The sequence below is a fragment of the Antechinus flavipes genome, chromosome 2, assembly GCF_016432865.1.
Source record: "Antechinus flavipes isolate AdamAnt ecotype Samford, QLD, Australia chromosome 2, AdamAnt_v2, whole genome shotgun sequence".
In the NCBI taxonomy this organism is placed as follows: domain Eukaryota; kingdom Metazoa; phylum Chordata; class Mammalia; order Dasyuromorphia; family Dasyuridae; genus Antechinus; species Antechinus flavipes.
The window spans coordinates 235,197,110-235,313,799 of NC_067399.1; the positions used below are offsets into that span (position 1 = coordinate 235,197,110).

Genomic DNA, 116,690 nt, shown 5'->3' on the forward strand with positions numbered 1-116,690 from the left:
GAGTGGGGGTTACCTGTACAAAGACAGAGGCAGGAGATAAAATGTCCAAACAAGAACCATCAAGCATGCCAGAGTAGCTGAAAAGTAAAGTATTGTCAGTCAATAAACATTTATTAAACATCTACTGTGTATTAAATTCTGGGCTATGCCGAGAGCTTACAATTTAAGTGGGGGAAAATACACAAAAAGAAGCTAAAAAGTGGTAGGAATCAGGGTGGGAGAAGGTTCGCAGCTCCAGGGCATAATGGAAAAGACCAGAAAAATCCAAAAAAGTGAGCTGCTGGTAGAAAATAAGGGTATTTTTGGCTCTTACAGCTCCATCTTCTACTCATAGGGTCTAATCAGATGGGCAGAGGGGAATAATGAAATGTGAATACTAAGGCTAATTTGACTTCGGAGGATGATGAGATTTCCCGATTATATATGAGGTTCCTGGCGTATTATGACATGATAAGAGAAGCCTGGATAAATCTAAAAGTAGTAGCTGGTGAAAAATGAGGAGGAGGGGAAAGCAATAGGGATGTCTAGAAAGGATGAAACCAGATTGAGAAGGGTTTTAAATGACAAATAGAAGAATTTGCATTTTATTCCAGAGGCATTAGAGAACCCATGAAACTTCTTGAGCAAGAAAATGACCTAGTCAGGCTTGTGCTTTGGGAATATTATTTTGGCAACTACAAGGAAGAGACATTAGAAAGAGACTAGGTTAGAGGCAGAGAGAACAATTAGAAGCAGAGAGATAATTAGTGCTGAAAACTAGATTGATGGAGATGTGAGTGGAGAAAATATGATTTATTGTGGAGAAAGAATTGACAAGACACAGTAATTTGACTGCCTATTAGGGTGAGTGAATTGAGGATAACTCAGAAGGTATGAATCAGGGTGACTTGAAGATGGTGCCTTCATCTGAAAAAGGGAACATAAGAAAAGGGTTTTGGAGAGAGACATTAAGTTCTGTTTTAGGCATGTAAATTTTGAAATCTCAGACAATCAAATTAGAAATCATCTGCAGAAATGATCATTGAACCCAGGGGGGTTGATTAGATCACCCACGGGGAGAAAGAATAAAGAATCTAGGACAAAGGCCTGGAGTATACTAACAGAAAGGCAGGACATGGATGATCATCTAACAAAGGAACCTGGATAATCAGAGAGGTAAGAGAAATAAAACATTCTATTTAAATGTTTTTGTTTGGATTTAATTAAATCAACAATTTTTTTAAAAGGTGATTACCTTTAAAGATATTTAAAAGAATGTAGAACTTGAAGGAAAGTCCCAAAGATGAATTCTAAAAGTTTTTGTATAATGACAAAATTATTGAAATAAAAGTGCTTATAAACTGAGAAAACATTTTTACAGTTAAATGTTCTGATAAAGGCCTCATTTCCAAAATATATAGAAAATTGACTCTTATTTATAAGAAATCAAGCCATTCTCCAGTTGATAAATGGTCAAATGATATGAACAGACAATTTTCAGATGATGAAATTGAAACTATTTCTAAAGATCATCATATACTTCAACAACAATATTATATGATGATCAATTCTGATGGACGTGGCCCTCTTCAACAATGAGATGAACCAAAACAGTTCCAATAGAGCAGTAATGAACTGAACCAGCTACATCCAGGGAAAGAACTCTGAGAGGTGACTATGAACCACTATATAGAATTCCCAATCCCTCTATTTTTGTCTGCCTGCATTTTTGATTTCCTTCACAGGCTAATTGTACACTATTTCAAAGTTTGACTCTTTTTATACAGCAAAATAACTGTTTGGAGATGTATACATATATTGTATTTAACTTATACTTCAACAAATTTAATATGTATTGGTCAACCTGCCATCTGGGAGAAGGTGTGGTGGGAAGAAGGGAAAAAGTTGGAACAAAAGGATTTGCAACTGTCAATGCTGAAAAATTACCTATGCATATATCTTGTAAATAAAAAACTATAATAAAAAAAAAGAAACTATTTCCATTCATATGAAAGGGTGTTCCAAATCACTATTAATCAGAGTAATTGATCTGAGATACCACTACACACCTGTCAAACTTGGCTAAGATGACAGGAAAAGATAACGAATGTTGGAGGGGATACTGGAAAACTGGGACACTGATGCATTGTTGGTGGAGTTGTAAATGGATCCAACCTTTCTGGAGAGCAATTTGGAGTTATGCTCAAAAAGTTATCAAACTGCATACCCTTTGACCCAGCAGTGTTACTACTGGGCTTATATCCAAAGAGATCTTGAAGAAGAGAAAAGGACCTGTATGTGCCAAAATGTTTGTGGCAGCCCTGTTTGTAGTGGCCAGAAACTGGAAATTGAATGGATGCCCATCAACTGGAGAATGGTTGAGTAAATTGTGGTATATGAATGTTATGGAATATTATTGTTCTGTAAGAAATGACCAGCAGGATGAATACAGAGAAGCTTGGAGAGAGAGAGATTTACATAAATTGAGCAGAACCAGGAGATTATTGTACATTTCAACAATACTGTATGAGGATGTATTCTGATGGAAGTAGATATCTTCAACAAAGAGAAGATCCAATTCAGTTCCAATTGATCAGTGATAGACAGAATCAGCTACACCCAGAGAAGGAACACTAGGAAATGAATGTGGACTACTTGCATTTTTGTTTTTCTTCCCAGGTTATTTTTACCTTCAGAATCCAATTTTTCTTGAGCAACAAGAGAACTATACAAATCCGCACGCATATATTGTATTTAAGATATGCTTTAACATGTTTAACATGTATGAGACTACCTGCCATCTAGGGGAGGGGGTGAAGGAAGGGAAGGGAAAAGTTAGAACAGAAGCGAGTGCAAGGGACAATGTTGTAAAAATTACTCACGCATATGTTCTATCAATAAAAAGCTATAATTTTTTTAAAATAATAAAGTTAGCATTCAATTTCCAGTTTCTAGCCACTACAAAGAGGGCTGCCACAAACATTTTGGCATTTGGTTAAAAATAATAAAGTTAGCAAAGAAAAGAAAAAAAAAGAAATAAAAGTACTTATTCTCAAGGTGATTACTCAATAGAACAATATATTCAATTCCAGGTAAAATTTTTAATATAATTAAAAATAAATCTATCTTATAGTCACATGTCACATATATCTATATCATTATTCTCTAAATTATTAAAACAAAATTTTATTCAAATTCATTAGAATTAATTTTTTCAGTTTTTAACAAAACACATTTTAATACAGTTTAAATTTGAAAAAACTTACCTATAAATATATCGTCTGAATTTCATAATACTAAAAAATCCAGTTTTATATGAGATTATATGTATTAAATGCCCCATAAACTCTTGAGATATCCTTTTCTATGTTGTAGTTTGCTACTCATTAATCCAGAAACTTATTTTGCCATTATCTGAATTTACTTCCAAAACATTATTAATGTGTTTCAGGAAAATTTCATATTCACAAAAAGATAGTGATGAGTAGTTAACACATTAAACTTTTTAAAAAAATAATAGCTTTTTATTTTCAAAATACATCCAAAGATAGTTTTCAATATAAACTCTTGCAAAACTTTGTGTTCCAAATTTTTCTTCCTCCTTTCTCCTGCCCTTAAAAAGTAAGTAATCCATTATGTTAAACATGTACAATTCTTCTACACATATTTACATATTTATCATGCTGCACAAGAAAAATCTGATCAAAAAAGAAAAAAATGAGAAAAAAAAGCAAGCAAACAAGCACAAAAAGGTGAAAAAACTAACACATTTAATTTTAAACAATTGACATCAAACTCAAGTAGAAATATTTCTTCACAGAAAGGATATTGACTTAGAAAAGTACAAATTAATATTTTTCATAGTTTTTTTATTTTCTTAAACATTTCCAATTACATTTTAATGTGATGTGGGATTTTTGCAAGGATCTTGTGGCATGTAGGCTATGGAGTTTGATGCAGTACAATCATGTTAGTCAATTGTATGATATAAATGTATAGATTATTATAAGAAAATTTGAGAAAAGCCCTACTTTATTTTGTAAGGTTATATAATTATTTTTGTTCCCATTGATATTATGATGGTTGCATGATGTCCTGGAACATTATAGTGCTTTCTCAATTACATCATAGTGTAATTGAAATTTTAAATTGTAGGTACCTTAGAAATTAGCCAGTCAAACCCTCTCATTTTATAGATTAAGAAACTAAAACCTACAGATTACTTGCCCAAGGTCACAAAGATGATAAATAGCATGAAAAGCATTGGAACAAAGGTACTTTGTCCACAATCACTCAGAATTAATCACTTTGCAATCCAGAAAATATTACATAAATGTAAGTTATTATTATTATTTAAAAATTTTTCAAAATCTTAATATTTAAATTGTAGGCCTCAAAAAATTGAGGCAGTTATTATAGTGTTTACTCCAACTTAATGGGGGAATTAGATTTAAAAAATTAAAAGGTAAAAATAAAATATTTAAGAAAAATCTATTAATGATAGTGTTTTGAATTGAATACTATAATCAGTAAACATTTTTGTAGCTTAACATAATTACATATTTCAGATAAATTTAATAATAATTTATATTTAATAGTGCTTTGAGGTTAACTAAGTGTATTCATGACAAGAATCCTGGGTGTTTTGGGATACTATCATCCCTTTTGAAGTTAAAGAATTTACTATCCATTCAGTAGGCAACTTTGATTCCATGTATGGCAACATGGCTAAAAGCATCATGCTAAAAAACATGGGAGCAAGCACACAACTTCGTTTCACTCTACTGGTGACCAGGAAAGCTTGAGAGCATTGTCCATTGTCCAGAACCCAGGCAAGAATGCCACTATTAAATTGACGTACAATACAGATGAACTTCTTTGGGCAACCAAAATTTGATATAATTTTCCTTAAATCCTCATGACTGACAGTATAAAGGCCTTGGTCAGATTTATAAATGTATACAGACCTCTGTTTTGCTCCTGGCATTTCTCCTGGAGTTGTTGGGCAATAAACACCATATTGACTTTTCCTTGGTTCCTTCTGAAGCCACACTGACTCTCAGAGAGCTGATTTTTATCTAGGTGGAGGAACAGCCTTTTAAGGAGGATGCTGGTAAGCATCTAAGACTAAGAGGAGACCTGCTTGTGATTGACACAACCCAATCTATTCCTTTTACCTTTATAAAGTTGGACAATAGAGGTAACTGTAAACTTGAACTTGACATTCTCAAAATCTCTCAAAAATTTTAGAATTGATTGTGTGACAGGGGAGAAACTGGCACAGGATCGCCCAGCATAGCGTGCCCTTGTCAAAGAAGGGGCTGTGTTCTATGACCAAAGCAGAACTGAATTAGCCCAAAAGAAATGTGAAATCACAGAGAGTGTACCCCAAATGTTTACAGGGACTATTTGTGTCTGACCCATGGCAGAGCATCCTGAGCTTGTATTGGTCTGATCAGTCACAGTCAGATACACTGCAACTTGACTCTAACAAAGTGATGTCTGCAAGAACAAATGGCAATAACCATTACCCCTACATTATAGATGGGAAAACTGAGGGTCAAAGCAGCTACATGACTAGTTCTTGCTCAGGTAGCTATTACATATTGGAACCAGAATTTGAATCTAGGTCTCCTGACACTGTGTTAAAATGCCCTCAAGGAGCTCACAATCTAATAGGAGGGACAGTATGTAAACAAATATATATAAACAAGCTATAGACAGGATAAGTAAGAAAGCTCTATAATTAAGATATTTGGGGAAAGCTTCCTTTAGAAGAGGGGGTGGCAGTCACAGGAAAGCCCAGAGAAGAAGCCAGGACGGCAGGAGAGTATGCCAGACACAATAATGTATATTTTTAAAGCTGTCATGTGGAGGAGAGATTGGATGTGTTCTTGGCCCAAATGGGGAACACTTAAAAGGTAATTAGTGGAAGTTGTTGAAAAGAGGAACATTTTGACTTAGAACAAGGAGAACCATCCTAGCAACAAGAATGATCCCAAAAAGCAATGGGACACTCAGGAAGTAGGGGGTTCTCTTTCACTTGAAGTATGACAGGAAAGATTAGATGATCATGCTTTGGATATATGGTAAGAAAAGATTCTTGTTTAGGTATAGATTATAGAGGTTATATATTATAGAGATTAGATCAATTATATAAATATAGAGATTATTTTAGGTATAGAGAAAGTACTCTGAGGTATTTTGTAACTATGAAATTTGATTCTTTCTTATTTTTTTAAAATTTTTATTTAATAATTACTTTATATTGATAGAATCCATGCCAGGGTAATTTTTTTTTTTTTTACAACATTATCCTTTGCACTCGTTTCTGTTCCAATTTTTTTCCCCTCCCTCCCTCCACCCCCTCCCCTAGATGGCAAGCAGTCCTTTACATGTTGGATATGTTGCAGTATATCCTAGATACAATATATGTTTGCAGAACCGAACAGTTCTCTTGTTGCATAGGGAGAATTGGATTCAGAAGGTATAAATAACCCGGGAAGAAAAACAAAAATGCAGATAGTTCACATTCGTTTCCCAGTGTTCTTTCTTTGGGTGTAGCTGCTTTTGTCAGTCATTTATCAATTGAAACTCAGTTAGGTCTCTTTGTCAAAGAAATCCACTTCCATCAAAATATGTCCTCATACAATATCGTTGTCGAAGTGTATAATGATCTCCTGGTTCTGCTCATTTCACTTAGCATCAGTTCATGTAAGTCTCGCCAGTCCTCTCTGTAGTCATCCTGCTGGTCATTTCTTACAGAACAATAATATTCCATAACATTCATATACCACAATTTACCCAGCCATTCTCCAATTGATGGGCATCCATTCATTTTCCAGTTTCTAGCCACTACAAATAGGGCTGCTACAAACATTTTGGCACATACAGATCCCTTTCCCTTCTTTAGTATTTCTTTGGGATATAAGCCCAATAGAAACACTGCTGGATCAAAGGGTATGCACAATTTGATAATTTTTTGGGCATAATTCCAGATTGCTCTCCAGAATGGTTGGATTCGTTCACAACTCCACCAACAATGCATTAGTGTCCCAGTTTTCCCGCATCCCCTCCAACATTCATCATTATTTTTTCCTGTCATCTTAGCCAATCTGACAGGTGTGTAGTGGTATCTCAGAGTTGTCTTAATTTGCATTTCTCTGATCAATAATGATTTGGAACACTCTTTCATATGAGTGGTAATAGTTTCAATTTCATCCTCTGAAAATTGTCTGTTCATATCCTTTGACCATTTATCAATTGGAGAATGGCTTGATTTCTTATAAATTTGAGTCAGTTCTCTATATTTTGGAAATGAGGCCTTTATCAGAACCTTTAACTGTGAAGATGTTTTCCCAGTTTGTTGCTTCCCTTCTAATCTTGTTTGCATTAGTTTTGTTTGTACAAAGGCTTTTTAATTTGATGTAATCAAAATTTTCTATTTTGTGATCAGTAATGGTCTCTAGTTCATCTTTGGTCACAAATTTCTTTCTCCTCCACAAGTCTGAGAGATAAACTATTCTATGTTCCTCTAATTTATTTATAATCTCGTTCTTTATGCCTAGGTCATGGACCCATTTTGATCTTATCTTGGTATATGGTGTTAAGTGTGGGTCCATGCCTAATTTCTGCCATACTAATTTCCAATTATCCCAGCAGTTTTTATCAAATAATGAATTCTTTTCCCAGAAGTTAGGGGCTTTGGGTTTGTCAAACACTAGATTGCTATAGTTGACTATTCTGTCTTGTGAACCTAACCTTTTCCACTGATCCACTAATCTATTTCTTAGCCAATACCAAATGGTTTTGGTGACTGCTGCTTTATAATATAATTTTAGATCAGGTACAGCTAGGCCACCTTCATTTGATTTTTTTTTTCATTAATTCCCTTGAGATTCTCGACTTTTTATTGTTCCATATGAATTTTGTTGTTATTTTTTCTAGATCATTAAAATATTTTCTTGGAAGTCTGATTGTTATAGCACTAAATAAATAGATTAGTTTAGGGAGTATTGTTATCTTTATTATGTTCGCTCGGACGATCCAAGAGCACTTAATATTTTTCCAATTATTTAAGTCTGATTTTATTTGTGTGGAGACTTTTTTATAATTTTGCTCATATAATTGCTGACTTTCCTTTGGTAGATAGATTCCCAAATATTTTATGGTATCAACAGTTATTCTGAATGGAATTTCTCTTTGTATCTCTTGCTGTTGGGTTTTGTTGGTGATGTATAAAAATGCTGAGGATTTATGGGGATTTATTTTGTAGCCAGCTACTTTGCTAAAATTATGAATTATTTCTAATAGCTTTTTAGTAGAATCTCTGGGATTCTCTAGGTATACCATCATATCATCTGCAAAGAGTGATAGTTTGGTTTCCTCATTGCCTACTCTAATTCCTTTAATATCTTTCTCAATTCTTATTGCCGAGGCTAGTGTTTCTAATACGATATTAAATAATAATGGTGATAGTGAGCAACCTTGCTTCACTCCAGATCTTACTGGGAAAGGTTCCAGTTTTTCCCCATTGCATATGATGCTTACTGATGGTTTTAAATATATGCTCCTGACTATTTTAAGGAAAAGTCCATTTATTCCTATGCTCTCAAGTGTTTTTATTAGGAATGGATGTTGGATTTTATCAAATGCTTTTTCTGCATCTATTGAGATGATCATATGGTTTTTGTTTGTTTGGTTATTGATATGGTCAATTATGCTAATAGTTTTCCTAATATTGAACCAGCCCTGCATTCCTGGTATAAATCCTACTTGGTCATAGTGTATTATCCTGGTGACGATTTTCTGTAATCTTTTTGCTAATATTTTATTTAAGATTTTAGCATCAATATTCATTAAGGAGATTGGTCTATAATTTTCTTTCTCTGTTTTCAGCCTACCTGGTTTAGGTATCAGTACCATGTCTGTGTCATAAAAGGAGTTTGGTAGGACTCCTTCAATCCCTATTTTTTCAAATAGTTTATTTAGCATTGGAGTTAATTGTTCTTTAAATGTTTGGTAGAATTCACATGTAAATCCATCTGGTCCTGGGGATTTTTTCTTAGGGAGTTGACTGATAGTTTGTTCTATTTCTTTTTCTGAGATGGGACTGTTTAGGATATTTACTTCTTCCTCTGTTAGTTTGGGCAAGCTATATTTTTGGAGGTATTTTTCTATTTCATTTAAGTTGTCGAATTTATTGGCATAAAGTTGGGCAAAGTAACTCCTAATTATTGCTCTAATTTCCTCTTTGTTAGTGGCGAGTTCTCCCTTTTCATTTTTAAGACTAACAATTTGATTTTCCTCTTTCCTTTTTTTAATCAGATTTACTAAGGGTTTGTCTATTTTGTTGTTTTTTTCATAGAACCAACTCTTAGTTTTATTAATTAATTCAATAGTTTTTTTACTTTCAATTTTATTGATCTCTCCTTTTATTTTTAGAATTTCAAGTTTAGTGCTTGACTGGGGGTTTTTAATTTGTTCCTTTTCTAGCATTTTTAGTTGCAAACCCAATTCATTGACCTTCTCTTTCTCTATTTTATACAAATAGGCTTCTAGAGATATGAAATTTCCCCTTATTACCGCTTTGGCTGCATCCCATACATTTTGGTATGATGTCTCATTATTATCGTTTTCTTGGGTGAAGTTATTAATTACGTCTATGATTTGCTGTTTCACCCAATCATTCTTTAGTATGAGATTATTTAGTTTCCAATTATTTTTTGGTCTACTTCCCCCTGGTTTTTTGTTGAATGTAATTTTCATTGCATCGTGGTCTGAAAAGGATGCATTTACTATTTCTGCCTTACTGCATTTGAGTTTGAGGTTTTTACGTCCTAATATATGACTATATAATATATAATTAATAACCCTAATATATGGTCAATTTTTGTATAAGTTCCATGAACTGCTGAAAAGAAAGTGTATTCCTTTCTGTCTCCATTACATTTTCTCCAGAGATCTATCATATATGAAATTTGATTCTGAGAAATACTTTTTAAAAATAATTAATCAAGTGACAAAATAGAATTAACAAATAAGGAATCAGGGTGGGGCGGGTTTTGTATTATTTCATTAAGATTTTCATTAGATTTCAGTTAGAAATTGTATCATACAAGAATTGGTCTGTGGTAAGATGCCTTATTAGGAGATAACACTAAGCAACAGGATAGATATTACATTATGCAAAAGGGTTAAATAGCAATTGCAGTGGTCAAACATTAAGATCAAAGATAGCAAATGGTGGTATTTAGATTATTCTCCATTCTTAAAATAAATAGTACAACTAGACACAGTGTGCAAGTTAAGAAAATATTTTTGGAGGAAGTGAACCTGCATATATAAAGATAGAGTCCTCCACTAATGCATTTTTGGTAGAGTTGTGAAATGATCCAACATTCTGGAAAGCAATTTGGGACTATGCCCAAAGGGCTATATAACTGTGCATACCCTTTGACCCAGCAGTGCCATCCCAAGGAAATCATCAAGGAGGGAAAAGGACCCACATGTGCAAAAATGTTTATAGCAGCTCTTTTTATAGTGGCAAGGAATTGGAAAATGAGTAGATGCCATCAGTTGGGGAATGGCTGAACAAGTTGTGATACATGAAGATAATGGAATATTATTGTTCTACAAAAAATGATGAACAAATTGACTATGGAAAAGCCTGGAAAGATTTACATGAACTGCTGCTGAGCAAAACAAGCAAAACCAGGAATACATTGTACCGAATAACAGCAAGAATGTGCGATGATCAACTATGAAAGGATTAGTTGTTCTCAGTAGTTCAGGGATCCAAAGGAATCCCAATAGACTTTGGACAGAAAATGCCATCTGCAACCAGAGAAAGAAGTAAGGAGACCAAATGTAAATCAACACATGCTATGTTAACTTCTTTTTTCTGGTTTGTTTGTTTTTTTTAATCTCTCCCATGGTTTTTCCTATTTGCTCTGATTTTTCTCTCCCTACATAATTCATAAAACAATGTATATTAAAAATAAACTAAACTAAATAAATAAATGAAGAAAAAAGATAAGAGTCCTCATAAGTACTCTGCCTGCTTGACAGATTTCTGTTCATAAGCAGTTTGAACATTTAGGCACAAAATTATTACCAGCATCAAAACAGACAATATTATTTACTTATTGTTTTTTTTTCCAATCTTTACTTAGGAGAGAAGGATGGAGTATAACTCATTTTAGGTTAGATGTAAGTATACTAACAGATATAGTAAAGACTATTAGACACTTGGACAAACTATTGAAAATATGTAAATTTTTTCCCATTGGAAACTTTTTACAATGTCACTTCAAGGATCATTTAGTTGTTACTATACTAGAAATGTGAACATGAGATAAAATGCATAATTTGCTACATTTTTAGTGCAAGTTTTTTGTTTGTTTGTTTCTTTTAATTGACCTGTGTTTCCATGACATAGGGAGTCACAGCTAAGGAAATTTTTTCTATCAATGCATATGGGAAATTTTTCTACAAATTATAATCTGGGGATGGGTGGGATGGAGTATTGCCTAGGCACTGAGAGATTAAATGTTTTGTCCAGGATCATTATATACTTCAACAACAATACTATATGATGATTAATTCTGATGGATGTGGCTCTCTTCAACAATGAGATGAACCAAATCAGCTTCATTTGTTCAATAATGAATAGAACCAATTACATCCTGTTATGGGCCAGAACTTGAAACAAGGTGCTACATTACTGGAAATGATAGAGACAATGCTTATGCACGTAGTTCACACCTTTAGAGTTCACACCTTTAAGAGAATTCACACATTAGAGTTCACACCTTAAGAGAGTATATATATATATATAAAGAGGAGCCCAATAAAGGACAAGCCCACTAGAGACTTCGGGAGATTCACAAGTCAGAACCCACAATCCTACTCTCAGAGGAGGAGCCAGATTCATTCCATTTTCCACCTTTGTGCTGACTGGAGGCTTTGGATTTGGAGGGAGTTAGAGGCTGAAGCTGGAAGAGACAAAGAACTAGCAGCAAGAGCTCTCAGAACCAAGAAGAGAGATAGGCCTCTAAGAAAGCTGAGTGGGCTATTTTGGAAGAGACAATAAAGTACTGGACTTTAACAGCTGGCTGCATTTGAGGTGATTATTACTCTTAACTGAAACTAAGGCTGCTCCCAGAAGCCCCTCAAGAAACTTGCTCCCAGAGAACGATTATATTTTAGAGAAGAGAACATTACAACATCTAGTGAAAGAACTCTGGGAAATGAGTGTGAACCACTACATTTAACATATACTTTAACGTATTTAATATGTATTGGTCTACCTGCCATCTCGGGGAGGGAGTGGGGGAAAGAAGGGGAAAAGTTGGAACAAAAGGTTTTGCAATTGTCAATGCTGAAAAATTACCCATGCATATATCATGTAAATAAAATGCTATAATAAAAAAAATAAATGTTTTGACCAGTCATGCAGCTAGAATTGTTAAAAGTTGGACTTGTATCCAAAGTTGGCCTTCTAATCATTATAACAGATTGCCTATTTTCCTATTAACAGATTTATTTGTGTAGCAGATGATCAGGGGAACTGATTAATGCACTGCAATACTTTTCAGGAACTGGATATTCATTTAGTCTCTTGTTTAGGGACACATACATTGACTTCTTACTGGAGGGATACACAGATCTCTTCCCCTCAGTCTCAACCATTCTCCCCACTCCTCTCCCAAGTGAGAAGAAATAGCTTTCTGAGACATTTTTTCCCGCTTTCCCTGTCTCCTCCATTTTAATTTCTAAGTGAGGAAAGCAATAAACATGTACATACCATCTTCTTTTACACTGGAGTATGAAGTGAATGGTTTCTCTCACCCTTCCCTAGCCACTGCATCTTCTAACAAAAACAAATAAATACCAGGGAGAGACATTTTCTTAAGTAAGTTAGAGACTGCAGTTTCTTAAAGCTCCAATTTCTGATTGGTGTCTTCTACTATTTCTTTCTCTGAATTTAGATCAATGATTAGTAATTCTGAAAAAGGGACTTTAGAATTTCCAACCTTGGTAGTTACTACTTATGCAGTCTTGAGTTTCTAATTCTGGTATCAGTGATACAGGTCATGCAAAGAAGGAAGATGCATTTAATAGCTCACTTTTCAGAGTATATCAACAGAATAATCCTGCAGCAGGAAGACTAAACCATGTGAAGAAGGTCTGGATCTTGTCAATGCTCCATCATAATTGCAGTAGCTGCTTGGACAATGCAAGTCTGAGATAATTGTAAAATATCTGTTTAGTCCTATAAAAAAAGAGTTCTTGTGTTCTGAAGAGAATAAAGTGAGTATAATAGGTTATTTGTGTATTTTGTGACATCTGTATTTGTCCATGTGTATCTTAAGCCCTTTGTAATTAACAAAAAAATTTTTATATATATCTTGCTGTTAACATCTCCAAATTTTTCTATTATCTTTCTCCTTCCCAGAGAGCTATCTCATATAAAAATTAAAAAAAAAAAGTTAGAGACAAAAAATAGGTAAAATCAATACATTGAGAAATTGTAAAAATATGTACAACGTATCATACCTCTGAAAACTCCTATCTTTGCAAAGGCTCATCAATATTGTCTATGTTTCTTTTAAGTGATTCTGCAACATTCACTTTTGATTATTTTGTGTTTCTTTCAATTAACATTATTATAATCATTGTGATTATTTTCTTTTCTCTGCTTATTTCACGTTGCATCAGTAAATCTTTTCCATACTCTTCTCTATTCATCATATTTATTATTTTTTACAGCACAGTAATATTCCATTATATCCATCTATCTTATGCATTTTCTGTTGTGGAAGAAATAAATAATTGTACCACAGGGCTACTACACATATGTGTTATATACCTTTGTGGGAGGGAACCCTGTTACCACATTTATGGAAACAACATTTGTTTTAGAGACTTCTTGGTTCTTCCCCACAAATGACCTACTTATTAATCCTATAATAATCTTGTTGTGAGTAAGGGTTGTTTCAGTCTAGTATTTGTATCCTTTTGGGGCCATCACCAGTCATCTTGACTTCTGTTTTTCCAATGGACCTTGATGACTCCACAGGAGAGTGAGGTTAATGACTTTGCTCAGCTCTGCCTAAGTTAAATACAGTTCACTCTGCATTGTCTAAGCAACTACAGCAATTATGATGGAGCATTGACGACTCAAAACTTAAGGGGAAAAAACCATGAATGTTAAAAATTACTTCAAAAATGTAATTGGGAAAAATATTTTTGAAAAAAAGATGATATACTTCAAATTCTCATTTTACAGATCGAGAAAAGGAGGCCCAAAGAGGTTAAGCAATTTATCTATGACAAAGTATTCTGAGGACTTAAAATAACTTAAAAAATTATGATACTTTATGTGTTGAAATTAAATTAAAACAGTTACCAAGCAAGGTTGTTGGTCAAGTTAAGTTTTGAATTTTAAAAAGGAAGATCTAATATATTGGGTGTTCAGATGTTCATGGAGCTTCCAAAAGAAAAAAAAAATTAGTAGTCTCTATTATCTAAACATGGAATAATGGGTATTTTTGAGATTTCTTGGGAATAGATAGGCTGTAATTAAGCATTGTTGAACTAAAAGAAAGCCAGCATTTCTAAAGCACTACTTTCTCACCCTACTCATTAACACCTTGGAAAGGGAAAACAAGAGGTGGTGATTTGCAAAAAATCTTTCATCAGTGTAGATCTTTCCTCTACTGAATCAGATGGGGATGTCTCTTTGCCTTTATTAAATGGTTTTATGAGTTACTATGGTAAAAAATATCATTACTGACCTGCATTATGAAAATAACCTCTTTTCACTTTTTGCTAGCACAATCCCCAGATTAAACAAGAAGTACCACCTTTGTGGCAGCTAGATGGGTGAAGTGGATAGCGCACCAGGCATGAGTTAGGAAGAACGACCTGAGTTCAAATCCAGCCTTAAACATGTCCTAGATGTGTTACCCTGGGTAAGTCATCTAATTTAGTTTGCCTCAATTTCTTCATCTGTAAAATGAGTGGGAAAGTAAAATAGGAAACTCTTCCATTATCTTTGCTAAGAAAACTCCAAATAGGGTCATGAAGAGTTGGATACAGCTGAAATGACTGAACAGTAGCTAATTTGATAAAGATTCCAAAGTTGTGCTATACTGCTATATTCTCTTTAAAACATATGTTCACACAATATTATAGGTAATATAGTGGAGCAGGGCATAGGTGAAGGATTCTTTCCTTAAACAGGAAGTTACTAACTCACTATCTCTAGGGAAAGATCATTGAGCTGTTTTTCTGAGACATTATCATGTGCCTACAATGTGCAATTGTGCAAAGCACTGAGCATGAAAAAGAAAAAAAAAAAAGAAACAATCCCTGCTCTCTAAGAGCTTATATTCTCTAGGGAGAGGCAATATACATATAGAAATATGTCTGAAATAAAGACAAGGTAATTGTAGGAGAGCAGTAGTTGGGGGTACGGGTAGGATGGGAGGGAGTGGAATCAGGGAAAGCCTAATGTAATTGGTGGTACTTGACCTGCGTTTTGAAGGAAGCTAAGATTCTCAGAAGTGAAGATAAGTATTGATTACATTTTAAGAATGAAGCTAAGACAGTCTTCATAAAACTAAACAGATTGGAGATTGAATGTTGTGTATGGGAAACAGCAAGAAAGTTAATTTGGTTAGGTTGAAGAATAAAGGAGGGGAACAATGTATAGCCCTGGAAAGATGCCTTTGAGTCAGAGAGCTCATTAGGCTTTAAATAACAAAGAGGAATTTATACTTTATTATAGAGTTAAGGAAGCTTCTGAAGTTAATTAAGCAGGAGAGCTGTATGATTAGACTTGAACTTTAAAACTTTAGCTATCACTTTGATAACTGAATGGATAGATTATAGAAGGGAGAGACTTGAAGCAAGAAGACCAATCGGAAGTTAGTGAAATATTACATCAAAAAATGATGAAAGGCTGAACCAGAGTTCATATAAATAAACTGAAGGAGAAAACAAGAAAGTATTGATATAAATTTGACAAGATTTGGTGACTGGATATTGGAGGTGTGGGATGGGGTTGAAAATAATAAAGAGTTGAAGGTGCTTCTGAGGTTGTCAACCAGAGTGACTGGGAAAATGGTGATACCCTTCACAGAAAGCCATAGATTTGGGGGGAAAGCTAATGAGTTCTGTTTTGGGCAAATGTCAAGCTTGAGATGTCTGGATATCTACTTTGAATTGTCCACAAAGTTAATGAACAGGTCCAGTTCATGCATTTAGGGGAGATGCTGTCACTTAGAGAAATCATAGAACAGGAAAGAAGATTGGGAATATTCTATCTACATTTATTCAATTAGTTTCTATTGCGTAAGATTCACTTTTTAGGTAGTTTGAGCTTTTCGTGCAGATTGTCAGCAAAGAACAACTCAGAGTTGATTAATTCACTTACAAACGAAAATGACCTCTGTAGTGTGGTATTCTGAAATCTACATTTGCAATAGCTATATTGTACTACAGAAATGAAAATAGCATTACTATATTAACTATTGTCTTGCATAAAATTTAACATCTCACAATAAAAGTAATCCTGAAATGAATTGTTTTAAGTGCTGATACAGCTTTAATGAGCAGTCTGTAATGAAAATTAGCACCTTTCATTGGCTATTAATAACCTGACATGAAAGGCAATTCAATTCATCAAATATTTATTAAGCTATATATGTGTGAAACATTCAGGGGGAGGGGTACATTATGCATAAAAGGAAATATAAAAGTCTATGCCAGGAGAAAAGGAATACATTCATAAAACCCAGGGGAGGAGAAAATATTTAGAAAGTGGGGGTATTCAGTAATGTTAAAAATTTGAAAAGTAGAATGAAGGCTAAAAAAAGGGCCATTAGATTTAGGATTTAAGAGCATATATATCTTGTTCCCCCTTGCTCCTAAGAATAAGGGAAAATAGATTGTGTAGAAAAATAAGTCTAAATTGTGGCACTCAGACATTTCTTTGAAGCTCAAGAATTCAAGATTCTCAATCCCCTTTTGTAGTCTATGAAGTCCAAAAGTAATGTAAGTCCTATAAAATAAAAATAATTTTAGAAATTTGTCATTAAGAAAATGATTTGACTAAAGAAGGGAAAGGGACCTGTATGTGCCAAAATGTTTGTGGCAGCCCTTTTTGTAGTGGCTAGAAGCTGGAAAATGAATGGATGCCCATCAATTGGAGAATGGTTGAGTAAATTGTGGTATATGAACATTATGGAATATTATTGTTCTGTAAGAAATGACCAGCAGGATGAATACAGAGAGGACTGGCGAGACTTACATGAACTGATGCTAAGTGAAATGAGCAGAACCAGGAGATCATTATATACTTCAACAACAATACTGTTTGAGGATGTATTCTGATGGAAGTGGATCTCTTCGATAAAGAGAGCTTTAATTGATCAAAGATGGACAGAAGCAGCTACACCCAAAGAAAGAACACTGGGAAATGAATATAAACTGCTTGCATTTCTGTTTTTCTTTCCGGGTTATTTATACCCTCTGAATCCAATTCTCCCTGTGCAACAAGAGAACTGTTCGGTTCTGCACACATATATTGTATCTAGGCTATACTGTAACCTATTTAACATATAAAGGATTGCTTGCCATCTGGGGGAGGAGGTAGAGGGAGGGAGGGGAAAAATCGGAACAGAAGTGAATGCAAGGGATAATGCTGTAAAAAGTCACCCTGCTGTTCGGTTCTGCAAACATATATTGTATCTAGGATATACTGCAACATATCCAACATATAAAGGACTGCTTGCCATCTAGGGGAGGGGGTGGAGGGAGGGAGGGGAAAAAAAAATCGGAACAGAAATGAGTGTCAATATAATATAATTATTAAATAAAAAATTAAAAAAAAAAAAAAGAAGCAGAGTCATGTACAATGCAAAAAAAAAAAAAAAAAAAAAGTCACCCTGGCATGGGTTCTGTCAATAAAAAGTTTAAAAAAAAAATAAAAAGAAAATGATTTGGAGAGAACCAAGTTCTTCCCTTTTTCTAAAGTCCTGATTTTAAAAGTACCGTCTCTTGAAGCTTATTTCTGTTAATGAGATTAGACTAATTTTCATTGTGTAATTAGGTTTGGATGGAGATAATTTTTTTGGATTTTTTTTGGTAATTTAAGAAGCAAAGTATATAATCAAAGGTCAGGTCCAGCCCCTTATTGTCAACCAATCAGTTGATTGCCACCTTTGGAAACACCCCTCTTCCAAAGAGCATATAAACCATGAGCCTACCTTCTTGATTGCCTTTGGACTAAGTGAGAGACATCAAATGACATCCTTTTATTAATAAACATGTTGGAAGTATTAATAAAATGATTAAATTACCCAGAAATTATGTCTCTTGAAATCTTTTTAAACATTACATTATGTAGGTATAAAACAGAGGACTAGGATTAAGTAACCTTGGATTAAATTTCTTTGATTTATGTTGATAACAGTTACTTATCATTTTTGAGAATACACTAGGTTTCTTTGGTTTTTGCTTTACTTTGATAGTTTAATGCCCATATGGTATCCACAGATCCTAGATTTTCTAAAATACTCCAATTTCAAGAAAGGAATATGTATATTTCTATTTTTGTTAGAAATATCTTGTCACACCATGTACTCTGATTTTGGTTTTGGAAAATATAGCTGCCCTTCCTTCTCCCTATTACACATTATAAAAATAAAATATAAAAATAATCTCACACAAACAACTCCGTGATGTTTCATTTTCAGTTTTATAGGTTAGCAGACTTCAAGGGTAAATCATAGTCTAGGACAGATGCTAAAAGACCAAGACTTGTAGTTATACACCATAAATTTACAGCTAAAATTGGAAATTGGCAATGTGGCATCTGGCACAGGGAAGAGGAAGTAGCCTTGCATCATGAAAAAAAACAAAACAAAACACTAGTTTAGGAGTCTAAAGACCTGGTCAGTTATTAATTTGCTCTGTAACTTCTGAGACTGTAGCTTCTTTCTGGAACTCAGTTTTCTACTCTGTAAAATTAGGAGATAAGACCAAACGAAAGCATTTTCAGCCTGGCCATTGCATGAATCTGCTGCTTCTTTGCCTTCTCTTACACCTTCTGTGTTTCAGTTGGAACCATCAGAAATTCTGCTCCTCACCAAAGCAGAGAAATCATCCACTTTTATGGGTTGTTTTTCCCGTTGGAACATAAGCTCCTTGAGGGCAGGGACTGCCTTTTATGTTCGCTCAGAGCTCTGCACTTGATTTCGGCTTCCTATTCTTTCTAAGCCTCACTGCCGCTTGGAGGTGACCTGTTTCTCACAGACCAAGACAAGTTCTGTTTCTGGTCTGGATAAAGGACTGTGCCTAAGGGTGCAGGGCCCAGTCTCGGCTAGGTTCTCGGTTATCAATTTTCTCTTCTGGAAAGGGGAAAGACTTGAAGCTGGGAAAAGATGTAATATTACAACAGTAACTGATGAGAGCCTGAACTAGGACGGGGGCCTTGTGAGTAGGCTGAAAGGGCAAATAGAAGAGATTTTTCATCAATACGTTGAGACTCCGCTTCGACCACTTTCCTCCTTTCTCCCTCCCCTTCATTTCCCTCATCATTTCGTTTCTTCTCCAAGAGGATTTTTGAGACCTTAATTTCTTGCACTCTGTTCTATTTGGCCGGCGCTTAACACAGTGCCTGGCATCTCGGAAGGTCTGAATAAATGCTTAAAAGTCTGCCTGGGATCTCACGAACTACCATTCACTTTCCATCTCTTCCTCCACGTCCTCCTTTCAGCTAGTCCTCTTTCCTCGTCTGTTAGAATGAGGACATTGGACTCCGCAACCTCTAAGGTCCCTCCGGGCTATGACAGTTCACAAATTTATAAGAATCCACAAACCCTCGCCCTCTCCGGAGACCGCATCGGCCCATTTAACAAGACTTATTTCCAGACAGCTCTACCCCCTCCCCCAACTTTCCCTAGCCGAATCCGGCACAGAAACGTGTGCAGCCGTAGCGCCTGCGCGGAGTTGGAAGAGTTGGACGCCGCTGTGGCGCCTGCGCAGCATTGGAAGCCTGGAAGTACTTTTATTACCTCCGCCCCCACCTTTACTCTCCGCGCAGGCAGCGGGGCAGGCCCCACTTCCGCGTATGCGTAAGTTGATGGTGGCCGAAGGGAGGAAATAAGTGGTGACTCAAACGGAAGTGCTGCAGGATCTGCGCGCACGCTACGGAAGGTGTTTGTGGAAGCACCATGCTTCAGGATTTAGACTTGATTGGAACTATTGGGGAAGACGATGAAGGACCCCTGGAACCAGAGTCGGACAGCGGAGATGAGGAGGAAGAGGTACGTGGGAGTTGTCGGTTGCCTCTCTGGGGTGCAACGTAGTTAAGTGGGAAAAAAAAGTGTTTGGAGTTGAGCAAGAGTGGGTTTTAGGGACTGTTTCCTTTTTCTCTATTTTCAGTGCCGACTCGGACTCTGGCATTTAGTTGGTTCTCGATAAATGCTTGTTAATTGTTTGGAACAAACATTTATCTTAAACGTCAATATACAGGGCCCAGTTTATCTTCGGTGGGAGTGGTCCTAGTTGGAAAGAGGATATTTGATGAGGCGGTCACTTAATATATACTCATTCCATCAGTGTGTATAAGATTTGTAATTATAACTGTTACAAAGTTGGTAAATAGAGTGAGTGCCTAATAAAGGTACATATTATTTTGGAGGTTCAGAGGAAGAAGAGAGCATTTTCATTAAGAGTAATCCGTCTTAGAGGAGATAGTTTATTAACTGAGTCGAGAAAGCTGAGTAGAATTTCAGATGGCCCCCGGATATAGCGCACTGGACCTGAAGTTCAAATTCATCCTCAGGCGCTTCTTCGCTGTGTGACCCTGGGCAAGTTAATTAAGCCTATCTGCCTCAGTTTCCTCATCTGTAAAATGAGCTGGAGAAGGAAATGGCAAATCACTCCAGTATCTTTGCCAAAAAAAACTCTGAAGAGGTCAGGATCTTTCACTATTGAAAGAACTAAATCACAAAAGAATTTCAGCAGATGAAGTTACTATTCGTAGGAAGGTATTCTAGACTTGGGAAATTGTGAGCCAAGACATAGAAATAGTGAAGTTTGAGGAATGGTGAGGCAGAAATGTTGAAGCAAGTCTTGAAAGACAGTTTTAACTTAATTACAGAGGGCTTATTTCAGATTTTACTGAGTAAAGATGTACTTCATAGGATTTCTTCTCAATTCTCAAAAAAGTCATAAATTTTGTTTAAGAAAAAAAGTAAAAGTTTCAAATAAGAATGAGATTGTTTCCGCCCTCCAGCCTTCCTATATGTGAACTCTATTGGGCACCAACTCTGGCTCCACTTTAACCTGTTGTTCTCTTCAGGAGCCCATTTTGCTGGGCAGAAAAAAGCAGGCATTGCGGAAGAATCGGAGTGTTGATTTCAATCCAGACTTTGTTTTTACTGAAAAAGAGGGAGCATATGATGGAAGCTGGGCCATGGCTGATGTTATGAGTCAACTCAAAAAGAAGGTGAGTTTTGTAGTAATAAAGAAATTTAAGATAGGGTCCTGATTGATTTGGAGTCAAGAAAATGGGTTCCAAGACCAAAATATTAGTTACTTAACTTGACATTTGTTTTTCATGTCGACTCATAAGCTCCACTTGGAATTATGCTATGAATTTTTTAAAAAAAATTTTACTGATAGCTTTTGTTCTACCTCACCTATATTAATAAGTCTTTCTCACTTATTCTCCTCTCCCTTCTTTAGGGAACAATCCTCTCTAATAACAAAGGAAAAATAAGAAGAAAAAATTCAGGGAAATTAGCCAGTATATCAAAAAAATCTGTTACTATTTTGTAGACTCAAAGTTCCCTACTTCTGCAAAGAAAGCATGGGGAAAAGCTTGAGACCAAGCTTGAGTATTATAATTTTGCTGTATTCTTTTTTTAATGTTTTTAAAAACTATTGTTCTTTCCATTTACATTGCTGTAGACATTGTGTATATTCCTGTTACTGCTTAACATCACTTTTTTATCAGTTCATGTAAGCCTTTTCATGCTTCTCTTCCATACTCCATTGCCTTTTTACATTTCTTATATTTTGGATTTTTGATGTTTCTTGGTTAAGTCATGAAACTATCTTTTGCTTATTATAATAAACAATATTTAAGAAAAATTTTATTTTGTTAAAATTACATTCATTTTTGAATATATCCTCCTATCTTATTGACAGAGCTATACCTTTCATTTATTTATTTATTTTTAACATTCCCCCCCTTTCTCCCCCCTGGGTTATTGGGGTTAAGTGAGTTGCCCAGGGTCACACAGCACATATTAAGTGTCTGAGATCAGATTTGAACTGAGGTCCTGCTGACCTCAGGCTGATGTGTTATCCACTGTACCACCTAGCTGTCCCTTAACATTCTTTTTTTTTTTTGACTTCCTAATTGTCTCCTTCCTTACAGCTAGCTACTCCTGCACTCAGTGAGAAGGCAAGGAATATGAAACCTATTGGACATGTGAAGTCTTGCAAAACATATTTCCATTTTAACCTTATAGTTCCCTCCACTCCACAAAAAAAGCAAGATTAAAAAAGTGAAACATAATATGCTTCAATATATTTTCACAGATTTATCAATTTTCTCTTTGATGGTTAAATAGCATTTTTCATCATGAGCACTTTGGAATTCTTGTGCATCATTGTTTAAATCAGATCAGAGTAGTCAAATCTTTCAATTGATTATCATTACAATATTGCTATTACTGTGTATGATGTTTTTCTGGTTCTGCTCACTTTCCTTTTTAACAGTTCATATAAATAGTCTTTTTAGATTTTTTGGAAACCATTCCCTCATCATTTCTTAGAGCATAATAGTATTGTATCAAAGCTACAAGTTGTTCAGCCATTCCCCATTTGATGGACATTTCCTCAGTTTCTAATTTTTTGTCAACAGAAAGAGTTGCTATAATTTCTCTGATCATTAGTAACGTAGAACATTTTTTCACATGACCTTTGATTTCATTTGAAAACCTTTTTCATATCCTTTGACAATTTCAATTAGGGAATGGCCTTTTTTTTTTTTTTTTTTTTTTTTTTTTATAAATTTGGCTTGGTCCTTTATATATTTAAGAATTGAAGATTTTATTAGAGAAATAGTTTCTTGCTTTCCTTCTAATTTTGACTGCCTTGGTTTTGTTTGTGTAGAAACTTTTGAAATTTCATTTGATCAAACATCTGTTTTACCTCCTGTGATTCTCTTTCTCTTGTTTGGTTCTAAACTTTTCCCTTTATTCCTAGATCTGATGGATAAATTTTTCTATCCTCTTCCAATTTGTTTATGATATTCTTCTTTTTTTTTAAATTTGAAGCTTTTTATTTTCAAAATATACACAAGGATAATTTTTCACCATTGACCCTTGCAAAAGCTTGTGTTCCAATTTCCCTTCCTCCCCCTCAGTCCCTCTTCTAGATGGCAAGTAATCCAATATATGTTAAACATGGTAAAAACATATGTAAATTCAATATAGGCATACATATTTATACAATTATCTTGCAGCACAAGAAGAATCAGATCAAAAAGGAAAAAAAATGAGAAAGAAAATAAAATTCAAGCAAACAACAAAAAGAGTGAAAGTGCTATGTTGTGAACATAGAACAGTTCCTATAGTCCTCTCTTTGGGTGTAGATGACTTTCTTCACCACATCCAGTGGAACTGATCTGAATCCCCTAATGTTGAAAAGAACCACATCCATTACAGTTGATCATCACATAATTTTGTTTTTTGTATGTACAGTGTTCTTTTGTTCTACTCACTTCACTTAGCATCAGTTCATTTAAATCTCTCCAGGCCTCTCTGAAGTCATCCTGCAGCAGGATGAATACAGAGAGACCTGGAGAGACTTACATGAACTGATGCTAAATGAAATGAGCAGAACCAGGAGATCATTATATACTTCAACAACGACACTGTATGAGGATGTATTCTGATGGAAGTGGATTTCTTCGACAAAGGGAAGATCTAATTCAGTTCCGATTGATCAATGATGGACAGAAGCAGCTACACCCAAAGAAAGAACACTGAGAAATGAGTGTAAACTGTTTGCATTTTTGTTTTTCTTCCCAGGTTATTTTTACCTTCTGAATCCAGTTCTCCCTGTGCAACAAGAGAACTGTTCAGTTCTGCACACATATATTGTATCTAGGATATACTATAATATATTTAACATGTATAAGATTGCTTGCCATCTAGGGGAGAGGGGTGGAGGGAGGGAAGGAAAAAGTCAGAACAGAAGTGAGTACAAGGGATAATGATGTAAAAAATTACCCAGTCATATGTTCTTTTAATAAAAAAAAAAAAAAAAAAAAGGAATCATCCTGCTGGTCGTTTCTTATAGAACAATAATATTCCATCTCATTCATATACTATAACTTATTTAGCCATTCTCCAACTGATGGGCACCTACTCAGTTTTCAGTTTCTAGCCACTACAAAGAAGGCTGCCACAAACATTTTTGCCCATGTGGGTCCCTTTCCCTCTTTTAATATCTCTTTGGGATATAAGCCCAGTAGGAACACTGCTGGATCAAAGATTTACACACAGCTTGATAACTTTTTGAGCATAGTTTCAAACTGGTCTCCAGAATGGTTGGATCTGTTCACAGTTCCACCAACAATGTATTAGTGACCCAGTTTTCCCACATCCCCTCCAACAATGTCATTACCTTTTCCTATCATCTTAGCCAATATGCTATCATTTTTTATGACTAATTATGTATGTATTTTGATCACATGTTGATAATATAGTGGGAGATGTTGGTTTAGGCCTGAATTCTGCCATCTTGCTTTGCAGTTTTCCCAGAGATCTAACATCTAACTTTTCTAAATTTTTTTTCTCTTCTATAACTTTTTTATGGTTAGATTTATTTAGTTATGAGAGAGGTAAATTGAGGTCCCTCACTAGTATAGTTTTATTGTCTATTTCCTTCTGTAGCTCATTTAACTTTCCCTTTCACACTTTGGAAAGAGGGGCAGAGCCATAATGGTAGAGACAAAGCAGGGACTTGCCTGAGCTCTCTCCAGTTCCCTTCCAAACAATGTGAAATGAAGTCTCAAAACAAATTTTGGAATGGCAGATTCCATCAAGCACAGAATGAGATGATTTTCTAACCTAAGACAGACAGCTTCTTAGAAATTCAACTAGAAAGGTCTATTTTGGGTGAAAGTAGAATGCAGCTGAGTAAAGGTTGTGCCACAGCCAAACAGCAGCAGGCCTTGGGGCTGATTGAATCATCATTAGCAGCCCTGGTGGCTTCTGGCACTATTAGCCACAGATCATAAAGGGGAAAGTGTTCTGCACTGGTTTAGAAGGAGATGACAGGATCCCTTTGCTGGCTCTGGGTACAAGATTTGCATTGCCCAGATTGGATTCGCATCACAGACCTGGTTTAAAGGGCTAGGGTGAGGAAGAACACTAATACACAGAACTTGTGACCTTGGGAAATGGGGCCCTTGGTCCCAGTTCCCTGTGTACTCCCAACACAGAACACAGAAGAGTAGTGCATATGCCTGTCTTTAGACCACACCACTTTGGAAGAACTCTCCCTTCTTTCCCTGAACTAGTTCTGTAAACAGAAGGATGAGAAACCTGAAGCTTTGGGACAGTGTCACCCTCCTTTACTCCCCTCCTCCCCCAAGAGTATATTCAAAATTGATGTCAGGTAAAAAGTTAAGAAGTAGGCTAGAAAAATCAGCAAATGGCAACAACAAAATCCTGCCCATAGAAAGTTGATCTGGCAGTAGGGAACATCAAAACTGCTACATCCAAAGCTTCAAAGAAAAATGTGAATTTGTGTCAGATCCCTCAAAAAATTCCTGGAAAAGCTCAAAAAGGATTTAAAAAATCATAAGACAGGTAGAGGAAAAACTGGGAAAAGAAATGACAGTGATGCATTAAAAACAAAAAGTCTGTGGTTTGGTAAAGGAGGCATAAAAAATTCTGAAGAAAATAATAGTTTAAAAATAGGCCAAAGGCCCAAATGGTAAAAGAGACATAAAAATTCACTGAAAAGAATACCTTAAAAAAAGAATTGGACAAGCAGAAAAAGATACTCAAAAATTCGCTGGAGAAGAATGCATTAAAAAGTTGAATTTGAACATTAATGCATTGTTGATGGAGTTGTGAAATGATCAACCATTTAATTTGAATTATGTCCAAAGAGCTATTAAACTGTATGTATATCTTTTGACCCAGCAGTGCCTCTACTGGGGTCTGTACTCCTAGGAAATCGTAAAGGAGGGAAAAGGAACCAAATGTGCAAAAACATTTGTGGCAGCTCTTTTTGTGGTAATTTAAGAAGTGGAAAATGAGTAGATGCTCATCAGTTGGGAAGTGGCTGGATAAATTGTGGTATATGAAGGTAATGGAATATTCTATAAAAAATGATGAGCAAGCTGATTTTAGAAAAGCCTGAAAAGATTTACATGAATTGATGCTGAGCAAAACAAACCGAACCAGCAGTACATTGTACACAGTAATAGCAAGATTGTGCGATGGTCAGCTATGAAAGATTGATTCTTCTCAGTGGTTTAGTGATTTAAGGCAATCCCAATAAATTTTGAATAGAAAATGCCATCTGTATTCAGAAAGAGAATTGGAGATTGAATGTATATTAGCACATACTATGTTTACATCTTGTTAAGGACGATGCCTAGGTGAAGGGGCAGGTCAGTTCTCTGAAAGTCTCCACAACTGTGAATCATAACATCTGAAGGAGTTGCAAAGCAGCCTTTACTTATGTAGATGTTCCTTGTGGACTGAATGAAGTAAATTGGAAGTAAGAAGGAAGAGAATAGAGATCAGAGAATGTAACTGCCTTTCAGTCTCCTTGTATTATCCTCTCACATGAGGAGATCCATTCTGCAGGTCTGGGTTGGATCTCTAGTAGCCACTGGCACATGGCTCTTGTATCACAACTTCTTTTTTCTTTTCTTTCCAGAGGTACTTTTCCCTTTGTTCTGATTTTTCTCTCTCAATATGACTTATAAATAAATGTGTATTTTAAAAGTTAATATACATATAAAAAAGAAGTAAATTAAAAAAAAGTAGAATTGGAGAAATGGAGAAGAAAATACAAAAGCTCAATGAAGAAAATTCTTAAAAATTAGAATTTGGCAAGTGGAAGTTCATGGTAACATGTGACATCAAAGAGCAATAAAATACAATATCAAAAGAAGGGAAGAAAATCAGAACAAAATGTGAAATCTCATTTAAAAAACAACTGACCTGGAAAATAGGTTCAGCAGAGATAATTTAAGAATTATTGTACTACTTGAAAGCCATGCTCAAAAAGGAATGTAGATAATCATATTTCAAGAAATTATCAAGGAAAACTACTCTGATATTCTCAAATTAGATGGTCAAATACTTCACCAAATTTTAATTTTAAGGAATTACTTTTTTTTCTCTTCAGTCAGTCTTTGTGCTTCCTTTTCCAAGATACTGACTTTTTTTTTCTCCTGCATAGCTCTTGTTTTCCCAATTTTTCTTCTAAATCTCTTCATTGATTTTTAAAACTCTTTCTGAGCTCTTCCAGGAAAACTTTTTGACCTTGAAACCAATTCATATTCCCCTTTGAAGCTTCATATGCAGACATGTTGTTCTCGTCTGAGTTTGTGTTCTGATCTTCCCTGTTGTCATAGTAGCTTTCTATGATCAGTACTCTTTTTTTTTTGTTTTTTTTGGATGTTTGCTAATTTTTTAAAGCTGAGCTATGCTCCTAGGGCACAAGGGAGACTCTTCCAAGCTTTATTTTTTTTTGCAGGAGGATAAAGGCCTTGTCATTGGCTTTCTGCAGTGGGGCTGGTGTTGCTGGTGACTTTCCCATTGCACTGATCTAGGCAGACCTGTTGTGCTGGGTTTCAGGGGCTTGCAGTTTACCTTCTGTGCCCAGACTGATCTCACAGCTGGTCTGCTGAACACTGGCACATGGAGGTAAGCCTGAGATGCATCCACTGATCTGTGTTGTGACTCAGAGCCTCCAACTGGATTTCCTGTAGCACAGCTGCACTGGGCAGTGCTTCCCTTTTACCCAAGTGAGACAGCCCTTTCCTGAAGTCCTAAGTTATCTTAACCTGAAAAATTGTTTTATTCCGTCTTTTGTGGGTTTTGTCACTGCAGAGTTTAGAGTCTCGATTTAGCTTTTTTTCCAAGGGAAGCTGGGGGAAGCTTTCTGCCATTTCTCCACCCTCTTGGCTCTGCTCCAGAGGGTAAACTAGAAATTTAAAGAATTTACCACTTAGCTCCTAAAAGCAATCCCCAAACAAAAACTCCAAGAAACATTATAGACAAATTTTAGAGTTCCCACGTCAAGGAGAAAATATTGCAAGCAGCCAGAAAGAAATAGTTCAAGTATTGTGGAGCCAAAATCAAGAACGTAAAACATTTATCAGGGTCCATGTTAAAAAATCAGAGGGCTAGGAATATGATTCTGGAAGGAGTGTAGGATTTCAAGCAAGAATTATCTACCCTGCAAAACTGAGTATAATCCTTCAAGGGCAAACAGATAAAGACTTTCAGATATTCCTGTTTAAAAAAAAAAAATCAAATAAAAAATTTGACTTACATACAAGACTCAAGGGCAGCTAGGTGGTACAATGGATAGAGCACCAGCCCTGAAGTCAGGAGGACCTGAGTTCAAATTGATGTCAGAAACATAACACTTCCTGGTTGTGTGACTCTGGGCAAATCACTTAACCCAATTGCCGCAGGAAAAAAAAGACTCAAAAGAAGCATTACAAAGGTAAAGAGGAGAGAATTCATAAGGGATTCAATAAAGTTAAACTGTTATCATTGCTGCAAGGGAAGATGATACTTATAACTCCTAAGAAGTTTTAATTATTAGGGTTATTAGAAAGAGTAAATATAGAGAGCTTGTGTGTGAGTTGAATATGGTAGGATAATTATCTAAAAAATAAAATTAAGGTATGAAAAAATGTATTGGGAGAAGGGGAAAGGGAGAAATAGAATGGGGTAAGTTATATGACATAAAAGGTATAAAAGAACTTTTACAGAGGAGGGGAAGATGGGAGAAGTGGGGGACAGAGTGCATAAACTTTACAGATGAGAATTCTCTCAAAGAGGAAGTAACATACACATTTAGTAAGAAATAGAAGTTTATCTTACTCTACACCAGGAAAAGGGGATAAAGGAAGAGATGAAGTGGTGCAGAGAGAAGGGAGGGTAGATTGGGGGAAGTGGTATCAAAGGTAACATACTTGAGGATGAAAAGGATGAAAGAGAGAGTAGGATAAATAGAAAAACTATTGAGGAAATACAATTAGGAATTAGGAATTTGGAAAAGTTGTTAACTGTCATACTGATAGCCTCTGGAATACTTCCAGGACTTCTGTTTATTGTCCTTAAGGGCCAAAAATATTAATTTGGTATTTGCCTCTCCTTTTGAATTTGAGGGAAATTATATCTTTTCCAGAAAAATACAGGTCTTGTAGTTTTGAGCTCTAAGTAAAGATTACAAGATGCAGATGGGTCCCATAAGTCAATTAGCATTACTTGATAGAGAAAATGTGATTAGCTTCATTGAAATTTTAGTATAGCCAGTCATGATACTGACCCTGTTGTGTGTATGTAAAGAAAGTACACTCCTAACTGGAGTCAACTGGCTTTACTGAGGTGGACAGTCTGAACTGTTTTGTTAAATTATATGAGTCAATTAATAAACTGATTTTGCTCCAAATATGTATCTCAGTCTACCTTCATTAACTGTATTCAAGATATCTGTTCAGATAAGAGTGTTTCATTTTCTCCACTATAATTTTCCTTTTATGTAAGGTAATTTTCCCCATTCTTCTCCCTTCCTCTGCTTCTAGTGTATCTCTCTTGCCTCTTAATTTTTTTTTTTTTTAGATTATCCCAACATAATCAAGTCACAAGTTCCCATTTATGTAGACTCCTACCTATCTACCCTAATGATAACATTTTTAAGGAGTTATGTATTTTCTCCCCATGTAGGAATGAAACAGTTCACTTTTTTTTTTTAAGGTTTCTCTTGTCTTGTCTTTGAATGTCATTTTTTCTGTTTAGCTCAGGCATTTTTATCAGCAATACTTGTAAATTTGCCATTACATTAAATATTCATGGAGGTTTTTTTTTTTTTTGAAGAATTATGCTCATTTTTGCTGGATATTTTATTTTTGGCTGTAACCTTCATTCCTTTGCCTCCCGAAATATCATATATATTAAGCTCTCTGCTTATTTATTATGGTAGTTGTTCAATCTGGCATGATTATGACTGTGGTTCTGTGATAATTGTTTCATGCAAAGTTAAATGAGCAGAACCAGGAGAACATTGTACACATTAACAACAATAGTATTTATTAATCAATTGAATAACTTAACTCAGCAATACAATAAGACAAGAAAATTTTGAAGGATTTATGATGAAAAATGCTGTCCATTTTGAGAGAAAGAACTGATAGAGTTCAAATATAGATTGAAACATACTTTTTTTATCCTTTTTTTCTTTTGACCTCTGTTTTTCTTTTTTCTTTTTCCCCCTGAGGCAATTGGGGTTAAATGACTTGCCCAGGATCACACAGCTAGGAAGTATTAAGTGTCTGAGACCAAATTTGAATTCTGGTTCTCCTGACTTTAGGGCTGGTGCTCTATCCACTGCGCCCCCTAGCTGCTCCTTGGCTTGTTTTCTTTTGCCATATGACTAACATGGAAAAATGTTTTGTATAACTGCACGTGTATAACCTTTTTCTTTTCTTTTCTTTTCTTTTCTTTTCTTTTCTTTTCTTTTCTTTTCTTTTCTTTTCTTTTCTTTTCTTTTCTTTTCTTTTCTTTTCTTTTCTTTTCTTTTCTTTTCTTTTCTTTTCTTTTCTTTTCTTTTGTTAAAATAACTTTTTATTGACAGAACCCATGCCAAGGTAGTTTTTAACAACATTATCCCTTGCACTCACTTCTTTTCCGAATTTTCCTCTCCCTCCCTCCACCCCCTCCCCCAGATGGCAAGCAGTCCTATACATTTTAAATATGTCACAATATATTTTAGATACAAAAGGGAGAAATAACCCGGGAAGAAAAACCAAAATGCAAACAGTTAACATTCATTTCCCAGTGTTCTTTCTTTGAGTGTAACTGCTTCTGTCCATCATTGATCAATTGAAACTGAGTTAGATCTTCTCTTTGTCAAAGTAATCCACTTCCATCAGAATATATCCTCATATAGTATCGTTGTTGAGGTATATAATGATCTCCTGGTTCTGCTCATTTCACTTACCATCAGTTCATGTAAGTCTCTCCAGGCCTCTCTGTGTTCATCCTGCTGGTCATTTCTTACAGAACAATAATATTCCATAACATTCATATACCACAATTTACCCAACCATTTTCCAATTGATGGGCATCCATTCATTTTCCAGTTTCTAGCCACTACAAACAGGGCTGCCACAAACATTTTGGCACATACAGGTCCCTTTCCCTTCTTTAGTGTCTCTTTGGGGTAAAGCCCAGTAGAAACATTGCTGGATCAAAGGATATGCACAGTTTGATAACTTTTTGGGCATAGTTCCAGATTGCTCTTCAGAATGGTTGGATTCGATATATAACCTATTTCAATTTGCTTGCCTTTTCAATGTGGGGGAATGAGAAGTCAGTGAATTCTTTAAATTTCAGCTAGAAGGTGCTGTGAGCAACAAAAAGACACAGAGAATGATAAAACCAACTCTGGAGTCAGGAAGACATGAGTTCAAATTTGACCATAGACATTTAACATTTATTAGCTGTGTGACCCTGAGCAAGTCTTTTAATCCCAATTGCCACCCCTCCACCCACAAAAAAAAAAAAAAAAAAAAAAAGGAATTTCAGTTTTTCCCTCTGGTTCTATACCTCTGGATAGTTTTCCTTTACACTTTCTTGAAATAAAGTATGCTCAAGTAGCAGGATACAAAATAAATCCCCATAAATCCTCAGCATTCTTATACACCACCAACAAAATCCAAGAGCAAGAGATACAAAGAGAAATTCCATTCAAAATAACTGTTGATAGCATAAAATATTTGGGAATCTACCTACCAAAGGAAAGTCAGGAATTATTTGAGCAAAATTACAAAAAAGTTTTCACACAAATAAAGTCAGACTTAAATAATTGGAAAAATATTAAGTGCTCTTGGATAGGCCGAGCGAATATAATAAAGATGACAATACTCCCTAAACTAATCTATTTATTAATGCTATACCAATCAGACTTCCAAGAAAATATTTTAATGATTTAGAAAAAAATAACAACAAAATTCATATGGAACAATAAAAAGTCGAGAATCTCAAGGGAATTGATGAAAAAAAAATCAAATCTAGGTGGCCTAGCTGTATCTGATCTAAAATTATATTATAAAGCAGCAGTCACCAAAACCATTTGGTATTGGCTAAGAAATAGATTAGTGGATCAGTGGAAAGGTTAGGTTCACAAGACAGAATAGTCAACTATAGCAATCTAGTGTTTGACAAACCCAAAGCCCCTAACTTCTGGGAAAAGAATTCATTATTTGATAAAAACTGCTGGGATAACTGGAAATTAGTATGGCAGAAATTAGGCAAGGACCCACACTTAACACCATATACCAAGATAAGATCAAAATGGGTCCATGACCTAGGCATAAAGAACGAGATTATAAATAAATTAGAGGAACATAGGATAGTTTATCTCTCAGACTTGTGGAGGAGAAAGAAATTTGTGACCAAAGATGAACTAGAGACCATTACCGATCACAAAATAGAAAATTTTGATTATATCAAATTAAAAAGCCTTTGTACAAACAGAACGAATGCAAACAAGATTAGTAGGGAAGCAACAAACTGGGAAAACATCTTTACAATTAAAGGTTCCGATAAAGGCCTCATTTCCAAAATATATAGAGAACTGACTCAAATTTATAAAAAATCAAGCCATTCTCCAATTGATAAATGGTCAAAGGATATGAACAGACAATTTTCAGATGAAGAAATTGAAACTATTACCACTCACATGAAAGAGTGTTCCAAATCACTATTGATCAGAGAAATGCAAATTAAGACAACTCTGAGATATCACTACACACCTGTCAGATTGGCTAAGATGACAGGAAAAAATAATGAATGTTGGAGGGGATGCGGGAAAACGGGGCCACTGATGCATTGTTGGTGGAGTTGTGAATGAATCCAGCCATTCTGGAGAGCAATCTGGAATTATGCCCAAAAAGTTATCAAACTGTGCATACCCTTTGATCCAGCAGTGTTTCTATTGGGCTTATACCCCAAAGAGATACTAAAAAAGGGAAAGGGACCTGTATGTGCCAAAATGTTTGTAGCAGCCCTATTTGTAGTGGCTAGAAACTGGAAAATGAATGGATGCCCATCAATTGGAGAATGGCTGGGTAAATTGTGGTATATGAATGTTATGGAATATTATTGCTCTGTAAGGAATGACCAGCAGGATGAATACAGAGAGGCTTGGAGAGACCTACATGGGCTGATGCTAAGTGAGATGAGCAGAACCAGGAGATCATTATACACTTCAACAACGATATTGTATGAGGATGTATTCTGATGGAAGTGGATTTCTATGACAAAGAGACTTAACTGAGTTTCAATGGATAAATGATGGACAGAAACAGCTACACCCAAAGAAGGAACACTGGGAAATGAATGTGAACTATTTGCATTTTTGATTTTCTTCCCGAGTTATTTTTACCTTCTGAATCCAATTCTCCCTGTGCAGCGGGAGAACTGTTCGGTTCTGCAAATATGTATTGTATCTAGGATATACTGCAACATATTTAACATATATAGGACTGCTTGCCATCTTGGGGGGGGGGTGTGGAAGGAGGGAGGGGAAAAAACGAAACATAAGCTAGTGCAAGGGATAATGTTGTAAAAAAATTATCCTGGCATGGATTCTGTCAATACAAAGTTATTATTAAATAAAATAAAATTTAAATTAAAAAAAAAAAAAGAAATAAAGTATGCTCTTTTTAAGGTCGTGAGTTTCAAGTAATCCAATAATTCTTAAATTACCTCTCCTTGATCTTTAGGTCAGTTTTTTTTTCCCCAATGAGATTTAATATTCAAAAAAAAACAACAAATTTTTATTTAAAGTTTTGTGTTTCAAGTTCTATCCCATACCCTCTTCCATACACAATTATGTAAAACACTTCTGTACTAGTCATTTTGTACAAGAAGACTTGAATAAAAGAAAAAGAATGAAAGTGAAAAAGTGAAAATACTCAGCATCAATTCATGTAAATCTTTGCAAGTTTTTCTGAAATCTCCCTGTTCAAAATTTCTTATAGACAATAATATTCCATTACATTCATATACCACAGCTTGTTCAGCATTGCCCAACTGACGGATAGCCACTTAATTTCCAATTCTTTGCCACCATAAAGAGACTTGCTATAAACATTTTGTACATGTGGGTTCTTTTCCATTTTTTATGATCTCTTTGTGATATAGAACTAATAGAGATATTGCTGCATCAAAGTGCACAAAATGACTAATAAAGAAATCTTTTACATGGTTGTATATGTATAACCTATAACTCCTTTTATCTCAGGAGGGGTGATAGAATTTGGAACTCAAAACTTTAAATAAAAAAAATTTTTTTAAGTGAAATACCTCATTGAGGGAAAAAAACTGGCCCGAAGGAGATCAAGAAATGATAATTTAAGAATTAATGGATTACTTGAAACCCATGATCTTAAAAAGAACATAAACATTATATTATAAGAAATTATAGTGGAAAAGTACCCAGTTTTGTGCAGTTTTATAGTCCTATGGCATAGTTCCAAATTGCTTTTCAGAATGATTGGATCAGTTTACAACTAAACTAACAATAATTAGTGTTCCAGTTTTCCTGTATCCTCTCCAATATTTGTCATTTTCCTTTTCTTTTATATTAGCCAATTTGAGAGGTGTAATTGGTACCTTAGATTTGTTTTAATTTGCATTCCTCAAATCAATAGTGATTTAGAGAATTTTTTCATGATTATAAATGGTTTTACTTTTTTTCATCTGAAAGTTGCCTGTTCATATTCTTGACCATTTGTCATTAGGGAAATGACTTATTCTTATAATTGACTTAATTCTCTATATATTTTAGATATGAGGGCTTTATCAGAAAACACTGGAAAAATTGTTTCTCAGCTTTCTATTTACTTCTAATCTTGGTTGCATTGACTTTATGTAAAAACTTTCTAATTTAATGTAATCAAAGTTATTTCACATTTCATGATGTTCTCTATCTCCTGTTTGGTCATAGATTCTTCATTTCTCCATAGATCTGACAGGTGAATTATCCTCATTCTTCTAGTTTGCTTATGGTATTACCCTTTATGTCTAAATTGTATATCCATTTTGACCTTATCTTGGTATAGAATATGAGATATTGGTCAATGCCTAGTTTTTGCTATACTTTTTTCAGTTTTCTCAGCAGTTTTTGCCAAATAGTGAATTTTTATTTGAGAAGCTATAGTTTATGGATTTATCAAACAGTAAATTACTATCATCATTGACTGCTGTGTCTTGTGTACTTATCTATTCTACTGATCTGTTTCTTTTTTTTTCTTTTCTTTTTTTTTTTTTTGTGGAGGGAAGGGGAGGGGAGAAAAAGGGGAGGAGCAAGACAGCTGGGATTAAGTGCCTTGCCCAAGGTCACACAGCTAGTAAGTGTTAAGAGTCTGAAGCTGGATTTGAACTCAGGTCTTTTTCACTTCCAGGGATGGTGTTCCATGCACTGCACCATCTAGCTGCCCCTCAGATGAATTTTATTATTTTTTCTAGCTCTGTAAAATAATTTTTAGCAGTTTGATTGGCATGTTACTGAATAAGTAAATTTAAGTTACGTAGAATTGTCATTTTTTCTAATTATTTAGAGAGGACTTTATTTGTGTGAAAAGTGTTTTGTAATTGTGTTCATATAGTTCCTGGATTTTGTTTGGCAGATGACTCAAATATTTTTAAATTGTCTACATTTTTTTATTTTTTAAAAATTACAGTAGTATTCTATTTTCAAATACACGTAAAAATAGTTTTCAACGTTCATTTTTGTAAAGACTTTGTGTTCCAGATTTTTTCCCTATCTCTCTTATCTCCCCTTTCTGTTATAAGTTAATATGTTTACATACGAACTTTTACTGCTGTTTCTTTAACACCCACAGATTGTGTTGCTGCCATGTCATGGTGTGTTCCTAGCCAATTCCTCACCCCAGTGTCATAAATGACTTCTTCTGAACTAAGTTGTCTTGGTTAGCGAAATGTCTCACCCTGGCCTATTGTTATCTATAAAGCTCCTGAATTCAGTTTTTCATAATTTCAGTTATTTCTCATTTCCTTTGAAATTCTAGACTTTTATTTCTTCAAATAACTTTTATTATTTTTCCTAGCTATATAAAATGCTTCCTTGATAGTTTGATTGACATTTCATCTATAATTCTTATCATATTACAATATGTATATAAATCTTGTTTTAATAAATGCTATGTCATCCTTTTTTTTTTTTTTAATACTTAGGCTGCCCAACAATGAGCATTAAGTATTCTTTAAAATATCTTTCATTATTTTTCTCAAATGTTTTATAATTGTATTTCTGTAAATCACAATTCTATATCACGCTGTTTTACTTCACTTTTCTTTTTTTGGTAGAGAGCAGCCACAACACTAGATGACAAGATTGAGAAAGTTCGAAAAAAACGGAAGAATGAGGTGAGAAAAAGGGCACTGATTTTTTTCACAATTAAACCCTCAACTTTGTTTTCTATCTAGAATCCCACAATTTTCCTTTAATGATTTAGTATGGGTTTTTTTTTGTGTTAAGTTGGGGCAAAGAGTGTTTCTAATATGTACTATTAATTATTTGGAACCCATATATAACTAATAATACAGTTGACCTAGATATCTATTTTCATCCAACTCTAGATTTTCTTGTGAATATAAAGTTTTGATTTCCTTAGGAAAAAGAAGCCAAATCTGGGAAAACAGACGATGAGAAGGAAGGAAATGCGGGTTCTGAGAAGGAAAACCAAGATGAGTCCGAAGAACATGAGGAAGAGACAAAAGATGAAGAATCAGAATCAGAATATTCATCAGCTGATGAACAAATTCTCACCAAAGCAGGTAAATGTTATGTTGTGCAGTCTTGTAAAATAAATAGAAAAGAGAAAGCCTATTTCATATGGACTTTCTCTCTTATATGCTTCTTGTTGTATTAAGCTGTTTTCTTTTGGATTCTGCTTTTTGCTCTGCATCCAATGGTTTTCTGGGGGCTATCTTCCTTCTCCTATTATTAAATCTTTTCCAGCTGATTTATGCATTTATTTATAAGATACTTTCTTTGTGTGAAAACACAAACTGAGACTCAGTTTGGGTAAAAAGTCCTTGAATTCTATTCCAGGTCTTAGTATGCAGGGAATAACAGTAAATAGGAGATATGCCACATAATCATTACTGTGCTCCTTCTATAGATACACTGAAAGTGAAGAAAACGAAGAAACAGAAGAAAGGAGAGAAGGTGATTATGGCTTTGGGAAATCCTGATGCTCTGTCCAAGTCCTAGGAGACTTTTTGATCATGAAGGGGTTATCTGGCTTATATATTGTCACTCTTATGAAAATTACTGATTACTGATTTCTGGCTTCTGTTTTTTCTCTGTAGGAAACAGGTTTTTTTGAAGATGCTTCTCAGTATGACGAAAACCTCACATTCCAGGACATGAATCTATCTCGACCTCTCTTGAAGGTATAAGGCTGTTTTGAGTGCTATAAGCATAACTAAAAAAGGTTGGCTTTGGGTAGGGTATAAGTATTTGTTTTTTGTAGTTTATAGGAATATTCATTTTCCTGTCTAACTTAGTTGTATCTCCTCAGGCTATCACAGCTATGGGTTTCAAGCAACCTACCCCTATCCAGAAGGCCTGCATTCCTGTGGGTCTATTAGGGAAGGACATCTGTGCTTGTGCAGCCACTGGGACAGGTAAGAGATTGAGAAAAATGTAGATTGAGTGATGTCTTAGTAAGAAAATTAGAAGTCTCATTTGATTGATGCATGTCATTTGGTAGCTATAATTAGCTGTTTTAGTGTTACTATCAGTATTGATTTTAAGTATAAAACTTACATAGAGAGAAAATATTCATCTGAATGTGAGCCACATCTCTAGTTACAACTCTTTGAAAGGACTACCCCCCAAAAAATTTTTATAAAAAATTAAAAACATTTACTTTTGTTCAAATATAGCTGTTTTATTTTAAATATAACTGCCTCTAAATGTCCTTATTTTAAAAATGGGGATAGTAATAGTATATTTTCAATAGGATTGTTGTGAAGATTAGTTGAAATAATGTAGGTAAATTGACAAACTATAAAGTACTATGTAAATGTCAGTCTATTTTAATTATTATTACTGTTATAACAATATTATGTTATATTCAGATTTTCATACAAATCAAGTTTTCGAGTCAAGGGCTAGCTTTATTTGAATCTATATAGTTTTATATGCTGTAGTTCTTGATTAGTAGTACTTCATTCATTATCCTCTTTAATCTTTCCCTTAATTGCAACCAGCCAGTTGGTTAATAGCACTAAACTGGGAAGGCCATTGAATCCATAATATAAGGGGTATATATCAGAAAGAAAGTAGGTTTTTAACTGCATTTGGGGATCAAGTATTAATTTTCTTAGGTTATTTTGTATTATCTAGATCTTTGCTTTTCTTATTATTGTGAAATGTCAAGACTTGATACGCTTTGCCCTTATCAAGAAACATTCCTATTATCAGATGCAGACCAACATACACTCTAAGTAAGTTTATACCACTCTTCAACCTTCTATTTACTTTCCATCATCATCATCTTTCTTTTCAGGTAAAACAGCTGCTTTTGCCCTTCCTGTCTTGGAGCGTCTTATCTATAAACCTCGACAAGCTCCCATAACTCGTGTACTTGTGCTAGTTCCCACTCGAGAATTAGGCATTCAAGTACACTCTGTCACCAAGCAGTTGGCCCAGTTCAGTACTGTTACCACTTGCCTTGCAGTGGGTAAGTTGCCTGTTAAAATCTAAAAACATATTAAAATGACATTCTAGATTATTTCTAGAATTTGTTAATGAAAGATCCACCGCTATGTGGTCCAGTGTTTAATATAAGTCCAAAAAAAAAAAGTCATTCTTTCTCTTCCAAAGAGCTTCTTTTTCCTCTTATTCTTATTCTTTTGCTACTACCATTAAGGAAAGAATGCTTTTGGCATCATTTTCCAAGGTTTGGACTTCTTAAACTTCCAGAACCCAAATCCTATCAAGGTTGCCAACTTTATTAATTATTCTAGATGGTGTTACTTTAGTTGTTTATACAACTATATATTATAGTTATATTTACATATAACTATATATACAACTATATAAGTTGTTTGTATCAATTATATTGTAGTTGATAACTGGGATGGATGAAGGATGAGAGAGCAAGTCTTCTGACATTGATTAATCTAGCATCTCATTTAATGTCTTAGCTGCTTTGCTTTTAAAATATTGTTTATTCTAAAGAGTCATGACTTCATTGGGCTCTTCTTCCTTAGGTGGCTTGGATGTGAAATCTCAGGAGGCAGCTCTTCGGGCTGGACCAGATATCCTCATTGCCACACCAGGCAGACTCATTGACCATCTCCACAACTGTCCTTCCTTCCATTTGAGTAGTATTGAAGTACTCATCTTGGATGAAGCTGACAGGTAAGTAGAAAGTATGGGGTTCTGGTGACTGGGATCCAAGAACCTCCATCAACAACCATAGCTCATATTATCCCTATTTTCCAGGATATGGTGCCCACTTTTAATAAAATATTGTAACATTTTCATTTCCGTTAACTAGCATAGATATTTTTAAAAATGAACTAGGGTTTTTTAAAAAAAGAAAAATATACAAACTTGAAACCCAATAAAAATAAGAGGGTATAATGATTGTAGATGTGTCTGAACCTTGAATTATCAACAGCAGGAGATAGATATATTATTATTATTATTTTATTATTATAGCTTTTTATTGACAAAACATATGCATGGTAGTTTTTCACCACTGACTCTTGCAAAACCTTCTGTTCCAACTTTTCCCTTCTTTCCCCCCACCCCCTCCCCTAGCTTGCAGGTAGTCCAATACAGATACATATATTATTAATGTAATAGTACCTGTGTATATATTTGTGTCAAAATTTCTTTTTTGTTTGACTTCCTGTGCATATTAGACTGACTTTTTGCTGTTAGTACCTTTATGAGGTACCAGCAATTCCTTATATCAGTGAAGTCTCAGGTCTGACGAAAAAAACCCCTCCCCAGACCAACAGACTTGTTGCTTCTGGCTCTGCTTTTCTCTTTCCCGCTTTGTGCCACTTTGTGTAAGTCTTCTTATATTCTGTTGAATTTTTGTAATATAATGTAATATTCCATTATGTTAATATGCCATAGTTTGGCTTTTTTTTACAATGCCTAGAAACTGATATTGTTTCCAGTCTCTTGCTATTAAAAATAGCAGAGCAAGGATTATTTTTATACAGAAAAGATTGCTTTTTTATAATTATTATCATCCTTCTTTGTATTATTCTTTTGTATTATCCAATTGTGGGCATTGATTGTGTATGCTTTTGCAACTTTACTTCCAGATTGCCTTCCAGATAACTTTTTAAAAAATTTTTGCGGAGGCAGTTGGGGTTAAGTAACTTGCCCAAGGGTCACATGGCTAGGAAGTGTTAAGTGGCTGCGATCAGATTTGCACTCAGGTCCTCCTGACTTCAGGGCTGGTATTCTATCCATTGTACCACCTAGCTGTCCCCAAATCATATATATATATATATATATATTTTAATAACTTTTTATTGATAGAACGCATGCCAGGGTAATTTTTTACAGCATTATCCCTTGCATTATTCTGTTCCAATTTTTCCCCTCCCTCCCTCCACCCCTTCCCCCAGATGGCAAGCAGTCCTTTACATATTGAATGGGTTACAGTATATCCTAGATACAATATATGTGTGCAGAACCAAACAGTTTTCTTGTTGCACAGGGAGAATTGAATTCAGAAGGTATAAATAACCCGGGAAGAAAAACAAAAATGCAAGAAGTTTATCTTCATTTCCCAGTGTTCTTTCTCTGAGTGTAGCTGTTTCTGTCCATCTTTGATCAATTAAGGCTCTCTTTATCGAAGAGATCCACTTCCATCAGAATACATCCTCAAACAATATTGTTGTTGAAGTATATAATGATCTCCTGGTTCTGCTCATTTCACTCAGTATCAGTTCATGTAAGTCTCGCCAGTCCTCTCTGTATTCATCCTGCTGGTCATTCCTTACAGAACAATAATATTCCATAACGTTCATATACCACAATTTACTCAACCATTCTCCAATTGACGGACATCCTTTCATTTTCCAGCTTCTAGTCACTACAAACAAGGCTGCCACAAACATTTTGGCACATACAGGTCCCTTTCCTTTCTTTAGTATCTCTTTGGGGTATAAGCCCAGTAGAAACACTGCTGGATCAAAGGGTATGCACAGTTTGATAACTTTTTGAGCATAGTTCCAAATTGCTCTCCAGAATGGCTGGATGTGTTCACAATTCCACCAACAATGTATCAGTGTCCCTGTTTTCCCACATCCCCTCCAACATTCCCCATTATCTTTCCCTGTCATTCTAGCCAATCTGACAGGTGTGTAGTGGTATCTCAGAGTTGTCTTAATTTGCATTTCTCTGATTAATAATGATTTGGAGCATATTTTCAATTTCTTCGTCTGAGAGTTGTCTGTTCATATTCTTTGACCATTTATCAATTGGAGAATGGTTTGATTTCTTATAGATTAGAGTCAATTCTCTATATATTTTGGAAATGAGGCCTTTATCAGAACCTTTGATTGTAAAAATGTTTTCCCAGTTTATTGTTTCCCTTCTAATCTTGTTTGCATTTGTTTTGTTTGTACAAAAACTTTTCAATTTGATATAATCAAAATTTTCTATGTTGTGGTCAATAGTGATCTCTGGTTCTTCTTTGGTCATAAAGTCCTCCCTCTTCCGCAGGTCTGCGAGGTAAACTATCCTATGCTCTTCCAATTTATTTATAATTTCATTCTTTATGCCTAGGTCATGAACCCATTTTGACCTTATCTTGGTGTACAGTGTTAAGTGTGGGTCAATGCCTAGTTTCTGCCATACTGATTTCCAATTTTCCCAGCAATTTTTGTCAAATAGTGCATTCTTATCCCAGAAACTGGTGTCTTTGGGTTTGTCAAACACTATATTATTAAAGTTATTGGCTGTTTTGTCCTTTGAACCTAACAAATCATATTTCTTAAATGATATCCTTTGTCTTGTCCTCTGTACTTGCTACTGTTTTTTTTACCACCCTAGCCAAATACTGGTAAAGGAAACTAAAGAAAGCCACTATGTCAGGATACCCTGTCATAACCCTCTTGTTAGAAAGCAGTCAGTTATCGTGTGGTTGCTATTTGTATCTTGTCTGAATGTTAATATTCGCATTTGAGATCTTGTATTTGGGTCTTCCTCTGCCCCAGCTTTCCTCTGATGTCTTGGGCCTCTTGCTCTTTGTTTGAAGGAGAGTGTCTCATGCTGGTCTTCTTTTCCCAGGATGCTTGATGAATATTTTGAGGAACAGATGAAGGAAATCATCCAGCTGTGCTCGCACCACCGCCAGACCATGCTCTTCTCGGCCACTATGACCGATGAGGTGAGCCTCTCCCTTTCATCTAACGTTTGTAAATGCAGCTTGGCATGCTGAACGGTTGTCTTGAGGGGATCCTGCTTTGTTTTGTAAATGAGCTAGAGTTGTTTTCATGTCTGGCAGGTGAAAGATCTGGCCTCAGTCTCACTAAAGAATCCTGTCCGGATCTTTGTGAATAGCAACACAGATGTAGCTCCATTCCTTAGGCAGGAATTCATTCGAATCCGACCTAATCGAGAAGGAGACCGGGAAGCCATTGTGTCAGGTGAGACTTGAGGAACCAAAGTGAAAGATGTGGAGGAGGTTTTCCTCCTGCTTTTTTGGGTTTGGGCAGGTGGATGATAGTGATGACCGTCTTCTGCTCATGACTTTTCTCTTCCCTTCAGCTCTTTTGACACGAACTTTTACAGACCATGTGATGCTCTTCACCCAGACCAAGAAACAGGCTCATCGTATGCACATTCTTCTAGGGCTTATGGGGCTGCAGGTGGGAGAGTTGCATGGGAATCTCTCTCAGACACAGCGTCTGGAAGCTCTAAGGTAAAGATATGGAGTGTCTTGGAAATGAACCCAGGAACTTCACAAAATTCATTTAAGCCTCCCTAAGTCATATGGGGAAATGCAGACTTTCTCATTAAGATGTAAAGTCTTAGTATCAGAAGTAGAAACAAAAATTAAGATGTTCTAACTGTGCTCTCCACTAGTCAGTGCTCCCTGTTTCAACATTTGTTGGGCCACTTTGATCCTTTCTGTTCTTCATTTCAAGGCGCTTCAAGGATGAACAGATTGACATCTTGGTGGCCACAGATGTGGCAGCCCGAGGACTAGACATCGAAGGTGTCAAAACAGTAAGACAACTAATCTTTTCCCCACATTCCTGAATGAACGTTTGTGCCTAGTTTGGGAAATGTTTTTTTTTCTTGTTTCTCAGTCCCCCTTAGACTGATTTTGCCTCTATTATACTAAATTTCTTCCTTCCAGGTCATCAACTTTACAATGCCTAACACCATCAAGCATTATGTGCACCGTGTAGGCCGAACAGCACGTGCTGGCAGGGCTGGACGCTCTGTGTCCCTGGTGGGAGAGGAGGAGCGTAAAATGTTAAAAGAGATAGTGAAATCAGCTAAAGCGCCTGTGAAGGCCAGGATCCTTCCTCAAGGTAAGTGCCCTGGAAATCTTTTCATCAGGAGTTCTTCCTCTCTCCTAGCTGAGAAATTTGACTGTAGGTGCAAAAAAAGTGTTTGGATTTTTCTTAAATCCTTTTTAGTCTTTTCTTCTTCATTTAAGTTTATCTGTATGGATCTGTGAGTTTATTATTATGTATAATGCTTCACTGACATAGATCATAGACTATCTATGCCTTCTCATCCTGTACAAATCTTTGTCTTCCATAAGAGGTTCTTTTGGTTTTTTTAGAATGTTATAAATACCTGCTTATCCATCTGTCCCTTACTCTTACTATATGAATGACCTAGCTCTTTTTTTTTTTTCTAGTTATATCCTTAATGATTTCTTTTATGCCATTTCTGAGCATCATGATTGGTCACCTCTAGCCTCTTCATCTCTTGATTTGTTTGTTGCTTTTACAACTATACACACACACATACACACACACACACACACACACACATACATACATACACACACATAAAACATATGACTGTGTGCAATTTTAGTTTTTCTTACTCTCCTTAGATGTAATCCTAAAATTCCGAGACAAGATTGAGAAAATGGAAAAAGATGTATATGCAGTCCTTAGACTGGAGGCTGAGGAGAAGGAAATGCAGCACTCAGAAGCTCAGGTAAACAGCAGTAGGAAATGGCTCTTTTATTTTGCTAGGGAACCTAATTTTTTGGTTCAATTTTCGTCTTCTGTAGGAATTTTGATATCTGAATGGGATCAGAAACCATCTTAGGTTTCAGACTCTCTTCATTGATGGTATTTTGTAGAATAATGCATGCGCTAAAACAGATTTCCTTATCTGTGACCAGTTCACCAATCTTGAAAGACACGCTTGACTTTCTCACAGATAAATACAGCAAAACGACTCCTAGAAAAAGGGAATGAAGAACCAGAACGGACCTGGTTTCAGAACAAAGAGGAGAGGAAGAAGGAAAAAAGTGAGTCATGTCAGGCTCTCCTGATATATTTTAAGAGTCATAATCACTCTCTCAATAAGAGAGAATAAAAATCTATAATCAGGGACTTTCTTTAAAGCAGAGCTTTTTACTTTGTGATTGTTGACTCACTTTAATATAGAAATTTCATTGCTTAGAAAACAGTTCTTGAATTTTGTGTCCTCTTTCTTTCTTTCCTTAGTTGCAAAGGCCCTACAAGAATTTGACTTGGCTTTGAGGGGGAAGAAAAAGAGAAAGAAGTTTATAAAGGACTCCAAGAAAAAGGGGGAAATGACAGTGAGTTGGAGTCTGAATGTCTGAAGTGTGGAGAGTGTGGTGGGTTACTGGTATCCAGAACCTTATTCATATTTCACCCTTCTCAACAGCCAGAAGAAAGGTCTCAATTTGAGATTCTGAAGTCACAGATGTTTGCTGAACGGTTGGCTAAGAGGAATCGAAGGGCCAAGAGAGCACGAGCCATGCCTGAGGAGGAGCCAGCCTCAGCCCCAGGTAGGGAAACATTGTGTAATTTCAGTGTTGGGTCTATTACTACAGCCTGTGAAAAGGGTAAATGATCAGGTTACAGTGGCCATTTATTTTTTGGAATAGAAGTCATTCTTCCTTTGATCCTTGATAAATCAGGCAGGAACATTGTCTTATGCCCAACTAGAATACCACTACATAAATTTGGGCTAAGAACACCTGGGAACTTAATGAAGAATACATTGAAATTTGTCTCAAGGTACTGGGTACAAAGTATTAACTTAATCTTTCCCTTTATAGGCAGGAAGCAAAAGAAGGTGAAGAAATCTGTGTTTGATGAGGAACTTACCAACACTAGCAAGAAGGCTTTGAAACAGTATCGAGCTGGGTAGGATTTTAAATCATCTATAAAATTATTTACATTATCTATATGTATATTCTACATTAGTTAAAATGATGTATTTAATGAAAATGTAAAATAGAATGACAGCTGCCAAAGTTCAGGAGTCATACAGAACCCTAAATTTAACATTATTTACTATTGTGCTCATGTTTTTTGAGAGTCTGCAAGTTGGCATTTGACATAATTTGCAAAAGTAGATAAAAACTTAGAACTTCAAGACTAATCTCTAGACTTCATGTCTCCTCTTTGATTATCTAGAAATGAGAAATAGTTTTTCCTGTAAATGTATTACAAAGACAAGCTGAGGAGAGAAGCTTACCCTGTATGGAGTTTTCTCCAAAAGACATGTTCTCTCTCTCTTGCATCAGAGCATGAAGATTTTTTTTTTGGGGGGGGGGGGGAGAGGAAGGAGGCTATTGGGAACAATTGTGGGGGAAAGAAAATTGTCCAGTAGTTAACTTCCTGCTTGACTGCTATGTTGATCACAGCCCCACCTTTGAAGAAAGGAAACAGATGGGATTACTCCACTCAAGGAAAGGAGGAAACTTTAAATCTAAATCCAGGTAAAAGCTGTCATCTTGGTGATTAAGATCCTGGTCCCTCTTTCAGTAAGTAATATATGACTATAATTCTGTTGATTTCTTTTCACAGGTACAAGAGGAGGAAGTAGCAATAGTTACCTGAAGAAATACTACTTTACTTTTAATCCTTTGTCTAGGAAAATGTAATTACATTGTTCTCTTTGATTATAAAAATCCTCTTAAAAAGCTCTATTAAAAGTGTCAGTAGTTTGCATTTATTTTTAAATAACTGATCTTTCTTTGAGCATGATTACCCTAAAGTCTTGTTGTAATATATCCTTTCCATGCCAGACAAAAACATTCTTAACACTCCCTGGCTAGGACATCAGCTCAACTCAAACAGTAATTGCATTAAAAAAAAAAAAAAAACTGGGGGTAATTTGTACCATAATTCTCCTAAGAGGAGGAGTTAGGGATTGAGAATACCATTCCTGCCCAAGAAAGATGTTTTATAAAGGGAAACAGAACAGCAGGAAATCTTTTGACTTATCCCATAAAAGCAATGTCCTGGTTACAACTTCATTGAAAAAGCAAATGTGCCAATAGAGCATAGTGACAGCAATTATGAGAAAGAAATATGGACTATTTATTTTTGTCAATAATTTGCTTTATTAATTGGCATCATATTCTAAAGTGCATAGTAAAGACAAAAAGGGAACGCATACATAAGGTAGGGGAATTTTGCTTGCAAACAGTAGAAAGGACCTGAGAAATCTATATGTCTTTTATGGAACAAATGCCGTAGAGGCAACACCTAAGCAGGACAGATGGCCTGAGTATGGCCTGGATCAGTACACCAGGTTATGGGCCTGCAGACATCGGAGGCATGCTAAAAGCTCCACCCAGGCACAAGCCATGATATAGGAAGGATAGATGAAAGGGTTACACTTTGATAAGTAGATGCTGCTGGTTACTGAATGTCAATTTTATTCCTCAGGCATGAATAAGGCATGCCCTAGGAGGCAGCCTTGCTTCCAAATCTTTTAAAACTCAATAAAAAAGCTTCTTGTCTTCTTGAAATTTAAGCCAATGGAAGTGTTACTATTGTTACTCCTTGGTCAACGTGGACATGTGCAAGGCCCAAGTTAGGTGTAAAACCCGGTCATAAACTTTGAATTTTCTGAATTCTCTTCTTTGCCTTTTGGGGTAAAGATAGCCCCAGAGGAATATAAGAATGCTTCTGTTGGAACTTCCAGGGACAAGTGTCTTCTATATAACTCCTTTGGGACAAAATTGAGTTGCATTACTGCGGCCTGAAATGCAGTCATTAAGTATTAAGCTCCTACCATGTGCCTAGTGCCATAGTAAGCACTGTACAAAGAGAGAGCATTTAGCTAAGACAGGCAGGAAGAGAGGGCCAGGAGATTATCACTTAGCAACTTAAGCCCAAAACATGCACCAGGGAGGTTGACCTTATAAGAGAAAGAAAGGGGAAAATCTTGTCTATTAATTTTATTCTCGATTAGAGGTAAAGTGCTGACTTAAGCGCAGGACTAACTCTAGGAACAAACACTGGAAAAGTCCTAAATGGATCAGTAGAGTGCCAAGATTTCAGGGAAGTCAGAAATAGCAGTCTCTTCTTCAGGGAGCCAAGCCCAGCCTGGCTATGGCTGAAGGAGAAGGAAAGAAAAGGTAATAGGAAATCCTCTTCCTAGATCAACCTGCGGATATCCTCAAAGTTCAACAGGTTGTTGGCTGTTTCAGACCAAGCTGCATGTTGGGCACCATCCATCTCTGAAGCCAGTTGGTTGTTACTTTCCAAAGTATGGTTTTCACCACCAATTACTGCATCACAATCAGGACATTTACGCCTCTGCATTGCTCCCCCACAATTGCCAATCACATAGATGTGGCCATTGGGGCATTTGAACCAGTGACCTCGGGGATAGCCCAAAGCATTTACTATTTGTACCCGCTCTTGGTCTGAGATGCCCAAGCCACAGCAAGGAAGGACAGCATCCAGAGCTTTCATTTTGTTTACCACCAGTTCCTCATTGCTTTTACTGAATTTAAAAGTGCCTTCTAGGATCTCTCGAAGGGTAGCTACCTCTTCTACTACTGAACTGCTCATCTTTCCTCCTGCCATCTTGCAGCGGACCAGGAGGTTAACCAAGTATGTTATCCTCTGTACTTCACTTTGGAGGTCTTCCAGTTCCTGGCTGGTAAAACTCAAACGCTCCTTTGCTAGCCATTTATGGACTTGTTCCAGCCGAATCCTTACCCCAGCCCTCTCACTGACTTCTATCTTGCTCAGTGATTCTCGTATACTGGCCAAGCGCTCATAGAAGCTGATCTGATTTTCAGCTAGACCCAAGGCTTTCACAGACAGATCAGACTGAGAGAGCTTTTCTTTTAGCATCAGAAAATCCTCAGGGAGTAACCTTTGGATAGTGGTCTTTGTTTCTAGAAGGACCTGTAGTTCTTCCTGCCTGGTAGTAATTTCACCAGCTGAGCCTTGTATCTTCTCCTTAATTCTCTCGATCTCTTCCAGACGCCTTTTTATGCTAGTACCATACCTAAGGTTCTTGCGGATGGGAACCTGACACATAGGACAGACTTTCAACTTGATGGCCACTTCTTCATCTCTTTGTTCATACATGTAGCGGTCAAGAGCTTGCACCTCAAAGATATGGTTACAATCCTCCAGTTGTACAAAGCGGGCATCTGGTTCATCCTCAAAACCAAAAAAGATCTGTGTAACTTCATCTTGATGACACACGCGGCACTTCTTAGGGCACGGTTCCCCACACAGGCCAATGCAGGGATGGTTACAAGCCAACAATTTGGTACAAGGCACATAGCATGGAGGCCGATCGCATGGCTCATAGCAAAGTTTGGTGCACTGGTAGTGCTGGCAGTGCCAAGTACAAGGTTCCACACATGGGCTGCACAGCTCGCCACACTTCTTTTTACACTGGCTGTGAACACAGCGATTCTGGCAGATCCTTTGACAAGGTGGACACTCACCAATGCAAGGCTCCTGGCATTTATGTGAGCAGATGAGTAAAAGCTTGCAGGGACGCTGGCAACGTTCGTGAAATCGTCCTTCGTAGCAGTCGTGGCAAGAGCCTGGGCAAAGGTGCCCACAGTCTAAGATTGTGCTACACTTGGTGGTACACTTGACAGTTAAGCCATATTGAAGATCTTCCACGTTGCCACATTTCACCTGCTGGTTATGTCCACACTTGAGATTGACAGTGACCATCTCAGAACAAAGACGAACACATTCTTCCCCACAGGAGTGGCTGCATTTGTGCCCACATTCCAGGAACTTGGGACAAGGTTCCTGGCAGCAGAATTCTGACTCTGGCATGGAACATGGAACCATTTGCTGGTGTCCACAACGCAAAATTGTTTTAGGGACCTTCACTTGGCAAAGACCACAAGGCTGGAAGCAAACTGATGGACACCGGTGTCCATCATCACAGAGGATCTTCTGACAGGGCTTCATACATTGGAACTCTTTGTGATTAGAATCATAGGGATGGCAGGCTCTGGTACAGACATGTCCACAACTCAGGCGAAATTCACAGGGGAGACTGCAACCTCCTTCTGGCACCTGGTGAAAGTCAGTGGCTTTGGATACCAATGTGTGTGTATCAGGGTGGTTCTGACAGCATAACATTAATGCATTGCCAATCTGACCATTTTCTCGCAGAGTGTGAAGGATCTTGCTCCACAGGGGAACTTTGGCTAGCATCCCCATATTGCCAATGCAGTACATTCCCTTTTTGGCTCTGGACAGAGCTACACAGATTCGATTTTTGATCTTGAGGAACCCAACTTTCTCTTCTTTGTTGCTCCGCACAAGAGAGAGCAGAATGATGTCATTCTCTTCCCCTTGGTATTTATCCACAACATGGACTTTCACACCTGCAAATGTCTTGGCTGGCATGAGTTTGCGGAGGCAGAAGAGCTGTCCAGTGTAGGTTGTAAGGATAGTGATCTGAGATGGCAGATATTCCTGACATAGGAAGTACTTGCACAGTTCTACCACAAAGCGAGCCTCATGCTGATTTTGGTGGCTCTTCCCTTCTAAGATCTCTTGTTCAGGAAAGTCATGCTCTACGAAAAAGAGGTTAGAAGAGACCCCCTGTGAAAATAAAAAGAAAATCCTGTTAGAGGTAGAGCCATGCTGTACAGAACCTTATTCCTTTTGGAGAGCCTAGTTGGCACAAACAACTGGGCACTAATCATTTCTGATGTGACTTTTTTTTTTGACATGAATTGTCTACTCATTTCTAGGAAGAGACTTTTTAAAAAAGTTCTTCGACTCCACTTTTACTCTACTTTTTGCATTGATTGCAATCTTCTCATAATTATGTCTAATTAAGATATAGATCAACTAGGCTAATAAAGGCTAAGTATGCTTTCTACTGAATATACTTAGAATTAAGCTGGAAGGAACTATATCTCTCAAGAGTTGGTTTTCTCCCATTATACAATCCCCTAACTGTTAGTAATAATTCTAGTTTGAATGTTTGAATAAACTCACCTTAATTTTTTCATACTTGAGGACAGAAGGATGATTCTCCAGATCTTGGTAAATGTGGGGTGTTAGAAGCCGTGCAATTTCAGGGCGCATGCGGTGCTGAAAAAAAAAAAATATACATCTATGTTATTTGAAACATGACACTAATCCTAAAAAGTGGGCAGATGTTCCAAAGACTACAATACATAATTCTAACTTGCTTTTGGAAAAATCTGGGAGAAAGCATGCTGTTCTATAAGAACTCCTGACTCCCAACTAGTCAAATCAGCTATGCCTAGTCGAGTGTTCTAAGAGAAATAAAACTGATTTGAGAATCGTATCAGTAAGAATTCACATGAAATATTGTGTTGATGGCCAGATCTTAACACTTTTCAGCTAGTAAATGAGAAATTAAAAAAAAGAAATATATAAAATTCTTAGCCAAAGCCTGTTGTTTCTTACCTGGTAATTCAGACGGACAAAGGGAAGGTTGACATTTACTAGCCGCTCAAAAAGTGAGACCTCTAGATTGAAGTTCTTTGCCAGGTCATATACATTGGCACTAGGACGCAACTATGGGCAGTGGAGAAAAACATGTAACACGTCAGTATTTGGTTCAAAGCATATCCAAATTGATATACTCTACAGAAAAAAATTCATATAAATTGGTAGTTAACTAAAAAGGGAAGGGCAAAATCTGATTTATGATTATAGTAAGTCCCATAACAGCACTTTTCAGATTAGACTCTTAATGATGATAATAAAAAAATTTAGGAAAACTAGAGATTAACAAGGAAATTTCAAAGTAAAGTGAAGCACATTACTAATGGAATGCAGGAATATTCAGGCAGAAGTTCTTATTGGCTGTATAAAAGTAGTTCTGAATTACCTGCTGGTGATCCCCAATGAGGATGAGGTGCTGGCAAGCTTTGCTCAGTGTGGCAATGGTATGGGCCTCTAGTACCTCTGCTGCTTCTTCTACTATGACAATTCGAGGTTCTACCTTTTGTAGTATCTGGCGGTACTTGGCAGCACCTCAAGTATAGGGAGAAAAAAGAAACTACTTTGTGCAACATGAAAACTCTGATTACGTTAGGGGAATCAGCCTTTGTGCCTGCTGATAAACCACACTAAGTGGTATAGTGGATGAAGTTCCAAGGCCTGGGGGAAGACTCATATTTCTGAGTTCAAATATAAGCTCATATACTTCCTAGCTAGGTGACCCTAGGCAAGACACTTAACCTAGTTGTTTCAGTTTCTTCATCTGTAAAATGAGCTGGAGAAGGAAGTGGCAAACCACTATAGTACCTTTGCCAAGAAAATACCAAATGGGGTCATGAAGAGTCAGACATAATTGAACAACAATACACACCTTAATTTAGAAGTTAGGACTAAATCTGGACTTTTAAAACCTATCAGAACCTCAAATAATAGAGAGAATAACTCACATTTTTTGAGAGTTTCCTACATATTAACCCTTTTATGTCACAAGGCATTTTAGAGATGAATTTGTTTCTGTGCTCCTAATTTGGTAATAACTGTGTTCTAGAGATAGTGTAGATATAAGCTGCTGGTTTTCTCTATATTTAGTTACCTGTGGTGGTCATGCCTACAATTTGGGCATCTTTGAGGATGCAGAGATCCTCTTGCAGCTTCAGTTCTACCATTCTTTCTGCTGAGGCCTGGTACAGTCGTTCATGGTTCAGGATTTTTCTGCGAATATCTCCTTGGTACATCTGTAACCACATTCTAGGGAAAGTGGATGAAAGTAAGCAATTTGCTCATAAAATGTTCCTGAAGCAGAAATTGCAGCCCTGCTTCAGCCAACATATTTGTGAGGTATCTACTTGGCTGTATATCTTTATGACACTAGGAAATTCTAGGATCAGGAGAAGCTTAATTGAATGGGAAGAAGGGTCAAACAAACACTTCCAACAACAAGTTAATAAACATACATATGAAGAGATGGAACTGTCAAAGAATAGGGTATATGAAGTAAGCATATTTGCTGAATGCCCAGAACGTAAACTGACAAGGTGATATTGTGGGTAAAAGAGTAGTAGAAAGTCAGTAAAAATTAAATGAGGTTAGTTTTAAAGCCCACAATCAAGAATCTTAATTTAATGCAATAGGTATCTGGGATTTACTATAGGAGTCTAAGATAATGAAAAGATCATAATTATAATTGAGGAGATTTGAGTGAGGGAGAAGAAAAAATATACTGGAAAAACATCCCATTTGAGAACTGGGGAAATGGAAAAAACAAATCTCTGGTCTTGATGGAGTAGAGTGAAGAAAATACCTATAGAGCTGCCATCGTTTATTCAGGTCCAGTTGCCATACATCCTCTATTTCCTTAGCTTCAGTTTCAGTCATTGCATTCAACTTTCGGAGCTCTACCTTCACTTTCTTCTTCATCTTCTTTTTATGACTGCGTTGAACCTATGTGCAAAAGCACCAACAACCACTGATTTAGTGGTTTTTCAGAATCACAGGCCTCAATATATTTCAATAACAGCACAGTATCTTCTTGTTCCCCTTTTCTACACATTATTTACAAAGTAAATACAGCCAACCCACTTCTCAACTTCCCTTCCACCACTTTAAAAACAAATTGAAGAAATGTTTTAGATTTTCTTCATAGTAAATATAATATGCAACAGAATCCTTTGCTTAGTTCTACTCTTGAGAAGACCTAGATACTACATAAGAAACTTACCTCCCATTCTCCCGTTGCCTGTTCCTGCTCAGGTGCTACTTGGCCACAGTTGTCTAATCTCATAGCCAACAGGATTTTAGCCAGTTCTTGAACAGCTCCATTATCTACTTTTTTCCTCTGTCGAGGTCTAACAACCTCTTCTTCCTCAATCACACGATCTGCTTGGATCAGGTCAGCCTCTTCTGAGATCTCAATTAGTGCTTCTTCCTCCTCACCTTCTTCCTCTTCACCTCCCCCTTCTTGCCGAGCTAAAGAAGAAATGGTGAATTAAGTGGTGGTGGTGAAGTGAGAGAAAGCCATTTCTGATAAAGAAAGACAATAGACTTTAGGGAATGAGAAAGAAAAGGAAGTCTTCAAATTATGAAATGCAGATGGGTATTAATATAAAGCCTAGAAAGACTTGATTGTACATTGATCAATTACTGGTTCTTACTCCATATTTCATTGGAAATTATGTTAGTATTAGTCTCTTACCTGCATTCTCAGGCTCTTCAATGGGGGGTGAAGACACACTTTGGGTAAAGGCAGTAAAACCCAGGCCCAACCACTCCAGGATCATTGATTGCTTCCAACCCTTCCTTGAATAAAGCCATTCAACATCCTGATAAAGGGAGACAGCAGTAATGAGCAATATTGATCCTGATGACTAGAGGAAATGGGTTGTAGTCTCCATTAAGGATTTCAAATATTGCCTTCTCTCTATCCTTAAATAAGCAGCAACAAAAGCTCACCTTTCTGGCTTGGTAGATCCATATTCTAGAATTATGAGGGGATGAAGCAAGCTAAATATTTATACCAATTTGGAATGATTTTGGCGGCTTACCGGTCCATTCATTAAACTGTTCCAATGTTGGGGGGCAATGTATTTCTGCAGATGTCGTTCATGTACAACTCCTTTAGTGGTACACTCCAAATGATGGGCTCCTTTGTGGATTTCTTGCTCTGATTGTTTCATTTCTGTCATGATCTGCTCAAGAAATGAAATGTGCTTTGAAAATAGAAACTACCCTTCCCTTTTCCCAGGTCCCCAAAACAATAATAAATGAGGCAATTCAATTCAGTAAGAAAATCAGGGGGAGACAATAAAGCATAATGGATAGAGAGCTGGAAAGACCTTGGTTTAATTTTTTTTTTCCTGACATAAGCTTTCTAAGACCCTGAGTAAGTCAATGAACACTTGAGCAACAAAGGCAGCTCTAATTCTTATGTTCCAGAAAGCTGCCAGATTGTTGGGGGTCATTGTTTGTGGAGACTTCCTTCCAGCAAAGAAATTACAGGCACAGAGCATGACTTTTGAACTTCGATGTGGAAATAAGCATTTGAGCCCACAGAAAACAGCAATTGACAGAAATACATGCACTTAAGTCACATTCAGGCTTTTCCCACTTGCACAAGTTTAGAAACTAGACTCATTTAAAACCAAATTCTGATGTAACACACTTGTGGAAGACAGTTAAGAGAAATACAAAGTACAAGTTACTTTCAGCACTTAATTTTCCAAAGAGCTTTTACACTGGAAGTTTTCTTAATTTGAAACATACACTCATGTAGGCCCTCCGGAGATGTACAGGGAGATTCCGTCGGAATTCTCGTTTGTTTCGCAGTTCTCTTAGTGTGAATTGCTTCAAGACTTCACTATTGCTCCTTCCACCTACTCGAACAATGCTGGTCTTATGACATTTGTATATTCCTGAAGAAAGAAGTGAACATAATAGGAAGAGGAGTCACAAAAAAATTACTAATCTTGGATGAGTAGTACACTGGGTAACTTTGGCCTAATTTGAATCCTGAATCTTGGCCTTTTCTGGATTGTTTTTAAAGGAAAGACTGATACTTATAAATGTTAATGAATGTGCCCAAATGGGCAACTCACATAGAGTATTATTCCATTATCTGTGGATATTCTAAACAAAGGAATGTAAATTTTGGTTGTGAAAACCTGGCAAGAAATCTTGGGGTTTTAAGGCCAGATTTTTTTCGTAAGGAACTCAAACCTTTGACTCTCATAGCTGGCCAATAACAGGTCCTAGCACATGTTCACAGAATCAAAGTTTAGGCCTTGTTTGCTCAATGAATGTAAATAGCAATTATTTCTCTTTTGGCCAGAAATCCTGAGTGTCTTCCTCTCTCAGATTACATTGTGTTTTTTTTTTTTTTTTGGATTGGATAAAAAGGCTGTTCTTTGCCTCAAAGTAAGATCTGGGAAAGACCTTAAAAAAGGCCACGGTCTGCCATTGCATCTGGAGCCATCTCCACTAATTTTGATCTATAATTTGCCATTGCTCCCAGAAGGCTCTTGGAGGAGAGTTGAAGCTGGTGACCTTGCACAGACCTCCCTCACTTAAATCCAATTCCTTTGCATGCCATGACATCACATTTCTGCTGTCATGGTCCTCTTTGAAAAAGAATACAAACTGTGACATGTACATGCTAATGTCAGTACTGACTTTCTAGAATAGAACAAGTTGTCTTGCAAAATTTACCTTCCAGAAATTGGTCCAGGGCATGATTGGTATAGCACACAACAAGGATCGGGAACTTCCGTGTGTTAATCTGCCATACCTGCTCATTAGTCAAAAGAGCTTGGACAATTTTCAAACCCACATAGGTTTTCCCTATAAGATAAGCAAAAATACAGAGATTAACATTTTAAAAAATCGTTTCTAGTATGCTTAGGGTTCTTATTCCTAATAAGAGTAGAGAAGGATCAAGGAACAAGAGTACAACCAAAGAGGATATCTGTTAAGTTGCCTATTAAAAATCCTTATGAAACTCTTAAAAAGCATCTGATATTTTAACTAGTGTGATTGTAAATATTTATTATAGGAATCTTTCCTCAAGTTAAATCTGACAGAATCATTAAATTTATAATTTAGCATCCCCTTGGTAAGAAATAGCAAATGCTAACGATTTGATATTTGATTTGTAACATCCTATCTCTTCACATCTAGCAATCCTTTCCAACCTTATGTTTTTATTCTACCATCTCTTGGCGAGCAATTCTAGATGATCAATTATGGTTTGGGTATATATTAGGAATCTGACTACCCCTCCCGCCCACCCCAATAGTTAATATGATAAAGCTTAAAGAAAAAAAAAATATCAGAACTTCACCTGTCCCTGGAGGTCCCTGAATAATGGCCAATTCCTTAGTAAGAGCAAATTGCAAGGCTGCCATTTGTGATTCATCTAACTTCAGGGCTTCCTTTGAGGGCCATTGGCTAAGGTCTAAAACATTAACTCTTGGTCTTCTGTAGTCTGGAATGTTTCTTAGTGATGGTTTCCCCATTTCACTGGCTAAGCAATTATCTATTAGGGGTGTGAAATCGTATCTGCCACCCCTTAACAGGTAACTAGGCTCTCTCACGTACGATTCACACTCAACAATGTTCTTCTGAAAAGGAACATCTTCCTCCTGAATCTCCTGTAGCCCTTCTAGCACATGTCTGTAAGCTTCAAAGTATGCAGTTGTTTCCACCATGAGGAAGGAATCTGAGGGCTGAACTTCTAATAGCTGTTGACTCTGTTCATTAAAGCAAAGCTGTACGATTCCATGGTAAAGGTCTTCATGGTCGCGGTTAGATACAGTTGCAAAAAGAAATGTCTCAAAATTATCCTTTGACATGCAGACCAGGGAACCATAGAGCAGACGTTTGGAATTCTGCCAACGCACAAACTTTAATGGCTTTGTATCAAACTGTACCTTGTATACAATACCAGATGATGCACAAAGAGGTGTGATAATCCGTGTATCAAAGTAGATTCGGATGTCGTTGAATTTCTTCTTCCTCAAACCCTGATCTTCAAAGCTCTGAAGCAGTTCTAAAATCCCTTCTCTTAGGGGTCTAACGAAATCTTCTCTTAGGAGTCGAAAGTGAGTATCCAGATAGATGCTAGTGCTCTCATATCTCCCTGAAATAATGTTTGGGCGAAGAAAGGGCTTTTCATCCAGGTGTACCTCATTGTATGTAGGGTAAATAGTCATTGTTCTATAGTTATCTTCATGCTCTGCAGTTTGAGGTTTCACCAGAGTATAGGTGTCAACCTTTAGTGTCCCCTCCCGTCTCTTCTCCTGCAAGTGTTCAATGATGGTCTGAACCTTTTCAAGGTTTTTTTCTGTCTCTTCTCCAATATCAATGCCGGAAGCTCTCAAAGCATTGAGAGAAGCAGGCAAAATGGACATCAACATGGAGGTTTCTTGTACAGAACTGGCTGGGAACACACTTACCAAGTCCTGGAGAAGTGAGAGGATGTTATTAATATGCTCTGGGTACTGATGTCGAATGGCAGGAACAGACTCAGTTATCATTCCTGCCACATAACTTGGTAGGCACACTTTAAGGAAACTGGAATTCTTCAGAATGCCCAAGAGGTGCAGAATACTCTGTCGATCCATTCTAGAGCTACATGCCTTTTTAAGTACTTGGCAGATGAGCTGAAGTAAGCCAGGTTTCATGAATGTATGATCTAAAAGATCCTTAAATCCAGAGTTAGCAGCAAGGGTGATGACAACCTCTGAGGGATCTTTCTGAAGGAGACTTTCTAGGAATCCAAAGCCAATTCTCTTAGCTTGCTGAGATGATTCCCCAGCTTTTTGATGTGGATTCCGCCATTTCATGACATCTTTCCGAAAATGGACATTTTCAGCATGCCTTCGGTCTCTCCCATCTTGATTCCCATTTCTTCTTCTGGCTTCATTCTCTTGACCATTTCTTTGTCCTCTAGCTTCATCATCAGCCTGTCCACCCTGGAATCTCCTTCCCTGATGGGGATTCCTCCCCATGCCACTAAACCTTTCTTCTCTTTGCCATCGAGGGACAGTGTTGTTGTTTGCTCTAGTATCTCTTCTGGGAAGATCTGTTCTTCCTCTTGGAACATTAACTGGTGGGTTATTTGTCCAATTTCTAGCTCTTTGTGGAAGTTCTCCATCTATGTGGCCTAAACAGAAAGGAAATATTCAGTAAACAAAAGGCCCCTGGAACAGAAAACTAGGGTCAAGGCATCCAATACAACTATTAAAGAATAAGCTGTTTTTTATAGATTTTTATTTTTATTCTGATGGAGTACAGGGTAGTTTTCTTATGGTGAGAGAAACAAATAAAATATATAAACTCAGTTAATAAATGTTATATAAACCAGCACAACTCAGAAGATCTATTCACTTATTCTGGCACTATGTTGCTAAGTTTTCTATTGGATGTTCCTTACTGATTTCAAGCAGAGATTGATGACTAGTTACTGGGAATATTAGAGGGATTTCTTATTCCATTACAATTTAGACCAAAGAACTCAGAGGTCCTTCAAAGTCTATTTCAGTCTTGAAATGGATTGTGACATATGAAATTACCTAATGCTTTTCTGTTTAATTTTCTCCTATGAAATAAAGATTATAAGCATCAATCCCAGTTATAAGTTATCCGAGGAATTTAGTGAGAAATAAATGATTGTGCAAAGTAGCTGGGAATTTTGCAATTAAAGGTACAAAATATCTTAAAAACATAAAATGCAACATAACAAAAACTGAAATGCTGAATTATATGTCAAAAATGTACAAGTGTTTATTCAAGTAAGTTTCTGTGGATTATAAGGATATGTAATAGTTAAATATAATACACACTAGAATATGGTAAGTGCCCAAAAGAAATGAAAAGTGCTGATAACAGATAAGAATGCTTCCAGTTAAGGAATTAGGGAAGGAGGCTTGATGGATGCTGTGGATTGGAGTGGCCTTAAAAAGACATGTAGGATACATCAAGAGATAAAGATATACAACCAAACTTTAAAGCTCTTACTATTATTATTCTTCATATTTCCTTTTCAAACTTGTGTCAGAAGAAACCAATTATCAAGAAGTAGAAACCAATTATCAAGAAGTATAACATTTAAAATTATTTATGGTTGTCCTTAATTTCTTTGTGGCAATGTGAAGTTTCATTTTTTCCTTCTTAATAATTTGTATTACTGCCTCCTGCCCCCCAACGACAATCTCTGTTCCTCATTTATACCATAACCAAAACTTATGTGACATATAACATACTTGGATAAAACAGAAGTTTATTTTTAGGAAATTTAAACAAGTAAAAAGGGTCATAATAAAGCAAAAGGTTTATTTGGGAATAACTCTGTGTGAACAGGACAATACCATTAACTCTAATACCATTGTATTAGAGTTTCTGTTTGAATGAAATGTAGCATGTGTTAATCTTTTTGAGAAGGGTCCTCAATTTTGGGGGTCATTTGTGCTTGTTACTATGAAACAAATTACTCCATTTAAAGGGAATTACAAATAATTCTGCTTTGGTCTGTTCTCTGAATGAGTTTTCAATCTCTTATTATAGTGTTTCTATTAAAAGTAGGAGATCCTGCTTACCTCTGTGGTTCACATTAGAATGCCTTGGTGGGGGGTCTGGGCCAGGTCTCCTGCCATCCATTTTAGAAAATATCTTCAGTTACTTGATGTTCAATCAGCTTTTTGCTACAAAGAAATCAGTTCAGGTTAGCTGTCAGTAATGCTTAGGAATCAAGCAGCAGTCTTGACTTTTGGTCCAATCTTTAGCTGAAGGCTTCAATTTATTTTAGAAGAATACAATGAAGAGAAACTCTGTTATAATTATGGGGAATCATTTGAGCACATCAAATACTAGGTAACTAAAACAGTATCTGATTTTTAATTTAAAGACAATGTGACAGAATGGAAAGAGTATTACTGAATTTGGAATTAGATGATGACTCCTGATACTTAACTGTGTAACCATGGGCAAGATACTTAATCTGTTTCTTAATCTTAAATGGGTATAGTGCTTGGCACTTCTCATCTCACAGGAATGTGGTCAGTAAAGTGTTTTGTAAATAAGTTATAACTAAATTATTTGAGCAGATCAAATTTCCTTTACTTTTTCAGTATTAGTTGCAAAGATTCTTTTCAATTATCACTTAAAACTTCTGCTGCATATAGGATCTTAGCTTCAAGTATTGTTTTTACACTCTTCACCTAGGTTTCTGCTTGCAGAAAATGGCTATATATTCCTTTATCTAGCATCATGGATTCAGCACATCACTCTGCATTCAAAATCTTCATATTTTAAAGTGCCATATTCAGTAAGCAAATTTTCCCCAAAGGAAAAATGCCTTGTAAATATTATATGGGACAGCCAAGTAGCTCAGTGAATAGAATGCAAGTTCTTGAGTCAGGGAGGTCCAAGTTCAAATCTAGCTTCAGATACATGCTAACTGTATGACCCTAGACACTTAACCTTAGTTTGTTTCTATTTCCTCGTCTGTAAAATGAGCTGAAGGAAATGGCAAACCCTTTCAGTATCTTTGCCAAGAAAACCCCAAATGAGGTCATGAAGAGTTGGATGTAAATAAAAATGACAAAAATAAAAAAAATATATAGCAAATAAGCATTTCAGAAATCAAAAGCACTCTGTTCTTTTTCTTGAGATCTCTTATTGTTTTTTTCTTGAGTTAGAAATTTACTTCATCTTTCATTTATTTGGTTTCTATGTGACAGCCATTATTGGAAGAGGAAGCCCTCTCTTGGGGTAATCCTAAATCTAAAAGTTCGTGATTGCGAAATAGGCTTGACCATTAAATCTCCCTACTCAATAAACTCCATTGACTTCCTCTTTACCTCCAGGGTCAACTATTAAAATCCTTCAGCATTTGATCCATCTCTCCCTTTCCATTCTTTTTATACTCTATTCTCCCCCCCCCCCCCTCACTTTTCCAACGGGAGATCCTACTGGCCTCCATTACTCTTCCTTATGATCTTATGGTCACCCTCCCCTCCTCCCTTCCCGCTCCACCGCTTAAATCTCACCTTCAGCTAGAGGTTTTTTCCTGACCCAGCTAGGGCCCACTCACAGGACTACTCACCACAGAAATCCTCCCCGTTAGCCATTTTATTAGAATGTAAGCCCCCTGAGGGCCTAGGCTTTCAGGCATTCCCAGTTCCCAGAGCCAGACTGGATACCGACAGCACCAAGTGAGAGTTTAATAAATGCTCGTCCCAAACGGTGGGGGTGTGACAACAGCTTTCTGAATCTATACCTTTCACTGTTAGGCAGTTAAAATTTTCACGGTTGAAAACTGGCTACTTTAGCTTGAAATTAGAGATCTGGAGGAGGGGAATTCATCACAAAGATGTCCACCAGCCTGGGAATAACGTTTGGGTACTCCTTCCCGGTCTCTTCTGCTCTTCATCAAGCCGGGCCTCACAATGCAGGCTTACAGCCTCAGCTTTTGTTTTGGAGGGGAAAATGCTTCCTCCGTCTTGTTTAAAAATACTAACCCAGAAACACAAATCTCCTCGGGTGGTGGAGACCAAACCTGGGTCAAGGCAGGGGATAAAAAGAGGGGAAAATGGGAGGGAGTACAAACAACAACAAAAAGGTGGTGCTTGGGAAGCGGGTGGGGGAGTTTAAAGGTTTAGGTGTAAAGGGGGGAAGGAAAGACGCAGGAGGAGGAAGAATGAGAATTTACACGAATCCACTGATGAATAGGGTGACATAAGGGTGAGTTTTAGAGGAAAGACAGGTAGGTGGGGAGATTGGTGTTTTGAGGCGAGATTGGGGGGAGGGGCGATAATAATTGCAGGGTCCTGGGGCCTGAGTGGCGGAAACGTAGCTTAAGATTGGCTGAGGAGGGGGATGTCAACTCCTGGGAAAAGTAGTACATAGAGGCTAGGGCTGAAGACGGGGAGTCCGGCGACGATGGGGGCTAGGGCTGGGGGGGGATGTTGGGGGGTTGGGGAAAAGCAGGACGGCAACGATCGGCCGAGTGCTAGGATGCTGGGGAACAGTGGAGGGATGCTGGGGAGCCAGTGTTGGCGCGGGGAGAGGGACCGACACTCACCGGGGCTCTAGGCGCTCCCTTCGCCACCACCGCCTGCTCCGGGTCTGGCTCCGTTTCGGAATGGGGCCCAGATCAGTCGGGCCCCGCCCGGCCCCGGCTCTACTTTCAGTTTCCTTTCCCCAACAGCCGGGGCAGGGCGGGCGGAGCGAGGGAGGGCTGGAGGGAGGAGCTGGAACCGGGCGAGGATCCGGGGCCCACGGTCTGGACCCGCCTCCCTCCCCCTAAGGCGGAGGAAACTCTCGGGGCCGGGCCAGGGCCCTGGGGGCCAAGGAGTGGGCCGCCCGGGCTCTGTCCTCCTGGCCCCGAGGGCAGCACTCGGCCCAGCCACCGAGAATGCAGCCTTGGGTGGGGGAGGGCGGGGAGGAGGGAGGGAGCACCCACGGGCCCAGACCCCTGGTAGCTTCGGGGTTTGAAAAAAAAAGGCGAGAGCAACATGGCGGAGACTCCACTCCGGCCGGACCTGGGAGAGGGTCAGGCCGGGGCGGGATCAGGCCTTAGCAACCAACATCAACACTTAGCAACCGCTGCTGGACTTTTTATATCACCCTGCAGCATCCTTAAGTCCGGAAACTACATTTCCCAGAGATCCATGCGGGTCCAGGATGTACGTAAGATGCAGGCGCCGGGGGTATTTCTGCTGCATATAAAGGAGGTCCTCGGCCACTCTTCCTCCTTTTCGTCTCCGATTTCTGAGCGAGTGTATTGCTTTGCCTTCCATCCGGAGCCATCGTGGTCCTGGAATGTCCCATGATGGTAAGTTCGATTCCTCATGTATCTTCCAGGATTCGACTACACGATTCTGAGCCCGTTCCCCTCCCCCCCTCCCCATGCTCGGAGCCCACGTGCCCTTGGCTCAGCTTCCGTATTAAGGCGCTTCGCTCCCCAGTTGTACAAAGGCCTGAGCTTGGCTGCCTCGTTGCAGCCCGCATGGTGTCCTGGAAGCGTGCGGGGTTAAGTTCTCCTGCAAGGCAAAGAGTAAAGCAAGACGGGCTTGAGCTACGGGCCTTTAATGGTGGGTTGGAAAGAATGCAGACTGGAGATACCTGCCATCTGATCTCTTACCCTGGCTCTCCTTTCTCATTTCAGTTTTCCTTTCCTGAAAATTGAATGGGTGGCATCCCTTTTTGGGTCATTTTGTCAGTATCCTATCCACTGCCTCTCCCTGTGCCCCGCGTTGGCCTGAGGCATCAGGAAAGCCTAGCTAGCTTTGGCGTCTTAATTGAGTGGGGGCCCCGCGGCGAGTTGTACTTAAAAGTACAGGCTGGTGCAAATGATGACTCGACTTTTTTCCCCATCAGATCGACCTTGTTGATATCTTTGAATTTTTGCCAGTTACTTCTGATGCACCGGCCCAGGAAACTCGGGTCATTCCTGACGTGGCCTTGGCAGGATTTTGTCCGATCTTTTTGTTTTTATTTCCCAGGACTGCTTCGGGAAGGAGGAGGGAGCCACGTTTTGCCGATTTTGGAGACGGTGGTGGTTAGGCACCATGACCTCGTGCTGGCTTCTCTTGAGGTTTTATCAGGTGAACGAGAATTGGGTTGTAAATCTGTAGTCTTAATTGTTTTGAACTAAAAGCCAAGATTATTATTATTTTTTTTTTTGTGAGTTTTGTTGTACCTTTTGGGAGAGTACAAATGATATCTATCTCAAGGTGATTATCTGGACTCGAAGTGGATTGGTTACCTTGGTCTTTCTGGATGTTATTTCCCCAGTTCAGTTTAGCTGAAAGGCTTATTAAAGGCAGAAGATGATGTAATTCGCTATAATAATGCCAATCTTAAGAGTTTCTGGTCAGAAAACTTCCTCTTTACAGGCATTCCAAGCTCATAAAGAGCTGTGAGCTCCTGAAGTTTGGGCTCTTGGCCTGTGAGTTGCATTTAAAGGATTAGTCCAATAGCTCCATTTAAAACACAATTGGCTTGTTTTAAAAAAAAAAAACAAAACTTTTTTTTAAGAACTAAAAAACTTTGATTGTAGACAAGTCACTTACCTTCTATTTTCCTCATTTTCCTCCCCTGTAAAATGAGGATATTGGGGTTTTAGGGTCAAATGAGACAATTTTTAAATCTGTTAGCACAGTGCTTGGCATAGTAACCACCCTTACAAACCATTGTTTTCCCCATCACTACCTTTATCAAGAAAAAGGAAAGATAAAAGCAGTCTTTGGGGCTGAGGAACTCAGGGGAGACAACACATGTGAGTGAGCTATAAGGGAAATAATCAACAGAGGGTAGACTCTAGAATTTTATGAGGGCTTGGGAAAAGGCTTAGTAGAAGGTGGGATTTTCTGGAAGTTGGAAGGAAGCGTGTAGTAGAAATGAGCAGGAATAGGACAGTGAAGTGGTCTGTAAAAATAGGTGGATTGTTTGAATAATTTCTCTTCCCATTCCAATAAAAGGGAATGAAAGGACTAAACAGGGCCATCACAGGTAATAGGTAATTATAACTTTATAAAGTCATTTGCATTTCCTAGGCAGTTCTTAAATCTGGACCCTGAGAGCTGTGCCAACTGTCTTAAATGCATGTTAAGGTGTTAGAAGTTGCTTTTAAAATCTATTTTAATTAGTGTATAGGATGCCAAGTGATTTATCATAAAGCTTGAGGGATTTACCCAGAACCACAAACCCACTTAATGGCAGCCTAGCAAATGTTTTGCTTCTAGAGGCAGATAGTTTTAGAAGCCAATGATCACTTTTTTCCTAGCGTTCTTGATGCTGGTATATATGATGACTAAACTTTTTTCCCCATCAGATCGACTATGTTGATCCTACTATTCTTTGCCAGTTTTTTCTGATATACCAGCTTTAAAAAATGTTCTGTGTGAGTTGGGTGTGTTCAGTATTGAACTAACTCCTCCATATCAACTTGTAATTTCTCAGACTTGATACTCATCCCGGTGATTTGATTTGGATCAGATTGTTGGATTTGTCTCAACAGTCCATGGGAGGATTGGTAAGTAATAGCCATTCATCTGTAATAGCTTGTATATTGCTGTTGTCTTAAGACATTGGGTTATTAGGAAAGAATATATGCTAGAATTGTAGGTGACTGTAAAAAATCATCCTGCTAAGATTTCTCACCAGATAATAATCAACAAGCACCTATTAAGTACAATAATATAAACTAGAGGTTTTAAGGCTGGTGTGTATGATGATTAAACTTTTTTCCCCATCAGATCGACTATGTTGATCCTAACTATTCTTTGCCAGTTTTCCTGACACGCCAGCTTCAACACGCTTTTTATTATAAATAGTATATTAAATAGCATTCTTACTCTTTTCTTTGGGACTTATATTTTCTAGACTAGCTCTTAAAATGAGCAGAAGGTTAGGGTGCCAGTGATGTCTAATACCATACAGACCAGAAGAAAGGTGTTTAAAATACCCAGCTTTCATTAAAGGTAGGTGAATTTTGTGAAGTTTGTTATTTGAACTATTAAAAGGTAGTATAGTGTTTAGGAGTTTAAATTGACAAAGATTATGACTACCTTTTCATTTTTCAAGATTTCCTTGCATTCAAAACCCTCCAGATCTATGGCACATGATGACTAAAACTTTTTTCCCCAACTGATCGACAATGCTGATCAGGAACATTTAAGCCAAAACTTGTCTGATTTCCATCAGATCCTGGATGGGTTTAGGTCTGAGTCCCCAGTATATATATAGTTTGTAAGGGATTCCTTTTCAAGAGCCTACTGAACACTTTTATGTTAAAATAATGTAACAAAACTGAGCATAGTTAAGATAAAATGTTATTTACGTGATTAAGCATAAAGGATTGCTACTGTGTTTTTTCTTTCATAGATACGTAAAATTGGTGGATGAAATAAGATTTGGAGACTTGAAAAAAGGTGTGACCTTAGAAGAAACAACCCTTGCTTATGAATATGAAGCTTGGACTTGACTGTTCCAGCTGTTATTGGGATAAAATAGTCTTGTTTTACTTTTTTCAAATAAATAAAAAATGTTAACTGAGCATCTGCCTTTGTATCAAATTTTTGTTTATGAACATATTTAAAAAGAAATGGATATGGATAGGCTGGGTATATATATGTAAACTCTGGGAGTTTAGACATTGGTGACTTGGTACTCTACCTTCATGTTACTTTACTAATTTTCTCTTCTCCACCACCCTCATTTAGTTTTCATTCCCCACCTTGAGATAAAAGATTTCAACTAATCTCGATTGATTTTTGAGACTGCCAATTCCCATTCTCTGGGGATTTTTGTTTATCTGGTTCTTCACTCTGCTCATTTTAATCTGGTTGTAGTAATAACTAATAGTAGTTAACTAGTTTTAGCTCTTGATCCCAATTTTATCCAGGGATTAAAGTTACTACCTTTGACATTCAGTGCAGTCATGAATTCACCTATTCAGCCTTTTTTCTTGAACTGTATATTGGACTGGCTGTACCTCTATCAAAAGGCTCATTTTCCTATCTTGGCTTTTTGGTCCATTCTAGGCAAACCAATGGTCATCCTTGACTATTTCCTTTAATTACCTGTTCCTGGTTCAGTCCAGTTGCCAAGTCTTGGTGATTTTACTTTCTCCCTTGATAGCTGCTTTAACTGGGCTATTAAAATGACATTACTTGGCCTGTTGAATTATTTCTAACCAAAATGGACAGCTAGTGGTTATTAATTCTTCTTTGTATTGAATCCCCACTTTGCTAGAAAATGTAATGTTCTCAACTGAGTGTAATCCTAGTGTCACAGTGGTTTGCTCCTAGTAAGTACTTTTATGAGTAGCTAGGTAGTTAGCTTTCTGGATCTAGTTTATGAAGACATTGAGTTTTAAGTTATCTTGTATGCTAGCTGTATGACTTGGACAAATTAACCCAGTTTTCCCATTTCCTCATCTGCAAAATGAGCTGGAAAAAGAAATGGCAGACCATTCCTATAATATTTCTAAAATATAATCTCATGTTGAGGTTTTCTTGGCGTTTCTGGAGGCAGCCTTCTTTTAAGTTCAGTCATCACAAGTGCAGTCAGGGATCAAGGTCTAAATCCTTTATTGTCTCTTTGCAAGTCTTGTCTCCTTTCCTGCGGCCAAGTTAGCTTTCTTATAGTCCAGATCCTTTATTATCTCCTTCCTGGGTCTGGCAACTTTCTGGAGAGCCTTTCTTTTTTTTTTTTTTTTTTTTATTTAATAATTACATTATATTGACACTCATTTCTGTTCCGATTTTTTTCCCCTCCCTCCCTCCACCCCCTCCCCTAGATGGCAAGCAGTCCTTTATATGTTGGATATGTTGCAGTATATCCTAGATACAATATATGTTTGCAGAACCGAACAGTTCTCTTGTTGCGTAGGGAGAATTGGATTCAGAAGGTATAAATAATCCGGGAAGAAAAACAAAAATGCAGATAGTTCACATTCGTTTCCCAGTGTTCTTTCTTTGGGTGTAGCTGCTTTTGTCCGTCATTTATCAATTGAAACTCAGATCTCTTTGTCAAAGAAATCCACTTCCATCAAAATATGTCCTCATACAATATCGTTGTCGGAGTGTATAATGATCTCCTGGTTCTGCTCATTTCACTTAGCATCAGTTCATGAAGGTCTCTCCAAGCCTCTCTGTATTCATCCTGCTGGTCATTTCTTACAGAACAATAATATTCCATAACATTCATATACCACAATTTACCCAGCCATTCTCCAATTGATGGGCATCCATTCATTTTCCAGTTTCTAGCCACTACAAACAGGGCTGCTACAAACATTTTGGCACATACAGGTCCCTTTCCCTTCTTTAGTATTTCTTTGGGATATAAGCCCAATAGAAACACTGCTGGATCAAAGGATATGCACATTTTGATAATTTTTTGGGCATAATTCCAGATTGCTCCTGGAGAGCCTTTCAATCTTGGTTCTGAGAGCTCTCACCTGCCTTCTCTTCTGAATCTCCCCGATTTCCAAGGATTTGTGCTTCAGCCTCCAGCCACAACAAAGGTGGAGGATGGAATGAATCTGTCTCTCCCTCTGAGAGCTAGCTTCTGATGCGCTTTGTCCTTCCTGGCCCTGAGAGCTTCTAATTTATATGTCCCACACTGTGTACAAACTATCACTATATGTCACTAGGATTAAATCCTTGGGATTAAATCAATGCTAAACTAGATTTAACCATGTCTCCTCAATTCCACTTGGTACTTCGTTTCAAGTTCTAGCCCATAACATTTTGTAGGATTAAATTGGTCATACTGACATGCTAAATTAGATAACTATTGTCTCTATCAATTCCACTGACTTAGTACTTCTTAAGAATCCTTTGTTTCAAGTTCGGAGTTCTGGCCCATAACCATTCCAGTATCTTTGCCAAGAAAAACCCAAATGGGGTCATGGAATAGTCAGGAATAAATAAAAATGACTAGGTTGACTAGGTAAGGGTTCCTTATATTCTACAGGAAACCTGGGAAAGTAAATTCTATGGGAGGATCTTTTGGGAAAATTGGTCTTAAAAAGGTAGGATTTGAGCTGAAACGTGTAGAATTCTGGACATGGAAGACAGCCTATTAAGAAGCCTGAAGATGAAAGATGCTAAGAATGTGCTAGGAAAGAACTAGAACACCAGTGCAGAATATAATGTGTGAAGAGGAATGTATAGGATGACAAGGCAACTTAGGGTTGGGAGGGGCTTTCAATGCTAAACTTAGTTTTTGTATTTTGTCTTTAGAGGCAACAGTAACCAGTTTTTAGTAAGATGACAGTTTTCTTGCAGTTTGTAAGTTGTGGAGTATGAAATAATAGATGAGTCTGGCTGGAAAGAGGCCAGTTAGGAAGTTTTAATATTGGTGAAAAATGAGAGCTCTGGTTGAATCCTCTTGTCTCATTTCTCATTGACTAACAAGATGGATGCGATGTAGAATAAGACTTAGCAGTTATTTGCATATGGGATCCTGGGGAAAGGGAAGACTGAAGATTTTGATGTTAGACATTTAGGTGGCTGAAAAGATGTTAGGACCTTCATAAAAGAACATTTTGAATGTTTTAAGATACTTATTTTCTGGTGGAAATATTAACTAGTTGATAATAAATTGATTCTTAGGAATAAAAATGATCAGGAGTCATTTATATAGAAAAGATAATTATACCTGTAGGAATTGATGAGATCACCAAGAGAAGGGATATTATAAAAACTTGGGACATCTATACTTAGTTGATGGTTGTAATAAGGACAATTATCCAGCAGATACTTGAGTGAGAAGCAGTCAGAAATGAGAAGAACCAAAAGAAAACATGATCACAATAATCCAAGTAATGCTGTCTGCTCTTGGTGGCAAATTCAGTGAGATCAGAAAGGAAAAGGTCATTAGATTAGGCAATTGGGAGATGATTGATAACTTTGAAGAAGGATAATTTGGAACTATCCAGAATCACTAGACTGCATACTCTTTGACCTAGTGATACCATTACTAGTCCTATACTTTGTGATGAATAAAAAAAATCCTAGAGACAGTTTCTGGGTAACCTATTAATTAGGCCAGCCAATAATAAATTGATAGTCAGTGGTTTCTCTTGGCAACCATAGACACAGAGCTTGAAAGCTTTAAATAATGAAACTCAAATGCCTCCAGCAATCCATTTACATTTAGACCACTCTGGTTAGTTTTCTCCCTTATGAACTGGGCCACTAAACTCTAATGGAAGGGTGCAAGAACAAGGATTTTTAAGTGTAAGAACTGGTTCAGACTATATTAAAGTTTACACTCTAAACAAAAGAGCATATACCTTGAGAGTCTACCAATTAAATCCTTAAGAGACTGATTTTTGACAGGGGCTGGAACTTAGATGATGACATAAAAATAGAAAAGATTCCAGCTTAAGAATTGGTTACTAATATAACAGTAATATAATAAATTCACTTTTAAAGAGATCATAGACAAAAGAAAAAGATCCATATGTTTGAAAATACTTAAAGCAGTTCCTTCTGTTACAACAAAGAATTGGAAGCGAAGTGATGTCTGTCAGTTGGTAAGTGATGTCAACCAGGAGGTTGTATTTTCCTTATAAATAATCTATCTGTATTTCAAAAAGATTATAACTCTTTTTGGGGATTTGTCTGCTTGCAAAGCTTTACAAAGTCTAATGGCTAGGTGTAATCAGGCTTTAACTGGGTCTTCCCTCTGGTTAATTTGAGTTCCACTAGGAAGGTTATCTTTTCTTTTGTTAATTGCTAAAACCCTTTTCCTTGCTAAAATCCTTTATGGACCTGGCAGCCGTAATAAAATCTTTGTCCCCTGATATGGAGGTCTAAAAACTGCAAATTCTTTTGAGACACTGTGTCATTGACCTGAGAGCCTACTATTCTTTTGGGATCAAACACTCTTCAACCTTTTGGTGGCTAACCCCATCATTTTGGTGTCCTGCACAGAGTCCTGGAACCCCAATATATTTTAGGGGGTTAGCACCTCATCCTAGCATTATTGGATAATCCCATCATGTCTAACCCCAATAGTAGTGTGGGCAATTTCCCTAAGGGTTTTTCCCTAAATTGAAAACATGGTTCTCTTTCATCTTCTTTATCTTTTTTATCCAATTAATCTCCAAACTCTGTCAGTTCTTCTTTTATATTGTTTCTTGAATTCCTTTGCAGGCCAAATAAAGGGAATGGAAACCTAGTCACTGTGGTTTTAATCTCTTTTTTTGTGTCATGGAGCCCATTGGAGGGCTGGTGAAGCCTATGGCCTCTTCTCAGAATAATGTTTTTAAATATATCAGCTACCAAAGTGGGAGTGGGGTACAGCTTCTAAGGGAAATATAGCAGTAATCCTAAAGTCCCTTGACCTTAGAGTGTTATTGTTCTAATCTGTCTGTCAATGATTCTGAAGTCTTCTGACTTTAGGATAGTTTTACAAACATTGCTGACAGAGATAATCTGCTAATCTCTAATAACCAAATTTCTCAGACAATGTGAATGGACCACTCCTCAGTTCTACTTCTGGGCCATAAAATTAATATACCAGTGACATGAAGAACCAGATCTCTGTCTTTTCCTACAAATTTGTCTTGCTCCTGGTTCTTTGCTAAATCCTTTTGGAACGCTGCAATTGGTGTTATAATTATAATAAACTTGGCCTTGACTTGGAGTTGGATTCAAAACTGCAAATTCTTGTGAGATACCTTGGGACACTGGTCTTTGACCTTTTGGGGTCTCCTTCTGAACTTCAATATGACAAAGGATTATGAAGGAAACTATAAATATGATTTTAAAATATTTTTAAAAAGCTTAGGAATCCCAAGTTAGAAACCCTGATCTACTCCAATTTCTTTGTTTTATAGATGAGGAAAACAGGCCAAAGTGGGTAAGTGCCTCTTGTTGTGTGGGCCTTAGTTTTTGCTGGCAAAAAAAGAGGATCAAATTAAACTATCACTAAGGCTCCTTTCTGCTCTTAATCTTTTAATTCTGTGGCTGTGTCTTTGCATACAGGAATAATGTTTAAGTTGAGACAAATTATTGGTACACACGGCAATGACCTTTTGTTGTGTTGGTCTTGGGGGGGAAAAGGGAGTATACACATACACACACACACACACACACACACACACACACACACACACACACACACACACCTTGGAGGTGAGAAAGGAAGTGCCTGGATATCTGCTAATATCTGAATCCTGCATCCCCAAGACAGACTCCTGGCGGCTCTTTGTCTTCCACCTCACTGAGCCAATGGTCTGAGGTTCTGTTCTTTTCTCTGAGTCAGCACCATGATAAAGGCTGCTTTTGAGCGTTCCTGGGAGGAGGGGGCCCTACCAGATCAGTTACTGCTAATGTTCCAAGCTGGCATAAAGAAGAAAAAAACTAGGGGAGAATTATGTGCTATCCTTCCCCCTCCCCCACCAGTCTCTTCCACCTATCTCTGCAGTAGTTCCTTGGCTCTCATCAATCCTCTTCCTGAGAGCATGAGCTCAATTAATAAAATGCATAGATAATTGTTTATGGGAAATGCCGGTTAGAGCCTGAAAGCGCTGGCTCCTGAGAGCCTTGAAGCTTTAATAGGCAGGTGGCCCATGGCCTAAATGACTGCCTTTTATCTCTTGTTTCAAACCAACAAGAGAAGAAAAGAATCCCATTTGGGGGCGGGAAGCAATTTCTCAAAACCTCAAAGTGAATCTGCTCATTTGGAGAAGTCACGATTCCAAAGACTCCTTTAAATATGAGCTAGGACTGTTCTTATTGACAAGATTACTTAAAGCGCTGTTTTATGGAGGGACTTAATAATTTAGTGAGGAAAGCTAATAGGGAGCATTTTTCCCATCCTGGGAACAGGGACTGGATGGGACCTTGTGGGAAAGCAAGAGAGCTGAGCCATCAGTTCTGCTATCTTTCTAACTTTGCTTCTTGAGAATAGTTGTTCTTGGTGGCTCTTAGATACTTTTCCTAATGAAAAAGTCACGGAGGTTACTTCTTTGGGCCTCTTTTTAATCCCACTCTGACTGTAGGAAGGCAAGAGGACTCCCAGAGAGCCTCTGAGAGAAGGATGTGAAATCAGGTCACATGCTGGGAGCAATGATAAACCAGAAAATGCTCTTCTCTTAGGAGGAGAGCAGAGGCTGATAGAAGATCCATTCATATGGATGGCTTCTTATGTATCCCACCCAGTTCCACCCTAACTCCTAGAATTCAGGGGTCCTCAAACTTCAGCCTGCCGACCAGATGCAGCAGCTGAGAACATTTATCCCTCTCACCCAGGGCTATGAAGTTTCTTTATTTAAAGGCCCACAAAACAAAGTTTTTGTTTTTACTATAGTCCGGCTCTCCAACAGCCTGAGGGACAGTGAACTGGCCCTATTTAAAAAGTCTGAGGACCCCTGTATCTAGATAGTGGGAGGGGTACTTTGCTAGTGCCTATTAAGTAAATATCTCTCTATGATCAGGTCAGCAATATTTATTAAAAAGAATGAATTGTGTTGGGAAATCAGGAAGCGTGGGTTCTTAGTTCCCGCAATATTACTCAATTTCTTTTATACAACCCTACACAAATCACCTCCTTTCTCTAGATCTGGCTTTTGATTTTAAAAGATTAATGTAAATAACATTTTGCTAACTCTTTTATATCTAATGTACCTGATGTTTTCTTCCAGGCCTAAAATCTCATTCTCTGCACTCTAAAGTGCCTTCTAACTCTGGCACTATATGTTCCAAGGTCCTTTCCAGCTTTGAATTTTAGGAATATCTATCTGGAAGAATTTTGACTTTCCTACTAAACCCTGATGCAAAATATGGAGTCTTGTAACTATATGGTTGTTAAAATTAATTCAAATGACTCCCATTTTCCTATTTATCCATCCCTAGTGAATTCTAAGCTTGTGCCTTTCTCATGGCCAGGCCACTGAATTTCCCTCTAGGTATGAAGTCCATGCACGCTTAGACAGGTTACGATCAGCCTTGTTCTGCCTGCAGGTGGCACTGTGTGTATATATTTCAGATAATCTGTAGTGATTCAGAACTAATCCATTGTCTCCTGTTTTCCAAGTGTGAAACAAACCAGTTGTCAAACAATATTACTTCCTTTAAAAAAATAAATTTTATCCATTAGTATAACTTAAATAATTTACTTCCAGATTAGAAAAAAAATAACAGCCTAATGAAGTGAAAAGATGACTGCACTTAGAGTTTTGAGACCTGAGATCTAATTTTTGCTCCAACATTTTCCAAGTGATCCTATTTCAACTCTGCTGAATCTGTTTATTCATAGGTTAAAAAAAAGGATAATGACAACAATGATTTATGTATACATGCATATACATTATATATGTATATGTATATATGTTACATTAGAGAAGATTGTTCAAACTTATGGATACCTCTCAGAATATGGTTTTAAATGCATGAAATAAAATATCTAGGATTGCATAGAAATAAAATTACCAAAATGCAAAAAAACCGAGTTCAGGTACCCCAAATTAAGCACCCCTTCTTTAGAGGTTTTTTGTGTGACAAAAGAAGACAGTGTAAGTTAGATTTGGTATCTTGCAAAGAGCTTTTTAGACCTAGTGTTAATGATGAGGTTCAGCTCCCCTCGATTCCCGGTCAGGGAGCCAAATGATGAGGTTCGGTGCAAAGCAGGGAATTGTGGGAACTCCCTTCTGGTGGTACAGGTCCTTCGTAAATGAATTTATGAACCTGAAAAGTTAAACTGGCAAAATAAGTTTATTATTAAAGATCTAGCAGAGAAATCCTCTAGCAGAGATTTCTAGCAGAGAAATCCTGACAGAGAGGTGAATAAGGTCTTGTTAAGGAAATAGGTAAGAGAGATAAAGAGGGAATAATGCTGAAAGAGAATGTCTTTCAACGGGCAGAGAGTCCCACGCAGGTAGCTATGCCAGAGGATGTTCCTTGGCCTGGCATAATTGCTGCTTTGAGGTCCTCTGCTGCAAAGGATTGAACCCAGCTGCTCCCTTTTCTAATGAAACCTTGGCTAGAAGCTGGGGGCAGCTCTTGGTAGGGGCTAGGAGCAGTTTGAGCTGGAATCAGAACAGAGAATCTTGGAATTGAATGAGTGTTTCTGGACTAATCTCCAACTTAATAGAGTTGGAAAGAAATTTCATTTCTAGCTCAGGCTAAGTAGGAGTGATCCTGGGCTCAACCAGTCCCACCCAGATAATAGAATGAAACCACTTTATCTTGATTCTCTGAGGCAGGTCTCTCAGGGGAGAGCTCCCCAAAATCAGAGAGAGAAAGAGAAAGAGTTTCAGGGCTCTCGTCATCATGAATTTGAATTTGAATTCTTGACTTGAATTTGAATTCTAACCCTGGGACAATCATTTCTTCTTCTTCTTCTTTTTTTTGGTTGTTGTTGTTGTTGAGGCAATTGGGGTTAAGTGACTTGCCCAGGGTCACACAGCTAGGCAGTATTAGGTGTCTGAAGTCACATTTGAACTAAGGTCTTCCTGACTTCAAGGCTGGGGATCGATTCACTGTGCCACCTAGCTGCCCCTCCAATAAACTTTGGATGGAAAATGCCATTTACCTCCAGAGGGAGAATAATGGAAACTGAATGTGAATTGAAGCATACTATTTTTACCTTTTTTTCTTCTTCTTCTTTTTTCTTTTGTTCTTATTTTCTCTCTTAACATAAATCATATGAAAAAAATTAAAAATGAATGTACCTTCATTTTTGAATGTACAAAAAAAAAATAATGCTTGTACCACCTACTTTATTGAGCATTTGGTTGCAAAGCACTTTGGAAACTTTAAAGAAATGGGTATTGTTATTATTATATGAGATGCTCCTTGAATATTCCTATTTATACAGTATATATCTTGATCTTGTTTGTATCATCTCCTCAAAGATAAGGATTATGTTTTTGTATTTTTGTGAGTCTCCAGTGCCTAACAGTGTGTCTGACCATAGAAAGTGCATAATAAATGCTTGTTGACTCATTGACTGACATTTCTCTGAGATAACTCTCAAAGGGGCAGTTTGAGTAGATAATTTCTGACATGTTGCCAACATCTCATAAGGAGCACAGTGGAAAGAACAGTGGGCTAACAGCCAGGAAACCTGGATTTCACTCCTATCTCTGCCATTAACTTGTGTGATTTTGGAAAGTCATTTCCTGAGCAGAATCAGGAGAACATTGTACACAGCAACAGCAAGATCATATGATGATCAATTCTGATGGACATGGATCTTTTCCACAGCAAGATTATTCAGGTCAGTTCCAGTGGTCTTATGATGGAGAGAGCCATCTACACCCAGAAATAGGACTGTGGGGGACTGAGTGTGGGTCACAACATAGTATTTTCACTTTTTTTTTTTTTTTTTTGTAATTTGCTTGGATTTTGTTTACTTTCTCATTTTTTCCCCTTTTTGATCTGATTTTTCTTGTGCATCATGATAATTGTGGAAAGATATATAGAAGAAATGCACATGTTTAACATATATTGGATTACTTGTTGTCTAGGGTAGAAAGTGGAGAGAAGGGAAGAAGAAAGAATTTGGAACACAAAATTTTTCAAGGGTGAAAACTACATATGCTTTGAAAATAAAAAGGAAAAAATCTCCCAAAAGTCACTTCCATTCCTTGGGCCTCGGTTTGTTTCCTCTTCTGAAGAATGAATAAGAAATCTGAAGGCCTTTCTAGGTGTAACAGCATAAAATCCTGAGGACAGAATTTATGTAATTTGGCCATCCCTCCTTAAGTCAGGAATGTCTCATTTCTTATTCATCAAGTGTGATAGGATAGGCTGAAGGCATGAGGATTTTTAGTGGTTTCCCAGATTGTAAGTGAAATATAACTTGACAACTGATAAGGTATAGATTTGGGATACCCAAATGAAAATGGGGTCTAGTGGCAGGTTCGGGGTACAGGGAGTCAAATAGAGCTCCCCTGCAACCACTTTGGATTTGGGCACAAGGATGGAGAGTTAAATGAGGTCTAGTGGTGGCGCAAGAGTTCCCTGTAAAGGAATTTACAGACCCGAAAAACTAGATTGATAAAAGACATTTATTATGGGCATAGGAAATAAGGTTAAAGTCTAGTTAGTAATAAAAGGTGTTAGGTAAAAAGAAGAGGACACTGGAAATATTATTCCAGTGGGCAGAGACCTTTGGCATGCCAGGTGTAAGGCTGGCACGTTTGGAACCTGTGCAAAGAGAGGATTCCAGCTTGGCTCTTTTATAATGAGAGATTTGTTAAAGGGTCCTGTGGGTGGAGTCTCAAGTTGGCTCAGATCTGATGGGGGCTGGGACAAGCTGGATCTCCTATTGGAATTCAAAGAGATGCTTTTGACCAGGATTTGTGAATCAAAGGTCCTAGCTTCTTGAATTGATAATGCATCAGCCAGGAAGGGTTGGGAGTAATCGGAATCACAAATCAAAGGATTGAGAGGATCACAACTGAAAGGATCACAAATCAGTTTCTTATAGGGACCACAACTCACTTCACAACAAGAAACCAAACAAATACAATTCTTAATCTACAGAACACAGGCCCTTTCTGTGTTGAGTTGTGTTAGCCCAAGAAAGACCAAACATTTCTCTGAGCAGGGCAATCAATAGTATAAAGACCTGTTATTTACAAAGAGCAGAATAAAAAGAGAAACTTCCTGCTCAGGGATTGTCTCTGTCACTAATTTTCTATATAACCTTGAATGAGCTCACTCCCTTCTCCATGGGTCTTAACTTCCCCACAAGTATAATTAGATTGAACTCAAACCCAGGTCTTAGGGTTCCAAATTCAGTGCTCTTTTCACTATACTATACTTCCCCCTCCAAGGGGAGGAGGAGGAAGGGAAAAATAAGCATTTATTAGGCACTTACTATGTGCCAGGTGCTTTTTTACTAAACACTTTAGAAATATAATCTCATTTCATCTTTACAATAACTCTGGGAGATAGGAGCTATTATTATGCCCATTGCTCAGGATAACAAATTGGTAACTATCTGATGCTGGATTTGAACTCATTTTTCTGACTCCAAATCCAATGCAACATCTTGATGTAAGTAAACTTGAGAGTCTTCAGAATACAGACTGATACTAAGTATGTATTACTGGATAGTATATGCTTATCTATGAAACTTGAAGGAGAACAGGTGCAAGGTATAAAAGGATGAAAGTTTGAGCTTCCCCTTCTTATGTAAGCTTGGAGCTTTGAGTGTCTTTGCTTTAGCTTATAGAAATCTGTTTCCAGGAAGCTGGAATTTCATGGGTATAGAGAGTGTATTCTCTGTAGCAACTCCACTGCCTTCCCTCCAGCTTTCTTAGCCTAGGTTAGTTCCTTCTGCCAAGACTGTCCTGGTAAAGGACACTTAAGAATTTTAAAATTGTTGTGCAAATTCGAATAGGCTGGTCCAGAGGCTGGTCCCCTCGCACTATTTTTGAACTTGAAATAAACTCAGATCTGTTTGGCAGGCATCTGTCTCATCTTATCAGTTGTGGCAGAAACAGATCATGTTGGGCTTATTTATATCTGTGGCTTTTCAGAGAAGGAGAAAAAGAGAAATCTGGATTCTTTGACTTGGCAGTTTCATTTAAACAAATGCTCATTTTGCTAAAATAGATCTGCTGCTCTATGTTGCTTTTTGGGTCTGGAGGGTAGGGTTGAGATGTGAGTAGCCAAAGTTGTCACAGCAATTTTTTTTTCCCCAATGCAAAGCTGAGTATATATATGTTCTTTAGAACCTAGTAATCTTCCCACACTCCCCATATTGGTCTTTTAGGAGATGCATTAACTTCACATTGATGAAAGTTTAATGTGTCTGTACTAGTGTTCCCCTTGGCTCTCCACCTTTTAATTTAAAGACTGCCATACCAAGTCTACTTCTTCAAATGTCATCAAAATCATAGCTGTCATAGTGAAAGCTTTATGTGGTGTCGCCTAAATACACTGCCTACATTCTATCCATGTAGCCACAGTACTCCATCTTGTTCTACAAGGTTATTTCTAGAGCACTTAAGATCATGAATTTAGAGCTAGAAGCTCACAACCTTTCTTTTACAAATGATGAAACAGAATCCAGGTGGGTTAACATCTTCATCCAAGGTCATTTGTGTTGTAAGAGTTAGAGGCAGAGTCCAATTCTTTTCCTACTTTTTCTATGCTTCCGCCTTGATAAGGACATCGAGATAAATGATTTTTAAATAACCCACTGTTAATATTAGGAATTTCTAGGATTTTTTCCCTTTCTCATTTGGAGATTCAGTCAAAGTTTAATTCTCTGGAGGACAGGGAAGATAATGAATTGAAATCTTTGAATTGTTACCCCACCAACTAGAGAACCTCACAAAGAATTTAATCAAAGGCAAATTCTGACCCATTGTGTTCTACTCAGTCAGGTAAGAGTAAGAGATAGATCCTTTGTCTAAATCTGGGGAGAGTTTGGAAGCAAGAGTTTTGGGGATTGAGGGTGGTTTGGAGTTGAGATCAGAATCATATTCTTTAAGAGCCATATTATTAGAATATCCCTTATTAGAATAGGTCCACCTCCCATTATACTATTCTTTCTTCTCATTAATTGTTAACCAATCAGAGTTGATTATCATCCTTAGGAACACCCACTCTTCCAAGGACATATAAATGTAAAGTGGGTTCCATGAGGAGTCTTGGCCATTCAAGAGTGCCACTGACCCCTTTTATTAATTATATGCTAGCATGATTAATAAAATAATTAATTACCCAGAAACTATTTCTCTTGGACTTTTTATACACCACAATATTCTATATCTACTCCACTTTCCTAATCTAATAGTCTAATGTTTTTATTAAAAAAAAATTAAGTATAATTTGGAACAACAGTCTTCCTGAATCCATGATAGCTCCTAGTGATCACTTCTTTCATAAACTTAATAATCCATCCTAGAATTTTGTACATGTTGGCTTATTTATGAATAACTACCTTCCTAATTCTTTGTACATCTCAATGGTGTTAATTGAGTCTGGAAAGGTGATTAATTGTATTTGACCCTAACATATAAATGTTAAGTGAATTCCATGAGAGGTCTTGGGCATTCAAGAGTGCCATTGACCCCTTTTATTAATTATGTGCTAGCATAATTAACAAAATTATTACTCAGAAACTATATATCTTGGACTCTTTATACACCACAATATGCTATATCTGCTCCATTTCCCTAATCTAACAGTCTAATGTCTTTATCAAAAAAAGAATTAAGTGTAGTTTAGAACAACACAGTCTTCCTGAATCCATGATGGCTCCTAATGATCACTTCTTTCACAAACTTAATAATCTACCCTAGAATTTTGTTGAATATATTTGCTTATTTCTTAATAGCTACTATCTTAACTATTTGTATATCTCAATGGTGTTTATTGAACTTGGAAAGGTGATTAATTGTATTTGATGCTTAGGAAATTTTTTTTTTAAATTAGCTTTTTCACATGTCAAGAATGCCTAATTAAACAAATGGACCATTAGAATGAGAAGTATCAACAGAGGCAAAATCTATTTACTTTGCTGACTGCTGAGGGAAATTTGCCAGTTGATGGTTGTGAGCTGAGACAGTTGTAAATGGTCATTACATTATTTTTTTTTTCAGAATGATGAATTCTGTCGAATAGCAGTTTCTATATCTTGCCAAGTTTTAAACCACTTGGAGTTTCCCTGGTGTTAACGGGAAAAGAAAGAAGAACATTAAAACAGAACGGTATTTTAAAACAGTTCCTGTGATTGGAATGCTTCTCTAACATTTAGATAAAATCATGAGGCTTTTCACCAAGACAATGACTGTGGGAGCTGGCTTATTAAGGGAATGGACATGGTGCCTAGGAAGAAATGGTATTGAGGATAATGTATAGTCAATATGTGCATAATATATTACTTCTTTACAAATTAAAATTTACAAAATCCTATATACACATATGGATTTCATAAGAACTCCATGAAGTAGATATTATAATTAGTTTACTCCATACCAAGGCTAACCCATCTCCTTCTTCAAGTGATCTCATTCCATCTCAACTCCAACAGATTGACCCATCTGTCATTTCCACCCATTCACTTATTTTCAATTTCTCTCTCTATACTGACTCATTCCCTGCTGCCTACAAACATTCCCATATTTCCCTCATCCCGAAAAAAATCCATCCTTAAATCCTTCCATCTATGTTATCATCATTCTATATCTCTTTTGCCCTTTGTAGTCAAACTCCTTGAAAAGCTTGATCACAATAGATGATTCCATTGTCTTTCCTCTTGCTCTTTTTTTTTTTAAACTCTTTACAATCTTTCTCTTGACCTTATCATTCCATTGAAATGACTCTCTCCAAAGTTATTAGTAATCTCTTGGATGCTAAATCCAATGACCTTTTCTCAAATATGATCCTTTTTCTTTTCTGACACTGCCATGATTCTCATGCAGGCCCTCTTCAACTGAAGGTTTAAGTTTTTTCTCACTCCAATGCACTAAACCACTAAAAGGAGTTTCCTAAAGCACATCACACTCACCTACTCAATAAATTACAAGTGACTCCCTATTTTTTCTGGGATCAAATACAAAATGTTCTATTTTGTATTCAAAGCCTTTCATAATTTAGCTGCCTCCTAGATTTTTAGTCTTCTCACTTTCCTCTCAGAAAAGTACTTTTCAATCCAGTGACAGACATTGGTCAATTGGCTATTCTAGGAACAAGATAGCCCATCTCTGGGTTACAGACATTCTTTTTATTCTTAATAAATGTCTTCTTTATTCTTTATAATCTTTTACCCATAATAATTTTCTACTCAACCTTCTGGTTTTAGAATTTTCTTTGTTGACTTCTCTGTTGGTGTTTGGGCTTTTATTGAGATCTCTCTGTCTGTCTCTGTCTCTGTTTCTGTTTCTCTCTCTCTTCTCTGTCTGTCTCTTTCTGTTTGTCCTTTCTCTGTCTCTGCTTTGTCTCTCTATTTGTCTGTCTCCCTCTTCCTCTCTCTTTCTACCTCTCCCTCTCCACATCTCCCTTTCCCTTCTCTCTCTCTCTCTCTCTCTCTCTCTCTCTCTCTCTCTCTCTCTCTCTCTCTCTCTGCCTTATCATTTTATGAATTTCCTAAACTAGTGAATACAATTCCCCCATCTCAATCTAAGTTTCAAGATTTCCTCATCTTTCTTGCTTTAGGACATATAGGATTCTTTGCCCTGAGTGTAATCTCTGGGAGGACAGTATTAACCGAACTGGGTTTCAGTCCCCTTTCCTTCAGGCCTAGATAATTATCCTATACTAGTATCATGACTTGATTTTTCCTTTAGTTGTCTTCTTTCCTTCTTATTATTGAGCTGAATTAACATCTGTTGATTTTTTTCAAGCTGAGGGAGAGCAGGGAGAATATTCTAGTGGAAGACTTTGCAGCCTTGTGTGTCCCTAAAACAACCTTTCAAATTCTGAGTATTGTAGCATTCTATGAAATCAAGTACTACAACATTCTATATTGTAAGGACTGATTCCTCCAACCCCTGACAATCACTGTTGTGTGTTCTAAAGTTCCTTCTAGATGTAATATTCTATGTTATATATTTTTTTAAACTCTATTTTACAAAGATTTTTTTTAGTTTTATCTAACTGGAATTCTAAGATTCATGGGGCTTTTGTTTCCTTTATTTTGTTAGCAAAACAGACTGGAAAAGAGGGAAGATCAGATATTATTTCCAGCTTTATATTTCAGTATTTTATCAGTGGATTCAGTTATTCATTGACAGGAAAATTTTAAGATACTTGGGGTACAGATAAAGCATTTGACTATGTTTTCCTCCATGTGTAATTATATTCCACATAGTTTTGCCAATATTTAGGGCTGAGTAATCAACCTCTACCATACAGGCTAGGAAATTTCCACCAGTACCAGTCCCTTGGCTGAACTCCAAGGACCACAGACCTTTATCAAAGGGTAGATTTTTCCCCACCCCCAGACAGTTGTAGGGGTGGGAGTGGGGACAAAAGTGGGGGCGGGGAGAAAAAACAATTTATTTCTCAGGATTGTTTCTTTCCCATTAAACTTTGCCCTATGCTGTTATAGGAGAGGTACTTGGGATAGTGAATAGATAACCTGGCTGGGAGTGAGGTAGCAGAGGGCTCAAATTCTGCCTCTGAAGCCAGCTGATTGTGTGACCGTGGTTAAATCATTTAATCACTCAAGAGTCCACAGACAACTTATTAAGACTACAAGTTGCAAAACAGTTTGCTGATCTATGTTGTTACAGTTGTTTTTCTTATTACATTCTTTCTTATATCTATCAAACCACACAGTTTGGACCACTCTCCTTCCTGCCTTCCATGCCCATGGATACTAGCACATAAACAACAACAGGAGGCAAGGTGTTACTCAAGTCGGTGCACAACAGTGGAATTCCTACCTCACATCTAGACTTCTCTCTGCTCTCTGTCTGTAACTTGCTATGTTCTCTTGCACAAATCATTTCACTTCTCTTGACCTTGGTCACTTCCAGCTCTGACATTCTATGTTTTGTGTTCTGAAGTTCCCCTTATCTCAGAAACGGTCCATTCCAGGTCAGAAATGCCATGTTGTTCATTTTTTGTTCCCAAAGAGAACCAATGCTGTGGTGAATTAGATTTGAGCCCCATGAATTTTAGAATCCCAGTTAGATAAAGCTAAAAAGGACCTTGGTACAACAGAGCTTAAAGAACATAGAACAGAGACTACTAAATCTCAGCCTCCTTCTCTCCTCCAGATTTGGCAGAGTCAAATAACAAGACAAAGATGAAGATGACTAGTGATGGCCCAGGATGCAGAGGGTGACCTTAATCTGTTCTTGTATATTACTCTTTGTCCTTGTGTGACTTGGGGAGTCACTTCATACTTTTATATTTGTTTTCTCTGCCTAGAAAATGGAAAAAAAAATCATCTCTGTCCTATCACAGGGTCGATGTAACAAGTAAACAAATAAATGTGAGCAGAACAAGCTGGAAAAAATATAAAGTACAACACACAAAAAACTTCTTTTATCTGTCTTTATCTATAAAATAGGGATAATAATAGCACCTGCCTGAAGATCCAGTGAGGTAATGTATGTCTAGTACTTTGTAAACTTTAAAAGGGTTTTGAAAACATTCACTATTCTATCTCATTTCTCATTGTCCTTTGTTTGTGGAATGAATTTTAGAAACTAAAGATGATTGGGCTGTTCTCCATTAATGCTAACCCTCTAGCTCCAAGATGCCATTATGAAAAGGCAGCTGAGTGTCAGAACTCCCCTCCTGTGAGCATAGACTACTAGAACATAGGATGCCAAAGATGCCTGAGAATATAGACAGTTAAATCTGGAAGAGATATTAAAATATGAAATATTGAATCTGGAACAGAACTTAGAACATAAAATCTTGATTCTGGAAGGGACCTTAGAGGATAGAACATGGAATGAATATCAGAGCTAGAAGGCACCTTAGTAATAACTTGCCTTTATAAAATGCTTTAAAGTTTCCAAGGTAGCTTACAGAAGTTAATTCATTTGATACTTACAACACCCCTATGAGGTAGGTTTTATTATTATCCTCATTTAACAAATAGGAAAATTGAGGGGAGAGAAGTTAAGTGATTTGCCTAGATCATACAACTAGTAAGTATCTGTGGCAAGTTTAGATCTAGGTTTTCTTGATCCCACATATTCTATTCACCATACTACCCTGCTTCTCAAAGTAAAACATGACATTAAAGCCAAGAAGAATCGTGGTATCATTTAATCAAGATCCCTCATTTTACTGATAGGGAAACTGAGACCCAGAGAAAGTAGATTAACTAAATGATGTTGTATTATATAAGTAAGTCATTATAATTCTTAGAGATCTCCAATGAAGATTTTATTAATAATTTACCAAAGGGAACCAGGCAAGCAAAAGGACTATTTTTCTTCTTCTTCTTTTTTTTTTTTTTAAGTTGAGCAGGTGCTTTGTCATTGAGGGAAGTGACCAGACTGGAAGGAAAAGAAGAAATGCATCTTTAGGATATGACTCACTTGCAGTGACTGGATGGGATCCAGGCTTCAAAGCCAGATAGAGAAACATTTGAACTTCCTGCCCTTTTCACTTTCGTGACTTTGGTGAGCTTAGTAAGGGTAAGAGCTATAATCTCTGACCTGCAGCAGGATCATTGTGTTTCCAAGGGCCCTAGGAGAGCATTTGCTTTCAGTGGTCCTATCTTGCTCCCCTTTTCCCAACCCTGCATTGGTCTGGTCACATCTGAAGTGCCTTGGGCTCATTCAAGTGAGGATTCCTTTTTGCCAGGCATTGGCAGGTGGGCACAGGTAGTTGAACAGAGATTTTTGCATCAGGAGAACTGCAATTATAACTCAGAGACCCTTGACTAGACACAGAGAAAATTACTTATATGCACAAATAGGCAAAACCATAATCACAGTTGCGTACAAATGGCAATGCATATATAGGCTCATACATAAATACATCCAAATACAATGGATATTCATGCACACAAATACATATTACTGATGTAGACACATTTATATACATCCACACAAGTATAAATGGACATACACACAAACATAATAAACTATCATCTATTGCTTCTAAACTCTAGCAAGAAGAACAGCTTGATTTCTTTTCTAAAAAATGTTTTTAGATATTTGAATGCAGCTACCATGTCTTTCCATCCCCCAACCTCCCAAGCTTTTCCTTCTTTTTTTTAAATTAATTAACAAGCATTTATTAAGCATTTATTATGTGCAGTCACTGTGCTAAGCTGTTGAGGATACAAAGAAAAAAGCTAAAAAATTAACTGCCCACAAAGGAGTTTCCATTCTAATAGGGGAAGACAATAGAAATATATGTATATATGTTTGATGCATATACAAAGAAGATGCAAAATGATCTTTGAGGGGTTTGGGGTTGGTGATGAAGATGTCAACACAGTTGACAAGCCTTCTATTCTTTAGGCTTCTGTCTTCATTTTCTTGTGGGGTAATGTAATGCCAAAGAAACTGAGGCAAGATAGAGATTGGTTTTTAATCTTTTAATGTGGAGAATTTAGGAGAATTTAGCTGACCAGATGGAACTCATGTCCAAATCATTCCGGCCCAGAGGAACTGAAGCAGGGAACTTATATAAGATTTTAGCTAAGTAGGGTTTGCAAACAGAATATATAACCTGAATATACAATCTTATAGGAGAAACTAAGGCAGATAAGGAGAATAAAGGATTGTGTGAGCGGACAAGCCATCATTCTAGAAAAGGATAAAAACTTAATCTTGAAAGAATAAGATCAAGATAAGAAGGTCAAAAGCAGGAGACAGCAAGGTGAGGGACAATACTCAAATGGAGGGGGAATTATCCTAGCAAGGATTGAGAAATGCACCTGGATTTTATGACAAGATGGTATGTAAAGGTGATCAGAGCTCCAAGGTTTTTCCTGACTCAATTCTCCTAGTCCTAAGGGCAAGGAAGGGGTGGTGGGGGCCATAATAATTTTATTCAGGGCATAACAATTCAAGGCACAACTGTATGACTTTCAGTTCCCTAATTTTTCTGGTCTCCCTCTTCTGTACTCTTGCTCACATGGTAAATTCCCTGGAAATGTGGCACCCAGAATGAGAAATAATCAAAATGGTGTGTGACAAGGGCAGAAGAAGCTAGGATTATCCCCTAAATTTATTCTAACTACCAGCTGTTCATCACACATACATTGTCATTTGCTAATGTACTTTAATAATTTCCTTTGTGTGAATTCAAGTGAAAGCTGTTCTTTTCTTTCCTTTTTCTTTTTCTTTTTTTTTTTGGCTGAGGCAATTGGGGTTAAGTGACTTGTCCAGGATCATATAGCCAGGAATATTGATTTGAACTCAGGTTCTCCTGATTTCAGGGCTGGTTCTCTATCCACTGTGGCATCTAACTATAATTCCCTTGCCCCCAAAGTATAAGCTTTTCAAAGCTTATATCTTCTACTTTTGCTGCAAATTATATAGTAAGTACCTAGTACAATTCTGGGCACAATGTACTTCTGGTTCTGCTCATTTTACTTTATATCAGTTCATATAAGTCTCTCCAGATTTTTCTGAAATCATATTGCTTATCATTTCTTATAGCACAATAGTATTCCATTACAATCATATCCCACAACTTGTTCAGCCATTTCCTGATTCATAGGTATCGCTTTCATTTCTACTTCTTGGACATTTTAAAAGAGCTGCTAGAAATTATACAAATAGGCCCTTTCTCTTTTTCTTTTGATTTCTTTGGGATACAGTTCTAGTACTAATATTGGTGGGTCAAAGTTTATAGCCTTTTAGACATAGTTCTGAATTGTTCTACAGAATGTTTGGATCAGTTCACAACTCCACCAGAAATATATCAATGTACCCATTTTCTCATATCCCCTCCAATATCTACCAACAATATATTAGTGTCCCCATTTTCCCACATCCCCTCCAATATCCAACATTTTCCTTTTTTAAAAAAATCATATTAGCTAATCTGATGGGTATGAGGAAGTAATTCATAAAAACCTTCCCTATTTTGTAGACCTGGTAGTGTTCATGAGAGGCCATTCCAGGTAATGTCCAGAGCACTAAGCTTGGTATTGGAAGCTCTGAGATTGGATCTTAGCCCTACCTCTTGCTACCAGTGTTACATCTGGCAAGTTACTTAAGCATTTTGGGCTTCTGAGGGGAATGGTGGTTTAGATGAACACTAAGATCTCTTCCAGTTCTAGATCTTTGAGTTGGTGGAAAAGATCTCAGGGATAGTCAGTCAAATCCCCTCATTCTGTAGAGGAGGAAACTCATGCCTTAACTCGGAAGGTAACTTGCCTGTCATTGTGTACTGATCCAAAGACAGATGCCCAAAGAGCCTTGTTGCACAAGATTGTCATTCTCACTCTCTCTTCCAGAATCATCAAAGTCTTGTGCCTAGACAAAAGTCAAGTTGACTGAGGATGGTTTGGGCTACAGTGGATGACCTTGCCATCTTCAAAGTCTGATTTAGTTCTAATCTCTCCACAAGGCCTGCTTCAGCCGCCTTCATGAACTTTTAGAAGAAATTGTTCTAATTTACCCATTCCATTGGGGGAAGCCTTCATATGCTTGGGTTAGACAAATCCCTAACTCACCAGGTTTGAGACCTGATTTACTTGACTATTGAGATGGTTTACCAGAGTGTGGACACTGCACATGCAACATCTTCTCTGAGCCACAGATGAGAGCTGACTTAAAGGCAGATAACACAGGTGGATAAGCAACTCTGAACAGGAAGCCTTCACACCAGAAGAACCATAGCTATAAACCTTGTAGCGGAATACTACAGGTATTCCACAGGTATTATCAGCCATACTCATTTGACTGGGGAGCTGGTACAGATATTTAAAACCAATAGATGATTAAAAGCCAAAAAATCAGGAAGTTAGAAGGTCAGCTGAGCAGTATATCAGCACCTGAAAAAGGTAGGTTTCCTGTCATGGTCACAAGAGAGCCAAGACGGAGTATCAGAATCAGTTGCTTGATTAAGTAGTATTGGATGTCATCTTCCAAGAGAAGGATGGACCTCCTCTTAAGGCCTTGAAAACTAGATAGTAGTAACAAGTATTTTGATGTGAAAAGTTGGAGAGCCCACCTCTTGCTATATATCAGATAATTTTTATCCATTTATTGCTTATGCTAACTATGTTATCTGTGAATTTACTTCTTAATTATAGAATTTCAGAATCAGAAAAATAACTCATTTTGTAGTATTTTTAGTTTTATAAAGAGCCCCTCAACTGCAGCCCTGGAAGGAATGAATTACTAATAATTATTATTATATTATAATAACCATTATAATAATAGCATATATCAATATATTAAATAATATTAACTAATAACATTAATAATTAATTATAGTATTATATTAATACAATAACATAAGTATCAAGGAGTATAATTACTTATAATTACTAGTGATTATGATTGATTATAACAATTAATTACAATGATTAATTGCTAATTATTATAACTAAAGTAATAGTGACATTTAATATTAATACAATGCTTCAAGGTTTATAGCAAGCTTTATATATATTGTGCCATCTGACATAAAGTATATGGTTTGTGTTCCCAAGCACATGAAGACTTCTCCTGGCAGAATGGGCAGATGAGGACCATTTGTTTCAAAGATCATGAAGGTGGATGAAGCACATTCTGTGGAACATTTAGAGCTTGGTCAGACATTGAAGATGCCAGGATCATCCACTGCATCAAGTGCCATTGTCAGGTGCCCTGACTTTTTTTTTTTGACAGTGGACTTTGATGATTCTGGAAGAGAGAGTGAGGCTGACAAGTTGGTGCAATTCTGTCTCACTTAAATCCAATTTATGGTCAAGTCAAGCCATCACTGTCCTCCTCTAAACAAAGAATAAACAGTAATAATAATAGCCACCTGATATGCACCTGAAGTCCAGAGAGGTTGATTTACCCTCAGTTCTAGAGTTAATTAGTCAGAATTTGAACTCATATCCTGATAATAAGTCCAGAGCCCTTTCTACTCTGTAAACATTTTGGATCTCTATAATTCACAAATTCATACAAATCTTCCCAAGTTTCTCTGAAATTATCCTTTTCCTCATTTTTTACAGACAGTAATATTCTACTAGATTTATATACCATAATTTGTTCATTCAATTCCTAATTACACCTACTTTGTTTTCAATTCTTTGCTACAACAAAAAATGCTACAATTTTAAAAATAAAAATAGATACTTTCCCTCTTAAAATTTACGTTCTTTTATCATTTTTTTTATATTATAGCTTTTTATCGACAGAACAAATGCATGGGTATTTTTGCAACATTGTCCCTTGCAATCACTTCTGCTCCAACTTTTCCCTTCCTTCCCTCCACCCCTTCCCCTAGATGGCAGGTAGTCTCATATATGTTAAATATGTTAAAGTATATGTTAAATACAATATATGTATACATATTTATACAGTTCTCTTGTTGAACAAGTAAAATCAGATTTAGAAAGATAAAAATAACCTGGGAAGAAAATCAAAAATGCAAGCAGTCCACGTTCATTTCCCATTATTCTTTCTCTAGGTGTAGCTGATTCTGTTTATCACTGATCAGTTGGAACCAAATTGGATCTTCTCATTGCCAAAGATATCCACTTACATCAGAATTGATCCTCATATACTATTGTTGTTGAAGTATATAATGTCTCTTGGTTCTACTCAATTCCCTTAGCATCAGTTCATGTTAAGTCCAAGCCTCTCTGTATTCATCCTGCTGGTCATTTCTTATAGAACAATAATATTCCATAACATTCATATAGCACAATTTACCCAGCCATTCTCCAATTGATGGGCATCCATTCAATTTCCAGTTTGTAGCCACTACGAAAAGGGCTGCCATAAACATTTTTGCACATACAGATCCCTTTTCCTCCTTTAGTATCTCTTTGGGATATAAGCCCATAGTAACACTGCTGAATCAAAGGGTATGCACAGTTTGATAACTTTTTGAGCATAGTTCCAAATTGCTCTCCAGAATGGTTGGATCCATTCACAGTTCCACCAACAATGCATCAGTATCCCAGTTTTCCCGCATCCCCTCCAACATTCGTCATTATCTTTTCCTGTCATCTTAGCCAATCTGACAGATATGTAGTGATATCTCAGAGTTGTCTTAATTTGCATTTCTCTGATCAATAGCGATTTGGAACACCCTTTTATATGAGTAGAAATAGTTTCAATTTCATCATCTGAAAATTGTCTGTTCATATCCTTTGACCATTTATCAATTGGAGAATGGCTTGATTTCTTATAAATTAGAGTTAATTCTCTATATATTTTAGAAATGAGGCTTTTATCAGAACCTTTAACAAAATGTTTTCCCAGTTTATTGCTTCCCTTCTACTCTTGTCTGCATTAGTTTTGTTTGTACAAAAGCTTTTTAACTTGATATAATCAAAATTTTCTATTTTGTGATCAATAATGATCTCTAGTTCTTCTTTGGTTACAAATTCCTTCCTCTTCCATAGGTCTGAGAGGAAACTATTCTATCTATATTCTTCTAATTTATTTATAATCTCATTCTTTATGCCTAAATTATGTATCCATTTTGATCTTATCTTGGTGTATGGTGTTAAATGTGGGTCCATGCTTAGTTTCTGCCATACTAATTTCCAATTTTCCCAACAGTTTTTGTCAAATAGTGAATTCTTATCCCAAAAGTTGGGATCTTTGGGTTTGTCAAACACTAGATTGCTATAGTTATTGACTATTTTATCCTGTGAACCTAATCTATTCCACTGATTAACTAGTCTATTTCTTAGCCAATACCAAATGTTTTGGTGACCACTGCTTTATAATATAGTTTTAGATCAGGTACAGCTAGGCCCCCTTCATTTGATTTTTTTTTTTCATTAGTTCCTTGAAATTCTTGACCTTTTGTTCTTCCATATGAATTTTGTTGGTATTTTTTCTAGGTCATTAAAATAGTTTCTTGGGAGTCTGATTGGTATAGCACTAAATAAATAGATTAGTTTAAGTAGTATTGTTATCTTTATTATATTCGTTCGGCTTATCCAAGAGCACTTAATATTTTTCCAGTTGTTTAGATCTGACTTTATTTGTATGAAAAAGTAAAATTTACATTCTTAAAAATGGTCATGAAGAGTTTTACACAACTAAAACAATTAAACCACAAAATGTGGTAATCACTGTGCTAAGAAGTATGGACACTTGGAACTAAGAAATAAATATGGGTCTTTCCTCAAAAAAGAGTGAGATAAATGCTCTTAAGATCAAGCAGTTGCTTTTACTCCAAGGAATGATGTCATGAATTCATATGTACCCTCAGATAATAAATCATCTAGTATAAAAATAAAAGCAACTCTCTTCTGAGGGCTATAGAGGCAGCTATTTATTTACCTACTATATTTTTGTGTTACATAGACTTATCTTTCACAAAGTTTTCTAACATCTATTTTCTTATTTGATCTTCACAACAAGTTTTTAAGGTGGTCAAAGCAGGTATTATTATCTCTATTTGTTGGATGAGGAAGCTGGGAGTTTAGGAATGGCAAAAGTAAAGGAGTGAACTTTTGAAGCAAGTTTGTCTGATATCCAAAAGCCTAAAGAATTTAAAAAAATATATAAGGACAAGAATCATTCCCCAATAGTTAAATGGCCAAAGATTATGAACAGATACTTCTGAAAGGAATAATGGCAAGCTATCAATAATCATATGAAAAAGGGGGATAATATGAAAAATTCAAATTAAAACAACAACTTTAAAAAGTCCTTATTCCCATCAGATTATAAAATATTACAAAAAAGGAAAGTGACAATTGTTGACAGACAATTGGTCTGTGGAGTAACAAGCATACTAATGCATTGTTGGTAGAATTGTTAATTGGTTCAACCATTCTATGATGTAATGGTACTGTAAAAGTCATCAAACTGTGCATATGTTTTGCCCTAATAATATTATTCTTTTGTCCCCAGAGAAGAAGAAAAATAGAGGGAAAGAACCCATTTTTGTAAATATATATTAGCATTTTTTTTGTTGTGATGAAGAAATAGAAACAAAGTAGGTGCCAATCAATTGGTAATTGAGTGAACAAATTATGATAGATGAATCTAGTGGAATATTATTGTGCTGTAAGAAATAATGAAAAGGATAAATTCAGAGAAACTTGGGAAGATTTGCATAAACTGGTACAGAGTTAAGCTAGGGGGATTAGGAGATGAGGAACACATTTTCAGACAAGAATTTGTGAATTTGCTTTGGTTGAGTCAACTTATTTGTTACAAAGAAAAGCTTTCATTTTTTGTGGCTAAAGGAAAGGTTAGGGTTAGGAATAGATGGGTTATGATTATGATTCCAAAAAAAAAAAAGAGAGAGAGAGAAAGAGAAGAAAAAACCCATGACACTAATTAGAAGAGATGAAAAGGAAATCCAAAAGAATAGATATTGATAAGCAGAGGCCATATTGATATCATCATGTTATACTTAATAGACTTACAAAAAGGTTGCATGTAATAGAGATTCATGAATCTCTTAAAATTTTCATTTTCTCGTAATGAAACAAACTTAAATCATGTCCTCCTGAGTCTTAATATAGTGGTATTTCCACTAAACCTCCAGAATTACAGTTAATTCTTTGTTCTAACCTCAGACTAATCCCCATGGTCACTTTCCAGCCAATTTTCAGATAAGCCTTGTCTTATTGCCCTCTTGAAATCTTTTATTTCTAGATTTTTTTCCCTCTCTTTCTTCACAGCCATCCATTCTCCATGATACACATCTGTTACCCCAGAAGCTTAGTCTAGAGGGTTGGAAATTCAGAACTATAGGCCAAAACATGGGATTGAACTAGAATTCTATTCCTACCATTTCTACCTGTTGAAATCTTACCCATCTATCAATACTCAATTTAATGCTTTCATAAAGTCTTCCTTAATACTTCTCATGGGTATATTATAGCTCCTTCTCTGAATCCTCAGACATCTTTTGTTTATACCCCATATTTATGCATATTTCATTTGGTATTATAGTTGACTATGCAGACGTCTTATTACCTTTCTTACTCTTGAAGTTCTTTGAAGGCAGAAAGCATGCCTTATCTATTATTGCATCTCTCCTAGGTTGAGCATGTATTAGGCACTGAATAAATGATTTTGGTTAGCTGGATACACGAGTAGAGAATGACTTTCTCAGCTTGATCTGTAAGAAATAATGAAAAGGATGCCTTGGGAGAAACTTGAAAAGATTTGTATAAACTGGTACAGAGTTAAGTTAGAGGAACCAGGAAATGAAGAATACATTTTCAGATAAGAATTTGTGAATGTGCTTTATTTGAGTCAAGTTATTTGACTAATTTTTTTTTTGGCAGGGGGAACATGGTTAATCTTATGAATTAGCTTCTTAGAACTTCAATTTCCTTATCTACAAAATGAAAGGTTGGACCAGATGAATTCTAAGGTTCCTTCCAGGTCTAATATTCTTTATTGTATATTTCAAGTCCCTCCTAGCTTTGCATTCTGTGTTCTTTGTTTTAAGTGTAACAAGGACATTCTGGGGCACTCTCCCAGAGGCAAGGCAATTTTTGCCCCTCAAAGTGAATTCTAATGGATTCATGAATTTCATTAATTAGAGCTGTGTTCCTCTCTCCCGTTAGGTGTCAATAGAATGTAGGATGTTCAGGGAATCCTGAGACTTCTGGTGTGAGGGCTGCTGAGCTCTTTTCAGGGCTGCTCATTCACCTTTGGTGTCTAGCTGATTTACCCAATTCTCATCTGTGGCTCTAAGATGCTGTAGCATGCACAGTGGTCACATCCTGGTAAACCATTTTGACAGATGGGCTAAACCAGGTTGAGGTAACTGAGGTTGTTGGTGAGTTAGGTGGGTTTCTACCCAAAATTTCTCCCTTGATTGAATGGACAGATGAGAACAATTTATCTCAAAAGCCATGAAGGTGGCTAAAGGAGGCACTGTGGAGTGCTTAGAGTTTGGTGGGCATCAGAGATGCCAGGATCTCACTACATCCTGAGCCATCACCCGCCATCTTGGTTTTTGTCTTGCCACTGAATTTCAATGACTTTGGAAGAGAGAGTGAGACTGATGATTTCATACAACTCTGCCTCCCTTCACCCAATTTATGCCTCAAGCAAAAGACATCATCCATATCATTTTACCATTTTTACCCAACTCAAAATCCTATAGTGGCAGGCAAGGAGCAGATCTACTGGAAGCTGTGGTCACAACCTTGCTCACAGGTAGTCTCAGCCATAGGGTTGTCTTCTCACTGGACTGCCGCAACAATGGGATTTGGCAGCCCCTTGGGGTATTTGAGAAGCCTTTTTTAAAGGACTTTATTGCTTACCTCCTGGCAGGAAGGTAGGGCTAGAAAAGGTGCCCTAACATTTCTCTGCTTCACCCAACTCTTACTTTCTGCCTACAGTGGGTGGGGATCCCACTCTATTGTTGAAACACAAAAAATGTACAAAAACTTTTGTGAAGATGATTTCACTCATCATCAGTACATGGAAATGCACACACTTCTGGACAACTTGAAATCAGTAGACCTGAAAGATGAACAGTTTTTGTTGCAAGAGAACTCAGAAGGTACTGCATTCAAATAGAAGCCCTGAGTGAAACAAGTCTGGCAAATGAAAGCAACAGCAATAGTTTCTTGATATTGAAAACTTTGCAGGCTCATGACCTCATTGCCAACATTATCTCATGTTTCTTAAATGCAATAAAACTAGATGTACCCTTGCAGCAAACACTGGCATTGAATACTGTCATTGCAAAGAGAAGAGAAAAGCAGGATTGAAGAGTAATGAAGATGAAGTATGGTACAGAGTGCTAGACCAATCATAGACTTATCCTCTCCAAACTAAACATTTGTGATCAATAAAAGCCTAAAAAAAATTTAGGCTTTAAGCCTAAATGCCAACAGATTAGAGCTCTGCTCTGAGCCTGAGCAGTTTGTTGCTAACTTGGAGGGTAAGTTGAGCCAACATAGGGTTGGCAGCAGTGGAGTAGAAAAAGAGTGGGCAGCTTTCAGAGATTTGTTGTACAGCACTGCATTTACTTGCCTGGGCAAGAAGACACACATATGCCAAGATTGATTTGATGAAAAGATGGGGAAATTTAAAACTACTAAACAAAAATGAGAACTCCATAGGATTTGCCAGTGGGATAATTTGTCCATCTCTAAGAAGCCATCATTTAACTCCATCAAAAGTAAAATGCAAGCAAAGCTTAGAGAGATGCAGGATATTTGGCTCATAAAAAGGCAGATGAAATTCAGTTTTATGCTGATAGTAACAATCCAAAACACTTTTATGATGTCCTGAAAGCTATTTATAGACCAAAGACATATGGTGCATCTCAACCGCTCAGTGCTGATGGAGTCACATTGATTAGTGATAAGAACATGATCCTGGAGAAATGGGCTGAATACTTCCATGGTATTCTCAACAGACTGTCATTAATCAATACTGAAGCCATTGACTGTATACCAGTCAATCCCTCTCTAGTCAAACTTGCAACAGAAGAAGAGACTTTGAATGTTGTTAGGCTCCTCTTGTGTGGCAAAGTGCCTGGTGCTGATTCTATTCCAGCTGAGATTTACAAGATGGGGTTCGCTGCTTATATAAAAACTGGCAGAAATTTTTGAGATTATATGACAAGAGGAGGATTTCAAGGATGGTTCCAATGTCCCTTTCTAAAAAGGAAAGGGAAATCGGTTGTCCTCTGGCAATCACTGGGGTGTCTGTCTGTCTCTGTCTCTGTCTCTGTTTCTCTCTCTCTCTCTGTCTTGTCATTTCTAGCAATATTCTCACCAGAGTCTTTCTTAATAAGCTGATACTTCTAGAAGAAAAAGCCCTTCAGAAAGGGCTAAGGAATGGTTGATGTGGTATTTGCTGCTCAGTAAACCCAGGAAAAATGCCAGAAGGAGCACAAAGGTCTGTAGACAATATTTGTACATCTATTCAAGGCCTTTAATATTGTCATTCATAAGAACATGTAGAAAATTATGGCAAAATTTGGTTGCCTGGAAAAGTTCATTAGTATTGCATATCAGTTTTATGATAGCATGCTTTCAGGGATTATCGTAATGAACATTGCTCTTGAGCTTTGCTAGTCATCAATGGAATTCCATCAATGGAACAGGGCTGTGTTCCATGCCTTTTTAACAAGACGTTTTCAGGGATGTTGTTGGATACTTTCAGTGAAGATGAAAACATCATCAAGGTCAGCTTTGGCCTTAATGTTAAATTATTTAACTTGGAAAGTCTATCAGACAAGACCAAAGTGGACAGAGAGTTGGTACATGATTTTTTATTCACTGAGGGTTGTGCACTCAATGCAGTCTCTGAGGCTGTCATGAAATAAAAGTACGGATCAATACTCTGTTGCTTGTGCTAATTTTGGCCTAACAATTAACACCAAGAAAACAGAGATTCTCTATTAGCCAATACCCCATCATCTATATGTGGAACCATCAGTTACAGTAAGGGAAAAAATTTTGAAAACTGTTGTTAAGTTCACTTATTATGGCAATATATTTTCGAGGGATGCACATGTGGGTGATAAAGTTAATGCATGCATTGCCAGAGTTGGTTCAGTGTTTGGGAAACTTGGAAAGTGTGGGCGAAAAGAGGTATTAAACTGTCTACAAATGAAGGTCTCCAGGTCTTCACTGTGTGCCTGTAAAACCTCAATAGTATACTAGTGGCGGGCTAGGAAACTGAATTGTTCCTATTTGAATTGTCTTAGGAAGATTTTGAAGATCACCTGGCAAAATAATGTTAATAAGTAATTAAATAATAAATAATAATAAATAATATGTCCTGTTTTGAACTAAACTGCCAAGCATCCAAACTCTAGTGTAGAGAACACAACTCTAATGGGCTGGTTATGTTGTTCAAATGCCAAACATACATTTGCCTAAAAGATTATTTCAAAGAGAACTCATATATTGTGGTCAGAAGAAGTGATACAAGGACACTCTTGAGGTGTCCCTAAAGAACGCTGGAATTGATCGTGAGACATAAGAGACACTGACACAGGATTGTCCAGCATGGTATACCTGCGTCAAAAAGGCACTGTGCTCCATGAGCAAAAGCAGAATCAAAGGAAATGTGAGATGTACATATTTAGAGATATCTCCTTTTCAAATATTCATGTAGACTATATGTATCTAAGCTCATATTGATCTGATCAGCCACAGTCAGATACCCTTTCTTGATCCCCAACATGGTAGTCTCATATTGGTTTTTTTTTTTATAACAAAGGAATATAATTATCTTCTAGCTCACTAGTTCTATTTTACAACTTAACATCAATTAACTTTAACAAAAAGATATTCACTCTGAAGCTATCAATAAGAACGAAGTACAAACCTTTCCCCTCACTTCTTGCGACCACACTCAGCACAGTTCCCACATAACACTGGTTCCAACAAATTCACGTTTAAAGGTAGCAAAGTTGCCAGATGAGCTCTTGCCTTAGCTACCGTTGGGTTGGGTTCTAAAGGTCATTCCTTCTTCTTTGATGGTGTGCTAGCTTCAAAACTAGATTCTAGAATTCCAGGATGCTGAAACTTTCTCCTGACCATTGGAGAGTCACAAAACCTGCCCCAAAATGCAAAGAACAAAGACTGAGGTCAAGGAGAGGGGCCTCTCATGTTAGCTTTGAGGAGGGGTCTGATGTTTCTCTTCTTACATTTATGTTTTCTTCCAGAAGTCATGAGTGAAATAGTACAATTAGAAGGCATTAGAAAGGACTGAGGTAAGACTGCAGGTCACAGATAATTTGGGACTTTTTTTTAATAAAGCTTTTTATTTTCAAAAGCTATGTATGGATAATTTGACAACATTGACCCTTACATAGCCTTGTGTTTCAGATTTTCTCCTCCTTCCTCCCACCCCCTCCCATAGATGGCAAGCAATTCACTATATATTAAACATGTTAAAATATATGTTAAATCCAATATGTATAAACATATTAATACAATTCTCTTGCTGCACAAGAGAAATCAGATCAAAAAAAGAAAGTAAACGAGTCAGAAAACAAAATGAAAACAAACAACAATAAAAAGAGTGATAACGTTTTATTGTGGTCCACAATCAGTTCCCACAGTCCTTTCTCTATATGTAAATGACTCTCTTCATTGCTGAATAATTGGAATTGGTTTGAATCATCTTAATGTTGAAGAGAGCCATGTCCATCAGAATTGATCATCATATAATCTTGTTATTGTGTACAATGATATCCTGGTTCTGCTCATTTCACTCAGCATCAGTTCATGTAAGTCTCTCCAGGCCTTTCTAAAATCATCCTGCTGGTCATTTCTTACAGAACAATAATATTCCATAGCATTCATATGCCATAATTTATTCAGCCATTCTCTAATTGATGGGCATCCACTCAGTTTCCAATTTCTTGCCACTCCAAACAGGGCTGCCACAAATATTTTTGCACATGTGGGTCCCTTTCCCTTCTCAAAGATTTCTTTGGGATATAAGCCCAGTAGAAACACTGTTGTGTCAAAGGGTATGCACAGTTTGATAACTTTTTGAATGTAGTTCCAAATTGTTCTCCAGAATGGCTGGATCCATTCACAGTTCCACCAATAATGTATCAGTGTCTCAGTTTTCCAACCAACATTCCCTTCCAACATTCGTCATTGTCTTTTCCTGTCATCTTAGCCAATTTGAGAGGTATGTAGTGGTATCTCAGAGTTGTCTTAATTTACATTTCTTTGATCAGTGGTGATTTGGAGCTCCTTCTCAAATGATTCAAAATAGTTTTAATTTCTTCATCTGAAAATTGTCTGTTCATATCCTTTGACCATTCATCAATTGGAGAATGGATTGGATTCTTATATTGTGACTCAGGACTTTTGAATGCTTCTGTAGCCATAACAGAATGTCTAATCATGCTTCCCAGAGCATGGGTCTTGCAAAACACTTGTTCTTCACATCATCACAACTGTCTTGGAAGCAGGTTCTCCCTTCTTTCTGCATGAAGAACTGCTTTCCAAGACATTTTTTACATGTATCAGACCCCTGTTATAGAAGCAACCTCCCACCTCTAACATTCTGTCCTCCTTTATCTGAAATGTTATATTCTAAGTTCCTTTCTGGCTCTGACATTCTTTGTTCTAAGGTCTGACATTCTGTATTCGAAGGCCCTTCTAAGCTCTGACATGTTGAGGCTCTAAGTCTAAGACCCCACCCTGGTCTGAAATTTTATGTTCTTTTTCTTTTCTTAATAGTATCTTGTTTTTCCAAATATAGTTTTCAACATTCATTATATATAACACATGATTTGTGTTCTAATTTTCCCCTCTCCTTGCCTTATATCCCTCCTCCCAAGATAGCAAATCATCTAATATAGATTAAAAATATGTGCAAAAACAGTATTTCCACGTTTGCATTGTGAGGAAAAATCAGACCAAAAGGGAAAAAAACTACGAGAAAGAAAAAGCAAACAAAAGTGAAAATGCTAAGCTTTGATCTACCTTCTGTTTCCATAGTTCTCTCTCTGGGTGTGGATGCCATTTTCTATCCCAAATCTATTGGAACTGTTTTGAATTACTACATTGCTGAAAAGAGCCAAGTTCATCACAGATAATCATAACATAATCTTATTGTTATTGTGTAGAATGTTCTTTTGTACTTCACTCAACATCTGTTCATGTAAGTCTTTCCAGGCTTTTCTGAAATCAGAAATGTTCTAAGGGCCTTTTCTGCTCTGACATTTTGTGTTTTCTATTTTGAGGTTCTTTCTAATTCAGAAATTCTTGTTTTAAAGCTTCCCTCTGATTTGATGTCCCTTGTACTAAATTCCCTTTTAGCTCTATGATTCTAAAGCAATGGTTTCCCATCACTTTAATTGTTACAGACCCTGTGCCAAAAGATAAAATGTGATTTAATATCCTTTAACTTTGTATGATTCTTTGCCAAAACTCTGACCTTTCCAGATGTACCTCATGTTGCATTTGTTATTGGAAACCCAATTAAAATATTTTGTGTTGTGTCTCCAGGACGCATACTCTGACATGCCTAGACACCCACTCACCCACTCTTTGAGGGATGCTTCACGACATGTACCTGTTAGCTGTCTAGAAGAGCTCAGCAATAGCACCTGCTTCATCACTTGCTCCAAGCATTGAGAAGGAATTGAGGTTACTGCAAACTAAGCAAACCCTGGATGTCAAGAGCTTTAACTATTTGGAGGTAGACAGGGAAGAGAACTAGTGAGAAAAAAATTTCCCCCCCTTGAATCTTAGCCCATGGGGGCAGGAAGCCAGAGTAGCATGATGTTGAAATACTTGCTGGATAAGATTTAAGGCTTACTTTTTGAAAACATTGAGCAGATTTTAAGAAGCAACAGTGATTCTATCAGCTTTGCAGTTCAGATTTTGGAGTGCTCAGAATATGGTCTTTTAATAAAGTAAATGTTGTAGACTTTTAGGCTGAATTTTTTATTTTTCTTTTGTAATAATATATCTTTTTCTAATTACATGTAAAAACAATTTTCAACATTCATTTTTTGAAAGATTTTGAGTTCCAAATTTTTTTTCCTCTCCCCCCTGCAAACCCGACAGCAATCTTATATTGGTTATACATGTGCAATCACATAAAAATATTTCCACATTAATCATGTTGTGAACAAAGAAACAAAACAAAAGGAAAAAGCTATGAAAAAAGTGAAAACAGTATGCTTTGATCTTGGGCTGCATTTAAAAAATGTATTAGCTAGCTTCTGCTAGATTTGTCCATCAGAATTGCAAATGGTGTTCTGCCAGGGACTTTGATTTGTCCTGATATCGCCTAAGAAGAAAACTGAAATACTAGGAGGGAAAGGAACTGGCTCTATGCCAGATGGATAAGAAGCAGAGCAGAGAATTGGACCCAGGAGTCCTGATTGCCAGCTTCATGATCTGCCCATTAGCCAGTTCTGTGGATGGACTAAAGACTATGTCCAATAATTCTAAGCTCAATTGCTTGGTAAATCATTTTCACATTCATTATTAATGCTTAGTAATGAAAACCTGATCAGATAGAAGGTCAACCTCAGACCTCACTTAAAGGAAGGATTGAACACAATCCTTGAAAGTGAAGAGGCTATTGTGGGGAGGAAGGAAGAGGGAAAGAAATGGAGAGAGTGGGATGGGATCATTAAATTAGTTTAAAAGGATCTTAGAGAACTAGTAGTTCAATCTTCTACACCCCCTCTTCCTCCCAGAGTGTATTAATCCCCTCCTACAACATCCTTCTTTCTGATACATAATAATCATAAGTTAGCATTTCAGATTTTCTCATTTGGTTCTCACAAACAACTTTGGGAAGTAGGTGCTGTAATCACCCCCATTTTATAGATGAGAAAACAGAGGCTGAGAGGGGTTAAGAGTCCAGGGTTACACGTTTGAATTCTAGTTCCTGATTTTTAAGTCCAAAGTCTTATCCACTTTGCCACCTACTTATTTCATTTAGTGAGAAGAAATTGATTACCCTCCCCATTTCACTGTTGGACAATTTTATTTCTCACACATTCCTCATAATAATGAGCCAAAATATACCCAACATAATTTTTACCCAATACAATGAAAGATTTTGAGTTCCAAATATTTCTTCTTTTTTCCCTCCAACCCCAACAGCAAACAATTTGATATAGGGTATACCTGTGCAATCATGTAAAAATATTTCCACATTAATCATGTTGTGAACTCTATCTGTTAGGGCCAACTAGGGGGCATCTCATCCTCCACTTATCAGCTAACCAATCAGTCAACATTATATATTAAGTTCCTACTATGTGCAGAGCTAGATGGCAGCTTGGAGTAATAGTTAATCTTGCAGTCAGGAGGTGTTATCTCTGATACAACTAGGTTTCTGACCTTGGACAAGCCACAGTTTGTTGTTGCTTTGGGAAACTTTCTGAAAAGATGCAGATCAGGTGGTGATTTCGATTGATGGAGGTTACCTCAGGGGAAGCTAGATGGCATAGTAGATAAAGCACTGGACCTGAAATCAGGAGGACCTGAGTTCAAATTGAGCCCCAGACACTTACAACTTACTATTTTTGTGACCCTGGGCAAATCATTTAACCCCAATTTCTTCACAAACACACACAAAAAAGGCATTTCCTCACTGGGATTTCTCTCTACTCAGGATTAGTCCAATATATAGAGTGGGAAGCTTCTAAGTCTTAAGTGTTCTTTTCATATTAACATTGAATATTCTCCAATCTGTTCTAAAGATTCCAGCTTTGAGAGTTTATTGCTGTGGGTTAGAGGGGAGAATTAAAGAAGAAGAAAAATCAAGATGGGTTCCAAAGAGTGGGTGCAGAAAAATGAAATTTGTGATGGAGGATATACCCTGAAAACTCTGTGATTTGGGGTCTTCTCTTTAGAGTGAAATAGCACTTTGGTGGTGGGCAAGGGATCCAGGAAGAAAAAAGATAGTTTTTCTTATGAATAGGAAAAAAGTTAAGGTGCTTACACACATACAGTAGATTCCCTATAAAAGAGCATTGGACCAGTTAGTGGTCACGAGACTGAGTTTTTCTGGTTCTGCCACTTGCTTGTTGATCTTGGAAAAGTTATTTTATTTGATTGAGTCTCAGTTTTTTCAATAAAATGTTGAAGTCACTTTTAGCTCTGATATTCCATGTCCTAAGGGCCTTTCCAGCTTTTGACATGCCATTTCTAAGCTTCCTCCCATCTGATATTCTGTGTCCTAAGAGATCTTCTAGTTCTGATTATCTATAATTCAAATCACTTCCTTCTCCTTCACTTCGAAATAGGAAAAGAAAGAGGTTCTTCCTTTTCACAAATTCTTCAATCCTGAAGATGGGCTAACTGTACCAGACCTAAAATTATATTATAAAGTGGCAGTCATCAAAACCATTTGGTACTGGCTAAGAGAGTAGTAGAACAGTGAAGTAGATTAGATACACAAGACACAATAGTCAATAACTATAGTAATCTAGTGTTTGACAATCCCAAAGACTCTAGAATCTTGGAAATAACTCATAATTTGACAAAAATTGCTGGGAAAATTGGAATTGGAAAATAGTGTGGTAGAAACTAGGCACTGACCAACATCTAATACCCTATACCAAGATAAGGTTGAAATGGGTTCATGATTTAGACATAAAAAGTGATACTATAAACAAAGAAGGAGAATAAGTGATAGTCTGCCTTTCAGATCTGTGGAAAAGGAAGGAATTTATGGCCAAAGAATTAGAGAACAATATGAAATCCAAAACGAATATCAATTACATTAAATTAAAAAGGCATTGTAAAAATAAAGCTAATGTAGCCAAGATTAGAAGGAAAGCAAAAAGCTGGGGAGAAAATTTTATATCCAGTGTTTCTGATAAATATATTTCTAAAATTTATCGAGAATTGAATCAAATTTATAAGAATACAAGTTATTCCTCAACTGATAAATGATCAAAGGATATGGACAAACAATTTTCAGATGAAGAAATTAAAGCCATTTCTAGTTATATGTAAAAATGCCCTAAATCACTATTGTTTAGAGAAATGTGAATTAAGATATCTCTGAGGTACCATTTCACATATCTCAGATTGGCTAAAATGACAGGAAAATATAATAATAAATGTTGGAGGGGATGTAGGAAAACTGGAAAACTAATGCATTGTTGGTAGAATTGTGAACTGATCCAATTTGGAATTATGTCTAAAGAGCTATAAAACTGTGCATACCTTTTGATCCAGCAGTCTCTACTGGGTTTCTATTCCAAAGAGATCATAAAAAGGAAAAAGAACTCACATGTGCAAAAATGTTTATAGCAGTCCTTTTTGTAATGGGAAGGAACTGGAAACTGAATGGATGCCCATCAGTTGGGAAATGGCTGAATAAGTTATGGTGTATATGCAATGGAATATTATTGTTCTAAAAGAAATAATGAGCAGGCTGATTTCAGAAAAAATTGGAAAGATCTATATGAACTGATGCTAAGTGTAGTGAGTAGAACCAAGAGAACATTGGACACAGCAAAAACAAGATTATGTGATGATCAACTGTGATGGACTTTGCTCTCTTCAACAATGAAGTGATTCAAGATAACGCCTATAAACTTGTGATGGAAAGAGCCATTGGGATCCAGAGAGAGAACTATGGGGATAGGTATGAATCAAAGTATGTTGTTTTCATTTTTGTTGTTGTTGTTGTTTGCTTGCTTGTTTTGCATTTCTTTCCCAAGCTTTTTTTTTTTTCCTTCTTTTTCCCTTTTGGTTTGGTTATGTTTGGAAGAATTGAACATGTTTGGCCTATATTAGATTGCTTGTTGTCTATGGGAGAGGGTGAGGGGAAGAAGAGAGAAGGGTTTCGAACACAAGGTTTTTTTGGGGGGTGATGAAAACTGTCTTTGCATCTATTTGAAAAAAAAGCTATTAAAAAACATATATATATTTAAAAACGTTATCCTTTATGTGAAGTATTTTAGCCAGATATCATATCAGTCATAATGAGGAGAAGAGGAGGAGAAGGTGAAAAGAGAAAAGTGACCTACAACATGATTAGCTGGGGCTCTTAGGGATAGCCCTACACAGACTATGAAGATTTAATCGGAAAGTTGAAAACACAAATACTGCCTTTGAGAAGGCCAATGAAGTGCAGATGGGGCAAATACCAATTGCAAGAGAACAAATTTGGAAACATTTAAAAAACCAAACAAACCTATGCAAATCCGTGGCTAAGTTCACTTGTTTTGGCTGCATGCTTTGCAGGGATGTACCCATTGATAATGAGGTTAATGCATGAGAGCTAACTCGATGTTTGGGAGCTTCCAAAGGAAAGTGTGGGACAGGAAAGGTGTCAGTCAGCTTACCACTCAAAGTCCAGAGAGCCATCGTGCTGACCTTCTTGTTACAAGCCTTTGAAACCCAGACAGTCTACCAGCATCATTCCGGGAAACAAAATCGCTTCCATGTGAATTGTCTTAAGAAGATTCTAAAGATCACCTGGAGCATAAGACACCAAAAACTGAGGTCCTTTCTCTAACCAAACTGCCAAGCATTCAGACTCTGCTGCAAAGAGTACAATACCCATGGAATGGCTATGTTATTTAAATGTCAAATGTACTTTTGCCTAAAAGATTATTTTATGGAGACATCTCACAAAGCAAGTGCTCACCTGAGGTCAGAAGAAATACAAAGATACTCTCAAAGTCTCTCTGAAGAACTCCGAAATGGATTGGGAGACGTGGGAGACGCTGGCGAAGAACCAGCCAGCATGGCCTTCCCACAGTAAAGAAGGCTCCGGGCTCCATGAGCGAAGCAGAATTGCAGTAGCCCAAAAGAAAAGTGAGATGCACAAATTTAGAGATGTTTCCACTCCTGCTGTTCATATGGACTATTAGTAAAAGAGAGAGGGTGGAGCAATCACCAACCATAATCCCCTCCTTTCTTTCCTAGGATCCATGAAAGCGTACCCAGTGTAAGCCTATGAGATCCTCAAGTCATCTCAGGACAGATTCTTATCTTAGGATTCCAGAGCTGGTATATATATGGGAGGCTCAAGGCTCCATTTCTCTCCAGACAGCAGGAAGTCTAACAGGGAATTGCCAGCTGGTTTAATTACTCAGATGGGAAACTGGCTGTGATAAACCCATCTCCAACAGGATTAATGATTGCATTATCTTCATGGGCAATCATTTATCTCAGAAGAAACTTAGGAATGTAGAAATGTTGGAAATAGAGCCTCCTTTCTCAGAGTGTAGGAGGACATTCTTTATTGTCTCACAAAGGAAATTCACTTCCCCTTCACTTCCTTCCCAGAGTACTCAGGAAAATCTGGCATAAATTCAGGTGTCATTTTGATTTTATAGAAAGTATTTGTAAAGCTGGTTCATAAAGCTGGATGTTTTCACTGTGAAATTTTTACCATGTCAGGAAAATGACCTGGTTGACCAAGGCTTAGAAACCTTTAGCAAGTAGCTTTAGACAGTGGTCATAATAGTATAATGGAAGGGAAAAAAAAGCTTAGGGCTCTCTATATGCTGAATCACATAGACTTGAGGGGAAGGAGAAGGGAGGTCACAAGTCCTCAATTTAATATACTGGTTCTGTTAATTGTGTGACATCGGGAAAGACTTCTTTGGGGCTCAGGCTCCTCCAATGGAAGACAAAGGAGTTGGACTGGATGGATAGGAAAGAGAAGCGACTTAATATCATGGAGGGAACATTAGATTTATAGTTAGAAGACAAGGTACAAATTCCACCTTTGACAATTACTATCTCTGTGAACTTGGGCAAGTCACTTAACCTATTACTCATCTGTAAAAATGGGGGGCTTGTACTAAATGGCCACTGAAGTCTCTTCCATTTTATATCTATGAAATGATTTCTATGATATTTGAATGATTTCTTTCTGGTTGTTTGGAGTATTTTTCTCTTTGACCTGGGAGTTTTAGAATAATACTTTCTTTATGGGATCTCTTTCAAAAGGTGGTCAGTGAATTCTTTTAATTTCTTCTTTGCCTTCTGGTTCTATGAAATCTATGCAGTTTTCCTTTATACTTTTTTTTGCAATATGTTAAATAAGTTATTTTAAAAATATGTTTTAGGTAGTCCAATAATTCTTAACTTATCTTTCTTTAGTATATTTTCCAGGTTTTTTTTCTCAAAAAGGTTCTTTACATTTTTTTTTTTTATGTTTTCAGTCTGATGACTTTAATTGCTTCTTGATGTCTTATGGAGTAATTATTACTTTCCACTTGATCAATTCTGCCTTTTAAGTAACCATTTTTTTCATTGAGATTTGGTTTATCTTTTACCAAGCTACTAATTCTGTTCTCTATAATTTTCTTGAATTGTTCTTTCTTTTCCAAATTTTTTTCTTTACCTTTCCTATTTGATTTTTAAATTAATTTTCTTTTGCTCTTTTATTCAATCTATTTCTTTAGGTCTTCTAAGAATTCTTGTTGGTCTTGTGTTCAATCTATATTTTTTTCCTTTTGAGGCTTTGCTTGTAGATGATTTCAAATCATTGCCCTGAGTTTGTGTCTTGAGCTTTCCTGTCTCCATAGAAACTTTTTATTTATTTTATTTTAATTTTTTTAGTTAATAATATTTTATTTTTTTCCAATTATATGTAAAGATAATTCTCAACATTTGTTTTTATGAGATTTTGAGTTCCAAATTTTTTTTCCTTTCTCTCATCTTCTTCTTCCTCAAGACAGTAAGCAATCTGATATAGGTTATACATGTGCATTCATACTAAACATATTTCCACATTAGTCATGTTGTAAAGAAAGAGAAAAGGAGAAAGACATAAAAATGAAAACCAATTTAAGCTGCATTCAGATTCCATAGTTCTTTCTCTGGATATGGATAGCATTTTCTGTCATGAGGCTTTTGGAATTGTCTTGGATCATTGTATTGCTGAGAAAATCTAAGTCTATCAATGTTACTATTACTACGTACAATGTTCTCTTGGTTCTGCTCACTTTACTTTGCCTCAGTTCATGTAAGTCTTTTCAGGTTTTTCTGAAATCTGCCTGCTTATTATTTCTTATAGAACAATAGTATTCCATTACATTCATATACCACACCTTGTTCACCTATTCTTCAAATGATGGACTTTCTCTCAATTTCTAGTTCATAGAAACTTTTTATAGTGCAGTTCTTTTTTTGTTATCATTGTTTATTCATTTTCCACCTTATTTCTTGATTTTTGATTTATGTTAAAATTGAACTCTGTTCATCCTTGGGGAAGAAATGTATAGTTTAAGTTTTTATGATTAGATCTGGGACCTTATAGATTTTTGGTGCTTCCAAGATGGTAGCATTTGGGGAAATTTCTGATCACTATCTTCCTGGTCTGTACTCTAGTCCTTATCTAAGTAGGGTTTCTCTCCCTTATGACCGAAGGAAGACCTAATCACTCTTCTTCACCCTGAAACTTCAACCTGAAATTGAATAATGGGTGAAGGAGCTGCCAAATAGTGCTTGGACTGTGCCCAGTACTCCCACAGGAGCCCTCTGTAATATTTTTCTGACTAGAAGTTTAGTTCCCTTACTATTCTTGGTGTCATCACTGCTGTTCTTACCATCACCACGTGTCTGCATGTCCATGCTCATGACTAGTACTGGTGTGGCTTCCACTACACATGCTTTTGGCCAGCCCTCACCCTAAAATCCACAGACAGATCTCTCTTTTAGTCTTTCTATGCCATTCTAGGATGGAAAAATGAGCTGATATGACTTTTATTTTGGCTATCCCACTTAGAATTCAATTTGAAGCATTTTTTATAATGTTTATAAGGTTAGATTGGGAGAACTCAGCAGAAATGCTCAATTCCCTCCACCATCTTGGCTCTACCTTCCTAAAATATATATATTTTCAAATTCTCTGCAGTATAACACCTTTCATAAAACACTCCCATTGACTTACAAATTTCACTGAAATCTATTTTTGAAGGAAAAACTTTGGTGAATTTAATCAGCAATAGAGATTCATATGATCAAAGGATATGAACAGGACAGTTAAAACAAAGTTTTCTTCTTTTTCTTTTTTATTAAAACTTTTAATAAAAAGCTTTATTTATTTGTTTGTTTTGTCAAATTAATTATTTAATAATTAATTATGAAATCAAATTAATCAAATATTTATTTAATATTAATAAAAAGATACAAAACATATGCATGGGTAATTTTCAACATTAGCCTTTGCAAAACTTTCTGTTCCAAATTTTTCCCTCCTTCTCCCCATACTCTCCCCTAGATGACAGGGAGTCCAATATATGTTAAATATGTTAAAATGTATTTTAACATATGAAGTTTTCTAAAGAAAAAATCCACACTATCTAAAGCCATATGAAAAAATGCTTCAGCTCACTAATAATCAGAGAAATAAAAATTAAAGTAAATCTAGGTTCTACCTTATACCTATTAGGTTGACAAAATTGATAAAAAAAAAAAAAGGAAAATAACACATGTTGGAAGTCTGTGAAAAAAACAAGTACACTAAATTCTTGTTCAGTTGTGCCCAACACTTTGTGACTCTATTTAGGGTTTTCTTCGCAAAGATACTGGAGGAGTTTGACATTTCCTTGTCCAGCTCATTTAACAGATGGGGAAATGGAGGCAAATAGAGTTAAATGACTTGTCCAGGATCACACATCTAGTTCCTATATGAGGCTGACTTTGAATTCAGGAAGATGAGTTTTTCTGACTCCAGGCTCAGCATTCTATCCAGTGCATCACATAATTGTCCTAAAAATTCTCTCTTAGTGGAACTACAAATTGGTCCAGATATTCTGGAAAGCAATTTGGTATTATGCCTCCAAGTTTTCTAATTTGTGCATATCCTTTGACCTAGTGATATTATGACTATGCCCATACTCCCAAGAGATGAAAGAAATAGGAAAATGTCCTATATATGCAAAATAGTTAGAACAGCTTTTTTTGAGTTACTGATTAAAAACTAACAATGAATCCCTTAGTTGAAGAATGGCATATAAATATATGGAATACTATGGTGCTATGACAACTGATGAAAGAGACAGTTTTCAGAAAACTTGGGAAGACATATAAACTGATGTAGAGTGAAATGAGTCATAATAGGCATTAACATAGTAAAAATAAATAATTTTGAAAGGATTAAGCACTCAAATCAATCAACCATAAGTATAAAGGACCAGGGATAAGAAAAGCTACCCATTTTTTAATAGACAGAATGAGATATTTTTGAATGTAGCCAGTGTGAGAATTTGCTTTCCTTGATTCTTATTTGTTACAAAGATTTTATTTTTCTTTTCTCTTTTTTCTAGTACTAGGGTAGGGAGGTAAAAGAGAAAAAAACACAAATGGTTGAAAATTGAAAAGTAATTTAAAAAAGTTATTAACCTCCCCCTACCCATGGATCCCTTCCTTGTCTTCTTGCCCCAGCCTTTTCTTTCCCTTCTGCTGTCCCGCCCCGCTTATTTCTTTATAAATTTTGGAGGGTAATATACTCTTCATTGTATATATGTAATGTTGCCTATTTAACCCATTCCCAATGTGAATAAAGTTTCAGAATTATGAGCCCTCCTCCCCCCTCAATTTGTCTGTGTCTATTTTTCCTCTATACCTTATTTGTATAAATTTTTTTTTTGAGCTACCCAATTACTGACGTCAATCTTAAACATATGGAATACACTTGCATGTAAAAACATAAACAATTTGTCCGTGTTAAGTTCCTTGAAATTAATCTTGGATATTGGCTATCGTATGTTAAATTTTCTATTGAGTTCAGGTTTAGTTGATAGAAAGTCCAAAAAAAATCTGCAAGTTCGTTGAATGTCCACTTTTTTTCATTGAATATTATGGATAATTTTGCTGGATATGATATTTATGGCCTCAGGCTTAATTCTTTTGATTGCTGATATATATGATTCTGGGACCTGTAGTCTTTTATTGTGGCTGCTGATAAATCCTATATAATTCTAATTGTAACTTCAGCATATCTCTCTCTATATATATATTTAAACACACATTGCTTTATGAATCATATTGGGAGAGAAAAATAAGAACAAAAGGAAAAAACCATGGGAGAGAGAAAAAAACAGAAAAAGAAGTGAACATAGCATGTGTTGATTTATATTCAGTCTCCTTGGTTCTTTTTCTGGATGCAGATGGCATTTTCTGTCCAAAGTCTATTGGGATTGCTTTGGATCACTAAACCAGTGAGAAGAACCATGTCTTTCATAGTTGATCATTTCACATTCTTGCTGTTATTGTGTACAATATATTCCTGCTTCTTCTTGTTTTGCTTAGCATCAGTTCATGTAAATCTTTCCAGGCCTTTCTAAAATCAGCTTGGTCATTTGTTTTTTATAGAATAATAATATTCCATTACCTTCATATACCACAAATTGTTCAGCCATTCCCCCACTGATGGGCATCTACCCATTTCCCAGTTCTTTGCTACCACAAAAAGAGCTGCTACAAACATTTTGAAAAATGTAACTCCAGAATATTGAAATTTTTTTCTTGTTTCTTGCAAAATTTTCTCTTGGATCTGGCGGTTTCAAAATTTGGCAATAATATTCCTGTGTGTTTTCCACAAAGGAACTCTTTGAGTGCTGATTGGTGGATTCCTTCTATTTCTACTTTCCCCTCATCTTCTACCACTCTAGGACAATTTTCTTGGATTATTTTTTGCATTATTGTGTCAAGATTCTATTTTTGTTCACAGTTTTCAGGTAGTTCAATATTTCTTATATTTTCTCTTCCTAATCTGTCTTCAGATCTGTTGTTTTTCTTCTGTTTCCCATTCTGTTCCTCTTGCTCAGTTCTAATTTTCAAAGAGTTATTTTCATCTTTCAGACTATATCCTTTTCTAGTTGGATAACTTTTTTTTCATAATCTTGTTTTTCTTGGACTTTTTAACAGTTTTTCCTCAATGTCTCTCATTTGATTTTTAAATTCTTTTTTGAGTTCTTTTATAAATTCCTTCTGGGCACTGAGTCATTTAAAGTTACTCTTTGGAGTAAAAGAAGTTTTTTTTAGTGTTTTCCTCTGAAGTTGAAACTTGTTCTTCCCTATTCCCATAGTAAGTTTCTATGGATGGGTTCATTTTTTTTTTTTTAATGAGAAGTATGTGTAAGTACTCTAATCATGGGCTAGGGGGATGGTGCTCCTGCCTTAATTTCAGCCCTCCCCTGTGATCTGGAACTCTAAACCAAGAACTACCTCTTCCTAGAGTGCCTGCAGCCAGCAGTGTCCCTGCTCCACTGCTTCTACACTCACCTGATGTGCTGGTGCCTTCTCACCCAGGGTCATATCTCTGCTGCAAGCTGAGCCTGGCATTCTTAATCAGCTGAGGTTCAATCATTCTTTCTGAACTCAGACCTCCATTCATCAAGCTGTTCCAGAGATGAAAGTTTCTGTTGTTCCTGTTGAGACTCCAGTCAAACCCAGCTTGCATCGGGGGTCCCTACTTGATGTTTCTGGGGAGCTAGCCTGGAAATGTTTACACTTCACACTGGCTAATCCCTAGCTGCAGGTCTTCTACTCGGGTTGTTTCAGAAGGACTCCTGTTTTGCCCCAAATCTTGATTTTTCACCAGTCTATTTTCACCCTGATGTGCAAATTTGTTCTGTTTATGGAGGAAATCTGGAGAGCTTGAAATTTAGTCACCTACTTTGCTATCTTCCTAGAATCCTCCCCTAAACATTTTCCCCCAAAACCAGATATGCATTTTTCCCTTTCACACATAAGGTCTTTAAAACCTTAAAGTACTTGAAGTATTTTTTTTTTTTTTTTGCTTTGTGGAAAATTCATGAAATTCTCATTGTTGTGGCTCTCTTCTGAGATTTAAGGGTCAGTGCCATTGAGGAGTTCTGAAGCGCTCTCTCCTCAGTTTTTGAAGCTGATGTTGCCATCGGTGCTCTGAAAACTGAACTGCTTACTCTGTGGGTCACTGCTATTGATGCTGATGAAACTCCATATTTTATGACTTTTCAAATTTTGCAAGGTCATCACTTGGCCAGTGGCAGGTGGGGAAAAAGAGGAGAAGACAGAGAGAAAGAAAATTCCTTTTTCTTGCTCCACCATGGGCAATTCCCCTTTAGGAATACTTTATCACTGAATTTCCCAACTACTTTTTTGTGAGGCAAGTGAAGCTAAGTGATTTTGCTCAGGGTCACACAGCTAGTAAGTGTCTAGCTGTCCCATTTCCAACCACTTTTTGATGGGGCCGCTTGTGAAATGACTGATTCTGAACTGGTTTGCTATGTTATATGAAGGACCAGAGGTATTTCTGAGTCTTTTTGACCAATCACAGAAAATATTTGTGTGTTGTTGTTTGCTTTTATCCAATGACCAAGTCCCTATGTTGCTTTCAACTTGATGAACTCACAAGTTCATCACTAATTGTTTTTCCAGTTCTTGATGAGAGTAAAGATTAGATTTTAGACTTAATCAATTAATATGCACTGAACTTCTACTCTGTGTTCAGGGATATAAATCTATCTATCTATCTATTTACATAGATCTATATATCTATATCTATATTTAGATCTCTCTCTCTCTCTCTCTCTCTCTCTCTCTCTCTCTTTCTATATATATATATATATATATATATCCTCCAGGAACTCATAAGTTAAGTAAATAAGATTCAGACACAGAAAACAGAATCATACAAAAGCCTAGCTTTAGTTCTAAGGGATATAGGAAGTGCTGTGGACTTTCAGAGGCAAAGAAAATTAATGAAGTTTAGAGTAGATGGAGAAATGATTGGAAGAAGTTAAAACTTGAACTGGGTTTTAAGGAATGACTAAAATTTGGAAAGGTAAAAAGGAAGGGAGAAGTCTTTCCAGACATGGGGCATAGCATGAGCAAAGACATAGAAGTAAGAATTTGGTTGGAATATTTGTGGGTTACTCAATAACTTATTTTAGAAAGTGGAGGATGTATATTGGGAATAATTGGGAAATAAGTAGTCAAACTTATGCTTGAAACAATTTGACTTACTTCCTCAACAATTTCCTGCCATAGGAAAGGTCTGCTGTACCAGAGCACAGGATAATGCAGGCTGCACGAGGGCAAACCCTATCCCGGAAAACCAGGAGCTGGCTCTGGGAGGCACTGAAGCAGCAGCAGTGGCTTCCAGAGCTCTCTGCCTGAAGATGGTAAGGGGGTTGAACAAATGTCAGAAGGAGATTACAGGGATCTCTTTGCTATCACTGAGGCAGGACTCTGTTGCTTTGCCCATATTTGGATCTGGGTCACAATCTTGGATGGCACTCATAGGGTAGGGAGGAGCACTAGCACATCAAAGCTTGTGATCACAGAGGAGCAAGGACCCTTCTTACACATCCAGGGTACAAAAGAGTGCTTGTGATCACTCACAAGACCAGAGCACAGACCAGCAGAGTAATAAACACACCTTTTCTTAGATCATACCATCTTGGAAGAACTAAAAACTTATGAGTCTCTAGAGGTATCTTTGAAAACAGTTGCATACACCCCTTGAAACTTAGGACAGAATGCTCTCTACCCTGGAAGCAGAGCCCTACTTTAACAAAGAATTAAAAGTCATGTAATAGTCTGGGGAAATGAGCAAACACAGAATATACTGACTATAGAAAACTACTACAGAAGTTCTACAAGGAAGATCAAAACATACACTCAGAAGATGATAACAAAGTTAAACCTCCTATATCCAAAGCCTCCAACAATATGAATTGGTTTCAGGCCATGGAAGAATTCAAAAAGTATTTTGAAAATCAAGTAAAATATCAATTGGAGAATGGTTGAGGAAATTGTGGTATATGAATGTTATGGAATATTATTGTTCTGTAAGAAATGACCAGCAGGATGAAAACAGAGAGGACTGGAGAGACTTACATGAACTGATGCTAAGTGAAATGAGCAGAACCAGGAGATCATTATATACCTCAACAACGATACTGTTTGAGCATGTATTCTGATGGAAGTGGATCTCTTCGACAAAGAGAGCTAATTCAGTTTCAATTGATCAAAGATGGACAGAAGCAGCTACACTCAAAGAAAAAATACTGGGAAATGAATATAAACTACTTGCATTTCTATTTTTCTTCTTGGGTTATTTATACTTTCTGAATCCATTTCTCCCTGTGCAACAAGAGAACTGTTCGGTTCTGCACACATACATTGTATCTAGGATATACTGTAACCTATTTAACATATAAAGGACTGCTTGCCATCTGGGGGGGGGGGTAGAAGGAGGGAGGGGAAAAAATCGGAATAGAAGTGAGTGCAAGGGATAATGCTGTAAAAAATTACCCTGGCATAGGTTTTGTTAAGAAAAAGTTAAAAAAAAAAAAAAGAAAATCAAGCAAAATAGATAGGAAAAAAATTGAGAAGAGAAATAAGAACGAAGCAAGAAAATCATGAAAAATACGTCAGCAGCTTGGTAAAGGAGACACAAAAATACTGAAGAAAATAACACCTTAAAAATAGACTAGACCAAATGGTAAAGGACGTACAAAAAGTTAATAAGGAGAAAAATTTCTTTAAAAGAATTGGCTAGTGCATACCCTTTGATCCAGCAGTGTTTCTATTGGGCTTATATCCCAAAGAAATACTAAAGAAGGGAAAGGGACCTGTATGTGCACGAATGTTTGTAGCAGCCCTATTTGTAGTGGCTAGAAACTGGAAAATGAATGGATGCCCATCAATTGGAGAATGGCGGTAAATTGTGGTATATGAATGTTATGGAATATTATTGTTCTGTAAGAAATGACCAGCAGGATGAATACAGAGAGGACTGGCGAGACTTACATGAACTGATGCTAAGTGAAATGAGCAGAACCAGGAGATCATTATACACTTCGACAACGATATTGTATGAGGACATATTTTGATGGAAGTGGATTTCTTTGACAAAGAGACCTAACTGAGTTTCAATTGATAAATGACGGACAAAAGCAGCTACACCCAAAGAAAGAACACTGGGAAACGAATGTGAACTATCTGCATTTTTGTTTTTCTTCCCGGGTTATTTATATCTTCTGAATCCAATTCTCCCTATGCAACAAGAGAACTGTTGGGTTCTGCAAACATATATTGTATCTAGGATATACTGCAACATATCCAACATATAAAGGACTGCTTGCCATCTAGGGGAGGGGGTGGAGGGAGGGAGGGAAAATAATTGGAACAGAAACGAGTGCAAAGGATAATGTTGTAAAAAAAAAAAATTACCCTGGCATGGATTCTGTCAATATAAAGTAATTATTAAATAAAAATTAAAAAAAAAGGAAAAAAAAAGAATTGGCTAAATGGAAAGAGATACAAAAATTCACAGAAAAAAACTCCTTAAAAAGTAGAATGGGACAAATGGAAAAGAAGGTACAAAAGCTCACTGAAGAAAATAATTCCTTAAAAATTAGAATTGAGCAAATGGAAACTAATGACTTTATAAGAAATCAAGAGACAATAAAACAAAACCAAAAGAATGAAAAAATAGAAGACATTATGAACTATCTCGCTGGGAAACAATTTCCTGCCATTTCTAGGTACCAGAGAGATATGGAAATACAGGAATGAATTTATTGGGTCTTTTAAAATAAAGGAACTATATAAGATCATTAATATTATTTGACAATTAAAATTTTAAAGTCATGACTATTTACCTGATTCATGGGAATTATACCAGAAGAGAACATAGAAAAGATGTCTAAGTCATAACACAGATGATAAGTTTACAGAAGTAGTTCATGGGTCTCAGACCATATGGACAGAACAAGAAGATGTATTGATGACCACTGTAGTTCAGAATTTGCTTGGCAAATGAGTCAGAATATGTCTACTATTTCTGTAGAAGTTGGGTTAGAAGTCTCTGTATCATTTCCTCCCTTTGTGACTTTGATATTAAGTTGATACCTGATAATCATTATTTGAATATAGCTTCTGAGTCTG

At 36.8% G+C, this 116,690-nt stretch overlaps 2 protein-coding genes, 1 long non-coding RNA gene and 4 other non-coding genes across 8 annotated transcripts; 6 read left to right on the top strand and 1 right to left on the bottom strand.

The window, feature by feature from the left end:
• The first annotated feature begins 20,149 nt into the window (after positions 1–20,149).
• Positions 20,150–46,522, top strand: DDX27 (DEAD-box helicase 27). 2 transcript variants are annotated; one of them, XM_051976552.1, is made up of 21 exons: positions 20,150–20,318; positions 21,359–21,505; positions 36,675–36,734; positions 36,983–37,145; positions 37,493–37,539; positions 37,683–37,766; positions 37,895–38,000; positions 38,888–39,061; positions 39,594–39,744; positions 42,646–42,745; positions 42,863–43,004; positions 43,126–43,279; positions 43,506–43,587; positions 43,721–43,898; positions 44,435–44,541; positions 44,770–44,860; positions 45,060–45,154; positions 45,244–45,367; positions 45,641–45,728; positions 46,232–46,306; positions 46,395–46,522. In XM_051976552.1, the coding sequence occupies exons 1-21, from the start codon at positions 20,226–20,228 to the stop codon at positions 46,411–46,413; spliced, it is 2,280 nt and encodes a 759-aa protein (XP_051832512.1). In that variant the 5' UTR covers positions 20,150–20,225; the 3' UTR covers positions 46,414–46,522. The 2 variants fall into 2 exon arrangements, with proteins under 2 accessions (XP_051832512.1, XP_051832513.1); XM_051976553.1 differs by lacking the exons at positions 20,150–20,318; positions 21,359–21,505 and adding an exon at positions 27,842–27,968.
• Positions 46,523–46,909: 387 nt separating this feature from the next.
• On the bottom strand, positions 46,910–62,654 carry ZNFX1 (zinc finger NFX1-type containing 1). The gene is made up of 14 exons (XM_051976551.1): positions 62,371–62,654; positions 59,885–59,989; positions 56,629–58,452; positions 55,998–56,129; positions 55,056–55,204; positions 54,338–54,481; positions 53,989–54,115; positions 53,515–53,762; positions 53,098–53,237; positions 52,390–52,544; positions 51,685–51,830; positions 51,258–51,368; positions 50,820–50,915; positions 46,910–50,417 (listed from the first exon to the last, which is right to left on the bottom strand). Exons 2-14 carry the CDS (start codon positions 59,943–59,945, stop codon positions 47,976–47,978), a joined length of 5,775 nt encoding a protein of 1,924 aa, XP_051832511.1. The 5' UTR covers positions 59,946–59,989; positions 62,371–62,654; the 3' UTR covers positions 46,910–47,975.
• A 360-nt stretch (positions 62,655–63,014) lies between these two features.
• LOC127548892 (uncharacterized) lies at positions 63,015–66,348 on the top strand. Its single transcript, XR_007950480.1, has 5 exons — positions 63,015–63,123; positions 63,794–63,895; positions 65,253–65,325; positions 65,676–65,773; positions 66,177–66,348. It is a non-coding gene; the product is annotated as an uncharacterized LOC127548892 (long non-coding RNA).
• On the top strand, positions 63,631–63,721 carry LOC127552679 (small nucleolar SNORD12/SNORD106). The gene has a single exon (XR_007951534.1). It is a non-coding gene; the product is annotated as a small nucleolar SNORD12/SNORD106 (small nucleolar RNA).
• On the top strand, positions 65,087–65,176 carry LOC127552678 (small nucleolar SNORD12/SNORD106). The gene has a single exon (XR_007951533.1). It is a non-coding gene; the product is annotated as a small nucleolar SNORD12/SNORD106 (small nucleolar RNA).
• On the top strand, positions 65,511–65,600 carry LOC127552680 (small nucleolar SNORD12/SNORD106). Its single transcript, XR_007951535.1, has one exon. It is a non-coding gene; the product is annotated as a small nucleolar SNORD12/SNORD106 (small nucleolar RNA).
• Positions 65,904–65,997, top strand: LOC127552681 (small nucleolar SNORD12/SNORD106). Its single transcript, XR_007951536.1, has one exon. It is a non-coding gene; the product is annotated as a small nucleolar SNORD12/SNORD106 (small nucleolar RNA).
• Positions 66,349–116,690: the final 50,342 nt, after the last annotated feature.

Coding starts and splice junctions, on each gene's coding strand:
- DDX27 (XM_051976552.1), top strand. CDS start 20,226: ATGCTTCAGGATTTAGACTTGATTGGAACTATTGGGGAAGACGATGAA. Junction 42,746..42,862: donor CGGCCACTATGACCGATGAG/GTGAGCCTCTCC, acceptor CATGTCTGGCAG/GTGAAAGATCTGGCCTCAGT. Junction 45,729..46,231: donor TTGAAACAGTATCGAGCTGG/GTAGGATTTTAA, acceptor TGTTGATCACAG/CCCCACCTTTGAAGAAAGGA.
- ZNFX1 (XM_051976551.1), bottom strand. CDS start 59,945: ATGGATGGCAGGAGACCTGGCCCAGACCCCCCACCAAGGCATTCTAAT. Junction 53,238..53,514: donor AGGCAACGGGAGAATGGGAG/GTAAGTTTCTTA, acceptor TTTTGCACATAG/GTTCAACGCAGTCATAAAAA. Junction 52,545..53,097: donor AAACGATGGCAGCTCTATAG/GTATTTTCTTCA, acceptor CACTTTCCCTAG/AATGTGGTTACAGATGTACC.